At 36.2% G+C, this 112032-nt stretch overlaps 9 protein-coding genes and 1 long non-coding RNA gene across 14 annotated transcripts; 5 read left to right on the top strand and 5 right to left on the bottom strand.

Moving 5' to 3' along the window:
• Nucleotides 1-9418: 9418 nt before the first annotated feature.
• On the bottom strand, nucleotides 9419-14903 carry LOC141591744 (ubiquitin-conjugating enzyme E2 34-like). Of its 2 annotated transcripts, none has more exons than XM_074412183.1 (10): nucleotides 14688-14903; nucleotides 12956-13065; nucleotides 12393-12447; nucleotides 11453-11491; nucleotides 11282-11345; nucleotides 11113-11174; nucleotides 10964-11003; nucleotides 10795-10822; nucleotides 10453-10544; nucleotides 9419-9933 (listed from the first exon to the last, which is right to left on the bottom strand). In XM_074412183.1, exons 2-10 carry the CDS (start codon nucleotides 13010-13012, stop codon nucleotides 9660-9662), a joined length of 711 nt encoding a protein of 236 aa, XP_074268284.1. In that variant the 5' UTR covers nucleotides 13013-13065; nucleotides 14688-14903; the 3' UTR covers nucleotides 9419-9659. The 2 variants fall into 2 exon arrangements, with proteins under 2 accessions (XP_074268284.1, XP_074268285.1); XM_074412184.1 differs by having other exon boundaries at nucleotides 12956-13134; nucleotides 14688-14876.
• Nucleotides 14904-17207: 2304 nt separating this feature from the next.
• LOC141591743 (pumilio homolog 23) lies at nucleotides 17208-25712 on the bottom strand. Of its 3 annotated transcripts, none has more exons than XM_074412181.1 (11): nucleotides 25690-25712; nucleotides 24453-24738; nucleotides 23189-23552; nucleotides 22623-22926; nucleotides 22143-22306; nucleotides 20992-21135; nucleotides 19860-19979; nucleotides 19491-19676; nucleotides 18737-18885; nucleotides 18322-18504; nucleotides 17208-17890 (listed from the first exon to the last, which is right to left on the bottom strand). In XM_074412181.1, the coding sequence occupies exons 2-11, from the start codon at nucleotides 24704-24706 to the stop codon at nucleotides 17542-17544; spliced, it is 2217 nt and encodes a 738-aa protein (XP_074268282.1). In that variant the 5' UTR covers nucleotides 24707-24738; nucleotides 25690-25712; the 3' UTR covers nucleotides 17208-17541. The 3 variants fall into 3 exon arrangements, with proteins under 3 accessions (XP_074268282.1, XP_074268283.1, XP_074268281.1); XM_074412182.1 differs by lacking the exon at nucleotides 25690-25712 and adding an exon at nucleotides 24827-24951 and having other exon boundaries at nucleotides 22143-22310; nucleotides 22627-22926; XM_074412180.1 differs by lacking the exon at nucleotides 25690-25712 and adding an exon at nucleotides 24859-24947.
• Nucleotides 25713-32365: 6653 nt separating this feature from the next.
• On the top strand, nucleotides 32366-37647 carry LOC141591742 (alanine aminotransferase 2-like). Of its 2 annotated transcripts, XM_074412179.1 has the most exons (16): nucleotides 32366-32686; nucleotides 33660-33710; nucleotides 33937-33979; nucleotides 34060-34110; nucleotides 34461-34526; nucleotides 34614-34675; nucleotides 34941-35019; nucleotides 35250-35354; nucleotides 35436-35546; nucleotides 35625-35762; nucleotides 35935-36009; nucleotides 36106-36226; nucleotides 36357-36514; nucleotides 36599-36673; nucleotides 36760-36963; nucleotides 37161-37647. In XM_074412179.1, the coding sequence occupies exons 3-16, from the start codon at nucleotides 33959-33961 to the stop codon at nucleotides 37275-37277; spliced, it is 1383 nt and encodes a 460-aa protein (XP_074268280.1). In that variant the 5' UTR covers nucleotides 32366-32686; nucleotides 33660-33710; nucleotides 33937-33958; the 3' UTR covers nucleotides 37278-37647. The 2 variants fall into 2 exon arrangements, with proteins under 2 accessions (XP_074268280.1, XP_074268279.1); XM_074412178.1 differs by lacking the exon at nucleotides 33937-33979 and having other exon boundaries at nucleotides 32426-32686.
• Nucleotides 37648-44904: 7257 nt separating this feature from the next.
• On the top strand, nucleotides 44905-48389 carry LOC141591741 (ethylene-responsive transcription factor RAP2-12-like). Its single transcript, XM_074412177.1, has 3 exons — nucleotides 44905-45280; nucleotides 47231-48071; nucleotides 48150-48389. The coding sequence occupies exons 1-2, from the start codon at nucleotides 44971-44973 to the stop codon at nucleotides 48022-48024; spliced, it is 1104 nt and encodes a 367-aa protein (XP_074268278.1). The 5' UTR covers nucleotides 44905-44970; the 3' UTR covers nucleotides 48025-48071; nucleotides 48150-48389.
• A 10500-nt stretch (nucleotides 48390-58889) lies between these two features.
• LOC141591740 (GDSL esterase/lipase 5) lies at nucleotides 58890-64843 on the top strand. Its single transcript, XM_074412175.1, has 5 exons — nucleotides 58890-59230; nucleotides 59815-59936; nucleotides 60672-60902; nucleotides 63921-64173; nucleotides 64376-64843. The coding sequence occupies exons 1-5, from the start codon at nucleotides 58951-58953 to the stop codon at nucleotides 64621-64623; spliced, it is 1134 nt and encodes a 377-aa protein (XP_074268276.1). The 5' UTR covers nucleotides 58890-58950; the 3' UTR covers nucleotides 64624-64843.
• Nucleotides 64844-65521: 678 nt separating this feature from the next.
• LOC141591739 (uncharacterized) lies at nucleotides 65522-66431 on the bottom strand. The gene has a single exon (XM_074412174.1). It carries the CDS (start codon nucleotides 66252-66254, stop codon nucleotides 65814-65816), a length of 441 nt encoding a protein of 146 aa, XP_074268275.1. The 5' UTR covers nucleotides 66255-66431; the 3' UTR covers nucleotides 65522-65813.
• Nucleotides 66432-71174: 4743 nt separating this feature from the next.
• LOC141591738 (GDSL esterase/lipase 2-like) lies at nucleotides 71175-76245 on the top strand. Its single transcript, XM_074412173.1, has 5 exons — nucleotides 71175-71566; nucleotides 71658-71779; nucleotides 72566-72796; nucleotides 73688-73940; nucleotides 75752-76245. Exons 1-5 carry the CDS (start codon nucleotides 71299-71301, stop codon nucleotides 75979-75981), a joined length of 1104 nt encoding a protein of 367 aa, XP_074268274.1. The 5' UTR covers nucleotides 71175-71298; the 3' UTR covers nucleotides 75982-76245.
• Nucleotides 76246-79629: 3384 nt separating this feature from the next.
• Nucleotides 79630-80172, bottom strand: LOC141589724 (berberine bridge enzyme-like 21). Its single transcript, XM_074410350.1, has one exon. It carries the CDS (start codon nucleotides 80170-80172, stop codon nucleotides 79630-79632), a length of 543 nt encoding a protein of 180 aa, XP_074266451.1.
• Nucleotides 80173-80951: 779 nt separating this feature from the next.
• On the bottom strand, nucleotides 80952-82539 carry LOC141590889 (berberine bridge enzyme-like 3). The gene has a single exon (XM_074411403.1). It carries the CDS (start codon nucleotides 82524-82526, stop codon nucleotides 80952-80954), a length of 1575 nt encoding a protein of 524 aa, XP_074267504.1. The 5' UTR covers nucleotides 82527-82539.
• A 22916-nt stretch (nucleotides 82540-105455) lies between these two features.
• On the top strand, nucleotides 105456-107962 carry LOC141591737 (uncharacterized). The gene is made up of 3 exons (XR_012520978.1): nucleotides 105456-105919; nucleotides 107018-107106; nucleotides 107778-107962. It is a non-coding gene; the product is annotated as an uncharacterized LOC141591737 (long non-coding RNA).
• The last annotated feature ends 4070 nt before the right edge of the window (nucleotides 107963-112032 follow it).

Here is a 112032-nt window from a genome sequence, read left to right as displayed (position 1 = left end):
TGATGTGATCAGGCACCCCTCTAAAGTAAGCATTGGATTTAGTAGGACTGATTTTAAGACCAAATGCTTTTGAGAAGGTGGAAAAGGACTGTAATAAGAGCATCATAGAGGTAGTGTCACCTTTACTGAACAACAACACATCATCAGCAAACATCAGGCAGGCCAATCTTTGATTTTTGCACATTGGGTGGAAGTGGAAATCATACTTAGTAGCTGCATACCTCAATGTTCTGGTTAGATACTCCATACACAGGGTAAAGAGGAGGGGTGATAGTGGATCCCCTTGTCTAAGCCCTCTCTTGCCCTGAAAGAAGCCAAACATATCCCCATTGAGGGATAATGAGAAGGAAGCTGTGGTAATCCCGCTATTAATATTTTACTCTTATTAATGAAACAATAGTAATAACATTTCACTACTTGCCCGTAATCATTGTTACTTTCACTACTCCCGCCGTAATTATTGTTACTGTCACTATTGCCGCATTAATATTGATAATTTCACTACTCTCGCCGTAATTATTGTTACTTTCACTATTGCCGCATTAATATTGATTATTTCACTACTCTCGTTGTTGTTTCTACCACTCTCACTAATCTCGTTGATAATATTGTTACTTTTACTATTGAAATGAGTGATTGCTATCATATATATCCAATGTTACTACAATTTTTTTCTTTACTGACGAGATTACTTTTACTACTTAGACATGCAATTTTAAGAGGATTATATATTTATATAAACTAGTATGGGTGCGGCCGCCTGGGCTACCTCTATTTAGCATTAAAATATATTTTCAATTAACTAAAACTGCTTTAAAGTTGCATAACTCATAATTTTATCATTAATATATTTTTCTATGATACGGAGTATATCTTAAAATTACAATGAAATAAATTATGAGACAAATTCACTACTTCCGCTATTAATATTTTACTTAAATTGATTACTTAGCTAATTTTTCATATATACTTCCTTTTGGTCTTAGAATTGTTAACTTTTATTACATTTGTTATTATTACTTTTACTTTCACTACTCCCGTCGTAATTATTGTTACTTTCACTATTTGTACATTAATATTGATAATTTCACTACTCCCGCTCGCTGCTAATATTGTTACTTTGACTATTCAAATGAGTGATTACTATTACTGTATGCAATGTTACTACAATTTTTTTCACTACTAACAAAATTACTTTTACTCTTTAAGTATCCAGTGAGTGATTTACATATATGCATTAAATTAACGCAATTGCTAAATCCTACACACAATTTACTACATCCTACACATTTTGTCACCTTTTTTCCAATACTACCCTTCTCTTTAAAAAAAAAAATAATAAAAAAAATTTCTCAAAACCTAGCAGCTAGCACGGCAGCACTCGCCACCTTGGGCCCACCTAGACCGCCGGTGACTCGTGGATGCGTCTCAGAGAGTTCGCGGGTCTCTCTTGTCCACCATCATGACCTCGTTCCCAGAATCGCAACCGCCAACAATACTGTAAATTTGAAACCCCACCATTAGTAACACCAAGCCGTCGCCGTCAACATCAAAAAGTAATCGGAGGAGCGCCGAGATTACAGTTGTTGTCGGAGCGCATCAGGGTTGTCGTCGGAGGTGCACTTGCGTGAGCCCGCGTTAATGTGATCGGAGGAGCGCCAAGATCTAACCCATGTTAATACTAACTTGAATTGGGCGTTTTAGGGAAGTATCAGCTGTGGTTGGGGAAAGGGGGTGGATGTTCTGCCGGCGTAGGTGGTGCTCGTCGCGGGGCGGGGTGATGGGTGGCCGATGCAGGATGGGTGGTTGAGTGATTGGGACTTTGGAGGGGACGAAGGGGATGGGTATTCTCTCCTTTTTTTTGGTTTTTGATTTTTTTTTTGTGAGAAATGAGAGAGGTATACTCGGAATAAGCGGAAAAATGTGCGGGATTTGAGTAAAATGATGTGCGGGATTTAGCACGTCCCTAAATTAATTAAGTCAAAATAATTATGGAATATTATATTTTTTGGAAATCTAACTTGATTTATTTACTTTTTAATAGTTTTCAAAATATAATATACTTATATCATATTTGTTTATGTTAAAATAATTAACATCTTTATACTAATTAATACCATAAGTGGGACATGTTTATTTTAAGGAAAATCACCATATTCCGGTGTTATTTACATTGAAGTTCCTTGTTCAGGTCCATCACACAGTGCTATTGATTTAAAACTATATAGTATAATTAATTTGTATAGATTTATTTAATTACATTGAAGCCCCTTGGTTTCTGAAATTAATATATAGTATTGATATATTACATATATGCATTAAATCATATCGAAAGAATTATGTGCAATATTATATATTATGGAATCTAACTTGAATTATTTATAACTTACTTATATTATATTTTTGTATGTTAAATAATTAGCATCTCTATACATTTATTAACCTACAAAGTTTAATAAAATTGCATATATTTTAAATTTAATAATTAATACCATAAGTGTGCATGTTTATTTTAAGGAAATTGACCATGTTTAGGAAAATTACCAAGCTTCTATATAATTTAATTTTAACCCAAACTATATAATATTTGTATTGAGATCCCTTAATCGGGTCCATTACACGATGCTATTGATTTAAACTATATAGTATAATTAATTTGTATAACTTTCTTTAATTACATTGAAGTCCCTTGGTTTCTGGATTTAATATATAATATTGATTAACTTCTAATTGGGCCTTTAATTTTGCATTATACTAAACGCACCAGGCCAAATCTGCTAGCTCAAAAATTATAACATAAAAAATATAACGTAAAAAATCATTGCCAAAATTAACCGGAACAATCATCAAACATTGCTATAATTAAATCAATCAATACTATATATTAATTCCAGAAACCTAGGGACTTCAATGTAATTAAAGAAATCTATACAAATTAATTATACTATATAGTTTTAAATCGATAGCACCGAGTGATGGACCTGATAAAGGAACCTCAATGTAAATATTATATAGTTTTGGTTAAAAGTATAATATAAATATGTCTTGATGAAGAATATTTTTGGAAATTACATTAAATTAAGGTAATGGAATTATTTAAATTTAGAAAACACAAGAATATAGTAATTTTTCTTAAAATTAACATGCCCCATTTATGGAATTAATTAGTATCATCATAGAATTATACATTAAATTAAATGTAATAAAAGTAATAGTAGCAGCAACAAGATTAATGAAATTAACGGTATTAATGTGGGAGTAGTGACAGTTATAATAATGATAGTGGAGTAGTGAAAGTAACTACGAATGTAGTGAAAGTAACGGTGGTAACAATGAGAAAAAGTATAAATAATTAAATAATCAATCGACTCAAGAAAATATTTTATTTATTTAAATATAGGCCGGATAAAATTAACGGGAATAATTAATTTAACAAAAAAAAAATAGAGGAATTAGTAAAAGAAACAATAGTAACCACGGGAGTAGTGAACGTAATGATATTAAGAAAGAATGTCGTGAAAGTAATAATATTAATAGCGGGGTAGTGAACGTGTCTCATAATTTGAAAATAAATTTTACATTTCATCATAATTACAAGATATGCCGTTGAAAAATATATTATAAATAGTAAACGTGTGAGTTAGACAATTCCAACATAGTTTATTTCATTGAAAATAAAATTTAACGGTAAATAGAGGTAGCCCGGGCGAAGCCGGGCACCAAACCTAGTTATCTTATTAATTTTCGATCATTGTGAAAATTAACTTGAATAATAAACATGTCAACCATAACTTTAATTTGTCCCTTTATACAACATTTAGCGCAAGAAAAAAAATCTCTATTAATATCTTCAAACTTACCAGATCTCAGAAGATCACCTTTCACTGATCTTATATGGTTTCATATATATTACAAATCTCGAAATCTTGATATATTGCAAATCATAAGTCTGCAAGAGCAACTTTTCTCCATCTCCTATATACTGAAAGAATAGGAAAATCTTCAAGTTTTCCCGCTTAAAGCACATTTCCTTTTTTGATAAATCTCTTATTTACCTTCCTATATTGATATAATCCCTTACTTAAAATTTGTCTATAAGATTTTTGGGATAAAAAATTCGTTCTTTGTGTGCTAAATTATAACTAAAAAATATACTAATAAAAAAATTACAAACAATTTCATTAATTTTGTTTGAAAATATATACATTTTAAGGCATTACTCAATTTTTTTTATTAGTTTTATAGTTCAATTTTTTTTTTTTTTTTTTAAAAAAAACCTCTAAAAATACCGCTCATTCATTGCGCGGGATCTAAACTAGTTAATAAGCTAACTAGTATAGTTCCCGTGCTACAGCACGGTATTTTCTAGATTCGTTTTATAAAGAAATTTTCTTATTAAATTAATTGTATAAATTAACTATACTTGGAGTTTAATGTTAAAATGTATGGAGTACTAAATATAATCTTAGTAAGAAGTAGAAAACGAAAGTTTACTACCATCAAAAGAAACTTTAAGTTGAGTTATTTTTGTCTAAAACTGTTTTTACTTTACTGTTAAAAATAATACTGTAATGTTATATCGTTATATAATATGACATAAAATAAAATTAAGTGATGTAAGATTTAATTAAAATGTGTATTACCTTATAACGAAAACAGGTAAAAACAGTATACTACGCATTTAAAAAGACAATTTATAAATAATTAACTAATATTTTTTATTTTATTTTTTTATTTTTAATAAAGAAAATACATAAAAATTTGTTACGTCATTTAAAAAACCATATTTAGAGTCTAACTGATGAAGGATAATACTATAAAAAGGAGATTTGCGTAATTTTAGAGTGTAACTGATGAAGGATAACATTTATGGAAATGATTGTATACTAATAAATTAGGGATAATAATTGTTTCTTGTAAAATAGGTAAATATAAATGTAATATTGTTTCCATATATAATTTTGAGAGGTTATTTTTTAGGCGGGAAAACTACTAAGAGTTTTTATTCTCTTAGTAGTAGGGGGGATTTATTAGCGTGTCATCTATCGAGTCTAATCGATATCGAGTCATGGATCAACACGGATCGGGTTCGGGTTATTAGGCAAAATAAGTTTGCGCTATTCGCTATTGTTTTAATCTCGGGCGAATCTGGTCAACTTCGGTTCACCCAATTTTTTGAGTTACATCAGGTCGAGTTTCGAACAAGTCAAGTCGGTTTCTCATATCAGGTCAGCGTTTACGATCTCGAGATGACAATAATTGATGACAACATTGATCAACACTAGAAAATAGAATCCCACCTACTATAGTTGGCTAGAAATGCATATAGACAAAAATCATATCACAAACTAGTTTTAAACCCGAGCAAAAAATGCACGGGTCGTAATAACAGATATTATTATTGATACATGATCATATAAATGAGTGTTATTAAATGTGCAATGTCGTAACATTATAAATAAGTCCATAATTCAAGATTTGACGTAATATAATTTCATAATTTCAGTAGCGGTCTTCATTCTGATGACATAATACGGTTTTTCATCATTAACGTAACTAACCAACATATAACGTACGTATAATTAAAGAAAAAACAGTTTTCATCTACGACAATGATTTTCATCATTAATGTAATTAAAATAATCGATTCAATCTATCAGTCGCTGCTTCGAACCACTATCACGAGGATATCACCCTGGTTGGGGCTCGGGGACATTGCACGTAAGTTGTATATGTGAGTAGTATTTTTTTTCAAAATGTGCTTTTCCAAAGCATGGGAGTCTAATATCTCCCTGGCTCACTACCACCGTCACCTCCATCATCTCTCCAACTCCCCTCAAATATTAAATAAAAATGAAATGCGTCCACTCTCAATTTCATCAAATACCCTCATTCTCACTTAGAGGCCTCTTTCTATTCCCTTCAAGTTCCGATTGAAAAATCTCTCACGTCAAATCTGCCCTCAAAATTTACTTCACACCTCATATAACAACATTTGCAGTCAATTATCGAAATTATATGTATGATACAAAAAGATCGATCTTTATGTATTTCCGACTATTGATTTCTTTAAAGTTGATTTCTTTTTCTTCCATGATTGTATTGTTTTTTTTTTACAGTAATTCACTCTTTTTTCTTTTTTTTGTTTTTCTTTCACTATTCTTCAATTATTATGAATAATTATGATGTCTTTCAGACCTTTTTAAAAAAGTTATTTAAATATTGTTGTCTTTAATTATTTCTGTTTTTTAAGTATTTTTCCCTATGTTCATCTCATTCAAATTTAAAGGATTTGACTTTTAACATTAAAGCTATTTAAAGTGAATAATTGAAAGAACTTCTTGTAAGTATGATACGAAACTTATATTTCCTCCTTTTTATATTTCTTTGCATTTATTTTAAAGTTTATATTTTTTTCGATTTGGAACGGGAAATTTTTCAAATCTACTTGTATTATACTGGTTATGTTATATTTTGTTCTTTTTATATTTGCTTTCATTTATTTTAAAGTTTATATATTTTCGATTTTAAAAAAAAAACTCTCTTACGGAGTAATGTATTTTCTACGAATTTTTTTTATCTACCTCTACTATATTGTTTATGTACGAAAATTTAAAAAAATGACATATCAATATATTTTGTTGTTAAAATGTTAAGAAATAATATACTCTGTATTTGTGATGTTGGAATATAATAGTTATACTGGTTTTTTTTATTTACATAATGAATTTAACTACTCATTCCGGATGATTAATCAATATGCATTGTTCATATTTTATTTGTTCAGGTTAGAAGTAGGAGAATGATTATTTGAAAATTTTATTAATTTTTCGTAATTGTAATTTATTAATGTGTAATTGTATAATGTATGATTTTGTGTAAATGTAATCTTAAGTAAATAAAATTAAAATGGTAAAGAAGAGTGTAATTAATTATGTAGAGATCATGGCGGTCCCCACGTCAGAAAAAAAAAAGAAAAAAAAATTTATAACAACCAATAGGAATCCTTTAAAGAACTCATCTTTTATACTATGTAGATTCTTGTTTACAACCGTTATAATAGCAAATCCAAGTTTCATCGATCAATAGCAGTGATAATCCAAATCGTAAAATTGGATTTAATTTTTTTATTAGCCACCTTAAGTTTTATAAGAAAAAAGTCTAAGAAATAATACTCCGTAAACAATAGTAATCGAGCGCTAATACAATAGAAAATATAAAATTACGCAAATTCTTATTTAAGAAGACGGGTATAATTCCGTTAATTAAGGGCACTTAGGCTTGCCCTGTTTGCTAGTCCAGTCTCTGTAACAAGGGCATTCATCCTTATTTCCAGAGGTGCCTGAAGGAACACACTGGCATTTGTCACAACACATCTTGCAGAAATGCATACATTTTGACTCCTTTCCCCATTTTTGGCACCTATATCCACATTTCGAGTCGCAAAAACCTGCATCGATTAAATTATATTTACTTTAATGCCTTTAAGACTCAAACAAATCTCTTTAACAACACGTAACAACATTCGACTCACATGAGTTGAGTCTTAGATTTCCAAGACGTCTGAAAAAACATACTAGGAATTATATATACCTGAAGGTGATGGAGCGGGTGAAATGGATGAATAAGCCGTAGCGATATCAAGTAAGGAAAAACATAAGATCAATGAAATGAGAATGAAACTTTTGATGGAAATCTTCATTTTAATTTCTGTGTTTTTTCTTACGTAAGTTACTATGTGAGTAGTTGAGAAAGAGTGGAGTGTACTACTCTAGTACTCTGTATATATAACGATGAAGGACGACATTATTTAATACAGTGGTTGAACACTTAGATTTGATCCGAGTAGAATACAGCTTATTCAACAATGTCATTTCCCAAAAAAACAAGCAACATGTTCCTAATCGATTAATAATTTCAAGAATAAATCGACCCATAACGCGTGGTTTATTACGAGAGACGGATTAAATAAAAAGACTATATCGTACAACAACCTAGTTTATTGTTAACATTAAATATGTAAGTAAGCGTTATTATAAATTTATAAGGTTGTTGTATGTTGTATAACAGTTTAATAAAGTAGACTGACCTTTGTCCTTGAGCTAGGATACAAATGTCAATAAAATGGTAGTGCATTATACTTACTAATTATCTCCAGTTGTATAATAAGCATTGTACAATCACTATACATTTATTCGAGCATATATGTAACTTTTCTGAGCTTTTTTAAAGTTTATTTTTTTTTATTCAAGTGTGTGAGTTCAGAAACTTTACAGTATAGCTCGTATTCTTTAAAACAAAACTCGAAAACTTTAGTACAGAGCTCGATTTCTACATCATACAACTGGTGGTATAGTCTATTAATTGTTATTGAAGGAAAATGAGATGGCGTCATCAAATAATATCTAATACTTAGCACTAGAAATGACTAGGAGGTAGTTTATTGTTCTAGACTTCTAGTAGAATCAACAATTTCATATACTTGGTACGTAGTTGCAAACTTGCAATGCGATTGACGAAGCAAGATGTTATAAATGCAGACATAAAAGTGTGATTAGTTGAATTATTGAGACTATTTGATTAACATACTCTATATTTATTTGCTGTCTTATGGTTTATGGGTAGCATGTGCCTTTGTCCATAACGCAACTCACTACTCGCTTGCACCCACTATACGAACTTGCACAAGGCTCGAGTACTGCTTTGTCCTCACAATTATTTATGCAAATTCTTAGTGGTGATACTAGTAGTTAAGACGACATTCACAATCGATTTAAATAATATCAAAAAAAAAAAAAAATCATGGTGAAAACCGAAACATCATAACTTGTGATGATTACATGCAAAGACATGTTGATTTATTCATAGGTGAATGGAATGTGTTTAGACGGTACTCGTCGGAGTCATTCTCGAGCAGGCGAATTGATGCATCAAGTTACCGTCTGTACTATTTTAAATCATTTCAAGTTTGGATCTATGATCAAATTTTCCTTTTTTTTCATTGAATTGCATCGACAAAACATATTTTGGTTATCGTTAACCCGTCACAAGCTTGTGACGGATATCGCCGTCACAAATGAGAATTTGTGTTTAGTTATCGAGGGAAATGTCATTGCTGACGAGGTCATGATCAAGTCACGGATATCTCGAAACAGCTTCAACTTGGCTATGCTTACCTTCTGTTGGTCTCTTTCAGCTCAACAAATATCAAGTGTTACCAAGCTCAGGCCGGATTCAAGTCAAAATTTGACAGCCAATTGTCACTGTCAAAACGCAAACATTGGCTTGAACTCCATATTTTTATCAGGGTGCAGCAGATGGATTATCGCAAACCTGCCATGACCACAGCCATGCACCCACTATGGATTTTTTAGCCCGATAACTACAATCTAATGTGGACACCTTTCCGACAAATAAATTTTCAAAACTACCAAAAATGCTATTTTTATTTTAATAGCATTTCAAAAACTCATGAGTTAAAGAGTCGAAGAAAAGAAACGACTACCATAGTCCCATTAACTGTACAAATTATGGGTATCTACATCACACAACAAGAACAAAACACTGAAAGTAAGAACATCGAAAATGTGATCGTCACATACCCGTTTATATGAACTTTCGGGTTTTAAGATTTCCAATCACATAAACTGGAAGCGATATCAAAGCTGGAGAAGAGGCAGTGCCATAACTAGCCCAAACATCGAAACGAGCAACAACATCATCCAGGTAGGGATAGACTGCCTCTGCTTATTCCTTCTGCCCTGAACTCCGCCATTTCCGAGATCTTTTGGCTTATTACCATCAATCCCCTCTGAGTTGGGCTGGGAAATATCTTCTTGTGCAGGTGCTGGTGATGCTTCAGACTTAGTCTGCTCAGCGAGCTGTTCTTTATACTTGTCGACATATTCCGGGAACAGTTTCTTGAACGTTGGACTAATAAGCACAGAAAATGTCAGTGAGGTAAATTAATCAAACAATATAGCAAAATTTACATTTCACGTATTTGGGGATCAGTTCATGCTCAATGGCAAACAATCTGAGGATAATACTAATCTTGCATCAATAAAGGCAAACCGATACCATTGAACTCTTTTGATAGCCACTCTCAGTGGACACTGATAAATACTCCCACCATGCTAGGATTACATACACTTCACAATATACGCAAGGGGGATTTTGAAAATTGTGGAATTCAAATGAATGGCGAGAGCATCACTTGTGAGATTTGATGCGAATTTTTTGTGACAAGAATAAAGGGTTTTGACAGAATCTTCTGATAAGCCAATGGTGAATATGTATGAACAGCACAACAAATAAAATGTCAATTTGCATCAAGACAGAGTGACAGACAGACAAAGGTATAGGAAGCGGCAAAATGGCTTAGTACACGGTGATAAAATAAAAGTTATCACGCTAGGGGAAAGAAGAATTCGCGGGTTGATGTTCACTTACTTTTTACAATTGAAAGCAAGTGAAGCCTTTGCTAAACGTTGTTTTTCTTCAACAGTAGTTGTGACACTTCCTGTTGTAGGGCTGTTATCCACCTACAGTATGTAAGATAGCCACAACATATGTCATCAACTCATAATATTAAAAACCCTTCCTTAAAAAAAATCACTGATTGGTTGCTACCAAACAAGTGCACCAAGCGGATTAATGAGGGAGCAAAAAATTAAGAAGTTTTTGTCACGCAACTTCTGTTTATATGAGCTAAGGAAACTTGTTGGCAGTGACTCATAACAGTCATAAGCAACAAAAGAAAAATATTAAAGAATCTAGCAAGTTCAAACTCACCATGAATGAAAGTAGTCCGGTAAGAATGCTGCAATAAAAAAAGACGATAAATTCGGTCAGCCTCACTTCACTGTTTCTTTAGACTAATTGATTGAGCCAACAAAATTTATTACAAGATTAAGAACACTTAGAACAGTTAAAATAATAATCGGCTAATATATATTTTTACCTTGACACAGACCACATCGGATTCCAACTCTCTGGATGAACTACAGGAGAGTAAACATTTGTAGTCATTATCAAACAAAACTATATGGAAAAAAAAAATGCATTTAGGTAAATAAACAAACAGATGACAGAAGAAGCTAAGAGACTCACAATCACTCATGGACAAGCAAATCTTCTTCTGAGTCATAAATCGACCATTAGGAGTCGTCATGCTGCTCTCAAAAATAGTAATTATTCAGTGCCACAAAATCATGCTTTAAGCAGGAAAGGCGGACAAACAAATAAATTAAGAGGTTTGCAAGTCAAATTAGTCAATAACCTGATCCCTGGCGGTTTAAATGGATACTCAGAAGGAAACTTGATCTTTCCATAATAATAACCACCTTTGTCAACCATCCAACAAAAATAAAGCATTATAAGCCTCAAGACTGAACTATTATCCTATAAGAAAAATCATACGGCAGTTAAATGCAACTAAGATGAGACAAACCTGCGAAAGGCGTTCCCTCACTTCCCTCGAGTACATAATCTGCAATATCAGCGGAGGTTACAAGCAAAACACAAAAAGGCGAAGGACTTAAGGATACCACAATAAAATCACAAGTTATCAACAGCTCACCAGTCCAGGCGACCACAAAATATGAAAGTAGAGAACATGAAAAAAAAATGAAGAAAGAAAAAGCAAATGGGGGGAGAAAAGATGCTTAGGAACAGCCAACAACAGTTCATTCATGGGCGAGTAGAATTTTCCAACTTTTCAATAAGTTTGAGATGTTTATCAACAACAACAACAACAACAACAACAACAACATTACCCCAGTGCCTTAATGGCTCCCGCAAATTGCGGGGTAAGGGGGGGTCGGATGTACGCAGCCTTACCCTTGTGTTAGCAACACAAAGAGGTGGTTTCCGAATGACCCAAGATGAAAATTGCGTCGAGAACTACATCGAAGGACCACTACTTCACAAGAGAAAGAAGCGCAACCACTTTAGTGAGCCATTTTGCTTTATTCCATCATAATCCAGAACCTAAGAGTAATGAATCTTTGGCTCCATTGGAAATATGGAATTAAGTTTGAGATGTTTATCATATGGGCAAAACAACCTAGCCACTAACAACCAATAATTTCAAAGTGGATCACTTGAAAAAAAATTAAGGGAAATTGGTTTGGGGGGGGGGGAGAGAGAAACAACCAACAACAGTCCACATATTTGCGAACATGGTCGAATAGAACTTTCAATCTTTTAAAAAAGAATGAGATGCGATGTCATATGAGCAAAACAATCTAACCCAAGTAAGTGTCAATACTGCAGCGTCTGTAACAAAAACTTAAAGGAGTACACTGCACTCCCCCACCAGTATCATGAGTTGATGTGGAATATTGATTTTTGCACAAATAATTTAAGTTGATACTTGACATAGAACTTACGCCAATCAAGAATGTCATTAGGAGAGGGCCGAGCAACAATATGCGGAACTGGCTCCTGCAAATGTCAAAAATGAAACATTTCATTAAACTACTCAAAAAAATAACTTTTAAGTTTTAACAGTCAATATGAAATGGAATAATACAAAGATTTACAAATTAATTATCACAGATGAGGACCACCTTAGCTAAGCTGAGAATAATTTACTTTACAAAAAGAAGTGTCGAAGGGCGGGGGTAGAAAGACCTTTCAGAAAGTCCACTCTAAAATACCTCCGGTTAGCGGAAGAACAAGAGCTTAATTTCTTCAAAGTATAATTGTTATGGGTATTAACTATTAACCATGATCTAAGTTTCATAAACAAGAGTTCAGTCTTTTATACTCCATATTTAAGAGCACGGCCTCAATACAGAGGATTTAAATGGTCGCAGCATGATAGAGGTTTTAGTTGAATAAACAATATCTTTTATTCCATGCTGTTAAAGTAAAGCTTCTTTTCTTGTGGCAAAGTAACTTATATACAGATGTCGAAGGAAAAGAAACCGATGTAGACTAGAGAACTTACTTTGCAGAGAGCTCTAAACTCCTTTTGAAGCCGCTTCACACAAGCTTTTTCAGCCATTTTCGAATCTCACAACTGTAATTCCTGCGTTGAACCTTGGCTTATAGATGAAACTACAAGAAACGGCAAATAAATGGTTTTCAGTTAAACTCGCACCTCTTTGCTGATGTCAAATCTACATTCTACAATAGCCAAGAAAGCAATAAACACAAATCAGATTACCAGAAACTAAGCAAAGTCAACAATGAACATACTGAGAACCCCCTGATTTCTAAGATTATGCAAAACTGACTACTTAAAGCACGCAATAAGTATGCCCTACATCAGACCAAAGCATCAAACCATATAACTGAAGCTACACCTCATCTTGTGAAAATAAATAAAATGGAAGAGGTATCCTCGCCCATATGAAGAAAGCCTTGAACAGGCTTTATAAACCAAGTGAGTGGACTGAGCTTACAGGTTCATTCATGTCCAAATTCAATCCTATAAGAAAATATGAAGCTAAAAATTCCAAATTCTTTTTTGTCAGCCGCATACAAGTTAAACAACTCCTAAATAAAATTGGACCTTCAAAACAATCTGAGAGCTTTCCATCTTTTATCTACCAAGTAAGATACACTACACACTAACAAAATGGGTTCAATCAAGTGGTTAAAACATGGTTACCAGATTCCTCAAACTCCAGCAAATCACGTATCAATTCCTCACATTTCGTACTACGACATATTATGATTTCTCGTCTAAAAGATCCGCATTACATTTTATAAAGTGTGTTTTGTGTATACATATTACACATTCGTATAAGAGTACTACAAATTAGGCAACCATGGTTAAAATATGAATGAATAACTCACGGATGTTCTACTTCAAACCCTTGAGAGAACAATTTGGCCTGTGATGATACTTTCTCACGTAAGAGCAAGTCACTCTGGTAATAAAAGGTCGTTTGAGTTGGTGGTTGTGGTTTGCAAGCTATCATGTATACTCGTGTATTACCCAATGTGCACCAAAGTTAGCGGTTATGGGTTCCAACTTCCAACTTCATTACAAAAAAAAAGAGGGAGAGAGATAAGCCGCACACAGCAGACGACCATCAACTTATTTTGCTAAGAAGCTTAATGTCGAGTAATATAAGCTTCCACTTGCCTACTAATCCACGGTTGCCTAATTCGTAGTACACGCTCCAATACGAACACGTAATACGCATACACAATATGACAATACGAACTCTCTACAATGCAATACGTATATATTAAACCCAAAAATCATAAAACGCCAAAGTACGATATACGTAGGAATTGATTCGGATTTCGGAATTATCTGGAATTCGAAGGAGCCTGGTAACCATGTACCAATCTACAAATTTGTGATTTTACGATTAAAAATACTTTAATAAAAACACAAAATAAATAGTAAATGTCAGATCACAGATAATTTAACTCACATAACATTCCAAAGACACTGAATTCCAAGCTAACAAAATCAAAATTACAATTTCGAAAGCATTTACGCTAAGAAAAATTAGGTTAATTACAGTTAATTAATGCCAAAATTCAAATCAAATTAACCAAATCAAATCAAGAACAATAACAGATATTCACACTTCACACTACCGAATCATAAGAAAACTAAAAACTAAGAATAATTCATGAAATTAATGAAATTAAAAACGCGAAAAACAAGCGAAACGATTCGAATTAAACAAAAACAAAAGTAAAAAGGAAGAAAATACCGAAAAGATGATGACGATGATGAAGATGATGAAGATGAAAATGCGCGAAGGATGAAGAGAGAGAATGCGAAGATTTAATTGGGAGTGAGATTGTGTCGTTGCTTTTCTCTCTCTCAAAATGGAAAAATCCCCCTTTCTATTTTTCCGATCAACTAAAGTACAGATAATTTAGGGTTACGAGTCGTGGTCGAGTTGATCAACATGGGTAGGGAACCTATCTCAAAATGGAAAAATCCTCCTAAATGAGTTTTTTATGAGAGGAAATGGTATCCGTCTGACTATTTTAGACGGATATGACGGTCTGAAATAAAAATTTGTGATTCGTCTAAAGTTGAAGACGGATAATGACTCTCTTATAAAATGGTATCAATTTCCCACCCACTTGCACTATCCACCTACATTTTGTGAGAGTGACACTATCTATCTTCAGCTTTAGACGGATAGTGTCCGTCTACAGTGAGAATTTGTGATAAGTTCTGGTTTTGAATCCCAATTTTCCGTGTATTGTACTCGTTTTATGTCTCAAATAAATAAAAAATTTGCATTTTAAGCGAACATTGACTAATTTAGTTGGTAAAGTTATGAAAGGTTATTCCCTTCAGGTCTTGAGTAGTTGGGTTCGAAGTTCGCACTCATTAGTATCAAAATTGGCCTTATGCCTCTCTTTTTTTAAAAAAAAAAAAAAATATTGCATTTTAACAACCTATTTGTTTGTAAATAAAAAAATTATGGAGTAGTATTTAATCTCGTTAATTTGGGGTATTGTGTATTTTATTTATGGGTATTATAGTGAAGTTTATATGATTTATTTGTAAGCACATTTAGTGGTTAAATGGGCTAATAGGGTAGGGTTATTCGGGTTCTGGTTATTTTGGGGTGGGTTGTTATTAACTTATTTGTTGACAACGGTCAATATACGATAATAAAATTTCGGGTCCAATTAGATATGGTTGGGTCAATTTAGATTTTGGGTCAGATTCAGGTCCTCTGTACCGTGCAAATTTTGGGTTATTCAGATCGGCTTAGTTTGTATCTTTCATTCCTTAAACATTGTGAAAAAAATCAAAAGTACCTTATTGGGACGTGTGAAGCAGTCATTACTTATTATTACTATTCTTTTTGTAACTTTGTAAAATGCGTGGAAAGATCATAAAAAGCGCAAATCATTTAGGGGGTGTTTGTTTGGCTTCATTGAATTGGAATGGAATGAAAGGGATTTGATCCATTGTTTAGTTGGAGTGTTTTAGTATGGAGTTAGATACGGACCTAATAAATTCTAACTCTATCGCAACCCCTTAAAATCTCATACACACCCTCATACGTAGGATTCAAACTCCATTCTCCAATGTTAAAACTTATATACAGCCAAACAATTTTAGAGAAGTATGAATTTGGAACCTCATAGGTCATACCCTATGGTATCACAAAGCGTCTTGCCTGTTACGGGTACATTTCGTCACAAGTTGAAGACGGGGTAAAATGTCACTCATTTAAGACGAAAATGTAACCATTTTACCTAAAAAGTTACCAGAATAATTTCCTAAGCTATGATAATTTGTCATTAAAATAGTCACATTTTGTCGTTAAAATGGCGACATTTGGTCCGTCTTCAGCTTGTGACGAAGAGTGTCCGTCTTCAATAAGTATTGGTGATGGTATCATATTTCAATCTACTCCATTTCGTCTTTGCAAACCAAACGACACTTGGTAGAGTTTAATTGTGGTTTATTAGAGTATAGGTGTGATATAGAAAGTTTCACTAATCAACTACCAACGGTTCATAACACATAATTAATTACTCCTAACCTAATTAAGGATGGTCGGTCATTCAATTTCTCCATCCAACCTGATGATGTATTCACATACTCTATGTAGTATACATCTTTCCCACTATCATCTTTCATAAAAGCTTGTACTACGTCGATTTAGTAAATCCTAATCAATAACCCAATACCTTTTTAAAAGTCCAAAAAACTTTAGTTGACATTATAACGTGACGAATCACATAAACCCGTCCCATGTTAAAACATTGCTATAACAAGTAACCGCGTTTAGTAATTGAAAATCCATATATTCTTATTTAAGACGAACATATACGTCCTAAACTAAAAACAGGTCAAATAGAATAGAGGAGAGAAAAATAAATGCTGACCGTCTACAAACTAGGAAGTAACAAAAATTTATCTCATTTTTTCAAATGGGCGCTATTTAACCCGTTTCAATCTATCCAACTCATGAAAACCATATGGGACTCGAGTCGGCCAACAACTCATAAAGTGATAAGCATGCTTCCAATTCCAGCATGCTTATAATCAAACCAAGCCGCACATGATTCCACTTACTTAAGATCCCTAGAAATCTAGAATAGATCATCAGAAAATAATTCAGTTTAATTTTCTCAAGTTTTGTGTTGCAGACAAACTTGTACTCCTGAGTATGTGAATAACCCATAATGTAAATAAATGCACTCAGAAAATCACTGCGTAAAATTCAACCCGAAAATCACACTGTAAACAAAACTGAAGCAAAAACAAATTATACTTTTCAAGTGATAAAATTTAGCTCTTACATTTCGCCATACTCTAACTCTCTGTGATAACACAGCAAAAAATTCGATAAAATGAAGCTGATACTAGCTACTACTATATTCTACAAACGTACACGTTGAATTATCCAAAACTATACGACTATCGGATCAACATCTCATTATAAGGTAACATGACAAAATTTCATAAAACCCGAGGCTAAAACTGGGCACGCACTAGAACCCAACACTTGAAGTCGAGATTACCTGTTTAAGAGGATCGAGGAATAAATTATGATATTTTCCAAAAATTGCCCTTTCTTCGGAAACTCAGGTCTTCATCTTCTTTTTGGAAGGCTTTGATGTGTCGTCTTTCTGATGATGCTTCCGTTTTTTCTTGTCTGGAAGTTGTTCATTACCGTGATCTTTGCCTTCTTTTCTCTGCTTTTTATGCTTCTTAGAATCAGTAAGGGCAGAGGACGATGTCAAGACGGTATCAATCTCTTGCCTCATTTTCTTTATATCACTTTGCTGTGCTTCCTTTTTTGAATTATCAGCAGTAGGAGTCTTCCTTTTAGAGGACTTACTTTCAGTCTCAACGGATTCTACTTGAAAATCCTTGTAAAAGGCGAGTTTAGCCTTTTGTCTAGATAACCACTGTTCAGGTCGTCTCGAGTATCTGGAAGATAATTGGCGTTGAGCATTTAGGAAAGGAAGACATAATAATCCATATATGAAAAGAGGTCAGCATCAAATAGGAGTAATATACAAGTACAACCTTTATAGCGAATACTGGGTATTAATTCATCATAGATTTTGGTGAGCACATAAATAGGCAGAAGAGAAGCATACGAGGCATCTTTGAAATGCCGAATTTTGAGGATTATATAAAGTTAGAAACGATTTCAATCAATGTCAGAAGCACTTGTAACCATTCAGGTTTCAAATGACTGGAGTTGTTGGCCTCACGTCTTAACCCGTGAAGGACAACAGTAACCAAGTTATTTGATTATATAATCATAGATGTTCATCAAAAAAATTCACACACACTGTCATACAATCATACGGCAGAAAAGCACAGGAAAAGCAAAGAGTACAACAGAAGCTTACCCATCAACATCAAGATTTCTCAAGAGGAGAGGACCCTGTCTCGTCTTGGAAAGTTCTTTCTGGACAGCAAACAACTCTGATACTATGGCTTCTTTTAATGAAATGTTGCCCGCATTGAAGCACTTTTCAACCGTAAAAGAACCTGATGGGTGCATAGCAAGCTCTCCGAAATGGCCCTTCAACCTTGATGGTAATTAGAGAAACAAATCACAAGCAGATAAACATACGAAGACTATAGACTTCAGTTTTCCTTTTCCAGTGTTGTTGAACGTTCTAGCTAACTATTGTAGGGAGAAAGTCCGAAGTTATTGGTAATTTGGTATAGACCACTTTTGTCATAGTTTAATCGAGATAGAAATCATGGAGTATTTGGACATAAGGAATAATTTAACAGAATTTAGGGCAAAGAGCATACTTGCCAACTAACTTCTTCTTCTGTTTATCAGGAGCAGAAGAACCCAGAAAAGCTTCAATTACACGTGCTCCTGCACCATCCTTTGCAGTTTCAAGGACCTGGGAGTTATCCATTGATATAATGCTTGTAATGTAAGGCTGAATGTATTCCTGCAATAGAGAAGATATGATTAAGCGCAGTAGAAACTCAGCTACAAAATCCCAAGGTAAAATTTAAAGACGAACACGTCAAATTACAAGACAAGATAAAAATGTACAAAGTTAGAAGTGAAACAACTAAGCCATGAAAGAATACATGACAGCTGAACCGCACACGGACACAAGTATCAACTATTAGCACCTTGCAGGGACGACATCTAGACTAATCTCTTACTGATAGTAAATTAGATTACAGTCATATCTCGCTCTCATACAAGATCTCATACCTAACTTTCCCGTTCGTTAGATTTTTATTTTTAATATACAAACTTACTGATGGTAATAAGAGCTTCAGAGATTTTGTGTATTCATTTAAGTATCGACCATTGTTTGGATTTATTAGCCATTTAGCCTGGATTGCACTTTGAATTCTTTGAGATCCAAATACGTTAATAATATAAGTTTCAGTTACTTATGAAGAGTAGTCTATAAAGGATAATTAGATATTGCAGTTGAGAGAGATTTATTTTCATCAAACATACTCTCGCAATTAAGTCGAGGAATGCATAGACATACTCAAAAAAAAAGTTGATGTGATGTTGAAGGCAGCCACTTACGCAAGGATACTTGAAAAGCGATTGCAGAATTAAAGAACCCATGACATGTATCTTCGACCCACTTGTCCAACTCCAATTAGACTTATCCTTGGAGAAAACATAGCTCTCAAGTAACAATAGACGAGGTACGATACATTTTGGAGGTTCATTTACAGAACTCACAGCAGCTGCAAGTGCCTTAGAACACTGTACGCCAGACAAAAAGCCAGTCAAATACCTCAAGAAATAAATAAACAATCTTAGCACTAGGACAACGGCTAAGGCAACATAGTTTGTAAGAAAAAAATATTATTGTACAAGAAAAGTGTAAGATACTGTAGAGAGATAGTGTAAAAAAGGAAACTTGATCGAGAAGTTTGTACCATGTACCTTATGCTCATAAGCATGAAGTCTTTCACTTGTGGCAATCAAAGATGCTACAACTCCGGCTTTTCCTAATTCCAGGAGATCTTTAACTTTAGGTCCAATTTCCTCGTCAAATGCTTCTACCTAAAATTAAAACAACAAAACTAATTATCTCAAAAATAATGCAGTAAACAAGGTTGTCGAGTCCTCAGGGAGCTTATCAAATTAGGTGCATGAGACCGGCCCACAAGCAGGTGAGGTTCCATCCTAAAACCAATTGGTGATAGGGAGAGTAGCCCACTTACTTATAAGTTAGTCCCTTCACTATTTTTCTACCGAAGTGGGACAAGGCCCCCGCACACATATGGGAAGAGACATCAACAATCTCCCCCTTTCACATGTGTTACTGAAGTCTGAAAGCCCCCCCTCACTTGGCGCTCTCCGCACCCGATGCAACCCCGCACCGGGCCAACAGGCAATTCCACGCAATACTACTCCGCATCTCTCGTCAACCAAGGGTGAGACTCTAGCGGTAGTGCTACTCCGTAACCACGACGCTACTCCGCGTCGTCGCGAGCACCGTCACCACATCGCATCTTGCGGTCCCAAGCCGAACCGTCGGCTCTAATACCACTTGTTGAGTCCTCCGTAGTGAGCTTATGGAATTAGGTGCATGAGACCGGCCCACACGCAAGTGAGGTTCCATCCTAATCTTAAAACCAATTGGTGATAGGAGTAGCCCACTTACTTATAAGCTAGTCCCTTCACTATTTTTCTACCGATGTGGGACAATGCCCCCTCCCACCCCACACCCACCCACACATATGGGAAGAGACCTCAACAAAGGTATTTCTAACATTAGAGAGACTTAATTCGGAATGACATTCTTGTTGGAATACAAACCCACATGTGAGTGTCCCATTGCTTGGAGAAGAGAGAGATAGTACCACTTCATAAACCAAGAGGGGCTACTACTCCTATCGCCAATTGGTTTTAGGATGGAACTCCCCTTGTGTTTGTCAAGTGGTCCGTCTCTCCTTCGTTCAGGTAAGGTCCAGGCCCATTTTCATGTTCTAACAGTTATGTTCCCTTATTTTCTCCTACCATACTGGTTTACTGGAACAATCAACTTTCCACATTTAAATAAGTAACATACTTGGCTTTGGTTTCTCGCGTAACAAATCAAAGCTTGAATAGTGAAGTTAGCAGAATAATGCTTTGAATCTTCAAATAACGAACCCTTGAAGATTTTCACGAAGATCTCGTCATACAAAGCATCTGGAGCAACTTCTAACATTATCTGTAAATTAATTATGACAGCTTCAGTTATACAAATAATGAAGTAGTAAAACACACATGTACTGATGTGCACACAGCTAAGATATAACAGATCTCAAACATTGCATTTACCATCAATCAATAATCAATTTACTAACAGGTATCCTGACTCAAGAATCTGCACCAGGATTCGACGTTCATACCGGAGTCCGAGCTACATAGCTACAAAGTATTTTCCTGGCAAATAGCCAAATACTATATGGAAGAGAAAAAACTCCACTACCTAGAGAACTATGAAAAGAAACAAGGATATATAAGAGAAAAGATCAATTTAAGCTGACACAAGGAGAAGACATCACCATAAAAACACATAGTAGAAAGGACAGACTTCTCCTACACAGCAACACAGCTCACAAAAGAATGGAAAATGAATAAATAAATCCGAAACAATCTCACTCCACTCACGTCCACCATCTTGGAGGGGTTAAGGTCTAACAGGTAGGATCTTCTTGTCTTAATGGGTAACGCAAACTAACTTCACAATTTAGTGTCCCATTTCGAATATAGACAGAGTAAAACGACACAGGAGCAACATCTCTGCAGTATACAACTTTTGATCAAACTATAGAATAGGTCCTCAAGGGACACATGGGCAGAATCGACTCGAAAACAACAAAAATAATTTATTCCATAACCTCGTCAGTATGAATCCCACATTACCCGGATCTACTTGGGACTTAGGAGGCTACCAAAAAGGAGGATCTATGGGTACAATGAAAAAATGTTCAGAGTTAGGTTGGACCATCATGAAATTTGCTGTGCAAATTCAGATGAGAGTATTGTAAAGGCACACTATCCACATGTTAGAATGTTAATGCTTAATGCTTAAACAAATCATGTTAGCAGTAATACAAGGAGGGGAAGCATCAAATGTAGAAAGACCAATCAACATTTGCATGAAGCAGAATGTTCAGACAGAAATTTTGTGATTCACCTAAAAAGGGGAGAAAAATGAGAGAGAGTGGCTACCTCCATCAAATGGCTGAATGCATTTTCCTTCACTATTTCTCGGATGTTTTGAACCTCCTTTTTCTCTATGTAGCCATCTTCCTCAGCATTCTCCACATTACAACCCAGAATCAACGGAATGACACGGAACAGCACTTGCTCTTGTCCCTTCAACACCTTCAGAGCTGTCTACAATGACAGAAAATAGATCATTATTCAGAGAACATATATTGAGGTAGACCTCGGAAGAAAAGCAGCTAATAGACAACAGGTGGAGCTAAAAAAGCATTGCTGCTCATCGGAATTTTGAGTAATGTCGTGGCAGTTAGCTTCAATGTCAGTCTAATACTCCAGAACAAAAATTTTGAAAACTATTCATACTTAGTAAGCTAACACTTGTAGCAAAAAAAAAACAGGACAAGATTCAGAAAACTAAGAAAGCGGTTTGTATTATGGTACTTTAACATCTGAACTATGAGCCTATGATGAGTCTAATGAAACATGCCTGCAAAACTAAACTGCTGTATTGGTCGGTTTGTAGGAACCCAATATCTGTTCTGCTACATTTCAACATTTCCACCACCAGAAACTCTAATAGATCTGGAAATCCCTCATGAACATTTGTTGTTTCATTATTACGTTCCCTTTCTGTTCTAAGATTCAACCGTTTAGCCAAAGCTGTGGATGATTTTGACGTGTGGAACTCTGAATCCAATGGCACTCCCTTGCAAAGACAGAGCAGACTACGCAGAACATGGGATCCGTGACAGTTGCACATAACATTCACAGGATCTTGAACTATTGCCTGTACAAGGGAAAAAAACCCTCAATTGTCAGGCTATGAATGTCAAAATCATTACGGTCAAAATTGCTTCTAAGAGAGCAAAAGAGCAGAAAACAAGACATACTTATACCTAATCATTACTATACGAACAATCTGAAAGTTATCCGTGAATACAATTAAAAGAAGCAAGCAAAAGCAGCAATAAAAAACAGCTTGAAGAGCCTTCTTGATAATCAACAAAAGTTACAGTTGTAGGCAATATAGGGGAAACGAGATGCTGTACCTGACATATTAAAGTAAGAGTGTCTTTGATAAGGTCATAAAAGCTCTCGTCAAAGAGGTGAGTGGCTAACGATTTAAGAGCTGTTTCTGCCACATGGGAACCACAACTGTCGGTCGCAATTTGAGCAAAATTCTTTGCAGAACTACGAAGGAAGCCACAAAGGTGATCGGCACCACATCCCTCTAAGAGTACTTGTATAATGTGGCTTATGACAAAATCATTCGCAAGCTCCACTTCTTTACCGGTAGTTTCTTCTAAAGCATTAATACATATAATAGACCTTTCATCCGTATCTATCTCGCCACTTTCTAGTACATTTCCAATTTCAGAGAAGTACTTTGTTGTTTCAGGATCAATTCGCTTCCTGCAGCGATTTTTTAAGTCAAGTTAGCATTTCTATCTTGTAGTCAAGTTTAATCAACAAGGATACCATATTAAACCCCTGCGGTGATCAATGATCATAAACAGTAACAACACTCTAATCCCCAATGAATTGTGCTATGAGGTAAGGGGATTCGATGTACATAGCTTTTTGAGGGGAAGTTTGCATTTTTATCGTGTTATCAAGATTAATCAACAGGGATATCAACACAACAACATTATCCATTTACCCTAATCCTTAATGGAACCTAAAAATTCCGGGGCAGGGGAGGTCAGATGTACACCACCGTACTCATGTGCTAGCACCACTAAGGGTGTGTTTGGATTAAGGGATTTGGAGGGAAAAGAAAAGGAGGGAGAGTAGGGGATTTAAAATCCCTTGTTTGAATAACAAATAAGAGTAGAGGGAAATGGAGGGATCCAATTTCCCTCCACCAAACCTAATCAAAATCTCTCCACATTATGCAAGATTTGGAGGGAAATTGTATCCAAACAACCAAACTCCATTCCCCCTCCCCTTCCCTCCCTTCCCCTCCCCTCCCCTCCCCTCCCCTCCCCTCCCCTTTTGCTATCCAAACACACCCTAAGAGGCTGTTTCCAAACGTCCAAATAAAAATTGTGTTGAGAACTCGATTGGATCAACAACTGCTACTTCCCATTCAAGAACTAAACCGAATGACTCATGCTCGACAATAAAAAGAAGTCAGCCACTTAGCACTTAATAGGCCAATCATATACTCCCCCCACCCCAATCATTTGTTCACATTTAATTAAAATACCCCTCGCAAATAAAACACTCGTAAAAGATAAGCAAATGATTGGGACGGGGAGAGTACAATGCTGAAAAAAAACATTAAAAAAAATGATAATTAAATTGAACAACCTAATATATGAAGCCTGCGGATAAGAAAAATCTCTCTGACTTGATGGTGGTTGTTCAGAAACATAGTCAGTACCACCATGACCGTCATCGAAACCCGACTGCTTCTTATTCGACTTTCTTCCCATGCCTTTACTACAATTTCCCTGATAAACTACACCGCCGCCGCCGCCTTGTTCACAAACTAAGTAATTCTCAGCAATACTGTACTCTTTTCGCCTCCGTAATCGTAACGCTTTCGAACCAATAGCAACCATATGCACCTTACAGCAACACCACTACTGCAAACCTGAAAAATTAGAAATTAATGAGTGACAGAAGCACAATAACAGAAGAATATCACAAAATTACTCGAAACTGTGACATTTCAGTAAGACAAATTGCAGAAATTAGGTTTAGGAATTCATACAACAGTATGAGTCAGTGATATTGAAACTGGAATTGAACTATGAATAATGCGGCGTTTTAGAATGTTGAAGGAGGCTTTGGTGTTGGGCTATAGGCTACAACTTCAGGAGGATAGATGGCTCAATGCCGACTAATTTAGTTAACCGGGTTGTGTATGAGTCGGGTCATCAAATAATTTTGGTTGAGTCGAGTTATTTTGAGTTAAAAGGAGTTAAGGGTAAGATAAGGACCCGAACTTTGCATTTTTTTCCAGTTAAGGACCCAAACATTTAAAGTTTACAGTTAAGGGATTCACACTAAACACCGTTAACTATTAACATTAAAATAAATTCTGACAACCAAATAACCAATACCCATTAATCTAACATCAGCGGTATGCAGAAGAAGAAAAAATCGAAGTATATGCTCCAACACATATAGCAATATACAATATTTCACTACACCTAATCATACGAAGTATGGTTATATATATGAAAAGTTCTTGTTTAAGACTGTCTTAACTTAAGACGCCTCACAATCTCATTTCATTGCTCCTCTATTATGATCCGTTGTGAGAGCTATTTTAAATTAAGACGGTCTTAAACAAGAATTGATGATATATAACCTTATATGTATATAAAACAGTGAATGAAGATTAGTGTTAAAATCAGTTTAATTGACAACTACAACAATCTAAATCAAACAGAATGAAATTAATTATCATAATAAAATATCATCATACACTAACACGGATTAGGGTAAAATAATTTAAAGATGATAACTTTAAACATGTTTAATAAATTATTCCCTTATTACTCTGTAATGATCAAGAATGGATTTTTTAAGCACTTACTTACTGTAGTACTTTACAACTTCAAGCTGCTGCCTGCTTTGATGGAGAAGACAAATGCTTTTTTTTTCCAGAAGGATGTTATGTAGGTTTGTTCAGGATTTGTTAAATTTAATTAGAAAATCAAGACATGTGAGTTTTAGTTTCTAAGTTTTTTTGGGCCTAGCTAAGTAAGTTAACGGTGTTAATCTAATCCCTTAAATGTAAAATTTAAACGTTTGGGTCCTTAACTGGAAAAAAATGCAAAGTTCGGGTCCTTGTCTTACCCTTAACTGGAGTTTAAAGTGTTTTAAGGGTTTGTTATTGGGAGTGTTTGGGAATTGACGAATTGTTAAATTTTCAGCATCGGTGTTTGGTTGGATATATTGGAATGAAATGGAATGAATTTGATTCATTCCATTGTTTGGTTGGGGTGATTTGAAATGGAGTTAGATACCCAATGGATTCTAACTCCACCCCAACCCTTTAGAATCTCATACTCACCCTCCTTCTTTGGATTCAAACTTCATTCCCCCCTTTTATAATTTGTGGTGAACCAAACAACATTAGACAAGTATGGATTTAGAACCCCATACCACCCTAGTATCAAACTCCATTCCATTCCGACTTGTTGAACCAAACGAAATAGACTTAACAATTAGATCAAGTCGTGTCGGGTTCGAGTTAGTGTCACATGTAAACGGGTCACAAACCCTTCAACCCGAACCTGGCACAATTAAATATCGTGTCATGTTCGTTTCGACCCACTTACATAAATGGGTCATCAAGTCTCAACCCAAACCCGTTAATCTAGTGTCAGATTCGTGTGGTGTTGTCATGTACTCGTGTCATGTTTATAGTTGGAAAGTTTCAATATTTTTATGTGATAAAAATCAAGAAAAAATAAGATTAATTTAGTAAACCTGTCATTCGTGTCGGGTTCGTGTTTAGAGAGATCAACCCAAACCCGACCCAATTAGATCTCGTGCCGTGTTCGTGTCAACTCACTTACATAACTGGGTCATTAAGCCTCAACCCAAACCCACTAGTTTCGTGTCATTCTTTGTCGGTTCTAATATTTAAGCCTTTTAACATATTTGACTGTTTGGCCCATCAATCTACTAATTTATGTGTTAGGTAAATGACGGATTGGTAAATCAATAGATTAAGGTCTAATCTACTGTTTTCCAATAATATGCTTAGTACCAAATAGGGTCATTGTCAATTTATTTATGGATACGGTAGTTTGTAAAAATAAACATTTTGATTGGATCAATTCGGGTTACGTGGTCAGGTCTCCATCTACCTAAGAGTATGCTGAATCTAATACATTGTTCTAAAGGGATTTTACTGTAAGACAAGGCTAATAAAAAGGTGGTTATGATAAATAAATAAATAAAAAATTGCAGCCTTAAATTTTATTTTGTTATTGTTATTTCATGTTTTATAATGATGATTGACTTGTTTAAATATGTAAATTCAAATCATAAAATACAAGATAATCAGAACAAATATTTATAAATCAATTATTACTACTGTATTTTTTATATTGGACTTATTGTCATTGGATTAATCTCATAAGAAGAATATTGATCTATCTTGTTCCCTCTCATTTAATTGTCATGTTTAAGTATAGATTTTGATGTTCATATCGTAATTATCTTGCATGATTTACCTATTTGAGTTCTTTGTTATGTTTGTTTTTCATGTTTACATAAATAACAGGTTTGTGAAAATGCATTTGTGAGGTTTAGACGTGTGAGCTAGCGAGTGTATATTGGATTAATAGTCTGTTTATTAGGATTGCTTAGACTCATCCTTTATCGTCTTGTCATTCGTGGGATTTATTTCCCTCCTATTTTGACTATCATGTGTGTATGAACCTAATTTCATTTCCGCATTTTTCTTATTGTATTTTCATAGCAATTTTATGGGGGTTCACACTAAGCTGAAGCTCAGCTCAACTCATTTACACCTCTACTAAGACCACCCCCAAGCAAGGTCAATTGGGGGGGGGGGGTCAATTGGTGAAAGGTCACCCTAATCTATATTTAAGCAAAAGATTAGGGTGACCCAAGAGTTGAAATGGTGAGTGAAGGTCAATTTGTGACCCTTGTTTGCTCAAATTGACCTCATTTGTGACCCAATATGTGTCATCTTCTGGTTGGTTGGACACACCAAAAAGTACAATTGCAAGAAAATGCCTGCTTTATCCTCTGCCAAAGCATCCCTTACTTCCTGTCATTTCCGTCAAAATGAGAAAAGGAAAGAATGAATTAATAACAAAATTAAATTATGATTATAAACTAAATTAAAACAAGAAAAAAATACAAGTATTTTAAAAAGGGCTATATTTTTTTATTGTGTACAAAATAAACTCAATTTTGATGTATTTTGACATACTTTTTTTTTAATAATCTTAATTTCAAATCTAATATGTCTAAATTAAAATTTAAGTACATATAATCAGATCTAAATGATTAAGATAACCGTGAATTAAACCGATTAAATGATCAGATCCTCAACTAATAAAAATGAACTAAATAATCAGAAAATAACCAGATCCTCAAAATAATCACAAAATAATCAGATCCTCAAAATGATCGGACAAATAATCAGAAAATAAGAATTTAACAATAATTAAACTAGAATGTACCTGCAACCCAGAAAAGATTGAAGCTCCCCCCTCCCCTTCGGACTTTCCTGCAACCCAGAAAAGATTGCAACCCAGAAAATATTCGAGAAAAGATTATGATCAGATTATGATGAGGATATACGATTCTAGGTTTATGATTATGATCGGATTATGATGAGGATATGAGATGATGAGGATATGAGATTGAAGCTCCGTGCCATCATGATCGGATTATGATGTGGTTGATGATTCGATCTAGGTTTATGATTATGATCTAGGATCATCAAATTGATTTATGATGAATGAAAGAGGCGATTTATGATGAATGAGGACGGCGATGTGAACGATACAAACAATGTGAATAAGAAAATGAAGTAGGTCTAGGTCGTTGCATTATTTGTTTCGGATATTTCGAGAAAATGAGGTCGTTGCATTATTTTTCGAGAAAATGAAGTAATAATTATTTCGTATTAGTTTCGAGTTAGTCGTTGCATTATAAACCCGTCAACTTATATTTCTATAAACCCGTCAACTTATATTTCTATAAACCCGTCAACTAATACTTTTAACCATTTGATTAGAAATATAGCCGTTGGACTGATTTCAGCCATTCGATTAGCAATATAGCCGTTGGATTGATTTCAGCCATGCGTTTTTTTATTGTCAATGAAATCAGCTTTTCGATTATTAAATTTTAACTTTGTTACTTCCTCCATTCAACTCCAAACTACCATATTGGTTTTTGCATACTATTCACAAATGAATCTTCAATTGCAATTTTCTCTCAATATATAAGTGGAAATATATTCTTGTGGGATCTTATTTGATTCGTCTTTACGAGTACATTAAAAATATGTAACTTTTATAATTTTTGCATATACGTAGCTAATGATATTTACCGCGCAAAACATGCGTTGGCAAACGTGAAAAGTGTACTATGGTAGTTTGGAGTTGAATGGAGGAAGTATTTAATAATTTTTTTCCGAAGTGTACGTCATTAAATTAATGTTTAATATATTGGAGTACTTTTATTTTTTTAAAATTACAATAAAAACTTGTGTATAATTAGTTAGTAAATAATAATTGAAAAAAGTAAGAGAGAGGTTTTAGTGGGGTAGAGTGTAGAAAATGATTAGAAATGTTGGAGAGTGGAAAATGATTGGATTAATTGACCCAGGTCGTGACCTTTTGCTTGGGAGGGTGAACATGGGTCAAGTTAATAAGGAGTGATTAAGAGTAAAATTCTAATTGACCCGATTAAATCGACCTTTTGCTTGGGGATGGTCTAATAAGAAAGTGTATTTCCTAAGACTTTGTATCAACCTTACCTATTCTAAATCACATACTAAGATTTACACGTCATGACCTTAAAACAAGAAATGGACTCGGGAATTTGTCAATTTTAAGAAGTCAGCCCATGACCCAAATACTCCTATATACATTTATGAAAAAAATCGTCGCCGAACTCTTGAGATATTATCTACCATGCATTTAACATATTTATTTCCTAAAAGGGAAATTCCAAAATTATGAGATTTATGTCTATAAATGTAAAACTTCGAAATCATAAGATATCATTTACTTAATATATAATATCTAAAAACTTCCTAGTATAACTTGCGATTTTAAGAAGTAATTAACCAAATAACTTTTTTCTTAATAAATATGATTTTGAGCAAATTAAATAATTTTATCCAATAATAATTCTAGTACAAAAGCGTTTTACACAAGTATTTTTTTGTAAAATCAAGTCATATTTTACCTAAATAACTCCGTTAAAATAATTTCCACCAACCAATACATTCCAGATAAGAGAATTATGGTCTTTTTAATACATGATTTTGCCATATTTAATTTTATAATGTTGCAAGTTGCAACTAGAAAGGATTGATTCCCATATATAATATTTCAATGCCTAATTGAGCAAATACCCTAATGGATAAGATTATTGTGTCAAATAAGATTAGTCCATTTTAGTTACATAACATATCCTACTTCTTCTCCTTAATTATAGTAAGGCTTACAACTCATAGTACACCAAAAAAGAAAGAAGACACGTTAAATCCTGCGAAGCACAAGAAAAACATTTTATCTTCTCACATATAATTTATAATTTACAAGCACTATATATATATGAAGCATTCTCTATTTTTCACATATTAAGCATTCTCTATTTTTCACATAGTAATAAACACTTGAAAAAAACTAGCAACAATTTCTTCGTGATTTATGGAGACAACAAACGGTTCTTCATATCTTGTTAACCTAAAAAATGTGAATCCAAAGGTATATATTTTTATGTTTAATTTTGATTGCTTGTTTATTATATTTGACATTTTCGTGTTTTTACTTGTTTTGTTTCATTCATTTTTTTTTTCTTTCTTTCTGTGAAGTGTCTTTTAATTAAAGATTGATAAATGATGGGAGAGAGGGAGATCTGGATTAATATGTTTTTGGTTCTTTTTCATCGAACGTGTAATGTGTTTGTGTGCCTTTTTTTTTTTTTTTTTTTTTTTTTTTTTTTTTTTTTTTTTTAGCCTTTTTCTGTGCTGAAAAGTGAAATTTAAATCATTTATTTTATAAGAGTACAGTGTTATACCCATTCACTCTAAATCTAAAAAAGCTCTCATCTTATTCCCATTCACTACTAAAATAATTAAATTAATATACAACAATCTCATTTCAAGTATAAGACCGAGTCATTTAATTTAAATCATACATTTGTTTAGCACTTCTTTCATGATTTACATCTCGGAAAACTCTAAAATGGGTTTCTTTAGAATTTTCTTATGCATAGAAAAATAAGAATATTAATTTTCGCATCACACAATTTTCTCTTTACATTATGCATGTTACAATTTTACTCCCTACATTTCTCTTTTGGCCCCTTCTCTTAAAAATCGCTCTCCTTTCATGTACCTGCCTCCTATCGATCTCCCCTCAGCCACCCTCCCTCCCCACGCCACCTCCTTAAGGCCAAGCCAACTAACCAAACCCTATGTAATAGCCACTGTTTTACTAACTGCGTTCCACTAAATCGGCATAAAATCAACACACGACAAATTGAGTGTAACACTAATTTAATGAAAATCAAGTCTCATTCGAAAATGTGACCATTTACATTAAAAAGTTACTATCGATTTATTGTTAGAAAGCGACGATTTTAATATAATTCGTAAAATGTTATCATTAAATGGTCACTTTTTCTTATAAAATTAAAAGTGTAAATAAATTTGCATTTAATGAATGACAAGATCGATCATTTAGTTACTTCCCCTAGACATGTTAACACTTGACCCGATTTAGGCTTTGTTTGGTAAATAACAGATTGAGTGAAATTAGTACGTTCTGGCTTACTTAGTAGGTTGACTAATCAATCTATTATTTTTACCGTAAATGACATATTCTGTTAGCATACTTGTTGAAATCTATTATCCTTGAATATGCGGCTAATAGCATCATATTGGATTAACATATTCAATTTATACATGAAAACATTTTAGTTACACAAATTCTTATTTGTGACGGATACCGTTTCCTCTCACAAATGACCCATGAGAGGTGAGCGGGGAAGCTCATGGGGGGTGCCCCACCTTGTCCCCTCTCCCTTTTTGTGAGAGGTCACAAGCTTGTGACGGGATTAACCCGTCACAAGCAAGACTAACTGTTTTAATTATCATATAATCTGTTAATTACCAAACACCCTTTCTTAATCTACTAATTTCCTTTGGAGGATAATGATATGACGCTACCGGGTGGCGCTCAATCTCGGCGCCACCTTCTCTCATGCACCCTTCATTATTGAGGTCCCCACTTAATATTAATGGGTACCCATTATTATGGGGATCCCCACTTATTGCATGTGAGATGGTGACGTCGAAATTGAGCGCCACCGGCTGACGCTAACTCATTTTCCTTTAATTTAATAGTCAAATTTAATAGTCAAATTTGTTACTAAAAATCTACTGAACGTTATTCGCTATTATTTAACCCGATTCAAATCCTATACCCAACCCTTAACCTGTTTTTTGATCTTTGATGTGAATGATCATGATTCATGTCACATGTGACCAACTGAATAGAGTAATTGTTTAAAAAAAGTGCATGCATTCGTCAGCACAAGAAGTGTCAAGATACTCCTCTTTTGAGTAGTGAAATGGATCGGACGGAGGGAACAATATTCTAACCGTCACCCAAAATGACCAACTGAATTATCCTCCCGCCGTCGCCGGCATTCGTCATTTACCGGCGGTTTTCCATGATCGGAAATCAATTATGGCGTTCGTACAATGCCGGAGATTCTCCAAATATACGCCTATTCATTCCTTTCTCTCTCTTTTCCTTCCTTCACGTTCAACTTCTACGGCGTCATACGTCGCCGCCAAGGTATTATGTTTTAAAACACGTAACTTGTATTTCCTCCGTTCCATTTAGTTGTATACGTTCCTTATGTTCTGAATTCTGATGAATTCTTTACATTTTGCATATTTAGCGTCTCGGTCCTTTCTTTAGCTTTAATTAGTACGAAGTATTAGTATTGTCTTTGTCTTACCAGTTACCACTCCCTCCGTCTCAATCATTTACTTACTTTTTTTTATTATTTGTGCCGATTATTTAATTAAATGTAAATAAATGACGTAAATAATTAAATGTATAATCAAATGGAACCGAGGAAGTATAGGGTATTAGCAATTCAATTGATCGTTGTAGTTGGTGTGACTTTTGCTTGGACGATGTTCGATTGGGGAAAGATTACCTTTGATTAATTTCATATTTTATGATTATTAATAATTATTGCTAGGAAAATAAATTTATGGTGTACTTGAATTAATTGTGCATGTAAATATTGTCAATTATTAGAAATTTGCAATTCCTAAATGTTGTTTAATTTTTAGTAGGAATGGCTTTAACTCTAATCTTTCAGTACTTATTGTGTAAGACCGTCTTTGCACACTGACGGAGCAAGGAAATTGGGGGTGTGGACTGTGGAGTCGTATATACAACTCAAGAATACTCCCTCCGTCTTGGTCATTTGTTGTCCTATTCCATTTTGGGTGTCTCAGTCAATTGTTGTCTTTTCTATTTTAAGATTGCATTTAATGAACAATTTCAATTGACCGAGACGGAGGGAGTACAATTCAAGAATCGTCAGTAAAATTAGGATTTCATAGAATAATATCACTGAAAATTAATCGCGCTTGCATTTGGTCTCGATTTCTCACTTCCATCAACCTCCCTACGGCTTTGGTCTTACAGTGTGAGACGGTCTGTCTCAAACTCTAAAACGGTCTTATTCTATAATTTGTGTTAAGCTTAATATATGTAGTTTTTTTTACTTATCTGCTGATTTTATCTTCAGGTCTTGAAGTGTGAATACGCTGTTCGTGGCGAGATTGTTACTCAGGCTGAGGTATGCCTAGAACTACTTATTTTTGGTCTGGTTAAATTAGTTGGAAAATATCGCGTATATGTGTCAATACGGCTTAGGCAATCATGTAGACATGTACTATAGTTTTTTCGAAACTGAAGAGACTTCACTAGTTTATGGATTTATGCCATCGCGTGGTTAGTCTAGCCTTTGTTTTTCGGGGGTCTGTATGTATCTTTGGACAAATATTCTGATGAACTGTTATTAGGCTGAAAAAGGAGCCAATATGCATGACATGGGGATTCATTGAGGTAGAGTCATCGGCATTCTGGTTGTTTTTCTGTTGTTATCCCTTTATTCTTCTAAGAGTTCTGTCAATTTTTTATCACAGAAATTACAAGAACAATTGAAGAAGCAACCAGGGTCTCTCCCCTTCGACGAGGTACATTCATTTTTGATATTGTCTTTTGTATCCCCTCTAAGACCGCTGAAGTCAGTCGCTTAAGGTATGATTGTTGTAGAGCAAACAAAATCAGTGCAAATTCCAGAAATCCAACCCGATAAAACCCTGAAATAGAACCAAAACTGATATTACTATCATATTACCATATCCAAGTGACCAAGTATGATCCCATCATGCCTTAATCCAACTGTAAACTGACCTAATTGACTCGACTGCATGCTCTAGATTGGTTGAACGCTGCCTCACTTTTTACCCTTTATGGCTGCGTAGCCTGTCTTACTGTGTGAACTGTCAAGATTCAAGTCCTGACTCTCTTTCAACTTGAGCAGATACTTTACTGTAATATTGGAAATCCTCAATCTCTTGGCCAGCATCCTGTTACTTTCTTCCGCGAGGTTAGTATTGTTTATTGGGTGGTCATCAATTGTTATTGTTTGTAGAAATTGTTAAAAACGGTAATAATTTAACTGGACGCGTGGCAGGTCCTTGCTTTATGTGATCATCCATACCTTCTGAAGAGGATTGAAACACGAGGACTATTCAGGTAACCATGGTGTAACCTACTTTTTCTTCCTTTAACATGTCATATGCCTAGGAAACTCCAATATGATTTGACCCGCCTTGGCAACAAACCAATTGCCAGCTCTAGTCTATACATTTGTTGGACATACTTGGAGACTGGAACAAGGGCACATACGGTCAATTTTAACCTGAATGTCTGGAAAATATAGCCATTATGCTGGGAAAGAGAATGCTGTACTGGACTTGTTGTATGCCTGTACTTATATTCCTCTTCTCACTCTCTACAGCGGCGATTCAATAGAAAGAGCTAACAAGATTCTGGATCAAATCCCTGGACGATCAACGGGTGTATATAGTCACAGCCAAGTGAGATTAATATTCTACTTGTACTTTTTTTTTATTACCAATTCTGCTTTAGTTCTTGTGTAAGTTGGATCAGAGTGGAAATAAAAAAAAAAAAAAAAAAAAAAAACAGGACAGAATATTGTTTATTGGTTGTCGGAGGACTGAGTGTGAAAAACTGGTTACATGTATGCGCGCCATTGAGGTATTAGGGTAATGAGTTTTTGAAAATTTTAGCTCGTTCAACATGACAGGGTATTAAGGGTCTGCGTGAAACAATCGCTTCTGGGATTGAAGCACGTGATGGTTTCCCGACAAATGCAAATGATTTGTTCTTGACTGATGGAGCAAGCCCTGGGGTAAGTATCTTCTTACATTGATGGCTAATACTAAGCTTAAAGCGAGTTGGTGGATTTAATTTTTTACTTTCTTTGATGTAGATCCACATGATGGTGCAATTACTATTAAGGTCGGAGCAAGATGGAATCATGTGCCCTATCCCACAGTATCCCTTGTATTCTGCTACGATTGCGCTCCATGGTGGAACTTTGGTATGTTTACGATTGACACAGACCACATTATGGGCTCGGCTTTTTATAATGCTCATGGAGTCATGGCGGCTTGAACAGGTCCCATACTATCTGGACGAAGCAAGGGGATGGGGCTTGGAGATTTCGGAACTCCAAAAACAATTGGATAATGCCAGGTCTAACGGTATAACTGTCAGGGCCTTGGTTGTCATTAATCCTGGCAACCCAACTGGACAGGTATAACCACATGCGTGCCTTTGATTTTGACTTGATGGCTGTGTAGGCGACTAGACGGAGCTTGTTTTTCAAGAGCACAATTTTTTTTTTCTATTTTTGTTATACCCAACCCAAATACCCAAGGTTTGGTTTGTTAAGAATGTCTTGTGACCTTTCTGAAACTGACTTTCAGATTCTAGCTAAGGAAAACCAGAAGCAAATTGTCGAATTTTGTTACAGAGAGGGTCTTGTCCTTTTGGCAGATGAGGTGAGTTGTTTTCATGAGGCTAATATCTAGTATGATACGGCAATGAAGGATGTGTTATGGATTCTGTCACTTATCGGGTCATATTGTTCAAAACAGGTGTACCAAGAAAACGTTTATGTTTCTGACAAGAAATTTCACTCGTTTAAGAAGATTGCGCGTGCTTGTGGGTACGGAGAGAAAGATATCGCCTTGGTTTCGTTTCAATCTGTGTCTAAAGGTAACTTCTTACTTGGATATGCTGCGTTTTTTTTATAGGACACCGCCTTCAGAAATTCGTCTATTGAAAATTTAAACGGCTGCAGTATCAACAAAAGTATTTCTCTTATTATTATTATTATGACTTTCAGGTTATTACGGAGAATGTGGGAGAAGAGGAGGTTACATGGAAGTCACTGGATTTAGCACCAAGATAAGGGAACAACTCTATAAACTTGCTTCCGCCAACATGTGTAGCTCAAATATTTCCGGTCAAATTCTTGCCAGTCTTGTCATGAACCCGCCAAAGGTACTTGCTTACGATATTGAAATGTTTAATGCTTGAAATGTTTCATGACATGTATTTTACAAGCCACTGTGTGCTATTTAATAGGCTGGAGACGAGTCTTATGAAGCGTATAGTGCTGAGAAAGACGGTATTCTTTCATCTTTGACTAGACGTGCTAAGGTAATTTAGATACCAGACCTTCTTTATCGCGCTTATACCTAAACAACAGGCGACCACTGTATAAGAGGATTTGGTTGTATTGACAGATATTAGAAGATGCATTCAATAGTTTAGAAGGAGTAACATGCAACAAAGCAGAGGGATCTATGTACTTGTTTCCTCGTCTCCATCTTCCAAACAAGGCAATAGAAGCCGCTGCATTAGTGCCGACTGCTCCTGATGCCTTTTATGCTCGCCGCTTACTGGAAGCAACTGGTATTGTAGTTGTTCCTGGTTCTGGTTTTGGACAGGTGAGTATATGTTCTTTTTTATTTAGGTTCGTTGATCAAAAATTGCTTTATCGTCTTTTTTTGGGGCAACGGTAAAAAAAAAAGGTTCTTAGCCGATGTAGTTACTTTGTTGTCTTAGATTACATTTGTACTAAAATAAGTGCATTTAACCATATGAGTCAGTGTTGCTAACCTTTAGATTTCGTTTTCTTTGGTAGGCTCCGGGGACTTGGCATTTTAGGGGTACCATTCTACCTCCGGAAGATAAAATTCCACCCATTGTTGAACGGATAAGAACGTTCCATGAGAAGTTCATGGATGAGTATCGCGATTAAGAAGGTTGAATCAACATTATCTTAGAGAGTTCTTTTTAATACTCGCTATAAATTTATTTGTAGAACTTCAGGTGATATACCTGCAAAGGTTATGTTGATTGGAATACAAATCCAACCAAAAAATTGTTATGCTTTTGTAGAATTAAGGATCCTCAAGTCAAGTTTCGATAATTTTACGCATTCTTCTATTACCATTTTCATGCAGCTTTTAAGGGGATAAACTAGTTCAATTGTATGCAATAGAAAAGCAATGAATCTCCCCTAGTGATACTGTTGGAAATGGTTACCCTTAGAAGTGAAGATTGTTGAAGAATGAACATTGTATTCAAGGTTCTTGATAATGATGAGAAATTGAGGGTTTTTCAATGTTCTTGCATAACACCCAACTAGACAAATTGTTATGATTAAGTAATTTGGATTTTCTCAAATAAATTAACTTTCACATTCATTTCTTTTCAACGATTCAGATTATTTTCTGAAATGACTTAACGGTCATCACTAAAAATTAATGGATTATGACATTGAAGAGAAATAATGCATAATATAAAACCTATCGGGCGTAATGGACAAGAATTGAAGATGATTCTTACTCATGAATGGGTGTAATCTATATCTTGGGTTCAGAGATGTCTTAACCATTTCGCCCCTTCAAATCCTTGCTCCGCCACTGGGTACGGTGTACTGTGTACAATAAGTCCCTTGTTCAAATACGTAGCTGCTACCTTGAGTGCGCACTAAGTAACCCCCCGAGTATACGTTTTTTTATATATCATCTGGTTTAGTCCATATTTGAGCCGGGTAGAAGTGTAGAACTATTATAGCGGTAAAGCTCTTTCTTGTGAATTTTAACATTTACATTTTTAGAGTTCGAACATAAGATCTCTGGTTAACCCTTGACGTGTTATTTTTACTGAGAATTAGCAAATCACACCACGTTGTTTGTCCAATTGTCCTGGCTGAAGTCTCGGCTTTGTTTCATAATTTGTCAATAGATGCATGAACCTTAGTGCAATACATACAATAGTACGTCACATTCACTAAATAAGTTAGGTAGGCAGGCTCAAGTATAAGAGAAACTTGATGATTTTAAATGATTAAAATTATGTAAATAATTGTTTTAGTCTTTTAGTATATAGTCAACAATATATTCGAGTGACCATTTCTTGATAATAGATTTTGTCAATAATTTTCATGTATATATTTTTATATATAGCCACTTGATCAATCAAAGATATTGATATGTATGTGCATCCAACATTAATTAGAAGTATGTAACATATTATTATTTATTTGTTTGTGTGAAAATAAACTAATTTGGTGGCTCAAATTTTATTTGGATTTCTTTATGTGAAAAACTATTTAGATCAATTTGTCCACTTCATTTGGATTCATGTAACTTCATTTCATTAGAATATTATCATATATAGAAAATCATGAACATCGAATATGGATTAGCTCAACTAATAATATCGTGTTGTGAAACAAAGAGTAAGGAGAATTATAGAGGTACGATAGGAAGAAGAAAAGAGAGACAGAACATCTTCTTATTCCATTATGACATTATGAGGAATATATATATACATACAATGTATAAGGTTTTCATAAGATAATATATTCTACAATTTTATAAGACATGGACATCTATTTTATAATAATATTTCATAACAGATTGTTTGATTTTGGTACTTAAAAATAATTTTATGTTAAAACTATTAAGAAATCATGACAAGCAAAAGCTTAAACTGGTGATTTGAGTCTCAAGATCAATTTTATACTCTAATAAAAATTGTTTTATGGTTTCTTTCTTTTACAAGAAAACAAAGTTAATAACTTAATACTAATACCGCAAAGTTTTATGTTCATCAGCTTCATTAGACTAATAGTACTGATGTACATATAAAATAATTCCAGATTTCAATGTAACTATATATATGATCTAACGTATTAATTATACGCTCAATCATAAGTCATAACTTAGTTATTACTAGAGTCTATATGCTTCATCTGTTTCATTTATATACTCGAATAAAATGGTAAAATATACGGGAATATTCTTAGATTCGTCATAAAAAGTTTTTCTTTATAAAAGTGTACATCTCTATCATATTAAAGTGTTCAAAAACAAAATGAAGGACGTATACATTGCTATGCTTCTCTATACATGAGACTTGGTGCACTCACATGACTATTTTTAGTCGTTTTTTGATCCTTATACTTCATGGTTGGACTCGGGAATGTGCCCGGCACGAGATAAATATATCATTTGACATTTTAGGATATATATATAGGATGAGTAATTTGATTATTTAATTTTACACAATAAATCGATAATTTAATGTGATGTACTATGTATCATTGACAATTGTAATTTAGGAAAATCAGATGCTTCTTGATAGGTATCATTTCGGAAATTCGTAAGTATTCATGATTCAACGAAAAAATTAAACATTTAAAAATTGTACACACAATCAAATACAAATTTGATGTCATTTGATAGACGAGGTTCGGTTAAACTTTGAAACTTGCAGAAATGCAGGAGTTGAGAGGTCCCGAGTTCGACTACCAGCTGGGGCGATGATCACTTGGCCACTGCAGCTCCCGAAGGGGTGGCTTACATGGTTCATGTGGTGGTGCGGGAATGCATAGGCCCGGGGATTCAACCCCCTCGTCATCAAAAAAGAAAAAGAAAAACATTATATATTTCAGTATTAACTTAACGCATCACGTCCGAAAGAATAAAATAAGTTAGATTCAATTTTAAGAGGTTAATCATACCTCGTAAAAAAAAAAAAAGTAATATATATAGCTCATTGAGTGAGTCATTGACGAATATCAAAAGCTAAGGGATACAATACTTTTTTTCTGTTTCATAAACCAAATACAAATTTTGTAGGTTAGCTATAAAGCCAGAAAAGATGGAATATTAGCTGCAGTTTCAAAGTTAAAATCTCTAAAAAACACAGGAAAGTATCAAATGTTAACACATGGCAGAATGCACTATGCATGGCATAATTATCAAGCCTCCAGATTATTGGACGTTACTTTATAACGTTGTGTCACAATGTTCATGTGATTTTTAGACTATTGCTTATTATCTGCATGCATTTCCATTATTATTATGATCGATTTCATTAATCACCATTAATTGTTTGTAAAAGTATAAGTAATGTTGTTAGGATCAAAAGTTTACTTTGATTTGATGGAGTGTATGATCGAATCGATAGATTCGTTAATACATATGGAGTATAATTGAAGATCAAAACACTTTATTAGTCGCATAAGCTTTACAAACAAGAGTTGGTTATGAAGTAGCGTGTGAGTAAAAATAGGTGTGACATAATAAAAAGGGATAGAATATATTTGCATAAAAGAAAGATAATCAATTTTAATTAAATACAATCGACAAAATATATGTGATCGAATTTGATTCATAGTTAATGATTGCCGTTAATCTGACAACTAACGGTAAAATTTAATAATTCGTCGGAACTCAGAAAATCAACTAACGGTAAAACTTAATAATTTGTTGGTATATACTCCCTCCACTTTTTTATATATGACGTTTTGCATTTACGAGGTAAGTCTTTGACTTTAATATTTACAAAAATATATTTGTTCAAAAAATATAAAAATGGTACCATTAAATTCTTTACGAAAAACTCTTTCATATGAGTATACATATCATAATATTTAGTTTTATATTTTAAGAAATATTGAAGAGAGAAGGCAGTGTCTCGAAATGTGAGAAAGTCATATATAAAAAAATAGAGGGAGTATTATACTAATGCATTTATTGATAAACTTTTGGAATTTGTAATTTAGTTTCATTTCATTCGCATGACGACAACCATAGGCTCATAATGAGAACTAACAGAAGAAATTAATAATATTATCAGATATACGTATGCGTCAAATAATGAGCTTTTACAACTTGTAATTTAGTTTCGCCGCTTCATTAACATGACGACAATCGATCTGACAACTCATAGTAGAACTTATTAATACTGTCGTATACCGCCTTTAATAATTGATGCATTTAACGATAAGCTTTTAGAATTTATATTTTAGATTCGCTTCATTTAAGAAAACGCTTCAAGTACTTTTACGCAAGATTAGTTGCAACTTTTGCGCGAATTTTCTGGGTTTAACAACGAAAAACATAAATAACGCGTGTTTTACGTAACAAAAGCAACAAAATTGCCGATACTTTTCACCAACATAAAAACAAAGAAGTACTGTACTCCGTAACTTTTACCTATTATTTCAAAATTCGCATATAAGTTCGTCGAATATGCATTTTTATGTAGTGTGAATATTGTTATATTGGAAAATGGGGTACATTTCTACAAGCAACCTCTAAACGCATTTGACGTAAATGACAACATAGAACGGTCGATGCGTAGTAAAATGGACATCCGAATGACAAATGAGTCATTTACTCCTACTGTCATAAATGAATGCGTATAAGTAGTCTTTTTAGCTTAAATTTCTAACAAATAAAAGTGAAACATTAAAATCAAGAAATAAAACATAAAATTTAAAAAAAGCACCCTATAATACTAAAATATTTTGTAATTATTTTTGACACAAAATCAAACTTTACTTCTTTGAAGAAAAATGAGATATTAAAAAGGAGAAAATCACACTCATTTCAGCATTTGAGGATGTCGACATATAATGAATACACACCCGAAAATTATCTCCACAAGATATGGTAATACATAATGTCATTTAAATCGAAAAATATATAAAATAGAATGAAGAAAAGTAACTCTGACAACATAAATATATACTACGTAGTAGTTGATTAATAGTAGCAGGTATATGACGTTTTTAAATGATATTAGTTACTTTTTTTTACAACGATAAACCGAAACTAAAAAAAAAAAGTCACTTACACTACAAATTCCTAATTGTAAAAACAATAAAATACAGATTTGATGTTATTTGTTTTGGTCATTTGTTTACTTATTCCATTTATAGATATTTTAGTCATTTGTTTACTTTTCTATATTATGAATACTTGTTAAGAGTAATTTGATGATTCAAACAATTTATTGTGCATTTGTCGCTTAATAACAACACCCATAAACGGTCTTTTCCATTTTCTTGATATTTGTTGTAAAACCAAAGATAAACAAATGAGAGAGACGGAGAGTAAATGTTTATATAACAAGCATACTTCTTGTCAGCTCTAGTTGAAGCTTTACTTTATAAACAAGACCAGAGTTCAAATCCTACCAAGAGATTATTTTTTGGGGAAAAAAAATGCAAAATCAAACTGTTGAGTTTATGGATTCAAGTACCTAAGAGGGGGAGGGGGTGAATTAGGTACTCTTTTTAAAAATTTAACTTCAACTTTATTGGATTAAAGTGAGTTAAGTGAACAAAAGAGATTTGAGGATACTTTGAATAATATTGAAAGATTGAACAAGTATCACGATGAATGTTTGCTGAAGTATGAAAGCAACAATCGTTCTGACTGTATCTATTTGTCTCAGTTTGTGGAATATTACTGCAGACCAAATGCGACAGTATGATGAACTGTTACTTCTATGTTTAAGCGAAACAAAACAAACAAACAAAGTAAAAAGGCAGCGGAAATAAGATAAGCACTTGAACACGAGATTTTTGAATTGGTTCGGCAAGAAACTCAAGTGCCTACGTCCAATCTACCATTTTATTACTTTCCTTTAGTGATCTACTCCGAAAACTAAAAGACCCTTGTAATAAAAGACGCCAACCTACTCCGGTTGCAAAGCTAGTACAAGAACTACTCCGTTCTAGACAAGCTAACTCGCAATCTACTCCGATTGCCAAGAGTTAAAGAACTACTCCGTTCTAGAACTCAACAACTCACAACCTACTCCGGTTGTCAAGAGTTAAAGACTACTCCGTCCTAAACTCTACTAACACACTTAAAATGTAAAGGATCAAGTTTCCACTAACACATTCTTAACAAAGAATAGAGGTGGACAACTTTTACAAGATCAACACTTTTAAGCAAGAGAGTTTAGTATAGAAAAGCAACAGTGGCCACGACTGTAGAAACTGAAAGACACTTGAAGACTTTTAAAAGGATTTTGCAAAAGACACGATTTTTAATCTTTAAAAACACTTTGCAAAACATGAAAGAATTAATTCAGAAAGTCTTGGGGATTTAATGAGGAGGATGCACGGTTTATATAGAGGAGGTGAGTGAAGGGGTTGCTAGGGTTTTGAAGGGTCAAAGACCTCACATGTGAAGGACAATAGCAACCACCTAATAACTTGCACCAAAAAGGAGTCTTTTGCAAAGGAAGGAATAGAGAAAGAAGGTTTGAAAGACAACCTTAAATGCTCATGCAATTTCAGAAAACAAAGGATGTGAGACAAGTCACATGATGACAAGTTAACACAAATATGGCAAAAAGCAACTTTTGTTTTCTTAAAAACCAAAGGATTGAATTTGCATAAAGAGGAAACATTTTGAATAATTCAAACCACTCTTTATTGGATACTACCTCCTTAATAAAAATCTGATTTTTATCTTTGTAAAATGATAATCACGTGAAAGCTTTTGAAAGATAAAAGGGACTTCAAGTTTCTTGAGTTGTGGCATAATCCAAACAATTTGTTTTGCGTGTAAAAGCAATGATCGTCTGGATTTCAATTTCTATTACTCTAATATACTTAACTTTCTCACTTGTACATTAGATGACACACGACTAATTACAAAGGGATTAATAACAACTTCAACACTTCTTAATCCAAGCTTGATTACATCATTAATCCTGAAAAGGTAAACTAAGATAACACAAATCAAATGGGCATGTTATCATCAACATAAGGAACCCAACACAAACATTCTTTTAGTAAAAAAAAAAGAAAAAACTCTGTACCCTCCCTCAAGTAAAATCCTATATCCACCCCTATTAGATTGTGATCATTTTTATTAGTGCGGCCTTTTATATTATAGATAATTAGATACCCATTTTATTGCTTTTGCATGTCATTTTTACATCAAACTTTAATTAATCTTCCAGTAAATTTATCAGAAACTCTTTCGCAAGAGATTCATGTCTAGGGTGGGCAACATTCGGTCTAGACCGAAAAAATGGACCGGTTTGGACCGGAATTTTTCCGATCTCCGGTCCACCATTTTTTAGGATTTCGAATTTCCGGTCTGGTCCGGTCTTGGATTGAAAAGACCTGAATTACTTTTATTTTATTTTTTTCCTTGAAATATTAATTAAAAATACATTGAAGGCATACTTAACCCGGTCCAATCGGTCCAGATTTATGGACCGGAATTTGAAAAAGTGGGTATGAAAAATTAATCCCGGTCTAAGATCGAAAATTTTCAGGTCCGATACCGGTCCGGAATTTTTATAATCCGATCCTAGATTTTAGACGATTCTGGTTTCAGTTCGGTCTAATTTTGGACAGATACCCAGCCCTATTTATGTCACTAAGTTATTGAGAGTCGGTACTCGAAAAGTAACTCGGACAAAAGGAGACACGGGACTACAAGGCAAGCCACACCCACACGGTCACAAAAATGAGACCTCACACGAGTCACACACCTTACCCCTTTTACCCTTTTACCCTTTACCCCCTCTTATATATAAGCCCACCTGTCCCCTGAACAAACCTTCTTACAACTTCAACAAAATTCCTCACAAAATCAGCAAAATCAAAGCAACAAATCATCATGTGTGGTGGTGCAATTCTTTCAACTTACAGACCAGAAATTCCATCTAACAAATCTGATGTTAATTTTCTTTGGCCAAATCCTAAAAATGGTGATTTGGGTATCAAAAACACTAATTGTTCTAAGCTTTTGAGATCCATCAATGGTGGTGGTGTTCTTGATGATGATGAAGCTGCTGATAATTTTAAATTTGAGGCTGATTTTCTTGAGTTTAAAGATGATGTCTCTGATGTTTCTGATGTTGATGATAAGGTTTTGGTTAAGCCCTCTTTTCAACCAAAGATCAACTCTTTTGCTCCTTTCTCCAATGGTATACTCATCCTTCTTCTTTAATTTTTTTTTGTTTCGGGTTACTCCCTCCGTCCCAGTCATTTGTTTAATTGTTTATTCTTTGTTAGACGTACTTTAATCAAATGTAAACAAATGATTTAGACAATAGGAATACTTGTTTGTTTTTTTGAGTACTCCGTCTGTCCCAGTCATTTGTTTATCTTTTAATCAAAAGTAAAAAAATGATTCCGTCCTGGTCATTTGTTTATCTTTTTATAATTTGTCATGTATTCTCAAAAGTAAACAAATGATTTGGGCGGAAATTAAAGGTGTTGATTAATTATTATTTCTATGGAATAAAGTTATGATCTTTATGGTTAATTGAAGTAAATTTGTTGTGATTGTTTATGTTTATGTTAGGTTGAAGAACAAAGTTGTGATCTTTATGTTTGATTTCATAAGCCCTTTAATTCCATCTTCCCCAAATTTATTAATTAAATTTGCAAACTTAAATGGGATGATTTTATGTTTAATTTTCCCTTTAATTATCAATTTATTTATTAATTATTTTTGTAAACTTAAAATGGGATGATTTAGTATTTAATTTTCCATTTTAGTTATCAATTTATTTGATCTTTGAATTTGTGATTTTCATTGAATTTTTGGGTTGTCATTGTCCATTACTTTTACAAGGACATGAAATTCATTTGACTAGCTTCTTATTTTGTCTTAGATTATTTTCTTTCCTTCTTGTTAATGGTCAATTAACCTAACAAGGGTAGAAAATTAGTTTATGTGGATTTTTTTAGTCAATTTTTACTAGTACATGTAATTTTTTTAGTCAATTTTTACTAATGATTTTATTCATTCAATTATTCATCCTACCATTGAAAAATATTACTCCCTCATTCCCGGTCAATTGTTGTCCTTCGGTTTTGGCACAAAAATCAAGGAAAGAGGAGGGGGCCAATTATAAAATGACAAGTAGACCAAATTGGGTGCGAATGATCAAATTGATCATCAAATACAATTCTAAAATAGAAAGGACTAGAATTGACTGAGTCACCCCAAAATGGAATAGAACAACAAATGACCGGGACGGAGGGAGTAGGTGATTTTTGTTAGTTTTAGGTGGGTGGGTGGGTAGGTCCATCTTGATATATGAAAAATCCCTTGAATTTTATTTGACACTTTTTTTTTTCTCTTCTGAATTGTTGGTTAATCTATGTATTCAAATCCAAGAATACACGGAAAAGTGTTAATTTGCGGTTGTTCACAGCTAGCATTTTTCTATTTTTCACGTCTCGTTTAACAAGTTTATTTCCGTAAATAATTCAGAGTACAAGAGTTTTGCAAGGCTCTTATATCATCGAGGGGGAAAGTCATGATATGGTGTTGATTATAGGGGAGTGATAACATTAACATATGTGAGTGTAGGATAAAAAGAACTTGAATTTCCGAGGACGTAATCCAGTGGTACAAGCAATTTAGGAATGGCGTTATGTGTAAACTGGTTATATTACTTTACTGTTTCTAATGTGGATTTGTGATATGGTGATTTCTATTGTACTTTCTTGGTCCGTTCTAATCGTTGGTTGTTCCTTCTCCTGGAATTACATTTGTAGTTGAGGCGTTGAGCCATGCATATGATTTACTATAATTGATTTCTGAAATGGATGTTAACGTTCGATGTTGGAAGTCGTTGGAAATAGGAGTTAAATTTCGGAAAAGTTCCTCTTGACGATCATGTTTGTGTTGGCCTTTTTGGCACACCATCTTCTGATTTATTTCGTATATCATAGAAAAATTTACAAGGATTTATGCCACATGAATTTAGCACATTCTTGCTCGATGATAAAAGAAAATCTTTCTAAGCGAATGACTTTATTCTCATCTGCTAGCGTGAGTTGCCAACTTTTCAGTGAAATTAGTTACTTTCGATGCCAATTTTTAATCTGTTAGCTTATCTTTTCTGTTTCTGTCTGCAAAGAATTGAAGCCCACAGAGGTCAATGCCCAAGCTGACAAACCATCCACCCGAAAGAGAAAGAATCAGTACCGTGGTATCCGACAACGTCCTTGGGGCAAGTGGGCCGCTGAAATCCGTGATCCGAGCAAAGGAGTCCGCGTTTGGCTAGGAACATTCAACACCGCTGAAGAAGCTGCCAGAGCTTATGATGCTGAAGCACGGAGGATCCGTGGTAAGAAGGCCAAGGTTAACTTTCCTGAGGAATCTTCGGCATCTTCTGCTCGGCGTACTGTCAAAGTCGGGTCTCAGAAGTCTGCTTCCAGAACAAACCCGAGTGCTACCCCTTATGCTGTGCCTGTGATCCAAAACTCCAATGTCATGACCAATTCTGACGGTCACTTCTTCAACAACTCGTCTTTTGTGGAAGAGAAACCCCAGACTCTGACAGTCCCTTCTGATGGAAATAGTAATTCTTTTGAATGTCCCAAAACCCCTGAAATCTTATCATTTCTCGCGGCTGCCCTCGAAAATGAAAATGAAGAAACCCGAGTTCTGGAAAATGGAAACACAAACAAGAAACTGAAATCAAACTCAGGAAATGCTGTTCCTGTTGAGGGTAATTCTGGAAAAGGCCTGCCAGAAGAGCTGTCAGATGTTGGTTTTGAGTTCCAGTCGAACTTCTTAGAGATACCTGCCCTGGATGAGAATTGGGCATTGGATACTTTCCTTGCCGGAGATAATACCCAGGATGGCATGAACCTGATCGATCTTTGGAGCTTTGACGATTTCCCCAGCATGACTGAGGGAGTCTTCTGAGCTACTCGGGATTACCTTGGCTGGCAATTTTGTAAATAAGAGAACATGTTAGTTTCTGTTATCCGACACCTCATCTTCGTATTTCAGTAGTTTTCAGTGATTGAGTCTGCTTGTTTGGTTTTCAGGGTCATCTGTTCGTGAGGCGGTGTCAGAAACAACTTATCATTCAGATGGAGTCATGTGGGGGTATATAGGTAAATTCTAGGTCGTCGACTTTCGTTCTGTGTTTCGAAGCCTTATATTTTCTGTATGTATTTACCATGCAGCAATGCTGACTTGAACTCCTGTGCTTTTAAGAGTTTTATTTTTCGAGTTGTTACTCTTTGAACAATCTATCTTTGTTTTATGTAGTACTATCTTGTTTATGTTTCCTGGTATATGGTTCCCTGCATTCGACCTTGTTCTTATGAGAGAGTAATTCCTGAGACTAAAACCGTCTTTTCCTTCCACATTTGCTATGGCGGAGTCCAGGCTCCAGAGAAAATTGAAAAACCTCCCTGGACGACAAAATAATGTCGAAATTTTTTTTGACATTTTGAACTGAGATATTGACCGATTTCAAATATTTCTCTTTTTCTTACTTTTGGATGTTGAATGTCGGTCAATTAGTTTTGGATTCGACTAGTAAATTGACCGCCTTGAGTAAGAATTAGTACTGTCGATTAGTTTTGGATTCGACTAGTAAATTGTCTAATGATATTTGTCGATCTTGAGTAGGAATTAGGACTCGTCAATTAGTTTTGGATTCGAGTAGTAAATCGTCCAATGATATTTGTCGTTCCGTCTCAATTATGGAAGCTAATTATGACATGGTCCTTGTCATTCATTGCTTGTCCAAAAATATATTTGTCATGGTCGATGGGTTGGATTTTCTTGTGTATGAATATCGTCGTCAGTTGTGACCACATTCACACACACTACTGTTGAAGAATAGGGTTGATAAACACATGGAACCTATTTTTTGTTTTGTCCGTAAACTGGGACGTCCACCGTCAACAATATTGTATAATCCTCTCGCTGCGTGTGCTCTCACGAAGACATGGAACCTATTGGTACCAAAATAGAATTTGTGTGATCTACGAAGTAAAAAACGCAATCGTCACTCTTTTATGTAGGCTTTTGCACCGTAGTGTAGGCTCGTTGCGAAGTAGGCAAGTATAGTTGATTCGTTAGACTCGACTCTTAGTGTCGACCAGCATAGGCAATAGAAACAATTTCTATGTTCCCTAGGCTGATTATGGTTAGGGCTGGTCAAACATGTGGGCTGGCCCAAGGTAGGGTCGGACTAGGCTTTGTGAACCCGGACACGGCCTAGTGGGAGGGACAGGCCGAGACGGGCCTTCAAAGGCTATACTCGGAATTGGTGTGAGAGCAGGTTAAGGCGGTTCGGGGTTGAGGATAGGTCGAGGGCGACATTTACTCGACATGGGGCCCGACCCTAGTTTTTGACATGTTGGGCCGGGCAAGACACGGGTTGGGCTGGCTTGTTAATAACAACCCGATGGGCGGGCCGGGTCGGCCTGAACGTTTGACCACGCCTACTTTTTTTTTTTTTTTTTTTTTGCCGAGGGAACCCGCAGCCGCTACTTTCGGTGCGCACTGGGTAAACCCTCGGGTATATGTGATAACCTGCAAACCACGTATACCAGGTAAGCCATCCGAGAGTGACAGACTCGAAGTCTATAAGATATGGACTCAGGCAAAAAATGCTCCACAAAATTGATCCTGATAATTTTACCAAAGTTTTAACCACTAAACTCCATCCTTACGGGCCTACTTATGAGATATTTGACCTTTACTAATGTTGAAAAATGTAGGAAAGTCCTTCCTCACTAATTGGAGACAAATTAACCGGCTTAAAAATCAAGTAGTTGTTGATTTAGTCTCGTACCAATTAATCTAAGTGCTCGAAGTATTCGGGAATTATAATCATTTGAAAGTTATAATAAAAAAAATCAGTACGTCTTGCTTCAGACGAGCCTTTTTGGTCTGAAATAATAAGATGGATTTTGTAACCATTTTACAGTTAAATGTGACCACTATTGAAAAACCAGTTACCATAAGTTGTAACACTGCCTATACCATTGTGATTACATTTAACTATAAAATGATCACTTATGTCCATCTGAAAAATAAGACGAAATGTGTCCATCTGAAACAAGAATTAGTGAAAATCTATAGATTTGTAACTTGTAAGGCTAATAAGCATAAGTTACAACTTACAATCACTAAATGAAGGTGGTGGGACAAGAGAAGCTTCAAGAGAAAGTATGATTAAAGCAAAGGCTTTTGGAGCTCCACTACTAACATTTAGGCTTTTTGATTGACGGGCAATATTGTGACAACTGATGTAAAAGACTACCATTCCACAATCAGTAAAGACGGGTACTATCCGTCTTAAGTTTAAGACGGGTCAAATATATAAAAATCACATGATAAGTTGCTTAGAAAATGTTTTTAGTTATGTCTTTATTATCACCATGTAGTAGTATCTGACCTGTTTTAAGATTTAAGACGTATACTTCGTGTTACGCAAGACTTTATCGTTGTTTTATTTTATTTTTTAATAAAGTTGCTTGTTATAGACACAAGATTACTATTGTTTCATTCTTTCCGCTTATTTCAATTCCACTTTTATCAATTCACATTTTACCTAACTACTATTCGTTTTCATTTTTTTTTTAAAGGAAATCACTTGATGGATTTGGATGCTAACGTGTTTACTGTTTACACTTAAGAATAACACTTTATATCATTTGTACCTTGAGCTTAGTGGTTAAGAGTCACGGACTCTTGTTTAAACACTGATACTCCATCAACCCTTAAGAATAACACTTTATCAGCTAATTAAGCGAAAAACAAAATACAAACATTCGTAATTGTACTCTTAAAATAAATTAGCTTCGTAACTACTTTTCCGCTAAGATCATGATTTCTTGAGAGTGATATTCATTTCACTCAATAATTATGAGAAATCGGCTTATAAGAGACTAACTGAAAGCGAAATTATATTTCTTTGATTTCTACTTTTGAGAGATTCACATTCAAAGTATATTTAGCTTGTCATTTTCAGTTGTTTCATACTTTCATATCATGGCACGATCACTCCACATCATATGCAAGATTTCACGAATCGAATATGTTTCGATAATCCACTCCAAAATCAAAAGACAATCACAATTGATATGCTTTTATTTTTATTGATTTATTTCGTTTTTATAATTAATTCACTAAAATATTATGCCATTCTTTGTGGTTTTTTTTATTTATAAAAAATGATCGGGACGGAGGGATTATGGAGTATATATGGGGTTATTAAATTCTTTGGAACAACTTTCGTGCTCTACTTCCATCCGGCTTTTCCCATGTACTTTAATAATTCTTATTATAGACTTACAAGTTTAGACCAATTGATCGAGTTGACTAATGAAATAAGATAGTATTAATTACTGAATGGACTTGACTATTGTTTATGTGGACCCTAATACTTAGAAGTTAAAACTATTAAGAAATTATTTTTATCTTTTTGTTTTTGTTACTTCATAATTAATTTTTGTTACAAAATCAACTATTCTTTTTTTTTTTTTACATTACTTGAATCGATTGTAATTTGTAAGTCATCACAAACTTGTGACTGACCATTAAAAGTAAGACTTTGTGCAAAATCTATACTTCATATGTTAGGAGACCACGCGTGGCGCGCCTATCTTCTCAAAGCAACAGAACCATAATCAACAAAATAAATGTAAAAGTAAATAACAACAATAATAATTAACTAGTGAATTTGTTTTTGGTTAATTACCTCATAAAACACTTATAGACAAAGGTCAAATCCATCGACCAAATCAATCAAACATCTACTATAAGGATAGAACCAACCAACATGCCTTATATATAAGGTCAAATCCACCAACCAAATAATACAACCAAATAAGATTATTATTAGACCATCTCATATGAGAAATAGTGTTAATTAACAGTAACATTAAAAGTACGACAATTACCTGGATGAAAAAAAAATGTTTCTCGCAGTTGTTATACAACCACCTATGACCTACTCAAGATAAGAACACTCACATTCTCCTAAAAAATAAATATATATAAGTAGTTTTAATCAAAATATCATACCGCTATTGTAAATTAAAATTGATAATCAATGTAATATTATAAACTCGTATAAAAAGGTTAGAATTAATACCATGAAAATATTAGAAGGGATAGTTTAACAACTCTCTTCGTTTATGGTCTATACTCTCATCTCCTAATCTCCTATTATTAGCTATATATATACCCGATTTTCCTAATTAGTGTAATGATCCATAATATTATGAAGAACTACTAGTTTTATGCTCGCGTTGTTTGATTAATCAAATTTAGCTATTATATATTACAATGCTGTTAAATTCGGATAATCTAGTTAAGTCACGTTATGAACACCAATGCACCATTTTTATAATTTTACCAACTAAACTAATTCAGCTACAAGACTTAAAATCCAATCATTAATTAATTTATCATAGTTTTATATTCTATTTTGAGAAGGGTACATTTTCTATTTTATTTTTGATGGTGCTCAAGGAGGTCAAACACTAAACTCTTTTACTTTAAATGCGTGCATCTTACAATTTTCATTCTCATGATTCTCTCTAATGTGCTCTCTTTCGGCAACCCATACTTTCCAATCTTTCTATACATAGTTTTTCATATTTCATCTCTTTGTTGACCAAGAAAAATTAAAGAGCCTTTAAAATACTCCATTTCACGTGTCTGATCACACATTATTAAGTTCGACCTTTATTAAAGAAATCACTTACGTTCAACTTACGAAAGTTGAACACGAACTCGGAAAGTAGCTAATCATACCGAGTTTAAAATACTCTTATAAGAGTTAACTTAAGTGTTAAGAGCTATTTTACTATTGTTAGGTGCAAACTCTTGTCCCACATCGGTAGAATAAAGATGAAACCTCATCTTTATTAGTGTCTATAAAATATAATAGTACGAGGCATTTTGGGAAGGAGCCCAAGAGTAAATCCGTGAGGGCTTGGCCTAAAGCGGACAATATTGTACTATTATGGGTTGTGGACACAGATGCAGCAGAGGCCCAACACGGGATATTCACGCTTCCGCACAACAAGTGGTATCAGAGCCCAAGGTTCGTTGTACACTGTAAGGCATGGAACTCCTAGCTCGGGGCGAGTCCTTGAGCAGACCCGGTCCAGGGTTAAATGGATAAAAGGCGTCATAGGTCTTGTGGGACAAAAGACCATTTGTGTACTAGAACTGTTGATCAGGTGGACCCTTATCAGATTGGGTATCAGATTGGGTGCCACAGGTCTGGTGGGTCCTTTCCAGGTTGGATGCCAAAGACCGTTTGTGTTCTAGGACTTCTGAAGTGACGGACCCGGTCCAGGGTATATTGGATGCAGAGGATGTTCGATATGCATGTGTAGAGGTCAAGGTCCGAGTCAAGATGATGGTCCTTGGTTTGACGGGAGGATTGTTAGGGTGCAAACCCATGTCCCACATCGGTAGAATAAAGATGAAAGATCATCTTTATAAGTGTCCAGAAAATATAATAGTACGAGGCCTTATTTTTATTTTTATTATACAAACTTAAATATTTGATGGAAGATCATCTGATGCCACGTTCTCCTCCTGGCGTGCCACCAATGCCCTGGTGATGTGATGGATTTATTTTTATTATACAAACTTAAATATTTGAGGCAATTAAATTTCTAAAAATTATTACTCCGGAAATATGAAGAATGAAAAGATAGTTTATTGAAGACAATCGGATCGTTCAGGTCAGATTTTGGGGGGTCATGTCGGATTTGGGTCATAATAGGGGTCATGACTACTTCCGAGTCGAGTTCATGTTGCTTATGAGTCGTCGGGTTAGTCGTCCCAATTCTTAGCTTGGGTTCACGCCAGGCCGGGTTCGAGTCATTGTCAAATTGGGTCGTTTAGATAGACTTGTCAGGTAGGGTCGGGTTGGGTTTGGGTCGGGTCGGGTCATAACGAGGCTCATTTATGGTCGAGTCATTATCTGGTTGGGGTCTTGGGGAATTATGATAATTTATCGGGTCTAGTCGAGTTTGGGGCGAGCTTTGCTTGGTTTCTCACATCAGGTTATTATTCCATCAATTTTTTTCTCGTTATTTTATTTACCAGTTTGAGTTAAGTTATGGTCATTAATCAGCGACTTTATAGGGTTAGTTAATTTTAAACGCTTTATAAAAGTCGTCCATAATGTCAGGTTTATTTTGGTATTTATCATCTTGACTTTTCATTTATGGCGGAAATATATTTCGAGTTAAAGATCGAGTTATTTTTTCGACTCGGGACAACTTTCGGTTTATTAGCTTTATAGGGTCAATTTATGGCTATCATTTAGGTCGAGTAATCTGTTAGACTGAGTCGATAGATCAGGTGAGGTGAGGTCAAAGCATGTATCAGGTCGATTCGGGTAGGGGATGAGTCAGCTCTGTTTCACGCCAGCCTTAATCGGGTTTTGCAAGTCATAGATCATTATAAGATCGAGTCTAGTCGACTTCGATTTATTGGACTATACGACGGATATCCTTAGCCGTTACACGAAGATTGCGCATATCAAGCAAATCACGCAACATATATTTCATTCAAGGAATGAAATTGTTTCCCAGTTTAGCTTGCACATATTATATTCATATTTAGATTATTCTTTCTCGTAATCGCTTGCATATTTAGTATAAATAGGTTGATTGTATACCCTGTTGAAACACAATTCAATAATAAGAACATTCATTCATCATCTATCAATTGTCTCTCGTCTAACATGGTATCAAAGAGCTAGGTTTCCTGCCGGCTTTCTTTTCGAAAATTGTTTTTTAATTTTTTATTCTCCGATGATGAATACCGATAATCAAGTTGTCGATACTACCAAACCACCATCTTATTCCCTTATTCACATTGAAAACACGGGAACGAATATCACCAATATCTCGTTAGACGGGACTAATTACGACGAATGGTCTCGCTCCTTTTATTTAGCCTTCATTACGAAAGGCAAAGAAGGGTATATCGACGGAACTATTAAACAACCCCCCGCTACTGATGCCACGTTCTCCTCCTGGCGTGCCACCAATGCCCTGGTGATGTGATGGATTTTCAACTCCATCATACCCGCTGTTCGACGCCAAATTTCAACCTGAACCGAGGCTTCTCAAATCTGGACCGATATGCAAACTCGGTTCAATCAGGGCAACGATCCTAGAATTTATCAGTTGGAGGCGTATCTACTTGCTTGTCGTCAAGGCCCGACGGAATCTTTGATGGCGTACTATGGTCGCCTAATTACTTTATGGGACGATCTGCTTCAATACGATCCTTTTCCATTGTGCTCATGTAACCCATGTCACTGTGACTGGGTTACAATGATGGATACCCGGCGGCAGAAGAAGCGGGCTCGAAATTTCTTACTCGGTCTCGATGTAAGGTTTGATAACGCTCGCTCTTAAATACTCGGTATCACCCCTTTTCTGATCTCAATATTATTTATAATCGTTTGTTACAAGAGGAAGGTATTCGTAATTTAACTCGAACTATTAATGAGCCCAATTCCGATGTTATGGCGTTTGCCTCTCGTGCCTATAATCAACCTCAACCATCAACTGGGGGACGCGAAAACCAGAATAAGGGAGGGCGGGATTCCCAAAACCACAATGGCTCTGCCCCCGTCACTGAGAATCGACCCTTTTGCATCGCATGTAAATGACTGTCATCACTTTAATCTCGTTCATTGTGATCTTTTGAGGCTCATATTCCGAAAACGGGTCATGTGGGTCTCGATATTTTTTAACTCTAGTCGATGATTTTTCCCGATCCACTTGGGTTTATCTTTTACGACATAAAAGTGATACTCAACAAACTTTAATAAATTTTTTCGCTATAATGGAGCACCAATTTCACAAGAAAATTAAAATTTTACGTAGCGATAATGGCTCGGAATTTACAAGTCTTACTCATTTTTTAATACCAATGGCATCATTTTTCAAACCTCCAATGTCGACACACCCCAACAAAACGGGCGGGTTGAGAGCAAACATCGACACATTCTTAATGTTGCTCGTGCTCTCCTGTTTCAAGCCAACTTACCTATTTTCTTTTGGGGCGAGTGTGTCCTAAGTGCCGTTCATTTAATCAATCGAACCCCGACCCCTCTCCTTCAAAACTCCTTACGAAATGCTTTTTAACAAAATTCCACCGATGGAAAATCTTTGTGTCTTTGGTTGTCTCTGTTATGCGAAAAATATAAATCGTTCCCATGACAAGTTTGCATCCCGCAGTTGTAAATGCATTTTCATTGGATACCCGTTTGGAAAAAAAGGGTTGGCGTCTCTACGATTTAGACACGGGGACTTAATTTGCATCCCGTGATGTGGTCTTTATTAAAAACACCTTCCCTTACAAAAATCTTGACTCTCACGATGACAATGGTCATACATCTTCTTTCATATCCGACGACTTTACACCCGTGGACCAACTCATCCTCATCCAACAACCCCATGATCAGCTCACCCCTAACTCGAACTCACCCTCTACCACTCCCTCAACCTCCGACACAACCACCTCGACCTCTCCCTCATCACCACAACCAAAGACTGCCACTGACCATCCCACGACCAACACCTCTACCGACCCACCTATCTTGGGTCGAGGTCATCGTTTGAAAATACCGAACTCGAACTTAAAGGATTTTGTTCAACCCAAGACACGTCCCTCATCTCACTATCTCACTTCATCATCATCGTCTTCAGGTACGAGGTTTCCAATCATTAAATTTGTTAATAGTTCAAAATTTTCTCCTAACCATCAAATTTTCTTGTCGGACGTGACTAACCACCACGAGCCTAGATCGTTTAATGATGCTATGCAGGTACCCGAATGGAGGGAAGCTATGCGACTCGAGATTGACGCTCTTGAGCAAAACAAAACTTGGTCTCTTGAGTTTTTTCCTCACGGTAAAAAGACAATCGGCTCCAAATGGGTATACAAGATCAAATATAATGCCGATAGAACAATCGAACGATATAAAGCTCGCTTAGTAGTCATGCGAATTGCCAAGTCGAAGGTGTGGATTACAACGAAATGTTTGCTCCAACCGTCAAGCTTGTGACAGTTCGTACTCTAATCGCTATTGCTGCCGCTAAAGGATGGACTCTCCATCAAATGGATGTTCATAATGCCTTCCTTCATGGTGACTTACTCGAAGAAGTCTATATACGTCCCCCTCCAGGCTTCACCTCGGCCAATAATGGTCAAGTTTGTCGCCTACGAAAATCTCTTTACGGCCCGAAAGAGGCTCCATGGTGTTGGTATGCGAAATTGGCTTCCGCGCTGCTCAAATATGGCTTCCGACAATGTCCATACGATCACTCTTTATTCTCTATGAACACTGCCAATTTATGTCGACGGCCTCGTTGTTTGTGGAAATAATTCCGCCATGATCAGCGAGTTCAAAGGGTATCTCAGTTCTTGCTTCAAAATGAAGGATCTCGGGTTGCCTAAATATTTCCTTGGAATCGAAATTGCAAGAAATACAACCGGGATATTAGTCTCTCAACGAAAATACTCCCTCGACATCTTACACGAAACGGGTCTGCTCGGGGTTAAGCCGGTCTCCATCCCGATCGAACCTAATCACAAATTGGGCTCATCCACCGCTACTATCTTAAATGATCCACAACCATACCGCCGCCTTGTGGGACGATTGGTTTATTTAACAATAAGTCGTCCGAATATTCTTTACTCGGTTCACATCTTGTCTCAATTTATGAATACTCCGACAAAGGATCACTGGAATGTCGCCCTTCAAGTGGTCAAGTACCTTAAAAACTCGCCAGGCCAAGGTCTTCTCTTTTGGTCTGACAGTATCTTACACTCAATGCCTATTGCGATGCGGATTACGCGGCTTGTCCCGATACCCGACGCTCGATAACTGCCTACATTACCTTCCTCGGGTTTTCTCCCATCTCATGGAAAATTAAGAAGCAAGCCACCGTCTCTCTATCTTCCACGAAATCAGAATATCGAGCTATGGCACACACCACCTGTGAACTTAAATGGCTTAAAGGGCTCTTGCACTTTCTTGGCATTTATCAATCAAAGCCCATAATGTTACATTGCGACAACCAATCCGCGCTTCACATTGCTCGAAATCCGGTCTTCCACGAACGCACAAAGCATATTGATATTGATTGTCACTTTGTACGGGAGCAATCAAATCGGGCACTATTGTCCCTTCCTATGTCCATACCAAGCTTCAACTCGCAGACATACTCACTAAAGTCCTTGGACGTGCTACTTTCTACGAATTGCTTTCCAAGTTGGGCGTTTCGGACCTACACACTCCAACTTGAGGCGTGAGGGGGGGGGGGGGGGTATTGGACTATACAACCGATATCACTAGCCGTTACACGAAGATTGCGCATATCAAGCAAATCACGCAACATATATGTCATTCAAGGAATAAAATTGTTTCCGAGTTTAGCTTGCACATATTATGTTCATATTTAGATGATTCTTTCCCGTAAATATCACTTGCATATTTAGTATAAATAGGTTAATTGTATACCCTGTTAAAACACAATTCAATAATAAGAACATTCATTCATCATCTACCAATTATCTCTCGTCTAACACGATTTGCAATATTTTCAAATCATACTAAATTGAGTTTGCTGGGATTGAAGTTGGATCATTCGAGTCAGGTCAGACTTCCAAGGTCTAAGCTATATGTGGCCATGTGGGTCAACAATCTCAACTACAAGTCTACAAGTAAATGATATATCTACAAGCACAAGCACGATATATAAGAGGAGCAATATTATTAATAAGCACTAGCTGGACCCCTTGGAATAGCAAGCAAAATAAAATCAAAGGGCCATGAAATTGGAATACCACATATTATCTTCACTTTGTGTCTTAATAATTTCATACATTTCATACACTTCTTGCCTCAATTTACCCAATCATCATCATCATTCTAAGCATAACCCTCCATGCACCTTCTTCATCTTTGGTGATTCCATATTAGATGTTGGCAATAACAATTATATCAACACTTCTACTCTTGACCAAGCTAACTTCTGGCCTTATGGTATCAACTTCTTGCCCGTTCCGACCGGTCGATTCTCCGATGGCCGTCTCATTTCCGACTTCATTGGTACGCACTTCCCTACTACTATATTCTTGTTCATTCCCATTTATATTATCCTCGTTTTTTTTTGTTATAAAGGGAGCCAAGAGGCTATTTTGATGCTGATGAGGTTCAAACCCAGGTCATGAATATGACCGCTCATGACTTTAACACCTTAGCTAGTTGACATCTCTATGTATTGTCTCTGGAAGAAAAAGGGCAATATAAGTGAGATAACGGAATAAAGTATATGATTTAATGATTTTCTATCTTATTTTTTCGATTTAGAGGGATTGTAAATAATGAAATTCTTGTTCGATAACCAAGGGGGAAGAAGATAAGTTAAAACGATGACTTAAACAAATTAAGCTTAATGTTATTCATCAGAAATTTGTTTGTCGATAGATGAAAATATTACTCCGTAGTTAATTTTGTCATTTATTATAATTAAAAAGTCGATTTAAATTATGCGTTAAATTATGTTAATGCAATTTTTTCGGGTAAGTAGGGTGGACCGTTGACTAAAATATTTTTACAAAAAAGATTATGATACATTATTCAACATTTGTGTAATAATAATGTGCACCTTTTGGCATCTTTGACATTCTTAGCGGAACGTGCGCATCTTCCGTTGATTCCACCGTATCTTCAGCCGGGTTTACACCAATTTTCTCATGGAGTTAACTTTGCATCGGCCGGAGCTGGTGCCCTCGTCGAAACTTTTCGACATTCGGTATGTATGATTATCACAAATTCTCATTATAAATGGACACTATTCGTTTAAAACTGTAGACGGATAGTAACCCTCTCACAAAATGCAAGTGGAAGAGCAACCCACCCACTTGTATTTTGTGAAAGGGCCGCTATCCGTATAGTGTCCGTCTACAATGAGACGGATTGTATGATTATTTATGTTTAATGCAACAAACTATATAATTACAATTATAGACGAAAGTTTTTGAGATATTGATTAAGGAGTAGATGTTTACGACTTTATCGCCTCAAATGTTTATGACGATATCAGGGTTAAGAAAGTCACATGTACGCTCCCAGACTTTACATGATTAAAGAGTATACATATAAGATTAATGTTATGTAGCTTTCACGTATCTTAACGGATCATTTGACATGTAATTTAATTCATACTATATATATACTTGTTGATGACTAATTTATAAGCAACAAAGTTCGTGCATGCATAATAACACATTTTTTTTTTTTTTTTTTTTTTTTTTTAAGTATCTTTATTTTAAGACAGGTGGTATGCTGGTATCCGTCTTAAGTTAACACAGATAAAATGTCACCATTTTACAATAAAATGTAAACTTTTCTTTTATATCATCAGCGGTTTATTACAAAACGGCGACAATATTAGTTACAATCTCTTTTTATTATAAACTGGTGATATTATTTTCGTATAAGTTAAAACTGTTTGAAATGAGAATTTACGTTTATTTTATATTTATAGGTTATTGACCTTCATATGCAAGTAAGAAATTACAAGGAAGTGGCAAAATGGTACAAAGACAAGTATGGAGATGTGAAAGCAAGAAAAATATTGAGGAATGGTGTTTACTTGTTTAGTATTGGCACAAATGATTACATGAGCCTATATCTTACCAATTCTACTCTTTCAACTATTTACACCAAACCTCAATATGTTTCTATGGTCATCACCAACATCACCTCTGTGGTCACTGTGAGTTTTACTTATATTCTTCAAATTATCGACATTTAAATAATATTTTGATTGCTGCATAATTATCATTTATTTACCTTTTTTTTTTTGATAAGAAGTAATCTTTAATAATAAAATGTTATAACTGAAGTTCTTATTTTTTAACACACAAAAAAAAAAAAAAGAAAAAACTAAACTGATGATAACATTTATGAGAAAATATTTACATTTTATCATAAAATTGTCACATATTTGTCTGTTTTATTTCAGACGGAAAATATTCTCTGAAACAAGAATTTGCAAAAAATATCTAATATGTATATTCCCTTGTTTTTCTATGTGATTATTTTCATTTTTTAAAAGTCGATTATACTTTCATAAATTCGTATGTACCCATTATATGATGTACACTCATCTATTATTATACTCTAATGAGATACCTATGACCACATAGATCTGATAAATCAACTGATAAGGGGTTGTTTGAGCTTAAACAGTTTCGAACTCAAGATTATGTGTATGTAGACATGCAATAATAAATAAATAATAAAATGATAAAAGTAAGAATAAAAAAGAATAAAAGGATGATATTTAATCAAGTTGGTAAACTTGCCTAATACGTCCATAAAAATGGGCTCACCATTATATAAAGCCTGTGGATTGACAGGCAGTGGAACTGGTCCATTACCTAATAAGTCTGATATACTTAGGCATTCATTTCTGAACCTTACGGCCCATCTATTAATGGGTCCTGCTATACGTCGTCGACAATTTACTAATTATCGTCGACAATTAATGTAAATTTCCAAATTTGCCCTCCATAACATAACTCCATTTCCGTCTCACTAAAATGCAATTTCCGTCTCACTAAAACACAAGTCAATTTCCGTCTCACTAAAATCTTTCAAACAAAAAAAAAAAGACGGTTTTTCAAAAAAAAAAAAAAGCGGGATTTGTAATTAACAACATGAACGAGAACTTAGCGATTATCGATTACCGCACCAAAAATTAATCTAAGTCAGAAAATGATTTTTTTTTCAAAAAAAAAAAAAAAAAAAAAAAAAAAAAAAAAAAAAATCCGGACGAAAAACATTTTCGTCCAGACCAAGGTCCGGACAAAGAAATTTTTCGTCTAGACCATGGTCCAGACAAAAATATTTTTCGTCCAGACGAAAAATATTTTCGTCCGGAAAAAAAAAAAAATTTTTTTTTAAAAAAAAAAAAATTTAAAAAAAAAAAAAAAAAAATTTTTCCGGACGAAAATATTTTTCGTCTGGACCTGGGTTTGGACGAAAATATTTTCCGTCTGGACTTGGGTCTGGACGAAAAATTTCTTTGTCCGGACCTTGGTCTGGACGAAAAATTTCTTCATCCAGGCCCTTTTTCAACAATATTTTTTTTTTTAAAATTATTAATTTCCGTCTTAAATTAGTTTTGGGTGCATGGATCGATAATCGCTAACTAAAATAAGTTTCAATAAATTAAAAAATTAAAATAAAACGAACTATCCCCGAACGGGGTTTATTAGTAATTATTAATTTTTTTTTTACGAAAACAAAACAAGACGGAAAAAATATAAGGGGGAGTGTGAGGGAGGGGTAGTTTTGGAAGTTCATTAAAATTGTCGACGATAATTAGTAAATTGTCGACGACCTTTAGCAGGCAGGCTATTAATACCTATATGAGTCTATCACATCGAGGCACCCACTCGACTCCCAATTATTGCTTCTTTAACTCAACTCTTGCCTTCACATTTGTTTGCCCACGTGTTATACGTATTGGCGGATTTAGGAGGCTAGTACGGACGCTCGTTCCTACTCGTTAAGAAAAAGTTGAAAGTTTTAGTTGAAATTCCAAAACAATTCAGGGCGTTACCGCATTAGTCGTTATGTCATTACCTGTTCTTCCTCACTGAGATGTTTAGCCCACATAAGTGTAAATTCCACCAGTGGTACTTACACGGAACATGATCAATTGTGCCGCCAGGTGATAATGATTCTAGTTACCACCCTCTTATATCATGTAGGGACTAGGGGAAATTAGAATAATGGATATACATAAAACAGGTGAGAGAGTGATACCAAGACTCGGTATACTTGGTGATCAGTGATGGAGTCAGAATTTATTGTTAAGAGATCGAAAAATTTCAACGAGGACGAACAAGTAATGTCATAAACGAAACTCGAAAAAAGCCCAAAAATCTAACTAAAATCTTTGAAAGATTTCATTTTTCAGCGGGGACGAGCGCGCCTGCTATCCCTCCTCGCTCCACCATTACTGGTGGCACCCTATCGTTCTTCAAAAAGATACATGATTCCTCCAAGGAAGCTAAGATCAAAGAAAAACCATTGCACAATACAATAGTCTTATGCCAGGATTTGAACCCGTGACCGAATCGGTCACACTGGCTCTAATACCATGATAGATGAACCATCCTAACCAAAACCTTAAGGTGATAGTTGAGGCCCAACCATTATATTTATCCCTATTAAGGCATAGTCTAAAGTCGGTAGTTCAACCAACCAGCGACTTCGCCTTAAGCAACACCGTGAAACATCCAAGGAAGATACATGATTCCTCCAAGGAAGCTTTGGGCGAACGCGCCTGCTATCCCCCCCTCGCTTCACCACTACTGGTGGCGCCCTATCATTCTTCAAAAAGATACATGATTCCTCCAAGGAAGCTTTGGACCTCACTCGAGTACCCGTTGGGCTCGAAGAGTGGTTAGTGCACAAGCCCTCTCATACCATGTGCTGAATTTCCACTTCATGAGTTATTTGAGGCTGCCAGGATTTGAATCCGTGACCTTCGGTCACACTGACTCTTATACCATGATAGATGAACCATCTCAACCAAAACCTTAAGGTAATGATTGAGGCCCAACCATTATATTTATCCCTATTAAGGCATAGTCTAAAGTCGGTAGTTCAACCAGCGACTTCGCCTTAAGCAACACCGTGAAACATCCATCGATTATCAATAAATGTTTCGGAAATTAATATAGATACTTGAAAATAATAATATATATTGATTTTGCAGGAGATATACAAGATAGGAGGAAGAAAATTTGGATTCTTGAATGTGCCAGCAATTGGATGTGCTCCATCCCTTAGATTAATTGCTAATGCAAATGGTGAATGTTTAAAGGATGTTGTCACATACACAAACCTACATAATGAAGCCATCTTCCAAGCCTTGCAACAACTTACTAACAAATTACCTGGATTCAAGTTTTCACTCTATGATTTCTACACTAGTACTCTCCAAAGAATCAAACACCCTTCTAAATACGGTAATTATATCACTCGTATGATCTAACATGGTTCTGTGTCCCTGTCATTTTCATTTTCTAACATTGTTTTACGCTGGATAGGGCTGAATTGAACTGAACTGAGCTGAAATTAAGCCAGAAAAAACAGGGCCTAGTATAATACAGTTTACTTATCATAGTTTGATTTACGGTTGTATAATTTGATAAAATGATTGGTGAACAGGGTACAAGGAGGCGAAGACAGCATGTTGCGGAACAGGGAAGTACAGAGGAGTGTTAAGCTGTGGAGGAAAACGAATAGTAAAGCAGTACGAATTATGCAAAAATATCGACGAACATCTATTTTGGGATTCAATTCACTTCACTCAGAAAACTTATATGCAAATTGCAAATGAGATGTGGAATAACACCAATTATGTTCATGCTTCTCATGGTTCTTATACTATCAAGGATCTCTTTTACTTAAGATGACATCGTCACAAAAGTCATTACCAATCTACAAAAGGTGGATCGCTATTGAAATACTTACAAGATTTGCAACCGCGACTTTCTTAGACATTGCTACAAAAGTTAAGCATTTGTTACACCTTTTTTTCTTCGAATTATTGAACACAAATGTAGATTTATGTATACTTGACAAATCATTCTTGAATTGAATATATATGAGTTGAATGTATAATTGTATACCCTGTTTGAATTGACAAACAGCAGAAGCAGATTCATGATATCAGATAACGTTAGCAGAATACGATTAACAGATTTCAGTAGCAGGTTTGACTATCAAACAAATCAGCAGAATTAGAAAAGGTTGTTTGGTAATTAGCAATTAAAATGGTTTCATAGCAGCATATTCAAAAACAGTAAATTCCGACCAATATGCTATCAGAATACGCCGTTTAACAAACATATGAAAATAGTAGATTGCTTGGTCAAACTACTAGTTATGTCGGAATCTACTAATTTCGCTCAATATGATGTTTACCAAACTAGGCCTAAGTCACATCATATTCATCGTAATCACATACAATGTACACCGGATTTACCTATAGTAAAGTCCGGTTTAAAGAGCTCGGATAACAATCAGTCAAGGATTCAGCAAAATGATACTAACAAGATTTGAATCCTGGTCATAAAATGTGTGTATGTGAGCAGTCCAAACAATATAATCAAATTCAGTATTCTTCCACAATTCCACTTACCAAAAGTGCTAAAACAGAAAGCATCATATTTTGATTGGAATACTTAAAAAACATTTCAAAGTATTCCAACTCGAATCCGAACAAAATCAAATGAGGAAAAATCCCCATCATACTATGAAAGAACAACATATTGTTGAGGACTTGAGGTATAGCACAAATAGGCCCACTAATAATTGCAACACTTGTATTACTTCTATTATTTTCATGAGAACCGAAATACAGAAAAACAACAACAATATCCTAGTGCCTCTACCAAATCCCCGCTCTGACGGAAAAAAGACGAGTCAGATGTACCCAACAAAACCAAATAACAAACAAATGCAAATATTACAATTACATGAACGCACAAACGTTATTATTTCATAACAAAAACACAATTTTGACAATCACTAAAAAAAAAGCAAATGGTTAAGACGAAGGTATCGTGTCTATAGATCACGGGTTTAGAAAAATAAAAAAAGATCACTTTTTAGCAAAGGCGTCCTCAAGCTTAGAAGCCTCAAGATCAGCAGCCTTCTTAAGCAAATTACCATCAAGCCCTTCTTCAAGGGCCATACTTATAGGCGACTCGCCCAACCCATCCGCGATCGCCAACATAATCTTCTTCATCTCGACTCGAAACTCATCAAGATCGACAGTCCCCGATCCATCGATATCAAACCTATCAAATATCGAGTCATAAAGGGACGTGAGCTGGGCCGGGGTCGGCCCAGCTACATCGTCCCCAAAATGAGACTCCATGAGTCTCATTGACTCGAAAGCCTTGCGAAGCTCGGACCTCGATAGCGTTCCGTTGCTATCGAGGTCCAGCGTCGCGAAACTTTCGTCGACGCTTTTGTTGAATTGGGTTTCGTCTTCCACGAAGGATCGAACCGTTGATCCGTCTATTATAACTACTCCCATGATTATAATTTTTTTTTTTTTTTTGAATGTTTGTTGGAATTTTTGTTGAGGAAATTATGAGGGGATGAGGATGTGAAAATTTGTATGCCTTTCAAGTTTCAATCGGTGGGGGTTGTTTTAATGTTGTGGTGATCTCTTTTTGTGTGATTTACGTATTTTTAAATTGTGGTAATATGATATTTTATTAAAAAAAGTTGTATTATTATACTCCAATCCAATCCAAAATATCTACTCACTTTTTAAAGTTAACCTTGTTAAATTTTGACATCAATTATATTTATTCAAATTTTTATAATTTAAACGTAAAATTGACATATTTACACGTTTGTTATAAAAAAAGTTTCGGAAAATTATAATTTCGACAAAAAAAATAATATATAAATGAAGAAAAATGTGGTCAAAGTGTCGTCTTATAGACCGTAAAATGTCAAATGGGTAATTTAAATTGGATTGGAGGGAGTATTAAGTCATCAAGAGACCGTCCTATAACAAAAATCGGGTAGAATATGAGAGAATATGAGATATGTTCAATCGTGGTTGTTGCTGGACCGACATAGGCAATCACTCCCCTTAAAAAATTTTGACCCATGACTCATATGACTTTCTCTAGCCCACATAATAATAATAATATGTAGAGGTTGTCATGGGCCAGTTCCGTGCCGGGCCGAGCTAACCTGGGGGTGGGCGGGACTTGGCTAGGCGGACCCAAAACGGCCTAGGGTAGGGGAGGGTGAACACGGGTCAGGTTGGGCTTGATTGAGGTGACCTGAAATCGGCACGGTCCGGGTAAGGGCGCGGGTTTAGGCTAGTCGAATTAGATTTCTTCGATTCAAGCTCGGGCCCTAGGTTTTGGCGAGTTAGGCCGGGCTAGTCACGGGTTACGTTGGCCGAGTAACAATCGGCCCGAGGGACGGGCAAGGTCAGCCCTAATGTTAGACCATGGCTACCACATATACCGTAACTTTTTTATTTTCTTAACTTTTTCCTGTATAGTAGGTTTTTTGTTCTTTATACGAAGTATTATTCTTTTGTATTTGAAAGGGTTATGCTAAATTCAACACACAAAATACTACTCCCTCTGTCCCGGTCATTTATTGTCCTTTTCCATTTTGGGGTGTCTCAGTCATTTGTTGTCCTTTCTATTTTAAGAATGAACTTGATGAGTAATTTGATCATTCTCATTCAATTTGTTCCACTTGTCATTTAGTTATTGACCCTCTCCCCTTTTCTTGGTCTTTGTGCCAAAACGAAAGGACAACAATTGACCGGGACAGAGGGAGTAAATCTTAAACACTTTTGCGGCCTCTTTCGAACTCTACTCCTCCCATTTCTCACCTAATTAATAGAGGGCCAAATCAAAAAAAATTCAACCCCCCTTGTATTACTTCTTTTTGCATACTTCATTTGCTTAAAAATATCTTCTGATCTAATTTTATTATCAAAAGTTATTTCTAGCGAATATTAATTATAAATGATTTTTCAATTTTATAAAAAGTCATCCTTAAAGAAAAAGAGAAATAATTCATAATATATATGGAGTACTCACGAAAAACTAACTTTATGTTTTGTAAAAAAACATCATTTAATTAGAATGAATTTAAAGAAAATGTTCACAAAAGATAGGAATTTGAAAAAATGTATAAACTTAGAAACTCTGAAAGTAACGTTTAGAGAAAATATGAGCAGTGGTGTAATCATAATCGATATCATATGAGTTGAGGTTAATTTTAATTAATGGGTTGTTGTTTTTTTTTTCGAAACATTAAATTTTTTAGTCAAATAAATTTTGACTATTAAAATCTATATTCTAATAAGTTACCGAATCTCAAGAGCCCACTTTCCCTCCACATGACTATGCACCGTACAAATTCTACAATGAGCAGATGTCGTCAACTAAATTAGTTGGTAAAGGCATAAAAGGTGATGGATAATTGGATATGCACAAAGTTTAAATTTTATCGATATTAAAACCGCCCACTTTTTAAGCTTATAAGAGCAACTCCAATGGTTGCTTTAAGGGACTTACTTGCAATTTTTGTAAAATTTCAAGCAAGTAGCTTACCATTGGAGAGGGAGTGAATAAATGTAGCTTGAAAGCATTGTAGCTTTGTCAAGCTACATGCTTGACATGAAAAAAAGAAAAGGTAAATTTTTTTATTGGATGAAATTAATAAGGTGGGACCGATATAAGCTACAAAATGTTGTAACTTTTCATTGGAGCGATGTGTAGCTGAAAAGCAAAACCGCTTAAAAAACCGACTTGGCAAATCAGGCTACAACGTATTGTAGCCGTCCATTGGAGATGCTCTAAGAGCATCTCTCATGGTTCTCTACAAGGGCCTGCTTGCAATTTTTGCAAAATAATAAGCATGTAGCTTACCATTGGAGATGGAAAAGTGAGATGTAGTTTGCAAGCATGATAGCTCTACCAAGCTACATGCTTGCTTTAGGAAAAAATAAAAGGTAAATTTTCATTGGATGAAAACAAGTATGTGGGCCTCATACAAGCTACATATATTGTAGTTTGCCATTAAAGCGGTACGTTGCTGGAAAGCGGAGTAGCTTTAAAAATCGATATGACAAACCAAGCTACAATGCATTGTAGCTGACCGTTAGAGATGCTCTAACGGATTGTGTCCGTCATGAGAAATAATTTGTGAAAAGTTAGTTATGTGACATTATATTGTACGATAAATTTTACCTTCTTTTGGTGTTGAATAGCAAACATTTCTTGAATGTCGGCAATTAAACCGTTGATATTATTTTCTTTTTGCATGTGCATTAAAATATTAGGGACCTACGGCCAACTTTACAAACATGTAGTATGATATTTTCTTTTACTGACTGGTCCATTTCCTTTATCGTTTTTATCCTTAACAATTTAGATCAACAAGCATCATCATTTTTCGTCCCTACTAAAAGCATTATTCCTATTCTTTTTTCTATTAACGGCATCTTACTTAATGCTGTGTTTGATGACGATAATTAACACTCATGTAGTATTATTCCCTGTGCGTACCAAATCCAGGCTGAAATGCTTTTCAAAAGATAACGAATTTACCTCTTCGTAAGGACACCCACGGTAGGAAACTACTTATTATTATCAACAGTAAATACTCTCATTTTCGCTAAAAGAAAAATATTTGTATTGCAGACTTGCAAAAGGAAGAATATGCTGTTGCCAAACTGCTTTGAAGGATTTAATTTTATTAATTGCACACGTAAAATGTTTTATAAGAATGGCAAACAAAAAAATAATGAAAAGAATGGTTTTAAAAGTAGAGAAATGGTAAATTTTGTTCATAGATTATAGAATAACAACCATCTTATACCGTTAATTTATCTTAAATAAGAAAGAATAGTTATTGAATTTGGTAGGTCATTTCACGTGAGGTTAGCTTGGTTGCGAATTTATCATGAATATTAATAATCATTATCATCATTCTGTTAATTTCAGACAAGCAAATTATGTTTAAATATTTCAATAATGACTACAAACATCTATTAAAGTTAAGTTTAAGTACTTCTTAACTTCCCGAAAACAGCTATAGGTAAGACTAAAAGAAGAGAAAAGGTATGTGAGATGGTTTATGTCGAAAACATGACAAAATCTCATCGGACTCTTTAGTGTAGGAAGTTGATGAGCAAGGATCCTCTCTATTTCTTGTCCATTTCCTCTCACAATCCCACATTATATTAGTATTCCACATTTATCTCATCTATCACTTGCACCATTAGATCGTAGTAAAGTATAATCCGGACCGTTAAAAGGAAATGGAAGAAAATGGAGAGAAGAAGAAATGGAGAGAATCTAAATTGGAAGTTGATCTAGCGATAGACCAAAAAAAAAATAAGACATTTAGATAGTTTTTTTACAAATATCCTCAAAAAGAGAGTGATATTTTTAGCACAACAGGCTTTAAATGAGCCGGACTATGAGCTTTTCCGGGCCTGAATGTGATCCTACAACCCGGGAAAAGTCGGGTTGAGCCGGGTTAAATTATTGAAATTAGGACATTTGATCACCACTAGAAAGGTACCGTTATAAAGACCGCAAAAACCAAATGAAAAAGAACAAAAAAAGTAGGAGGGATTAGATACCTAGGGCTTTCGGAGATTGGGAGTTTAGGAGTGGTTTAGGTGTTGAATTTGCTGGATCCACAATCACCCTTCTCTAATTTACAAATTATACTGTAAAACGGTCTCACAACATAATGGTCTGGTGTGTGACGATCTATTTAAATAAAAGAATTACATTTATTAGTAATAAATGAGTTAACTTTCCAATATAAAATCGTTTCAAAATATAAAACCATCTTACGCAATAATTACTATAATCTAATTAGTAATACTTCGTAATTACTATCTCTAACCCACCTCTCTCTTTCCGAAGGACAATTTCTGTCTGAAATAATAAGACGAGATTTTAAGAGCATTTTACAGTTAAATACTACCGCTTTTGAAAAAAAAAACAATAAAGTTGTAACCGGACAATTGTAATTATTATTTTTATACTATTTTTACTATTTATTCCCCACAAGGGTGAAGTCTAGTGGTTAAAACTTAGATGAAATTAGCATGAGATTCAGGTTCAAGTCTTCCCAAGAGCAAAATATTGTGGAGCATTTTTGGCCTGAGTCTATGCCTAATAGACTTCGAGCTTGTTACCCTCGGGTGACTTACCTGATATACGTGGTTTGTAGGCTATCACGTGCATCCAAGGATTTACCCAGTACGCACCGAAGTTAGCGAATGCGGTTCCCTCGTCACCAAAAAATACAAAAAATAAAATAAAAATAAAAATAAAATTATATTTGATCTTAAATTAGTCACAAAATCACGTCTTATTATTTACAACGAAAATGAATAGTCTAAAACAGAATTTGCGCTCGGATAATAAACTTAGCTGCCAAAAAAGACAAGTAAAAAAAGTTGACGACACAGCCAGTAATCCCCCTCAACTCTCAAGGCCTCAACTCCACAAAACTCCATTAAATCACCAAATTTTAAAAACAATAACTCATCTTCATCCTCCTCCTTTCCCATGGCAACTAAATCTTCACTTTCCTCACTAATCACCATTCTACTACTCACAACAATCTCCGCCACCGTCACCGCCACCGCCACCGCCACCGTAAATTCCGGTAAGCAGGCCCCACTATTCGTTTTCGGCGACTCACTCTATGACGGCGGTATGACCTTCTACAACGGCATTCCGGGTGCCGGCGCTGAGTACTGGCCGTACGGCGAAACCCACTTTCAAAAACCCGTTGGCCGGTTCACTGACGGTCGGGTCATACCCGACTTCTTAGGTACTTTCTTTCGACATCGTATTACTCGTTCCGTCTCAATCATTTGTTTAATCAAAAGTAGTGGATTGTGACATATGATATTAATATGCAGCTCATTATGCGGGTTTACCGTTTCCGGAACCGTATTTGAAGCCCGGAGTTGAGGATTACAGATTTGGGATTAATTTTGCTTCTGCTGGTGCTTGTGTTCTTGTTGAACTTCGTCCTGAAACTGTATGTTTTTTTTATACTTTTTCCGTCTCAATCATTTGTTTATCTTTGGTTAAAATACAGCTCATGGGTTTTGCTTAGAATGGTGATCTATGAATGATTTAGTTTAGATCTTACAATAATTAAGATTGGGTTGTTTTCAGATGAACATTTTGATTGATTAGTTTTTAAGAATTCAGATATTAATTAATAATTAATTAATTAATGATTTGTCATAATCAGCTTAATTTGATAGTGGTAGTTGTTAGATTTTTTTTTTAAATCGACTAGTGGTTCAAGGTTTTTAGTTGACTTTTCTTGATTTTTCTTTGATGTTACACAAAATTGAAAGAAATTTAATTACAAAATGAGTATAGTTTGGTAGGTAACAAAATAATAGTCCATTTATTATTATTGTTCGGGATTAGAATTCCACGACACGGTCTTATTTGAGTTTTTGTGCTCGGAATTTCATGACGGTATTAGGCCTTGTTCTGTTGGATTTAATTTCAGTTCAGTTCATTTCATTTCTACTCTATGACTCTACCACTTCAGTTTAGTTCGAGTAATTTAAATTTAGTTCAGTTCGAGTAATACGAGTATAAGTTAAGTTGAGAAAATTTCCGTCCAAATGAAGGAGGTCTTATTAGGGCAGCTTAGTTGGTAAAGTTATGAGAGATGATACTCCCGACCTGCATTCAAACCCCGTTAGCTTATTGAAACGGATAAGAGGATCATGTTTTACATTGATAATTGAAATTTATTTTAGGGAGTAATAATTTTGGTATGTTGGTGGTGGTTATTGTACAGATCAATTTGAAGATGCAGATAGACTACTTCATGAAAATAATCCCTAAATTAAAGGAGCAAGTTGGTGAAGAAGAGACTAGTAGGCTGCTGTCAAAAGCAGTGTATTTATTCAACATTGCTGGAAATGACTATGTTACCCTTTTCCAGAATAATCTCAAGAAGACAATCTCTTCTTCTATGAAGAAAGATTTCATGGACCAAATTCTTGGCAATATTACCATTCATCTTAAGGTAAATTTCTACTTCTACCTTTTGGTGTTATCGAGTTTCTGAAAACAAAAGAAACGGAATTGAGTTCGTGTAACCGGGTAGTATCGAGTTTCAGTCCAATTTTCTATTGGGTATCGGAATTTCTTCTCTTTTGTGAGGTGTAAATACACTGGTGGAGCTAGGGGGCTAGCAGGAGCGGTCGTCCCCACCGCCTCTGCAGATGAAATTTTCGAAGTTTTTAGTTAAATTTTTCGAAACTTTTTCGAGTGTACCTTATGAAATTAGTTGTTCGCCCCCGAAGTTCAAATCCTGGCTCCGCCACTGCGTAAATAAGAAATGACGACTATGAAATTTACCACTCTATCATCTATCACTCTATCATCCCCTGATAAGTGATATCCTTTCAGTAGTATGAGAGTGAAAACTGAAAAGGGTAAGTAAAAGGTTTGGTAATTATTAGAATAAGAAAAACAGGTGAAGGTTTGGTAATTTAGATGTAGACAGGTGCAATAGGAACAAGCTGGCAAAGTTGAAGGTGTGTCGGTCATTTACATCTAGATATTATAGCACTTTGTAGTATAGTACTGTGTACTAGGCAAGTTAGTTTGCTCAAGTATTGATCACATTGATGAAGTCATGAATCATGAATGTTTGCATCTATAGCTTCATGCAATATCTCTTGGTTGAAATAATGACATACGGAGTATAAACAAACCGGATTGAGTATTATGCATTATGCCGTTGCCAGTCCAATTTCCAATTTTGGTTATTCGGAAATAGTTTCCATAATTCCATGCTACGAATACATGATAAGTCGATAAGATTGTATACATCTGTGATCTGTATGACTTATTTTTACCGAAACTTATTAGATAGTTTAACTCAGTTACTTTACGTATATGAATGAATCAGAGAATATACGACGTAGGAGGAAGGAAATTTGCGTTCCAGAACATCGGACCACTGGGATGCATGCCATCAATGAAGTACATGTTGGGATATAGGGGCACCTGCAAAAAAGAGCCTCAAGATTTAGCGAGGATGCACAATCATGCCTTTGTTGCTCATGCCAACAGCTTGCAGACCCAATTCCCTGGATTCAAGTACTCCATTTACGACTTCCACTCTTCTTTAAAACTCCGCGTCTTATCTGGACCCAAATATGGTACGTTCATCGTCTTCATTGTCTTTGTGTTTACTCCGTATACAAATTCTTGTGCTAGGTTTTTTTTACAGACGACGCCAATGACTACTTTTTCATTTAACTGGGTCATAATGTTTTTATATATGGATCTGGTATACACAATTTCCGGGGAAACAACCTTACATAGTAGTCTAGACCGTGTCCATGTTTGAGTTGCGCGCTTGTGCCTTGTCATGTTAGCCCGGTGGCCAGCGGTTCAAGTCCTACCGTTGCGTAAAATGAACGGGTTGGTCTTCCATTTTTGTGGATACGGATAAAGTAGAACAAAAGTTGTTCAATTGTGCATATGAAATCTAAAGTTGGGCTAATAATAGAGCTGCCTACTTTTATTTCTTTATATAATTTTATGTGGACCTTCTTGAGCTGGCACCCACTAATCCCCAACTATTTTTTTTTAATAAAAAAATAATCTTGAGTTCAGTAATTAGTTGAGTAATAAGGCTAAGTTTATCCAGGTCTTACCTCAGACTCAAATACGAGTCTTAAGGTGAGATATTTTATTTTTAAGACTCAATTCAAACTCTTATATTTTTCTACTTTATCCCTTAAGACTCACAAAAAGCATTAAAACCCATAAAAAACATCCACTACAATAAATAGGACCCACATTTCACCTCACCAAACATTATTCATGGGTCTTAAGATGAGTCTTGGATTTCCAAGACTCAAGTTAAGACCCAACAAAATCTCACTCACTTTATTGCAAGTCTTAGCTTAAGACACTATCAAATCTTAACTTGAGACCCATGTTAAGACCTTGGATAAACTTAGTCTAAACTCTATGATTTGCGTAAACTATGGTAAATGTTCTCTCCGGGTTTTAGGGCTTTTGGTGCTATTTCATGTGCATCTTACTTTTAGGTGAAACCCAATACAGGAGTGTGCAAGTGAGAGAGCATGTGATTTATCGTTAGTGTCTCTTAAGACGAGCATATCCGTCATTCCGTCTTATGATTAAAGAGTGTCAATAACTTTCTATTTGAATAGTTTATAGTTGAGAGTTGAGACCCACTTTAAGACTGAAATACCCGTCTTAAACAAGAGTTTGTGGCTGCTTTAATAGTTTGCTACTATACTTCCTGCTCTCGCTCTGTCATTTCTTACAATTATACATAGAGCTAGTAAAAGTTGACCATGGCGGATTAAATTTTCGGAATTTTTAGTTAAAAGTTCCAATTTTTTTTTTCAAATGTATCTTATATAATTACCACTTCGCCCCCCTAAACTTGAATCTTGGCTCCGCCACTAACTACCGGAGGCTAAAAAGTGAGGTTAAAACGATCGGTCCGTTTTTCTTAAGACCATTGCTTTTGGTCTGAAATAAGACGGATAACATGTCATCATTTTATAATAAAATGTTATTTTTTTATAACATGTTACCATTATTGTTCACATCATTTTTAGGTTAAAAAATGACACATCTAGTCATAACATTTTGTGAATTAATTGGTTACATTTTCTTCAAAAATGAAAACATTTTATTCGTCTGACAAATAAAACCAAAAATGTCCGTCTGAAACAAGAATTTGTGTAAAACGATAACTGATACAAGCGTATAAGTCCTAACCCAACCTGACCGAAATAACCCAAGATGACCAATGACCCGGTAAAATTGAATCGATACTAAGACGTTTGCACCATTTACTAGAATAGAACATTTAGAAACCTCATTCGGTAACACATTTTACCACAATGACTGTTGATTTCCACATCAATTTTCGAAGCGAGCTACAAAATATGGATTTTAAATTTTTTAAAATTGATGATGATAGGTTTCAAGGAGACTCAAACAGGATGTTGCGGAAGTGGAAGGTACCATGGAGACTTCACTTGCCAAAAGAAAGACAAAAGCTTCTCGGTTTGTAGTAATCCCAACGATTATTTGTGGTTCGATGCAGCCCATACTACTGATAAGGCTAACCAGCAATTTTCTAAGGAATTCTGGGCTGGTTCCTCAGACGTCGTTACCCCTGTTAATTTACAGACTTTATTTGCTATGTGATCTTTTAATTCTTGGGTTATTTGATTTAGTTACTCCTATTTGTTCCTGTTTGTGGTTCATGTAAGTTACGAACACAAATACGGTAATTAAGTAGTCTTGTATGTACTTGAGACGATTTTATAATAGAGAAAATTAGGGCGGATCGGAGGAGGAAATTAAGCTTGTATTAAGTAGAGGGATTCTGGTGGTTATGGATTTAATCTTGTACTCCGCAATCGACAAATAAGTTATTAAGTGTAATCCAATTAGTGCATAGTTAATTCAGTGAATTTGTACAAGAGGTATAGAAATTTCAGTTTCCTTTCAGTTTAGCTCTATTCAGTTCAGTTCAGCTTTATTCAGTTGAGTTTAGCTCCATTAAATCCAGTTCAGTTCAGACGGATAAGTTATTTAGTTGAGGAAATTAAGCTTGTATTAAGTAGAGGGGATGTTGGTGGTTATGGATTTAATCTTGTAATCGAATCAACAAATAAGTTATTAAGTGTAATCCAATTAGTATAGTTGCTTGAACATAGGATACATCTAGGACAGTGATTATAGCTTGAGGTTTCGGAGTTGTCGATCTGTTGAATCGACTATCACGTACGTATGCCGGTAGAATAGTTGAGAATGATGGATTACTAGGGGTGATTAACTGATTATGGCCTTGGAGATTTGGTTTGTTCGAGTTGACTTTGTTTTGAGACATTGGATAAAATTTTCAATGCTTGAATTTGAAGTTTGTATATAAGAAACCAAAAATAAGACAAAAAGTGTTGGTACAATATTAAAAACTTTCATTTTCCAGAGTAATTTGATGTGAATATAATTGCACAAAATCTCATTGAAGACGGGCGATATCCGTCACAAGCTTGTGACAGATACCGTTTCCTTTCACAAAATGCCCATCGAGAGGTGAGTGAGAAGCACATGGGGGGTGCCCCACCTTGCCCCCTCTCCCTTTTTGTGAGAGGTCACAAGCTTGTGACGTAAAATGTGAAGAGGTGCCTGTGTCCATATAGTATTTAATGTCCTCGAGTTGATAGTGTCATCGCTTGGGATGCTTGACCCAATTGTGATGGGCTCGAAGCCATTGGTGGTAGCGACATACGTCTGACCTGTCTGACCGGGCACAAGCTGAACAGAAGGGAAATAGTTTTGTGACGGTTGGTTTCCACGAGGCCGGAGTTGCCAAGGATTGATCCATCCTTGTTGAGCAGTATACAGGCACGGAGGGATAGCCCACGACATGGGCTAGAGCTGTACGTGTTAGTCCGGTGGCGACCCACGTCTGAGTCATAGGTGTAACACCCCCATATACCAAGGAGCCTTAACAAGACATTGACCTTCCCTAGCATATAAGGTCGTTACCATCTCGGTTGCCCGAGGACAATAATAATCAAATGTCGATAGAAGAACAATTAAGTTATATTACAGTGATTAACAAAACTACTGGTACAAAAGATACAACTCAAAACCTCTATCAGCTAGATGAACTACTTCTGTCGTGACTCGTGAGAGACTCATCCCGCCAAGCACCCTTCTAACATCCGGATCACAACTTGCTAAGACCGACTGCTCACCATAAGGGATCACGACAGACACAATAGAAACAAACAACAAGACAAAACCACACAAGGTCAGTAACTGAGGAAACACACCAACAACCACAGACACCACGCGAGTACACAAAATATACACACACCACATCTCTAATCAATCACTGTCACCGTCTGTCCACTGGACCAGCCCTGCCAGTGGGGGACCGCAGCCGTTCCCACCTAAGCCCCGCTCATCTAACTGAGCTATAAACCCATGTCCATTAATGTGCACATCCCCTCCCGTGGCGGGTTCCACGGAGGGCGAACTACGGGCGTGAAGCCACTCCCGCAAGTGACTCCACTCAGCCGAGGACGCACCTCGAGAACCATAAACAAACAATCACATACAGATGTACTGCAACAACGACAATCAAAACAACACAACACCCACCAATTACCTCAATCAATCAACCATACCGACCCTACATCAACCAAACCATATCAAAAGACACTCTAGACAACCAACAATACTGAGTAGGCAAACCCACCTTTAGCGCACCGCAATGATTCCGCGTCCGATCACATGATACCAATCAACTAAGCAACACAACTACACAAACAGTACAATCATCTATCACTACCACTACTACCCTAACTGGAAACAACAATGATGATGATGATGTCAACAACATACCTATACACAGCAATCCGGCGTCAAGACCGCTACCCGACTCAAGCAACCCATCCCCATGGCATAAACATCCTCAAGGACTCCAATGGAAGAAACTATGGTGAAGGGAGAAGAGAGACGACATCTAGGTTTAGAGAAAAAGATGCGGAAATGATTCAAGGTTATACGAAACACGATATATAATTCCCCGCTGCAAACCCGTTACTAGATCGAGTAAGTGACTTACTCGATCGAGTGACCTCTACTCGATCGAGCTCCCAAACTACTCGATCGAGTAGCCTCCGCTAGATCGAGTAACACACAAACTAAGGCTCCCACCGTCACCAGTCATCGCTCATAAGGTTTCCGAAAGTCAAGATATGTCTCTAAGGTCGGTCAACGTCGGTCAACGGATCCCTAAAAGGATGGGTATTACAATAGGTGGTCGACTATCACCAGATTTTCCACCCCCGCGTTGCTGATTGTTCCAACCACCGCCGCCCTTACCTTTGCCTTTGCATTTGTAGCCTGACTTTATTTTATTCCAATTTCCATTGCCATTACCATTTCTACGAGAGGACTGCCTAGAATTATGCGACCCATCTGACCAACCAGAGTTGTTTGTTGGAGCGCAGTAGGGGCGGCCAACGCCATAGGCCGTAGGGTGTTATCCTCGGTATGCGCAAACCGACGGTGCTCCTACAATTGCAGCATGCTCTGAGACGTCTCAAACGCAGGAAGTGTTTGATAAATATAAGCCCCAACGGTATCGTAGGAAGAAGGGAGTCCACGAATGAGTTGCAGCACCAAGCGCTGATCGTGCCCGTGTTGCCGACATTAGTCAACTGAAGTTATCAAGGGATGCGCATTTGACAAGCGATAGATTTATGAATTCGTGCTCCAACGCGCTGCAGCCCGAGCCGCTTTATTATTATGAAAATAGTTCTTAAGTTGTTTTCAGGCCTCATAGGCGGTGGAAACCGTTTCAAGAACGCAAATTAAGAGATTTTCAGATATGGAGCCGTAGATCCATTGAAGAACATGCGCATCAATCTCACACCATTCGACATATTTGGGGTCGGTCTCAGCAGGAGAATGGGTTCCATCAATGTGATGAGAAACCTTATAGCCTTTTGCATGAAAGGTGAAGAGTTTCACCTAAGATGAATATGTGATTTTAACGCCATCAAGCATACGAACTTTGTGCAATGTATTATTGACGGAGTACACGGGGTGGAGGACGGGCTTGCTGGTCTGTGCACCAGACGTGTCAGAGTGTTTATCTTCTCCTACCATGGCCGAAGCTCGAGAGGGAAGGGAAAGAGATTTTTTGATGAGAAAACTCTAGGTAACTGATACTATGAAAGTAATTGAGTCCCTATCGATTTCATTTCATTAATTGAGAATATATACTACATCGGTTACAATGTGAACATAATATGAACATTGATAATGTTATCACTTGTTTATCCATGGAATCTCAAGGCAATCACTTCCCTTAATGGCCCAAAATAGGTCTTCACCCATGGCTTGTCTATCAAGAACTCTACCATTAGCATCGACAACTTGTGCATCGATAATGTTATCAATGGACAACCCGAACTGCCTTAAAATGACCCCGTAGCCACCTCCGCTAAAGTGGCCACCCACGCCAACCGTGAAGCATATTCCTGCAGGGAAAGCATGGGTACTACTCATATTAGCAATCTTATAATAAAGCTCACCTAGAGTTGCACCGGCTTGGACCCAAGCCGTCTCACTTGGCATGTCTATATCGATTGATCGAAGATTAAACATGTCGAGTATAACAAACGGAACTTGTGCAACGTAGGAGAGGCCCTCGAAACTGTGACCTCCACTTCGTATCCATATTTCAACATCACTAGCCTTGGCACATAGTATACTTGCTTGGACATGGAATACATCTAGGGCAGTGGTTATAGCTTGAGGTTTTGGAGTTGACGATGTGTTGAATCGACTATAATGCTGCCTTAGATCCATCACAACACTTACTCGGTCGAGTACCCCATACTCGACCGAGTACCCTAAAACCAGAAATCTGATGTATTACAGTATTAGAATACTGCTTTAGATCCATCACAACAGTTACTCGATCGAGTACCCCTTACTCGACCGAGTACTCTAAGACCAAAAATCTGATGTATCACAATAGGACAAAGGAGAACCTACCCCAAAAGCTAGCTCAAAGGGTGGTAGAGCCTTTGTCGTATATAAACCCCACAACCCCTCCTCCCTCGATCGATGTGGGACTCATGTCCCATACCATGCAATGAGATTAGTTCTATAATATTCGTCTCTTCTTCAGGACTGGTCCTCGTTGGGTCATGGCTAGCTCTTCCACGCCACCCACTCCATAGGCTACCCACTCCAAGGTTGGCTCTGATACCATGCCATTGTTATAGGACAAAGGGGAACCCACCCAAAAGTTAGCTCAAAGAGTGATAAAACCTTTTTCCTATATAAACCTTACATCAACCCCCCATTTGATTAATGTGGAACTCATATCCCATACCATGTAATGGGATCAGTCTGTATAGGACCGACTTGATTATTGAAATTCATTTTTTTTGTAACTCATCATGCTACTATGTGGTGTATGTAAATGCAAATGATTTTAAACATTCAAGTACAATCCTTGATTCATCCATATATTTATTCATTAATATTTTTTTTTACATTAATCATTGCAACAAACAACCAAAATATGTAGTAACATGCTACAATCTCCTTTTCCAATTATTGTATTTTCTTGTATTTCATCATTGTTGGCTAGAAAGTATTGGAATACTTTGTTCATACTTGAAGAAATTAGTTGGGTCAACCTTTGCCTTCACTAGTAACAATCTTTTCACATTATCCTTGAAAAAGTCCATAGCAAAACCTAAGCTCCCATTAACATTGGTTTCAATATCAATGTCTCTATAATTCAAGAATGTTTCTCTTGGGTTACAAGACACATATGGAGTAAATGTATCATGTAAATCTCGAGTCGCTTGGATGTTCTTGATCAAAGCTTGTTCACTCTGATCTTCCCATTGTGTAATGTATTGCAACTTAAAGAGGATTCCTGATCGATGTGGAAATGGTGTCGCATTTTTGGGTATTTCACTCATTCTTCCACCATATGGATTCCATTGCATCAACACAGTTTCGATCTCCATCATCTTTTTCCATATGGTCTCTAATCCCGCCCGTGGGATTGGAGTTTTGACATAATCGGACTTGTGTTTTTGAAAGCTATTAGGCGGTGTGGGAGCCCTTTGTAGTAACACTTCAATTGGAGTTGTTTGAGGAAGATGATTCCAAAATAGATGTGTTTTAACCCATGGCATCTCAAGACAATCACTTGTGTTTAAGCCTAAAATTGGAAATTTTTTGTTTATCAAGGGGACTAGGGATTGGGCCGGTCCTAGGTACGATCCAATAAACGAAACTTGGACCGTCTTGTTACCTCCTTGTAAGAATTGTACTTGTGGTTCTACTCGAATGAAAAGGTTTTTGTCAAGTGTTGTAGCGACTTGTTGCCATTGTAAGACAACATCGGTGGCACCTTGTTCCAACGTCCTAGGGACGTTGAAAACCGTGACAGTATCCGGAATACGTACTAAATTAATTTTCCAAGAAAGGATGACACAAAAACTAGCACCACCACCTCCCCTAATAGCCCAAAATAGGTCTTCACCCATGGCTTGTCTATCAAGAACTATACCATTAGCATCGACAACTTGTGCATCGATAATATTATCTACGGACAACCCGAACTGCCTTAAAATGACCCCGTAGCCACCTCCGCTAAAGTGGCCACCCACGCCAACCGTGAGGCATATTCCTGCAGGGAAAGCATGGGTACTACTCATATTAGCAATCTTATAATAAAGCTCACCTAGAGTTGCACCGGCTTGGACCCAAGCCGTCTCACTTGCCATGTCTATATCGATTGATCGAAGATTAAACATGTCGAGTATAACAAACGGAACTTGTGCAACGTAGGAGAGGCCCTCGAAATCGTGACCTCCACTTCGTATCCTTATTTCAACATCATTAGCCTTGGCACATAGTATAGTTGCTTGGACATGGGATACATCTAGGGCAGTGATTATAGCTTGAGGTTTCGGAGTTGACGATGTGTTGAATCGACTATCACGTATGTATGTTTGTAAAACATCTAAAAAAGATGGATCGCTAGGTATGAAAATGGCCTTAGAGATTTGGTTTGCCGGACTTGGCTTGGTTGGAAGGCATTGGAGAAAATTGTCAATGCTTGAATTTGAAGTTTGTACGTTAAAAACTAAAAACAAGAAAAAAATTGTGCTACATGAAAATGAGAACTTCATTTTTTAGAGTATTCTTATATGTGTATAATTGTTTTGTACGTAATTGAATAGATTATAGTGATCAATTTATAGGCAGCCGAATGCTAGCTTTGGTGCATAATAATGGAGTAAGTTAGTCAAATCTTACCAGTAGCAGACCCATGCTTTTTTGTTCAGGGCACAATTTTTTTAAGTAAAAACGCATGGTGGGAAATTCGTATACGGAAAATGAGTTAGAGCTATCGGGTGGCGCCTAATCTCGAGAAAAAGCAACATACATCGGATGTATTACCTCAGTCCTTTATTTGTTTTTGAGCATATGTATATTTTTTTTTAGCTTATTACCTCAAACTTTATTTGGTTTTGAACATATGTGAATTGTTCCTGAGTTTATTGAAGTTTATACGTTAGATTTTAATTTTTTTCCGCTCAAAACTAAAATTTAATTAACAAAGTTTGTATGTAATATTTTTGAGCTTAATGTTTTAGTGAATGAATTCAGAAACTTTATAGTAAAACTCATAATTTTTAAAACTAAACTCAAAAACTTTATTATAATGCTCAGAAACTATAAAATTGGAGATATTACATCGGATGTATAATCTACTTACTGCCTAATTTCGGCGCCACTCAATGAGTTAACAACTTAACACTTGCCACCCTCTCACATGCAATAAGTGGGGACCCCAATAATAATGGGTGTATCACATGTAATAAATGGGAACTCCAATAATAAGGAGTGTTAACTTATTGGGTGGCACGGAGATTGGGGGCGCCACCCAGTAACGCCCTATGATTATCCTTCTTATATTACTTTACAAAATTTTCTTGGGTAAAAACGCACGGAGGAAGATTTTTTTGACTTAATAAAGTAAATAAAATAGTCTTAGGATTTTGTATCTGATTTTGCAATTATTTTATCAAATTATTTTATCAAATAGTTACTGCAATTATTTTATCAAATTTAATTTTTATATAAATTGATTATCTAATTTTATAGAATATAAAGATTATGAAATATTTTATTTTTAAAATTTAATTTTTAAATAAGTTGATTATCTAATTTTATAAAATATACAGATTATGAAATATTGTATCTTTTAAAACAATCCTGATTTATTTTCCTTTACATAGTTTCCAAAACATAACCTACTTATATTATATTTGTCTATGTTAAACTTCTTTGTACATCTAATAAACTATATAGTATAATGAAATTGTATAGATGTATCTACTTACATAGAAGTCCCTTTGTTTTTGGATTATATATATAGTATTGATATGAAATATAGTGAAACTTTATTCTTTCTTTTTGAGATAAAGAGATACAGTGAACCATTTTTTTTTTGAAGGGGAAGATATAGTGAACCTTGCTATGTGATTTAAAACAATTTTAAATTTTTATTTAGTCGAAGAGAAGACCATAAATTTTTACTTAAAGAAGAGAAATTTGTGTGATTTAAAGCAATTTTAAATTATATCTTAAAAATGTGTGTGATCATCTAAAATTTTTAAACTTTTATATTTTTTACACAAAATCCTTTTTGTATTGGTAGAATATATTAATTCTAACTGAACTTATGTGTATTGTTTATGAGCGTTTTAAAATTTATGAGTTACAGAATAATTTTTTATACAAAAGCTCAGAAACTATATCACTAGTGATAGTTTAGGTAGCACCAAAACGGATACACAGACATGTGACACGAGACATGCATGTGTTTTAAATTTAATAAAATATAGTATATTTTATAGATATAAAAGTACAACTTTATTTTATAAAAGTATTTTATATTAAATTTTAAATAAAAAATCAAATTATGTGGAGTAGAATTAGAATCATGTGAGTCCACCCTATCTTTTTGAGTCAGTGAGTCCGTGATACAATATTGTTAGAATTTGGGCAGCGGGAGTATCGTGGACCCAAACATCACCAACATAGATCATTTGTATAAATTGGAGTGATACACTTTTATAATTGTGGGAGAGGATGTGAGAGAACTAATCTCATATGGTGAGACCTTGTAGCTCTCAATGAGAGTACAAGACTACTCAGTATAATGCATTGCACCTAAGCCTATTTATATAACTTACGTGACTTTAAACTTCCTTAGCTATTAATGTATATGTCTCTAAAACTCCATTTTAGTTTAATGACATTTAACATATAATAAGCATAAACTAGTGTAATACCCGTTCTTTTAGAGACCCGTTGACCAACGTTGACCGACCTTAGGGGCATGTGATAGCCTTTGGGAATTCGTGCAGGAGATGTCTCGTGTCGTAATAAGCCTTGGGATGAGGGGTACTCGATCTAGTCGAGGCTACTCGATCGAGTAACTTGGGTACTCGATCGAGTAGGGGCCACTCGATCGAGTAGGTAGGTTACTCAATCGAGTAGCGTCTTTACAGCGAGGGTTTATAATCGTGTTTTGTTAGAATCGCAAATCATTTCCGCCTTCTTCTTTCAGACCTAGATGTCGCCTCACCTTATTTCTTTCACCATAATTCCATCCATGGGAGCCTTTGAGGATGATTGTGCCTTGGGGATAGGTTGCTTGAGTCAGGTAGCGGTCTTGACGCCGATATGCGATGCGTAGGTACATCATCATCATCATCATCTTTGTCGTTGTTGTTTCTTGTAGGGTGGTAGCGATAGTAATAGGTGTTTGTACTGTTTGTATAGGGGTTTTGCTTGCTTGGTTGATGTCATGTGATTGATCAAGGAGTCGTTGCGGTTGGCTAAAGGTAGGTTCGCCTACTCAGTTCTGTTGGTGGTCTAATGTGTCTTTGGTTGTGATTTGATTGTTGTGTCAGCGGATTTGGTTGGTTGTAGTGGTGTGATTGTATTATCATGGTTGTGGTTCAGCTGTCTGTGATTGGTTGTCTCTGGTTCTCAAGGTGCGTCCTCGGCTGAGTGGAGTCACTTGCGGGAGTGGCTTCACTCCCTAGTTTCGCCCTCCGTGGAACCCGTCACGGGAGGGAATGTGCACATTAATGGGGCAGGGTTATCGCTCAGTATGATGAGCGGGGCTTAGGTGGGAACGGCTACAGTCCCCCTGATGTGGCTAAAGTCGTATCACCAAACCAAAGTAAATCTATCTCGGGACTAACAAGAATAGCTAGCAGTAAGACTGGTATCGAATCCACAGGGAGACGGTAAACGCTAAGTCTGTAATTGTTTAAGCTGCCTAAAGGTAACCAATTTCTGGGGGGTTTGTTTTGTTTTGATTTAATCAACTAATTGCAAGTAATTAAAAGAAGGTTTAAACAATAATATTAAAAGTCTAGGATTTCCGGTTCACTAGGTCAATTATTCGGGGATTATTAATCAATTGCTAAATCTATCAAGTTGTTTAAGGTCATAAGATCGGTCGACTCAATTATGCCCTTTAGATCGATTCTAACATGCGGTCGCTATAATTAGATACAATCTATTTGATTATCGCAACCTATATTAATTCTAACCCGGTCGGCGATAGGATTAATTCGCTACACTAATTAATAACTCAGGCCTCAAGTTAATTAACTAGAAGAAGTACAATAATCAAACAACAACTTAAGCGATATCAATAGCAATTAATCGATTTTCCCTTTTAATTAACCTAGATCCCTTCATCCTAGATGATCGAATTAGCTACTCATAATGATAACAACAACAACAATGATTAAGAATGAAAACATAATTGAAAGCATGAAACAATAATCAATTAACATAAAACGGTGAATGATTAATTAATGAGGAAAGATTAGTACCGTCACAAGGAAGAAATTAGGGTTCTAAGAAAGTATCCAACAGTATGAAGGTAAAATAAAACGTAGTCCAAGAATAAAACACGAGTTTCTAATTTATAACAAAAGATAATCGTTTTAGGAAAGTTCGGAAATAAATCTGCGAGAGAGGTTCCTCGATCGAGCCAGAGGTGACTCGATCGAGGACAGTTGCTCGATCGAGTCAGAGGTGACTCGATCGAGGATCTTGCTTCACAGACGGTTTCTTCTCCTCTTTCTCTTCTAGCCTTCGTGCTTCCTCGTTTCTCGTGCCATGCTTCGTGTATTCTACTATGCCGTCTCCGCCATGATAATCTTAGCTTGATCATACTCATAACGAGTCATTTCTGCATCAAAACACAAAATAGCGGCAGTATCGACAATTCATTGAAATAGGGCATATAAATGATATAATAGGCACGAAACGGTGCGTAAAATGGCATAAAGGGAGCTATAAAAGTATATATAAAAGTGATACATCAAACTCCCCCAAACCAAACCTTTGCTTGTCCTCAAGCAAAGCAGTCGGGCCAAACAAAGAACAGCAAACATATGGTGAATGAATAACTCAGAGCAAATGTCTAGGCACATACAAATTCCAGCTGTCCACATCTATAACAAAGTAATGACCAAAGTTGTGCTAATAAAACAAATTCAAAAGCACGGGTAATAGACTAACGCAGCTCTTACTCAAGATGTGACATGATACCGAGACTCAGCCAAATACTTTTCAACCTTTCAAGACAATTTTGTTGGATTCTCGCGGTTTCACTCATGCACTCATAATGGGTGAGATATATGTAAGATAGAAAGAAATAAGACTCTCACTCAACTTATGAAATATGCATGCAATCTAATGTGATAATAGATTCTCCAACTAGTACGCATTCACGAAACAGACCAAGTACATGTATCAAGGACAGAATGGTGGTAAAGTGGCATGGGTATAGAAGTGGCTTGTGCAAAAGCACGTATGGGTATGTGAGGCTCAGACGGTAGTCGCAGCGCTAGACCAATAGCCAAATCTAATAAGAAATAAAACAATCATCCAACTGGAGAAATAATCTCAACTTTGACAACATATGAGAGAAATGAAAAAGCTCTCCAAATGTGCATTAGACTCCAGTAAGTACCACACACGACCTCCTAACAAAACTCAATGAAGCAAACATTTTTCTTCTTTTCTTTTCCTTTTCTTTTCTTTCTTTTCTCTTTTTTTCTTTTTCTGAACTCTTTTTTTTGTTCGAAACTTTTTTTTTTCTTTTTCTTGTTTTTTTTTTTCTTTTTCTTGTTTTTGCTTCATAATACTTCTCTTTTTCAACATAAGAGGTCACACAATTGCTACAAAAAGATAGCTAATACCCACATGACAATAAAAGTCCCAACCCAACCAAAGTAGCTATAACAATAAGGACTCAAACAACTGCGACTGTCCCGAAAAAGGTAGGAAAATTCTGGAATGTAGCTAAGAAATAGGATATAAAATGGCTACATGGTTCAAACGGGCTAACAAAAACTGGGTGATGTTTGGCTTATTTGAACAAAAAGAACCGCCTTTCCTCATGTACTTAATCATATGAACGCGCAAAAGCTAAGAAACTAATGTCACACTTATGCAGTTTGATATTACATATTCCACAAGGAGACCACACTCATCAGCCTAAATAACAATGAGACCGGTTTATTAATGTTCCCGGCCTAGGAAGCTCTAAAGACCTCAGAAATTTAAGTGGTTTACCAACAAAATAAAGTCAAGTCTACTCGGCATAAGGCATATTGTGTCGGTCAAGACTTGAGTAAAGAGCTTTGTTCATCATAGCTAACAGGTCAAAACAATGTACATGGACAACTAGATGGGACTCAAATGCAAAGACAAAGCAAATTATCATCATTGCGACACAATTCACCAAGACTCGACTCAAAATAAATAAAAATATGTTTTTGGATTTTATAATTTTTCTATTTTTTTTGAATTTTTGAATTTTTTCACACAACAATAAATAAAAGCACACAACAGAAATAAACACACTCCCCCAAACCTAAATGTCACAGTGTCCTCATTGTGACGCCTACAGCATAGCAATCACACAGAAATCCAGCAACCGATAGGACACTACTAACAAAGGGAAGAGGGAAAAAAGAAATGCAATAAAACAAAACAAGAAAGATAATACCGGTGTAATGCAAAGAGCCTCCCCAAACCAAATTTGGAAAGAGAGGGATGTAGTGACCAGCTGTCACTACTGGGCTCCATCATCATCATCATAATCATCAATCTCGGCATACAAGGACATCAGCTCAGGATCAGGAACGACACTGCGGCCTCGACCACGGGTGGCTCTCCTAACACGGCCTCTACCACGGCTACCTCCTCCTGGAACAGCAGCAGCGGAAGTAGAAGCACTAAACTGACCAAATGGTCCTCTCTCGGGAGCAAGGAACACCGCGTCCTCAAAAAAAAAACAAGTAGGTGAAGGGGGCGGACTGGAGTGTAAAATGGACGGCCCAAGGCACCGTAGGCAGTACTAAACTGTCCGAACTCTGTAGGAGTCACTCCATAGAGGTGGAACACACGACTATCATCACCCGGAGTGGTGTAATAGCTAGGTGTCACACCCTGATACTGGCCCTCTGAAGCAAGAGAAATGGCCTCCATCTGTTCCCACATCCGTCTCTCTGTCAAAGCAGTGTTGACGCCCTCATGCATCCTCACCTCTCGCGCAACAACCGGATTAAAATGGTAGCCTGAAGCAGGATAGGCTGAAGGAGGTGGAGGAGGAGCAGGCTGGAATGAGCCAGGCAGATGGGTAGTGGGTCGACGACGTCTCCGGCGCCCGCCGGTAGTGGTAGTAGTACTAGACCCAGGAAAACTGACTAGAAGGTCCTCAGGAATCAGATAAGTAACGGGTGGGGTCGCTCCACAGCCGTACTCTCCTCAAGGGGGTCGACAGCAGGTAAACGGTCGCAAGGTAGAAGCATGTAAGACTCGCCCTGGACCCTCCAATAATGGTCCTTCCCATTCTTGATGTCAATATAAGAAATGTCATAACGGAGGTGGTCATCATCAACAAGTGGCTCATGGTCATCCATGGGCTCGTAGGGGTCATCACCCTCAAAATCACAAACAACCCTAGCTATCTTGGTGACAAGAGCACCACAGTCAAGGTTCCCATACCTCCCAATCATCCTATCAAAAGCCGAGCACACAAGAGCAGGGGGAGAGAACTGGAATGTCTCCTCCCGATAAGGATTCAAGTAACTAGCAAGGATTAAGACCTCAATAGTGGAGGTCTTGCTCTTGTCGTGCCGGCCATACAACAAATAGCTCAAATACCTCAAGAATAAACGAAGACAAACATGTTGGACGTCCAACAAAGCCATAGCACTGACATCCGCATCCGCATAACCGGTAAACAATGGAAAATATTGAATAGCGGACAGCCCACCAACACCATATAAATATCCATCTGTATGCTTATCTATTCCCAGAATTTCTGACAGACGGTCAAAGGTTAAGGACCATTCTATGTTAAGCAATCGAAACTTGATAAGATGATCACTGGGAAAGTAAGTAAATGAGCTCAGAAACTCGAGGGTTAAAGCGGGGTAAGATAGCTCATGGAGTGTAAAAAGACCCTGTAACCCTATCTCATTGAACATGCCAAACATAATGTCATCTATCTTCAATGTTCGCAAAATTTTCCTATCCACGCAACGAGTGGCACTCATAGATTTAGTTAACAAATACTTGAACCTGTCCTTTTGTGCTTTGTCACGGAATTCAATGAATGGGTAATCGTCCAAAGGAGACAAGTCGTCCTCCGAAGACACCACTTCTTCGGGAATCACCTCGGGTTGCTGGACCGGGACTCTCCTTTCTCGAGTCCTCTTATTTCCTTGCCTAGAAGTTGATATTGCCTACATAAAAGACAAGTAGACAATTAAACTTCAACCTTAGCATAAAACAGTCCCGGTTTTTGGCATAAATGGGTCAAAAAATCAATTTTTAAGACTCAAAATCACAATTAAATCATCCAAAAAGTTAGGGGAACATGAGTATGTATCAAATAATGAAGATTCCAAGCATAAGAACACAATTTCTAACCAATTTAATACATAATTTCTACCCGGATTTTGAAGAACCCTAATTCCCAAATTAGCAAATTAGGCATGAATTTCAACAAACAAGGGGCTAGAAAGCAAGGAAATAGCAATTGTATACTAGCAATGGAAGATTTAATACAATAAACTCAAGTTTTAGGCAAGAAATTTCAGAATTTTTCGGGACAAAAATAGCAATTCGTGACATACCTTAGCAAAATTAGCAATGAAATTGAGAAAATAAGCACAAGAGATTGATGCAAACACGTAATAAGCAATTAAACACAAGTTTTAAGAGAGATTTGATGATGAATGATGATGAATGAAGAGACAAAGAGCAATAGAGGAGTAATAATGCAGTAAAGTGTCGAAAATAGAAGAAGAGATTTGAAAGAAGTAAGAACAATTGGAGCATAAAACCGGTGTAAAGAAAACGCGGAACCAGGTTTATTTTGGATCCTCGATCGAGTCGCGCCTGGCTCGATCGAGGAACCAAAATCCTGACTAGCCAACTTTCGTTTTAAACTTTTTGAATTTCTGCATAGGTGCCTCGATCGAGTCGCTCGTGGCTCGATCGAGCTGGCTGGATCCTCGATCGAGTCGCTCCTGGCTCGATCGAGGAAGTTGGGGTTTGCATCTTGTTTCGTCACTTGTCACTCATAACTTCAAATTCCGCCAAATTCCTGCAAATAATACTTAAAAGCATATTAAGTACCCTCTCCTCATCTCTCAAAGTTCAAGGAAAACATAAAAGCAATAACAAAAACTTAAATTTGAAATCCTAATTACAAACTAATAAGTTACAAAATCCGAGCTGCCTCTCGGTAGCGCTGGTTTTTGCGGTCCCGCACGACCGTAATTCTTCATCAGTGAGAAGAATCAATGGCATAGAGGTCCAAGGCCTCTATCACCCCGACATACGCTCCTTCATGGTAGATCTTCAATCGTTGCCTATTCACTTTGAAGATTTCCCCTTTGTCAGTTTGCAGTGTAACTGACCCAAACTTGTTCACATCAGCTACAGTGAACGGTCCAGACCATCTACTCTTCAGCTTACCTGGAAAAAAACGCAAACGAGAGTTAAATAAGAGAACTTTCTCACCAACATGAAATTCCCTTGGCAATATATGCTTGTCATGCCACTTATTCGTTCGCTCCTTATACACTCGAGCACTGTCATAGGCATGCAGTCGAAACTCATCAAGCTCATTCAACTGCATCAGTCGTTTCTCACCCGCCAGTGAGGGATCCATATTCAGCTCCTTTATGGCCCACATAGCCTTGTACTTGAGCTCCACAGGTAAATGGCAAGACTTGCCATAGACTAGTCGGTACGGTGATGCACCAATCGGGGTCTTGAATGCAGTACGGTAAGCCCACAAAGTGTCATCGAGCTTCCGACTCCAATCCTTTCTGTTCTTGCTTACTACCTTTTCCAAGATTTGTTTCAGCTCTCTGTTGGAAATCTCTACTTGTCCACTGGTTTGAGGATGATATGCCAATTCTCTGCGGTGTGTAACGCCATATTTCTTCATGAGAGAATTAAGATGACGCTCATTGAAATGCTTGCCTCCATCACTGATCACTGCGCGAGGCACTCCAAACCGTGGAAAGATAATCTTCTAAAACAGCTTAACAACAGATTTAGCATCACAAGTGGGGGTGGCAATTTCCTCCACCCATTTAGAAACATAATCTACAGCTACTAAAATATATTGATTCCCATAAGAAGTAGGGAATGGCCCTTGGTAATCAATGCCCCAAACATCAAAAATCTCCACTTCGAAGATTCCAGTTTGAGGCATATCATGCCTTTGCGAGATATTGCCCGTCCTTTGACATGCATCACAAGAACGGACAAAAGTAGTAGCATCCTTCAAGATAGTAGGCCAATAAAAACCCGATTGCATTACCTTAGCAAATGTCCGAGAAGGACCATGATGACCTCCATAGTAAGAAGAGTGACAATGAGAAAGGATGGCACGTACCTCACCCTCTGGAATACATCGTCTGTAGATACCGTCTGCGCACTCCCGGAACAGATATGGGTCGTCCCAGAAATATCGCTTCACGTCATGCAAAAACCTCTTCTTCTGCTGATAGGATAGATCAAGAGGAAGCATACCTCCCACCAAATAATTGGCATAATCTGCAAACCATGGAGTATTTGCAGCTCTGACTAAGATTGGTCATCTGGAAAAGAGTCATTAATGGGCAAGATCTCTCTTCCTGAAAATCTCAGCCTAGATAAATGATCTGCAACAACATTTTCAGCACCAGACTTATCACGGATTTCTAAATCAAATTCCTGTAATAATAAAATCCATCTAATAAGCCTAGGTTTAGCCTCTTGTTTGGTTAAAAGATATTTCAAAGCTGCATGGTCAATATGAACAATAACTTTAGAACCAACAAGATAAGATCTAAATTTGTCTAAAGAATAGACAACTGCAAGAAGCTCCTTCTCCGTAGTAGCATAGTTGATTTGTGCATCATCAAGAGTCTTGCTTGCATAGTAAATGGCATGTAACACCTTGTCCTTTCGCTGCCCCAAAACAGCTCCAACTGCATAGTCACTGGCATCGCACATAATCTCGAAAGGAAGGCTCCAATCCGGAGATCGGATAATAGGAGCTGAGATAAGAGCTTGTTTAATCCTGTCAAAGGACTTAACACACTCGTCAGTAAACACAAAAGGTGTATCTTTATGGAGTACCCGGGTTAGAGGTTGAGCAATTTTAGAAAAATCCTTAATAAAGCGGCGATAAAACCCTGCATGACCAAGGAAACTACGCACACTTTTAACATTAACCGGGTACGGGAGTTGCTCAATTACCTCAACCTTAGCTTTGTCCACTTGAATACCCTTACCTGACACCAAGTGACCGAGTACCACCCCTTCAGTAACCATGAAGTGGCACTTCTCCCAGTTGAGAACAAGGTTGCTCTCCTCACAGCGCTGCAAAACTTTAGTCAAGTTTCTCAAGCAAATATCAAAATCAGTACCATATACACTGAAATCATCCATAAAGACTTCCATGATAGACTCTATGTAATCAAAAAATATGGCCATCATACAACGCTGAAAGGTAGCAGGAGCGTTACATAAACCAAAGGGCATCCTCCTATATGCAAATACACCATATGGACATGTGAAAGTGGTATTTTCCTGATCGTCAGGATGTATGGGTATCTGAAAGAAACCGGAGTAGCCATCTAGGTAACAGAAATAACTATGACACGCTAATCTCTCTAACATTTGGTCAATGTAAGGAAGCGGGAAATGGTCCTTTTTAGTGGCCGTGTTCAACTTCCTATAGTCAATGCACATCCTCCATCCTGTAACAAGTCTAGTAGCAATCAATTCATTCTTATCATTTTTACTACTGTAGTACCTCCCTTCTTAGGTACAACTTGGACAGGACTGACCCATTTAGAATCAAATATAGAGAAAATTATACCGGCATCAAGTAATTTTTGTACCTCTTTTCTTACCACCTCCTGCATTGGAGGGTTTAGTCGTCTCTGACCCTGTGCACTAGGCTTGTGGCCTTCTTCCAAATGAATATGGTGCATACAAAAATCAGGACTAATACCTTTGAGATCATCAATGTTATACCCAATTGCCTTTTTGTGAGTTCTCAAAACAGTCAACAAAGCAGATAGTTGACCTTCAGTTAGGCTAGCATTGACAATCACTGGGTTCATTTCACAATCATCAAGAAACTCGTACTTAAGATGAGAGGGAAGAGGTTTTAATTCAGGTTTCTTTACCTCAGTTACCTTAGGTGTAGTACCCAAACTATATACCCTTTGATGTGGGCATTCCTCTCCAGTTAGAAGCCTCTCAATCCGATGAACTTCTGGACTCCATGAACCCGTCTGATCAGCTGGATCTGAAACCAGGGCAATCTCCAGAGGATCCCTGTCCAAACACATAGGAAGACACTCATCAATAGTAAAATCAACAACATCTATACTATCACAAGTCTCTTCTATCATGGGATGTTTTAATGCTTTTTCCAAGTTAAATATAATCGTATCATCCCCCACAGCTAAGGTCAATTTCCCTTGCCTAACATCTATAACCGCCCCCGCAGTATGTAAGAACGGTCTGCCCAAGATGATAGGGATTTGGTTGTCTTTAGCCATGTCCATGACAACAAAATCAACGGGGATGAAAAACTTCGCAATACGAACGGGAACATCCTCTAACACCCCCAATGGGTGTTTAACAGTTCTATCGGCCATCTGCAGTGTTATATTAGTAACTGTCAACGAACCCATATTTAATTTCTTACAAATAGAATAAGGCATAACGCTGACGCTAGCTCCTAAATCACAAAGAGCTTTACTAATAGAAAGATGACCGATATGACAAGGGATAGAAAAACTTCCTGGATCCTTTAATTTAGGTGGTGAGTTGATTGGCAACATGGCACTGCACTTCTGAGTATAAGCAATAGTTTCCACCCCGTCAAAGGATCTCTTACTTGTCAAAATCTCCTTCATGAATTTCGCATAAGCCGACACTTGAGTAATTAATTCAGTAAAAGGGACACTTACCTGTAGATTCTTCACGACCTCCATAAACTTACCGAACTGCTTATCCAGCTTGGATTTTTTTTGTCGATGAGGAAAAGGTAGTGCAATAGTTATGGGCTCGGCTTGCTTGACCTTAGAAACAACTTTTGAAACACCGTCGGCTGTCGAAGTGGTGCCTCGATCGAGTCGAGGGGTGACTCGATCGAGCTGGCTGGATCCTCGATCGAGTCGCCTCTGACTCGATCGAGGAACCTCTGCAGGTTCAGCTCCTTCGTCTTTTTTACTTTTATCGTCAGCTCGTGTTTAAACTTCGTCAGGTTCTTTTTCATCATCACTAAGCTCCAAGTTACCCAATCCTTTGGGATGCATATAAGGGACTTCATCAACAGTAATGGGCACTTCATTCTCAAGGCTTTGCAGGTCGGGATTCGCATAAGAAGTACCACTCCTCAGCTGAATAACATTAGTTTGCTCATGAGCTTGTTTACCTTGAGGAGGAAGACCTACGGCCTGTTTTGATGGGTTTTGAAGTGCCATCTGAGCCACTTGATTATCTAGCATCTTATTATGGGCAATCAACTCAGAAATTTGAGCCGTCTGCTTCTGCTGCATTGACAAAGTTTGTTGCAAAAGATTGCGCAACTCTGCCTTCTCATTGCTTGGAGCTTGTTGAGGAATTTGTTGAGGAGTTTGAGGAGGCTGTTGATATTGATTGTTGAAGCTTGGCCTCCTTGATTTTGCCCTCGATATCCCCCTGGCGGTTGATTACCGCGATTGTTGGGAGGGATATAAACATTCTTCTGTGGCTGCTGCGGGTTTTGTACATTCTGACTGGACCATTGAAGGAATGGGTGTTCCTTCTTTCTTTCATTGTAAAAATTGGAGAAGGGTGTACATTGTGCACCCTGTCTGTAGGCCTGAAAAGCATTAACCTGCTCCAATGTACTCATGCAATCAGCTGCACCATGACCGTCTAAACCACATCTAGCACAAGTCTCCTCTACTTGCTGACTCATAGCGTGAACTCTCTCCTTGCTACCCAATGATTGGGTAGTCTTTATCTCAAAGAACGGGCGAAATAGTCTCCATTTGTGCCGCCGCCAGGGCACTATCAGCACCAGTACCTCGCGTGCTTCCCCTAGGATTTCCATACCTGGCGGTATGGGTAGCAATCTGATCAATTAGCTTCCACCCGTCACCATCATTGGTGTTATCCTGAAACCTCCCATTAGCAGAAGAATCCAAAAGGGCACGATGATTGTCATACAACCCGTTATAAAACTGGTTGCAAAGAAACCACTTTGGGAAACCGTGATGGGGAACTGATCGGACTAAGCGTTTGAAGCGAGTCCAGGCTTCATTCAAGTCTTCAGTAGCTCCTTGCTTGAAACTGGTAATTTGATTTCTCAGAGCATTAGTCTTTTGAGGTGGGAAGTACCTCTTGTAAAAAGCAAGAGCCAAGGAATTCCAGTCTGTAACTCCCTCATTATCCATATCCATATCTCGCAACCACTCAGCAGCTCCATCTTTCAGAGAGAAAGGAAAGAGCACCTGCTTAACCTGATCTTGTGTCACTCCAGCTGTTAATGGAATAGAACAGCAGTAGGTGACAAATTTCTCCATATGCGTCGCAGGATCCTCAGCAGATGTCCCTCCAAACATATTTCGTTCCACCAAATTGATGTAAGATGGCCGAATCTCAAAAGTTCCATTGGTAGTAGTGGGCAGCTTAAATCCTTGTGGGATAGAAGCTAAGGTCAGCTCTGAGTGACTGGCTAAAGTAGGCATGATGGTAGTTTCGGGAATATCAGTCGTGACTAGAATGTCAGGAATAGGAATGTCGTCCTCTTCCTCTTCGTAGGACCGGCCGGCTGACTCTGTTGAGCTCGCCGTTTCGACGTCAAGTATACTCAAGTCTTCTACTTGACCCACTTCTTGATTAAATTTCCGTCTGTAGCAAAAAGTCTTCTCTGGTTCAGGATCAAAAGGAATAATCTCGGACCTATTAGACTTGGGCATACACGGAACTAACAATAGAAGTGTGAGAACGGTCTCAAGGAACTGGGTTCCCTGAGACAAAAAGACAAAATAAACACAAACAGACTAAACAATTGTTGCCTCCCCGGCAACGGCGCCAAATTTGATGTGGCTAAAGTCGTATCACCAAACCAAAGTAAATCTAACTCGGGACTAACAAGAATAGCTAGCAGTAAGACAAGTATCGAATCCACAGGGAGACGGTAAAAGCTAAGTCTGTAATTGTTTAAGCTGCCTAAAGGTAGCCAATTTCTGGGGGGTTTGTTTTGTTTTGATCTAATCAACTAATTGCAAGTAATTAAAAGAAGGTTTAAACAATAATATTAAAAGTCTAGGATTTCCGGTTCACTAGGTCAATTATTCGGGGATTATTAATCAATTGCTAAATCTATCAAGTTGTTTAAGGTCATAAGATCGGTCGACTCAATTATGCCCTTTAGATCGATTCTAACATGCGGTTGCTATAATTAGATACAATCTATTTGATTATCGCAGCCTATATTAATTCTAACCCGGTCGGCGATAGGATTAATTCGCTACACTAATTAATAACTCAAGCCTCAAGTTAATTAACTAGAAGAAGTACAATAATCAAACAACAACTTAAGCGATATCAATAGCAATTAATCGATTTTCCCTTTTAATTAACCTAGATCTCCTTCATCCTAGATGAGGGAATTAGCTACTCATAATGATAACAACAACAACAATGATTAAGAATGAAAACATAATTGAAAGCATGAAACAATATTCAATTAACATAAAACGATGAATGATTAATTAATGAGGAAAGATTAGTACCGTCACAAGGAAGAAATTAGGGTTCTAAGAAACTATCCAGCAGTATGAAGGTAAAATAAAACGTAGTCCAAGAATAAAACACGAGTTTCTAATTTATAACAAAAGATAATCGTTTTAGGAAAGTTCGGAAATAAATCTGCGAGAGAGGTTCCTCGATCGAGCCAGAGGTGACTCGATCGAGGACAGTTGCTCGATCGAGTCAGAGGTGACTCGATCGAGGATCTTGTTTCACAGACGGTTTCTTCTCTTCTTTCTCTTCTAGCCTTCGTGCTTCCTCGTTTCTCGTGCCATGCTTCGTGTATTCTACTATGCCGTCTCCGCCATTCTAATCTTAGCTTGATCATACTCATAACGAGTCATTTCTGCATCAAAACACAAAATAGCGGCAGTATCGACAATTCATTGAAATAGGGCATATAAATGATATAATAGGCACGAAACGGTATGTAAAATGGCATAAAGGGAGCTATAAAAGTATATATAAAAGTGATACATCACCCCCACTGGCAGGGCTGGTCCAGTGGACAGTCGGTGACGGTGATTGATCGGAGATGTGGTGTATGTGTGTTTTGTGTACTTGTGTAGTGTCTGTGGTTGTTGATGTGTTGCTTCAGTTACTGACCTTGTGTGGATGTTTCTTGTTTGTTTCTGTTGTGTCTCCCGTGATCCCTTATGGTGAGCAGTCAGTCTTAGCAGGTGATGTCTTGGATGGTATCTGGAGTCTTGGCGGGATGAGTCTTCACGAGTCATGACAGGAGTAGTTTACATAGTGTTGATGAGGTGTATCGTTTGTATCAGTAGTTTTGGTTTAATCACTTGTAAAATAATTACAAATGTTCTTTTATCGTCTTTTGATGATTGCTTTCCTCGGGCAACCTAGATGGTGACGCACTTTTATGCTAGGGAAGGTCTTGTTAAGACTCCTTGGTATATGGGGGTGTCACAACTAGTGTAACTTAAAAAGTTAAGTTATAATGTTATATAATTAAGTGTCAAATTCCAACACTTCCCCTTGACACTTAATTCCGAATTAGCTTGGTATCTTGAATTTTAAATCATGTTGTCATCTTCCTATAACTTATTCTTGTACCCTTGAACTTCGATGATTTAGGATCTTTACCTTGTCTCATCTTTCTCGAGTCAACACCCATCTTGCTCGGGTTTTTACCCTTTGTTTTACTTTGAGTTATTAATTGCCCAGCATGAATTCGGGTCTCTCGCTCTTTGTTCTATTCGGGGTCTGTAGCTCATTGCTTGTATGAGTCACTATTTAGTTTATGGGATTTTTGGTCAACTTTAGGTTTGGGGTCTCCTTAAGTTGCCCCATGATGAAGCGGGTTGACATTTTTGTGTTTGTCACCCTTGTTTGGAATTGGGTAAATTGCCTTTTTTTTTTTTGCTACCCAATGCGTCTGAAGATTGCGGCCCATGTCCGTCAATCATTCTGGATTTTCTGTTGGCCCTTTTATCCTTCATTTTTTTTTTCAGTATATAAGAAGAGTAACAATTTTTTTTCATTTTTTTTATATCAAACCCAGGACAAAGTCATGGGCTCTAATACCATATTAGAATTTGGGCAGCGGAAGTATCGTGCATTGCACCTAAGCCTATTTGTATAACTTACGTGACTTTAAACTTCCTTAGCTATTAATGTATATGTCTCTAAAACTCCCTTTTAGTTTAATGACATTTAACATATAATAAACATAAACTAGTGTAACTTAAAAAGTTAAGTTATACAATTAAGTGTCAAATTCCAACAAATATCATAGCATATACTAAACAATATCATGAGTTATACTATACAATATCGCACCCTGAATCAATTTCCTACGATATTACTAAGTTATTTTTCTCATACTTATTTTCACACCAATCGATTTTACTACCGAAACTCCGACAAACACCACTATTCTCTTGTTCTTGCCTGTCACCAAGTCGCTTTTGCTGGCGATTCACCGGAGTTTATTGCATATAACTTCATTTATCCCATTTCCTCTCTACTTATCATCTTTAACTTCGTCATTCTTCTTTATAGTCGATCCAAGTTGTCGGCATGACTTGGTTCACAAGAGACGGCAACGATTGGTTAAGGTTAGAAATGATGGTAAGGTTTTAGGGATTAGATTTGAGATGAAATAATGGCATTGAATAGTAATAAGTAATAACAATAGCATTAGATGTGTGGTGGTGGTGGTGTGGTACTAGCCGGTGGTGGTGGTGGGTGGTGGTCGTCATCGACGCTAGTGGTGTCACATAAACTATTTTCAGCAATTCTTTTTTTTACTGTATTTTTATGCTATTATTCAGTATTACTTGTGATATTGTTTTATATAACCTGTGATATTTCTTTGCATAACTTGTGATACTTTTACTGGACTCACATACTCAAATATATAGATGAATTCACGGATATTGCCTCTAAGAGAATATATGCTAATTAATTTCTCCCTCTCATTCACTGAATTCATATCATTAGTTGAATATATGTGAGGAATATTTTATTCAAATGGTATGAATCCAGTGAATAGGAGGAACTAAACATAACAGTTAGATTAATAATAACTCATATTCTTACATATACAAAAAATAAGTCACATATAAATAAGATAAGCATGGTTTTATCATGCAATGTCTTTAAATTACATCATATGGTATATCTATTATGCTGATGAGTTGAAGTGTCCTCGAGTATTTAAGGAATGTTCAAACTTTAAAAATATCAATAAAAAATTAGACACGATATGTTAAGTGTCCGGCACATATTTTCGAGTGTCGCTCTCTGACACGGTGTTGGACACGGACGTGCTAGATGGTAGAAGTGTCTATGCTTTGTTTCAGACTGTCACTTTTCGTCTGAAGTTTCAGACAGGCATGTGAAACCATTTTATGGTTAAATGTATACACAATGGTATAGCCACTATTACAGTTTATTTTAACTTGTTTTTCAATAGTAATCACATTTGACTGTAAAATGGTTAAAAAATCTCGTCTTATTATTTCAGACCAAAATAACCTATCTGAAAAAAGACCAACTATATTGAGTATTGATGATATAATTTACTAATTGTAAAAAAAAAAAAAAAAAAAAAAAAAGAGATAAGATACAAGACAATATCTTGAATATACTTTCGTGATAGAAACATTTCAAGTTTTCAAAGTATGAACAAGAATCAAGTGCAAATTTTAGGGTAACAAAATTTCTTTTTATAGTTTTGTATTTTTGTTAAGACTGCATTTTTAAAGATTTTTGGGTAGTTGGAAATAATAATTTTAACTATTTTTTTTTAAATTTGGGATAACAAGTGCTACACCATATTACTATGTAGCTCCCATGACAAAAATTCTTAATGATTTTCCCACTAAAAGGAATCTGGTTAAATAAGAAAATAACACTTTATTTTTATTATATAATTATCTTTTAACTAGTGTAATTCTCGTGCTAAAGTACACGGTAATTTTTTGATTTATTTTACAAAGAGATGTTCCACTATACTTTTAATTTAATGTTATAATCTACTAAATATAATATTAATAAGAGATAAAAAAAAGTTTACTATCAGTAAAAGACATTTAAAGATAAGTTATTTTATTATTATTAAAAATAGCACAATAATGTTATATCATTACATGCAACTAATTTATGACAATAATAGTACAATTAAGTAAGTTGTATAATCTTATTAAAACGCGTATTGACCTTAAAACAAAAATCGATAAAAAAAGTATTCCACACATCTAAATAGACGATTACGAATTATTAAAAAAAGTTTTCACTTTTTATTGCTAATAGAAAAAATACATAATTGTTTTTACATGCTTAGAAAATAGTCCATATTACTAAAAAAAGATTTACATAATAAATTAGCGATGGTTTCCTTATAAAAGAGGTAACATATAAATATAATACTACATCAGTCTACAAGTTTAAATGTATAGGAAATCAAGTGCGCATGTCTAGCTTGTAATATCACATGTATGTAGTATAGTCCAAAATTGTGGGATATTAATACTCCCTCCGTATCATACAAATGGTAACGTGGTAAAAAATGAGGTTTTTAAGAAAAGAGAGTAAAAGAAGGGGTAAAGAGGGAATAAAATAAGTGGGGTATGTAATTGTGGGTTTAATTGTAAGTTGGTAGGTGAGGTATGTAATGGCATTTTATGTAAATATCAAATGAGTGTAAAGATAATTTGGTAATGTTGTGGGCCAAATAAGAAATGTTACCATTGGTGTGGTACGACCGTATTAGGTAAGTGCTACCCTTGGTCTGGTACGGAGGGAGTAGCTTTTAGCTTGATAGATGGGATAGAAAAATGTGGACTACTTATAGGATTCACAACTTACAATACATCCAATCTTGTTGTGTCAGTATCAAAAAAATTAGGCCCAACTGAGAAGAAGTCTTTTTAGGCAGGAAAACTAAGAGAATTTTTATTCTCTAAGTAGTAAGGGGGATTAAGATATAATCTTTTAATCAGTATACTTTTATTTAATTAAATTATAAATTAAAGTTAAACAAAACCTGGTACATATCTAAAATTTCGTATATAAAAAACCTATAAATTGATATTATTAGTTTCTTATAAAACTTATCAAATACTTAATTCGTATAAAAAAGTTATGAACTGGTATTATTAATTTGTGACAAAAAATTCTTTAAAATTATTTGAAAAAATGTATAAATTGAAGTCATCAGTTTTGTGGTAAAAAATTTCATTAAAACACGCATTTCATGACTTTACTCAATACACTTGATTAGTTTTCCATTTCAATTTTTTATCCTTAATGAAGTCATATGAAAAATGTGCCTGGGCCGAAATTTGAGAAAGAAGATAGTGGCTAGCCCAGGCACAATATGCTTGGACACGCCCAAAATACAAAGAAATAAGATTGAAATGGAGGAATAGTTTTGACATGTCCAAGCACGGCACGACATGCCAGCTGCTAGGGACCGTGCCTAGGCCGCCGTTTCCATTACACCGGCACGACGTGTCACGACATGAAGCCCACCTTTCCGTGCCCGAGTCGTACCATTTTCTCCTCCAAGTACTATGGGCTGGCACGACGCATGGCCCGGCACAACCCACTTCCATCTCTATAAAGATGATTCCGACCCTGATTTTGGACTTCTTTTCTTTTATGTTTTTGAGGCTAAAATAGAAAGACATCTCTCAGGCGTGGGTCTTAATGTGACTTCAATGCAGTAGACCATTTCGGAAAGGCAATTCTTCTTGGAATTGGAAGTTCTCCCCCAAAAGCAAAGAGAGATTTCTGGTAACACTGACTCCGACTCAAATAACCAGACTCAATAAGGTGACATTAGATCTGAAAGTTAACAATTGCGAGACCCAATCAAAATTCGAATTAACCCGACCCAGGTCCGACGCAAACTTTGATTGACTCAATGTTGATCTAACCAGATATGACTTGACCCAAACCCACTCGACTCGTAGTTTACTCGCTCTGAAATTATCCGAAATGACCTGAATTACAAGTATTAACTCATACGTAATATTAATATTATATATCAATATAGAGGTATCACCTGTTGCAAAGCTTCATAATAAATACTCCGTAATTAATTTTGTTTGATACTCTTTGTTAATCACATTTATACTGATTAAAGTGTTTTAACCATTGACCCAAAAATGATCCGACCTAAAATGACTCATACCTGAAAATGACCCGGCCCGGAATGACCCAGCCTGAGAAAAAAAAAATGTAACACCCTCATCTACCAAAGTGTCTTGCCAAGGCCTACCTTAGCAAATGGGAGGACCACCATCTCGGTTGCCCGAGCTAAAGTATATCAAATAGATTATCCAAGAACGTTTATTAAAAGATAACAACTATTTGACAAAGTACAACTCAAAGTTTAGTCAAAGCTGTTTACAACCAAAACAACCAAAAATGAACTAATGTATAAATGTCAGCGGAAGCTAGCTAAGCGATCAGTGATGACTCGACCTCATCCAAAACCTGCAAGCTATCCTCAGCCATACCTGCTAAATCAACTGCTCACCATCCCCGAATGGATCACCGCGGTTTTGAAAACAATAAACGGGGTCAGTCAAGTGTATAACCAAGATAAGAATTCACAAACACAACCAATACAACCAATCCAATTGTAGTATCATTCTCCAAACTCCATTAGTAACTAGTAACCGACTACACACCTAAGTGTGTAGCCCTGCCAGGTTACCTATCGCAACAGGTAACCTCACCACTAGTGGGAGACCGCAGCCTTTCTCGTCTAAGCCCCGCTCATCGCAACGAGTGCACCCAGATCATTAATGTGCACACCCCCTTGTGATGGGAGCCACAAGAGGCGAGCATGGGGTCGGAACCATCTCCTAACATGGTCCCATCACAACAATACCAATCTCAATATCAACACAATATCATCTCAACCAATATCGACCCAACGAAACATATTAATCAATCAATCACAACAATCTCAAATCAATTACGCAATCAACTGAGTAGGGAAACCCTACCTTTTATCAATAATCCGATCACAAGCAATCAATTATGATCCTTCACATATCCATCACTTACATAACATAATTATGTATAATTATCACATACTCAATCAATTAACCATGCACATAGCCTAGACTCATCGTAACTTAATAGGAATCTCAACTTAAAGAACAAAATCGACTTTTCCTGATTTTCTTGCACATGTCAGGCTCGGTATAAAATGCATAACTAATTCCAGAAAAATCCAATCGATTCAAAGCCAATTAGATTGGAACCTCATGAGTCTTAGCTACAACTCTTAGCTAACGAATTTTTCTCAAATTCAAAACTTATCAAGGGTTTTCAGACTGATTTCCAAAAGCTGACAGAATTTGTCGCATAAAAAGTATTGATACATAAAAGGAGTATAAAACATCATTTTTCGGCAATTCCAAATCCTATTGTCATTTAGACTCTACAAAGATAAAGTATGAAAAATATCCAAATCTGATTCAACATATAAATTAGGGTTTCAAACCATTTTCCACGACCAAATCAGATTCGCGGACTTTTCAGCGATAGGTTCATAAATAAATCACCTAAAACAAACCATAAGGAATTAGGCTACGAAAGTTGATATGCATAGACTAGACTTCAAATAAAGGGGACTCTCTTTTTAAACGTTTAGAGGAAAAAGCCGTTAAAATAGCATAAACAATGGATTGAAATCGACTTACAATCAGAGGAATCGAATTAGGTTGAAATAGGTGAGAAATCTCCAATCAAAAGAAATGCTCGACAAACTCTTTTTCCTCTACCTCTATCTAGGTTTAGAAATTGTTTTAGAGATGCTAAAATGAAATTAGAAATGATTTAAGTGCTATTAACAAAACACTTGGTCAAAACAGAAGAGAAACCGTCAACTTTACTGAACCGGTTTACTCGGTCAAGTGCACTCGGCCGAGTAACACGCACTCGACCGAGTACCAACCAAGTACTCGATCGAATACTCCCACTAAAATACGGAGTATTACAAAAAAACGATTCAAACCCAAAATTAACCGACAACTTGACATCCAAAATTGACCCAAAACCCGAAAAGACCCAACCTTACCCGATTCGAAATAAGTGTGTGGCTGTAATACCCCGTATTTTTATATAATAAAATTAATTAAACGGATATTATTTTATATTAATTATTATACATTTATATTGCTAGTTATGTCGGGTTAATTGTTAGTCGAGAATTATGTTAAGTTATCGAGCTAAGTTAATTAAGACGGGTTTATAAGGATTCGAAAGGTAAACTAAATAATTAAACATCGGACCCAAAATAATTATGGGAAACCGTATTAGGGTGGTGTTTCGTGCCCATGAGACAAGAAATAGGCATGCTTGATTATTTTTATGGGACCTATGCAACCCATACTCCACGCCTACACCAACATCTATACAACCCATACCCCGTTGCTTCCCTTCTTCCTTATTAAACCTGACAACCCCTACCCATTTTCTGCCATGATTACACACGACCTCAGCCGCCTCCCTCGTTTCATCAGCTCCAACTTCTATCTTCACGCTTAGAGAGAGAGAGAGAGTGGTCGTGTCTGTTGGCGGCGCAGCAAGGAGGAGCTATGGGTGGTTGTCGACTACAGTGGGTGTCCCTAGTGGCGGCTATGGTGGCAGGAAATAGGTAAGCAGCTCATCCTCTCTGTTTTTCACATATTAATGTCGCGTTTTTAGTGGTTGCTTAGTGTCTTATAGTGGTAAGGCTGGTGGTTGCTGATGGGGTGAGGGAAATGGGTGGTCAGTGGAGAGTGTAGTGGTGGAGGTTAGGGTGGTCATAAGTAGTGATCGTAACAGTGAAAGGCGGCTTTGACAAGGGTGTAGAAACGGGTGGTATATACGGTTTTCAGGGGAGTTTTTAGATGGGTAAGTTTGGGTGGCACCACCGTCGACTAGGGGGAGGTCGACAAGGTGGTGCCGTGGTGTCTGCGTGCGTGGGTGAGAGGTGAGCAGGTAGGTGGTGGTATGGCGGGAGACGAGTGATTGTTGCGGTGGTGGTAAAAAGAGAACAGTGGGTGTTTGGTGTTGCACGGTGGTGAACCAGACGGAAAGGGGACTGTGGTTGGACTCGCCGGCGGGAGTCGACCCTGCTGGCGATGGTCGTTGGTGGCTGGGTTGATGTGGGGACCACGCCTGGTGGTGGACACGGTGGTGAGGTGGTGCGTGGTGGTTCGTGAGTGCGTGGGAAGGGGGTTGTGTGGTTGACGGGCCATTTTGGTTTTCGAAACGGATTTTTCATTGTTTAATTGTTATAATTCGTATTTGGTCGTACTCTTAATTAATTAAAATAATTCCCGTGTCATTAAATAATTTAGTTAACATTAATTCCCGAATTATTTAATATAATTAGAGTCGGGATTGTTCGAGTTGTTCAAGTGTTGATTCGTTTCATCATATAATTCATTTAAACCCCTAATTATCGTTTTGATTAGAGTTCCGAGTTATTTAAAATAAAATAATAATTAATAATGATTAATTAATTAAAGACGGGTTTTTGAGTCGGGTTTGATAAAAGAGAAAAGTTACTAAATCGGGAAAGTTACCATCTTAAGAGATTATACCTTAATAACTTTCTATTTTGGGAAGTTGGGTCAAATACTAATCGGGTTATTTTAATTATCAGTCGGGCATAAGTCGGTGTCGGAATTGTAGGGTTCGGGAAGACTTCTAATTGAGGATCTCCGTATTTAGTAGTTAGTAATTATATATATTATAATTGTTTTAGGTGACGGATTCGTGAAGGATCGATAATCAAACTCATTGCTTTACTTCTGGACTGCTTAACTGCTTAATTGGAATTGCTGGCACTTTAAGGTAGGGGAACTACACTTGTCTTATTATCGTTATTGATCGAATTGTGTTGACTGGATTCCTGGTTGTCGAGTTATACTATCATTTATATTGGGAAGGGTGATTGACTGATTTGATCGTATTGAGTATGATATCACAACACAGTAAGCGGCATGATTTTATGATTCATCATTTAATTGATTTATATATATTGTGTTGCATCAATTTCTTTTGATCATTCATATGCGTTGGAGGATGGTGTGGAAATTAATCAGGGTCTGTGATACGGTGTGGAAGTTATTCAGGGTATGTGATATGGAGCGGAGATTATTCAGGGTATGTGATATGGAGCGGAGATTATTCAGGGTATGTGATATGAAGCGGAGATTATTCAGGGTATGTGATATGGAGCGGAGATTATTCAGGGTATGTGATATGGAGCGGAGATTATTCAGGGTATGTGATATGGAGCGGAGATTATTCAGGATCTGTGATATGGAGCGGAGATTATTCAGGGTCTGTGATACGGTGTGGAGATTATTCAGGGTCTGTGATATGGTGAGGCGGAGGATGTGACTAATTGGAAATGGAGTTATGTATTTTGTTGTCGTACTTGTTTTGTTTTCCCTACTCAACCTCGTGGTTGACCCTGTGTATTCGTGAACACCTGTGATGATCCGTTTTATGGGGAGCAGACTTGACAGGTTAAGCGTTAGGACGGGAGCTTGATGGGAGTGAGACACTGGATCAGACGACCTAGCAGCTAGACCATCATCTAGAAGACTTCACTTTTAATTATGTCAGTTCTTGTAATTCGAGTTGAAAAGAGTATTTGTAATAATTAAGTTGAAAATATTACATAAATTGCCTTGGAGTTTAATTTGTTATTCACTACCTCGGGAAACCGAGATGGTAACAGTCCGTTTTATTAGAGAATGTCTTGACGAGGACTTCTTTTATAAACCGGGGTGTTACAAAGTGGTATCAGAGCGAACGATCCTCAGGCCTAAACCAATGAACCCAATGAACCTAGGATGTGTCTAATTAAAATGAACACCGGGATAGAACTGTTAGGAGCACACTGGGGTAAGGTTTGAGTTAGGGGCCCCCTCACACCGAACCAGTGGCCCTCTCAGTTTGACTCGGAAAACCCTGAGGGTATATGAGAGAAAGGGTAGAAAAGTTGCATAAGGTTGAACCTGAGATGCCTATATCGTTGCCTAAGTGTTAATTGATTGATGCATTGATTGTTGCATAATCGAGTTGATATATACTTTGAAACCTATGTCTTCTAACCATTCTGCAGGACAACGCTACGGTAAGTATTTTGTATGAGTGATGGCGTGATCATATAATGTTGTGGAAATGAGAAATAGATTTTCGAGTTCAGGTTAATAATCAATGAAGTGTTGTGCTAGTCGTGAGCATGAAAATATTTGCAAGTCAATGATAATTACCTAGGTGGATGTTGAATGATGTACTGCTAGTACTAATATGACTAAGTAATATGCGGTTGTGTGATCCCGAAGCCATGCTAGTATAACATCGTGTTAGTAATAGGAAACACGATAGAATTTCATATCTTTAGTCATAGCAATCGTGATTTAGATGTAATGGGTAGATCGAGATGCGAAGGGATTCTATGGGGTATATGTTTACACAAGTACAGTGTGAGATCTAAGTTGGTATGGGTTAGAACAATAGTGTGGTTGTAAGAGTTGGAACATAGTAAATGAAAAACTTAGTGATGAAACTTGTTTTGGTTGATGTTATTCTTTAATTGACCTTGTTACCATTACTTTCCTGTTTATTACCTATCGATGAAAATTTTATGAGAGGTAGTCTCGTCGATTAGTGTTCATTTAGCGTTGGTTTCATGCTTATAAGATATCTGAGACTAGGAGTAGTAATTATTTTAGTAAATTTGTGGTTAGGAAGTTCTGTGCAGTGAAATTTTGACCAATGATTTTGTGAAAATCCTCATTTAAATGGTATTAATAATTTTCGCATAATTCCAACTCCATCGATCGTAAAATTCACATATGTGTTCAAATTGATAATCCACGAAAAATCTTGATGTCTCAATATTAAATAATAAGTTTTGCAAACTGACCCAAGTTTTGGACCAATAATTTGTCACATGTTTGGTTAGACCAACTGAGTTGTAAAATTCTTTAAAATGGTATTCTTGTGCTTTGAACCTAATTCTTTTCCCTGTGATTTTAACCCTCCGTGTTTTGTAAAAGTAATATGAGTCAAGTTTTAATCGAACGGTTATTTATTCGTGATCTTTGAAAGTTACAACGTGAATCATGACCTGGAAAATGTGTGTTCTAGGTTGAGTCTACATACGATGGTTGATTAATTCACGAGCTTTAATAATATGAATTTATAATGTCCTTATATGATGATAGTAGCAGGCATGTTCAGTAGTTACGTATCTCAACCAGTGATAAAAATTGAAGTTTAGTTGATAACATTGTTGGCGTGATGGTATGAGTAAAATTGAATAAATTAATTTGATTTGTAATCGGGGGTGAAATATTTTAAACGAGTCCAGTTGTTACATGTTTTATATATGTTTGGCATGTTAGTAATATTTTATATATCATATTTGCATAGTGGTCGGACATATATGAATAATAAAACTATATTGTCACATCTTAGTAAAGTTGATAGTATTGAAAGTAATTTGATTATTCTAATACACTCGCATGAAAACTATAATAGTTATGTTTAAAAGTTCACACATGGATGATAGTAGTGATTGTGTCTAAATGTTCACACATGTAGGATGTCATTTGAGTTCTAAGGTCTTTCATATGGGTTGTGTGCCCATAGTTATAATTATTATCTTCATCGCAATAAATGATTTCAATTGAACCTAAACCTGTGACACGATAATAAACAGTGTGTTATTTCTTATTGGAAATGATCGTCGTTAGATCGTCATAAAATGCTAAAGAGATTCTTGCAATTGTAGGAGTATGATATAAAGGAAATTGTTTGATATAATACGACGATTGGTATATCTAGATTCTCGAGTCATCACTATCAAGTATATTTTAAAAAGGATTGTTTATGAAAACTATGTGGGCAATATTATAATGGGATAACCCTTTAATGATTCATATGATATGCGTTGGTTTAAATGATAATTGTTATAGTTACGTTTAATTAAGCCGTGAACATAACTGAGTAAAGAAGTGCAACAAAAATCCTGATGATTGAGGTAATGGTCGTTCATTAATAAAGATAGGATTAAAATGAATAAGATGAACCTGTAATTTACAATATAGGAGTCGACACCTCAACTGGGTTGTTTAAAGGAATTGTATCAAATTAAGTTTATCTGATTTTGAGTTTCGTAGTAAGCTATAAATGAGTTCTATGATGGCCCTGTTATAAGAATATGTTAAGAAAATTAGTCACCATCCTGTATGAAAGTAAAAGTTAGAAAAATGAAGTTAGATTGTGTAGTGTGAGTATAAATTCGGAATGAGATTTCGGCCGGTGTAATGTTTGTGAGTGTCCATGATAATTGCTAGTCTGGAGGAATGAAACTAGAACGGAGTCATAAGTAGCGGGATAAATTAGTCATGTTATTCGTTCATGAAGTGAATTGGTGGGTTGTGGTTAGTACGAAGGTCCGAACAGGAAATGAATGTGGTGATTTAAAGGAGTTAGGTGTTAACATGGTAGGTTGATATTAGCATAACATATAACGAATATTGTAAAGTTGGTATAGTTAAATACATTTAATCTGTTATGTCATTGTGTGGGGTGCAGTTAAATAAATTCAATACCAATAACGAAATTTTATGAATGATAGTCTTGTATGATAACTTTCCCATATCGAGGTTTACTCGCTTGATTGACTCGACCAATATGTTTGTAGAATTGTCAATCTAGGCGCATTCGTCATTCGTGAATAATTCCTAAACCCTTTGTTATAAGAATTAAAAATATTTCTGGGACGATAAGTACTGCGAAACTGGTTGTCTTTATTTCTATTGGTGATTCTGTGTCGTGACCTAAATCTATACCATTAAGTAAAGAAAAGTCAGATTGAACCTATTAAGTTATAAATTCACATAAATCGATTTATCAAATGTTGACCTTAATTCTTTTCTTATGTGATTAACCCCCTATGTTTCTAAAGTATGAGATTACAACGATTGGTAAAATGGATACTTACTGATGATTTTACTGGTAACGGTAGCTTCCTTTAGAGAGTTTGAATATTGATTGTCCTTGGTAAGGATTAGCTAACTTGAGCGTGAGTTGTGAATCTTTTATCCTCTTTCAGTTGATAGCGGTAGTTTGAGAACTTTGGTTATAATAATGAAGGTTACGAGGACGTAACCATGTTTTAGTTGGGTAGGATTGTAAAATCTTAATGCTTGAATTGCACCTATTGTAGATTGTAGTTTTGATCAAGTTGACGTTTAGTTGTGAGGTTGCCTATGAAATAAGTCCTATATGTGTTGTTCCTACATCTGATAGTGGTTGATGTGTAAAAAGGAGAGTGTGATTAAACTATTGGTATTGAGTTATGAGTTGTGGGGCCTTTGTGCCGAGTTATGTTTACGGTCCAGTGCGACCATGGTTAATGAGTTTATGTTGAGTTTGAGATCGGAATTTAGATGGAAGATGATGGTGTTCTCAGATGAGTATTTAGTTGTTACACATTTGTGTTCTCAGGTAGTTATTAGTTGCAGTTAGTTGGGTTAAGAAAAGACGAGTCAAACTTCGGGACGAAGTTTATTTTTAGGAGGGCAGAATGTAACATTCCGTATTTGTTATGATTAATTGATGTGTCAAAAGAGTGTGTTAACCAAGTTAGAAATGCGTGACGTCTGTTGGTACGATATACAATACCCTTTTGAGGTTTGAGTATGGGAGCGAACTTCGGGACGAAGTTCATTTTAAGGGGGAAGATGTAATACC

This window comes from Silene latifolia, chromosome 7, assembly GCF_048544455.1.
Source record: "Silene latifolia isolate original U9 population chromosome 7, ASM4854445v1, whole genome shotgun sequence".
Taxonomy (NCBI): Eukaryota; Viridiplantae; Streptophyta; class Magnoliopsida; order Caryophyllales; family Caryophyllaceae; genus Silene; species Silene latifolia.
This window is presented reverse-complemented; position numbering and strand designations above follow the sequence as displayed.

What these genes read in the sequence shown, in the direction of transcription:
- LOC141591744 (XM_074412183.1), bottom strand. Translation starts at nt 13,012, where the DNA reads ATGGCTGAAAAAGCTTGTGTGAAGCGGCTTCAAAAGGAGTTTAGAGCT. An exon ending in TGAGGGAACGCCTTTCGCAG is followed by an intron (nt 11,346 to 11,452) that starts GTTTGTCTCATC and finishes TGGTTGACAAAG; the next exon opens with GTGGTTATTATTATGGAAAG. An exon ending in CCGGACTACTTTCATTCATG is followed by an intron (nt 10,545 to 10,794) that starts GTGAGTTTGAAC and finishes TACATACTGTAG; the next exon opens with GTGGATAACAGCCCTACAAC.
- LOC141591743 (XM_074412181.1), bottom strand. Translation starts at nt 24,706, where the DNA reads ATGGTTGCTATTGGTTCGAAAGCGTTACGATTACGGAGGCGAAAAGAG. An exon ending in CAGTTTAGTTTTGCAGGCAT is followed by an intron (nt 22,307 to 22,622) that starts GTTTCATTAGAC and finishes CATTGTAGACAG; the next exon opens with CTCTGAAGGTGTTGAAGGGA. An exon ending in AGAAATCTTGATGTTGATGG is followed by an intron (nt 17,891 to 18,321) that starts GTAAGCTTCTGT and finishes ATTATCTTCCAG; the next exon opens with ATACTCGAGACGACCTGAAC.
- LOC141591742 (XM_074412178.1), top strand. Translation starts at nt 32,576, where the DNA reads ATGGCGTTCGTACAATGCCGGAGATTCTCCAAATATACGCCTATTCAT. An exon ending in CTGTTACTTTCTTCCGCGAG is followed by an intron (nt 34,527 to 34,613) that starts GTTAGTATTGTT and finishes GACGCGTGGCAG; the next exon opens with GTCCTTGCTTTATGTGATCA. An exon ending in GAAACACGAGGACTATTCAG is followed by an intron (nt 34,676 to 34,940) that starts GTAACCATGGTG and finishes CACTCTCTACAG; the next exon opens with CGGCGATTCAATAGAAAGAG.
- LOC141591741 (XM_074412177.1), top strand. Translation starts at nt 44,971, where the DNA reads ATGTGTGGTGGTGCAATTCTTTCAACTTACAGACCAGAAATTCCATCT. An exon ending in TTTTGCTCCTTTCTCCAATG is followed by an intron (nt 45,281 to 47,230) that starts GTATACTCATCC and finishes CTGTCTGCAAAG; the next exon opens with AATTGAAGCCCACAGAGGTC.
- LOC141591740 (XM_074412175.1), top strand. Translation starts at nt 58,951, where the DNA reads ATGAAATTGGAATACCACATATTATCTTCACTTTGTGTCTTAATAATT. An exon ending in TCTCATTTCCGACTTCATTG is followed by an intron (nt 59,231 to 59,814) that starts GTACGCACTTCC and finishes TGACATTCTTAG; the next exon opens with CGGAACGTGCGCATCTTCCG. An exon ending in TCGAAACTTTTCGACATTCG is followed by an intron (nt 59,937 to 60,671) that starts GTATGTATGATT and finishes TTATATTTATAG; the next exon opens with GTTATTGACCTTCATATGCA.
- LOC141591739 (XM_074412174.1), bottom strand. Translation starts at nt 66,254, where the DNA reads ATGGGAGTAGTTATAATAGACGGATCAACGGTTCGATCCTTCGTGGAA.
- LOC141591738 (XM_074412173.1), top strand. Translation starts at nt 71,299, where the DNA reads ATGGCAACTAAATCTTCACTTTCCTCACTAATCACCATTCTACTACTC. An exon ending in TTGAACTTCGTCCTGAAACT is followed by an intron (nt 71,780 to 72,565) that starts GTATGTTTTTTT and finishes GTTATTGTACAG; the next exon opens with ATCAATTTGAAGATGCAGAT. An exon ending in CTTATCTGGACCCAAATATG is followed by an intron (nt 73,941 to 75,751) that starts GTACGTTCATCG and finishes TGATGATGATAG; the next exon opens with GTTTCAAGGAGACTCAAACA.
- LOC141589724 (XM_074410350.1), bottom strand. Translation starts at nt 80,172, where the DNA reads ATGGATCTAAGGCAGCATTATAGTCGATTCAACACATCGTCAACTCCA.
- LOC141590889 (XM_074411403.1), bottom strand. Translation starts at nt 82,526, where the DNA reads ATGAAGTTCTCATTTTCATGTAGCACAATTTTTTTCTTGTTTTTAGTT.